At 39.9% G+C, this 142,431-nt stretch overlaps 1 protein-coding gene and 2 long non-coding RNA genes across 3 annotated transcripts; 1 reads left to right on the forward strand and 2 right to left on the reverse strand.

Annotated features, from left to right (window-relative positions):
* Nucleotides 1-506: 506 nt before the first annotated feature.
* Nucleotides 507-33,910, reverse strand: AMN (amnion associated transmembrane protein). Its single transcript, XM_034416693.2, has 9 exons — nucleotides 33,836-33,910; nucleotides 30,344-30,576; nucleotides 28,987-29,124; nucleotides 27,640-27,748; nucleotides 20,011-20,093; nucleotides 18,306-18,492; nucleotides 16,490-16,664; nucleotides 6,980-7,100; nucleotides 507-789 (listed from the first exon to the last, which is right to left on the reverse strand). Exons 1-9 carry the CDS (start codon nucleotides 33,894-33,896, stop codon nucleotides 679-681), a joined length of 1,218 nt encoding a protein of 405 aa, XP_034272584.2. The 5' UTR covers nucleotides 33,897-33,910; the 3' UTR covers nucleotides 507-678.
* Nucleotides 33,911-64,352: 30,442 nt separating this feature from the next.
* On the reverse strand, nucleotides 64,353-65,542 carry LOC117666014 (uncharacterized). The gene is made up of 2 exons (XR_004591567.3): nucleotides 65,364-65,542; nucleotides 64,353-64,573 (listed from the first exon to the last, which is right to left on the reverse strand). It is a non-coding gene; the product is annotated as an uncharacterized LOC117666014 (long non-coding RNA).
* A 20,300-nt stretch (nucleotides 65,543-85,842) lies between these two features.
* Nucleotides 85,843-103,125, forward strand: LOC148116391 (uncharacterized). Its single transcript, XR_015728450.1, has 2 exons — nucleotides 85,843-85,928; nucleotides 102,572-103,125. It is a non-coding gene; the product is annotated as an uncharacterized LOC148116391 (long non-coding RNA).
* Nucleotides 103,126-142,431: the final 39,306 nt, after the last annotated feature.

Below are 142,431 nucleotides of genomic sequence, written 5' to 3' on the forward strand. Positions count from 1 at the left end.
CATTCCAGGCAGTTTTCATCATTGTTGTGCTCTATTTCTGTAGAGATGTAGTTATTAATTAATTATGTAGTTATTACTTCTTAAACCAAATGGATGTGTTCCATTTGGTTTAAGAAGATACTTCTATACAATTGTGCTCAGAACTTGATGTGCTTCCTTGATCAGCAAAAGCTCTCCATTTCTTTTTCTTGTGGCCAGCAGACACTAACAGATTTAACACCTTAAACCCAGTAAAGGTCTGATTGCTTCACTTGCAGAGGATTTCTTAAATGAGGCAAAGATCATAAGGTTTGACTGGATTGCAATATCTCCATGGAAGAACTGGGAATGAATATGCAATTTGCTATAACTGTTTAATTATGCCAGGGATTTCTTGTAGAAATCTGATGAATATTTCTGCAAATCAGCATTCCCCCCAATTTTTCAGAATCATTGGAAAAGGTTGCTTGAAAAGGGTTGCAATTTCACAGGATATGGAGGACACCAAATGAGGGAATACAACTATAAATGATTAGAAATAAATTTACTTATGATGAGCTCCATTCATTAATTTATTACCCACAATTTAATTCAGGCCACATCACACCGATCTTGGTATAATGCACACAACTGCACAAATGAAATCTGTATCTAAGAATAATCAGTGAGTGAATCTTTTGACTGCTTGCAATGCACGACTTAAACATTAAGGTCTATTTCATCATATAAAGGGTTAATGTAATAAAGTCTGCTATTTCTGTTTGCCATCTCCTCTTGAGTTTCCTCCACAGAATGTCTATTGGCTAAAACCTAGAAGAAAAAAGGAGAAAACATACATATTAACGCAATTCTTGAAAACTAATTTGGGAACCTAGATGCTTTGAACAGAAAAGAGCTCTTGTAAGGTATGATGAATTCATGCTATCCGTCCAGTATTTATAGTTGACAAAATAAAGGTAACCCTTGATTTACAACTTGCTGCAATGCCCTCTACATGGATTACTGCAATGCCCTCTACATGGGGCTGCCCTTGTGGTGCACCCGGAGGCTCCAACTGGTCCAGAATGCGGCCGCGCGGGTTGTTACGGGAGCTTCCCATTACTCCCGTGTTACACCTCTCCTACGTGAGCTGCACTGGTTACTGGTGGTCCTTCGGATCCACTTCAAGGTGCTGGTACTTACCTATAAAGCCCTTCATGGCATGGGCCTGGGGTACTTGCAGGATCACCTTCTGTCTGCCTCCAACCGCCCAGTGCGCTCACATAGGACTGCCCTCCTCCGGGTGCCATCGGCCAGACAATGTCGGCTGATGACACCCAGGATGAGGGCGTTCTCTGTGGGCACACCGATCCTCTGGAATGGTTTACCCACTGGGCTCCAGATGACCCCCGACCTCTGCTCTTTCCGCGGTGACCTGAAAACATGGCTTTTCCAACAAATTTGCTGATCTGATGGGAGCTTTTACCTTTAATTCTTTGGGGATTTTAATTGAGTATTTTAGTCATAATTTTATTGTTTTATTGTTTTATCTTTGTGAGCCGCCCCGAGTCCTTCGGGAGAAGGGTGGAATATAAGTATAAATAAACTAAACTAAACTAAACAACAAGACACTTAGTGACCATTTGAACCTACAAAAGATGTTAAAATGCTACTTATGACCTGGCTTCAAAGTTCTGACATCACACATCCCTGCAGTTACATGACCACATTTTGGGAGCTCAGCAACCAGCCTGCATTTGTGGCTGTATGCAGAGCTCCTGGTCATGTGACTGCAATTTACAATTTTGCCAGAAACCAACATTTACTTCTGGTTTCCAACAAAAATCACCCCATAGTGAACAGATGGTTCACTTAATAACCACCACGTCTACTTAACAACTATTGCATTTGCTTAACCCTGCTATATTCCCTTAATCATCACTGTGTTCCTTAATGACTACCATGAAAAAGGTCATAAAATCAGATCCGGTCATATAGGTTACCTCAGTATGACCATCATGACTTACAGCTGAATGCCAGGCTCAATTATGGTAATAATTCAAGGCCTACTTGTAACACTTAGGTTGTTCATTTGCTGTGCACATGATGTCATTTCTGCATTCAGAAAACTTGAACTTTATATTTAAATGTATAATATAGAGGCAAAGTTGCTTGGGTGACATAAAACCTCTCCTTTATTTTTACAGAAGTGTACTCTAGGTAACAAACAACCAAATATGCTAAGATATAATACTTTTAAAGGCGGGTTGGGTTTTTTTGGTTTGGAGGTTTGAACCAGATTAGGATTACAATGGGGTAATGGGTAGCTTCCCTACCCACCCATCCCCACCCTGTGTACTCAATTCTCACTTATTAGCTAGTTGTAAGGGTCTACTTAGGCCATCAAGTCCAACCACCTAGTCCAGTGATGGCTAACCTTTATGCCATCGCGTGCCAGGAGAGGGGGGCGGGGGAGGGTCGCGCACGCACATGCCCACGCACATTTGTGCGCAACCCCCTCCTCCTCCCCCCCCCCGCTCCTGGCACATGATGGCCTGGTAGGCCCGTTTTTCTTTCTTACCTGGTTCCAGATCCTCTCTGTGTATCTGGGAACGGCGAAAACAGCCTTTCCCACTCCCTTGGAGGCCCTATGGAGGCTGAAAGGGCCCATTTCCCAACTCCCGGTGGGACAGGAAGTGACATTTTTTGCTGTCCCCAGCCTCCAGAACCTCTCTAGGAGTCTCTAGGAGCCTCTCTAGGAGTCTGTAGGAGCCTCTCTAGGAGTCTCTGGAGGCTGGCTATTTTGCCTTGTTCAAACACATTAGTGACATGGAACCTACCACTATATGGACAATTTGTTCCATTGACAAACTTCTTTGATATCAATCAAACTCTACCTTCCTATAACATCAACCCATTATTTAATGTCCTGCACCCTGAGAGTAATTCTTCACCTACTTCTATGTCACATTTTTTCAGGTATTTGAAGAGGAGTTCTAGCATATCAACCCTGAAGCCTAACAATGTCCTTGAATCTTTGCAGACAGCTTAATTTATAGTTTCCTGCTCTCTTTCTTCTTTGCACTTGTGTCAGTTTGTCTGAATCCTTCTTAAGATGTACTGCCCAGAATTAAGCGGAATAATTATTTCATGTGATATTGATACTACTTAGCCTTTTTTCCAGCTACATCATGCTACTGACTCACATTTAAATTATATTTCCATTTTCTATGGTATTAACTAACCTGCCCAATCTTGTGTCATCTGCAAATTTGTAAAGCATTCCCACCACATAGAAGCCATTAATATATATAACATGCAGAGCTCAGAGCCAAATGTTGTGGCAGTCCATTTAAGGTCTCCCTTCTAGTTTAATGTTGATAAATATTCTTTGTGCCATTTTGACCCAAGTACGTGTTTATATAATTATTATGCCATCCACCCCACACTTAACTAACTTATTAATTGGAATGTCATGGTTGTCCTTTGTCAAATGCTTTGTTGAAATCAAGATATATTATGCTCACAGCATTTCACAATCTAACCAAGGAAGTTGCCTGATCAAAGCATGAGATAAGTTTAGTTTTGGAAGACTTGTTCTGGAGAAATACATACAGTAACCTGACATCTAGTATTTAACACCTTGTTTCAAGTTGTTTACAACTCAATCTTTTTAAATTGTAGAACTGTTCAGACTGGATAATGGATCCTTATTTTTCCTTTTTCTGAAAATTCATCATTCATAATTTTTCCAGGATTTGTCTCAAATAATACATAAAGGTTTGGTAGATCACCTGCATGAATTTTCAGTACCCTAGTATGCAGTTTGTCTGACTTTGTAACATATTCATTGACCATGTTTCTATCAAAGTTAAGTTTCCATCTTGCCATTTCATCCTGCTCTTCAGAATTGCTTGTTGGAACTCACATCATTTTTTCAGAAAAGACTAAGTCAAAAGGTGAATTGAGTAGTTCTATTTTTCTTTATTATTCATTAATGTTTTGCAACTTTATGGCATTTTGATCTCGCTTTTATTTTGAACACATCTGAAGAAGTTCCTTTTGTTGTTCTTAACATTCTTGTCCTACCTTAGCGTATTGCTTGGGACACAGGAAGAGGGGCCACACCAGTGCTAGTAGGAAGTGGGGGTTTGCTCTCTGTACAGGCCATGCTATTAGTATATAAAACAAGAGCAAACCCCACTCCCTAGTAGTACTGATAATGTTACTTAGCTTGGTAATGAAATGTCTGTAAGAAACGCTCAAAGAGTTCAACCCTGAGCTACAAATATTCTCTTTTATTATTAAAATCAACTTTCTTAAAATAAAAAAAAATCCACAATCATCTTCAGCTTTAGTTTTCCCTTACAATAAAGAACTCCACTCCAGACTATGTCTACCATATTGGTAGTATCATTGGCTTAATGAAAGTGGAGTCATTTGGTCCTATTCTAAGGGATTAATGAAAGGGAAGTGACCTCTTGCAAAAGCATATATCCAAACACTTCTATTTTATGGCATACCTCTTCATGGGAGAGCTACAATATTTCTTCTTCATCAAGTTGAAACCAAGATTATAAACCTAAATGTTCTAATTTACTCTTAAATAATAATGTCAATCTATATCATAAACTAAAATGTTAACTCTTATTGTTTTTTAGTATCTAAATAACATCAGCAGGCTTTAGATCAATATTAGCAGGCTTGGTATCAGATTTATGATGTAAAACAATGTACAAATTTTTTTTTCTATTTTTAATTTTGCATCTTTGATGGATGGACAGCCTTAGGGGTTAAATATACTAAAACTCTATATCTCTGGAAAAAATTATGCTCATTAGAAAGCTATGAGATTTAATGTTTAATTTTTTAAAAAGGGTTTACCTTTTTTCCTATGCCAAATTGAGTTTAGGGGAAATCCAAATTTGAAAATTGGAGAAAACATGGTAATATGAAAATATTGGATGGAAGCAGGGATATTGACTTAGGACCACCTGATAAATGAAGATGAAATTTTAGCATATTGCTCCATCACTTGAAGATGGAGAAGAGATTGGACAGCCACTTCTCCAGAATGATATAGGGCAGTGATGGCTAACCTTTTCTGGACCGAGTGCCCAAATGTGTGTGTGCGCACAAATGCATGACCCACAAATGTCCCCTGCACACGCCCCGCCCCTTGTGCATACACGCGCCCCCTGAATCCCCCTGCCCCCTGCGCATAGGCGCATGCCTCCTGCAAGCACCTGCAGCTCCCCACATACACATGCAGCCCCCCGCATGCACCCTCATGCATGCATACGTAGCCCCCTGCACACGCCCCCATGCATGCACTCGCAGCTCCCCGCATGCATGCAGCCCTCTGCACATGCATGGCAGAGACTCGAAGACCAGCTGGCCGGCGGGAGGCGCAGGCACATGTGCGGCGGAGCTGAACTGGGGCGATGGCTTGCGTGCCACCTCTGGCACAATTGCCATAGGTTTGCCATCACAGATATAGGGTCTCCTGCTTGAGCAGGGGGTTGGACTAGAAGACCTCCAAGGATCCTTCCAACTCTGTTTTGTCTTATTCCATGTAAAACATAAATATCATCTATTAGATATAGCCCAATGGCAATATTTACAGTTACATTTGCTAACAAGATTGTTTGGACCAGCAAACAATAACTTTTTCAGTTTTGGAGATACCTGAAATACTAGAACAATTTGTTAAAACCCACTATTAATTTTTATAATTTGTTATCAATAAATCAATCTGATATGCAGATGTTAAGATATGAGTAGAATAAAGAAACAGAGATTCGTAATCTCTATCTACTCATCTAGAGTATATTAACTTCTATAGCAAGACTGTCAATTGAACTCAAATTATGATTTATACAACAAAAATATTTATAAGTTATTGGACTCTATTCCACTTGTATAGAAAAGGACTGTCAAAAAAAGCATTTTGTTGGAGATTAAATAAGGGTAATTTTTTTTACAAAAATACATTTTTTACAATGTCCTATACTTACCAAGTTTTGGGAAAAAGTAGTGGACTTTATTACACTTGTCAAAGAAAAGCTAAACTTCTCAGAGGATAATATACTCTTGAACTACATACCTACTAAATAGTGCAAACTACATGAATAGATTCTCTTTCCCCTTACTATGCCAAAAGAGTATTGGAGCATTAGAAAGATAAATGTATGGCTCTTATCACTCAGTGGATTGAAGACCTATTGCATTTATAATCTATCAGCGGATTACCTATAGATGTGGATTTTTATGCACAGGTATGAAATATGGGACTCATTTATACAGAATATACAGTAGGTTAAAAATAGCTCTATAAATGTATCAGAAATGTATATGTCTTGACCAATATTTGTATTAGACAAGTATATATAGAATTGTAACTGTTTATCATTATAAACATCATTTTTGTTGTATTTTCCACTTTTGTTATAGTACTTTTTATGTGTTTTTAATAATGTTTGTATCACTATTATTTTTGTATTCTGCTCTTTTTTCTTTCCTTTTTATTAATTAAATAGCAACAATAATTATTAACTTCAGAGGCTTTTTGCCTTAAACAATAATTTTAAAATATTTTAAAATTGCAGTTCTGGGAGGGAGTTGGATCCAGGAACAACTAGGTAATTTTGGCACCCTATTCCAAGAAGAGATTTCATATTTGATATTCTTATCCCATTCCTACAGATACACCTCTGAGGCTTTTGTTACTTTGAAATACAGTGCTTATCAAGGCGTAGATTGATTGGGAATGTATTCCAGCCTTTGCACTTGTATACTGCATATGTTTTTTCTCCCACTGATTTCAGTGCAAGAGGGAAACTGTCAGAGTAAAATAAAATTGGAAAAAATGTTGCTCGCCCACATTTAGCTTTGTCAGTGCAAATACAGCAGGATAATGCAGGTGGGGTGTTGTTGTTTTTTTAGCTCTGGTAGTCCCTGTCACATTGATGGAGGTGCATTGTTCATACATACATAAATATATAGAAAATTGAGCCCTTACACTTGGGTTACATGGTGTGTCAAACATGGGATTATCAAATCCTTCTACAATTGTTCCACCGAAATCTTCTTGATCCCTTTTTTGTTTCCACAAAGAGGAAAGATTGAGAGAGGAAAGAGATCTGTGAAAATAGAAATGACAGAACATCAACAAAGACAATTGTATTTGATTTCTTAAGAAGCATCACTGAAGTCTAATGAATTTAGTAAGTTATCAGAATTTAAAATCTGTGTACCATCAGTGAAAACTGGCCAAAAAGAGAAGCTACCCTCATATCAGCAGTCTTTGTAGCGGATGTGTGAGCTAACATAATAAAATTCAAAAAAAGTAAAATAAACTCCCAAAGTATACTTTGTTATTTTCAGGACATTTATGCTGCACAAGAATTGATGTCACTGTGATCTAAATTTATTTCAGATTTGCAGTTTAGGCTGAATTAATAAGAGCATATATTCGACTATATAAAGATACTGAGTGATTTCTCAAACCCACCCATTTAGGGGAAAGGAAAAGACTAGTAATAGGTTTTCAAGACACAGTGAAATTGACATGTGAGAGACATAGTTGATTTGATAGTATATTGTCTTCCTTATGACCATAACTTTTTGCAAAATAGCCTCTCTTTGATTTGACTGCTTCATCCCCTGGAAAATGGCATGTTTTGGGTAGCTGCCATGAAACAATGTCACCTAATGTGACCCTGTAGGCGTGCCTTTTTTTTTTGTCATACACAGCACGTCTTTTGGAACAGATAAAGTTGGCTTTCAAAACCTGTGGTTTTTTTTTTTCCTCCAGTCACTTGGCTGGATTATTGGAGGAGCCCATCTGGGAAATGATTTTGGAATGAGAACACGCTGTGATATGGCCTTGGTTGTGTTGAATGGCAGTGCACTTCTACGATGTTTATGCTGTTTGGTTATTTTGTTTTGTGTTTTTAATTCTAAGTTAGCCATTCAATTTCCCTTGAGCGGCCATATATACATTGCCTAAATAACAAACAAATTTATTTAGCCTGCCATCGCCAATGCTGTGGAATATGCAGGCCTATCAGTATCAATTTCTGGATAACTTTTGGAACTGGAACTGAATGATGGTTCCATATTGTTCTTTACCCAAGGCAATATAATTGGGTTGTCCCTGAGGTAACAATTATAATGGCTGCCTATAAAGCAGTCAATGGAAACACTGCAGATTTGTTTATTCATTTATTTTTGCATTTATACATATACTTTTTGCAATAAATCACACAAGTAAAGAAACAGAAGAGGTGACAAAGCTTGGAGCAAGATTAAGCAAAGCATATTTTTAACCTTGATGCACAAAGCAATTTAATACCTCAGAAGGAACTCATGTACAGTATCTACCTTTTACCAATCCCAAATACTTCTATTATATCCTTGCACCCTCACCCAGAAGGGAATACATAGATGCTTTGCCTTCAATGCTATTGACCAGAAGATTCAATATCTCTTATCCAGAATACATGTGTATATAAATGAGTCCTATCTATCATTCTTGGATGACAGACTTAATCATTCTTCTAATCACAAATTATCAGCCCTGATCTCAACAGGCAATTGGGTGTTTCTTATTAAATAACCAAGATCATAAAGCAAGAAAGTGAGAAGACAATATAGCAGGGGTGAAATCCAGCAGGTTCTGGAGAACCAGTAGCAAAAATTTTGAGTAGTTGGGAGAACTGGCAAATACCACCTCTGGCTGGCCCCAGAGTGGGGTGGGAATGGAGATTTTGCAATATCCTGCCCCCAGAAGTGGGGATAGAATGGGGATTTTGCAGTATCCTTCCCCTGGAGTGGGGTAGGAATGGGGATTTTGCAGTATCCTTCCTCTGCCACGCCCACCAAGCCACATCACGCCCACCAAGCTACGCCCACAGAACTGGTAATTTAAAAAATTGGATTTCACCACTGCAATATAGCTATAATACATGTAACTCCTAGTGTGAATAAGCCTTTTTTTAATCTCAGGTATTTGAATGTTGATTTTTTGTTTACTTTGGTCTGTGACTAAATTATTTCCTCCTCCTCCTCCTCCTCCTCCTCCTCCTCCTCCTCCTCCTCCTCCTCCTCCTCCTCCTCCTCCTCCCCATCACAATCACCCATCAAAAATGTCAGTCATTAAACACCTGAGCAAATGAAGATTCACAAATCAACGGCCACACAAAATAGTCCACCAATGTGGCAGTGTAATTAAGGAGGTTGTCTCTTTGATTGTTAACCTCCTCACCTGGTGGGGAGGGGGGGGGGCTGGGTGACAGAGAACCTGAGCAGAAATCCTCAGAAAATCATGTTTGATGGTGATATAAGAAGCTGAACTCCTTTTATTCCCTACAGCTGCATAGAATCGCTGTTATTCCTTTTAAGATGACCTCAGTCACCCTGCAAGGTGCATAATAAATTTGATCCCATCTTTAAACTCTCATTATAAGTTTGTGTGGCTGTTCAGGAAGCTGCTCTTGGCTGTCTCTGCATTCAAAAAAGGAGCTTTCTCTGCATATTTCAAACCCTCTTATGATGGATTAGTACAGCCCTCATATTTATAACAGGCACCACATGAAACAGATGTAATCAAAACCATCTGTTTGTAATGGTTCCATTTCAAATGGGATTCTGAAATTTAGCTCTCAGAAGAGCTGCTCTCTTGAAATTCCTATATATATATCTATTTCCCATGTCTTGTTGGGCTATTTCTTCTTAATATATGAAGGAAGAAGCAAGTGACTTTTTGACATGTCCTTCTGGTAGCAGAGGGAGCTACAAATCATGCCCATGCATATTTGCAGAATTTAATTTTTTTGTTCTGAGCTGTGGAAAGTATTCCAAGGAGGCTCGTCTCCAGAGTCGTAATATTGCTTATGGGCATCCAGATTATTTGCTCAAAGCTTTCCTCTTTAGGAAGGCATTTTTCCCCAGGAGCGTTTTGACTTGAAGATGTTATCTATTTTCCCTGCCCACTTTTGTTAGTCATTCTTTTCAGTGTTTTATTGGTCTTTGTTTTTAGACGATGGCTAAAATCATTTGGCCTAAGTTATTTTAATTTTATACTGATATAAATGCTGTTGCCCATCTTGAGCGCTGCATATGCATTAGACAGGCAGGAGACAAATGTTCATATTATTAAATAAAAAAAGTATTACATCACATTGGCTTTTTAAAAATGTATCTGTTATTATACTGAACGATATTTTTGTGCAATTTGATCTTGGCAGTCTCAGGAGTTTTTAAAAAAGCACCACGAATCACCCCCCCTCCAATTTCCACCCTTCATGGAGGGCATTGTTGTTTTTCTCAGTGTGGCTGCCAATTGGGGGATGGGGATGAGGAGAAGGAACATCTCTGTTGCCTAGGCAACCAGGCCAATGCTCCCTTGGATCTCCAAATGTGAACCCCCATGAAAATAATGGTGTGCCAAGCCATGGAATTTCAGTGCTGATGTTATTACTTCTCACATTATACCAAGAAGTTAGATGTGCTAGCTCTTATTCCGTGTGTAGTTACACTATGGATTTTTCTTGTAGGCTTCTATTTTGTCCTGGAATAACTAGGAAGCCAGACGTTTGGTAGACTGCTGGGAAGTAGAATCATGTTCCCAAAGGATGGCACACTGTCAGAGCTTACAGTATTTATACATGGAACATTGCTCCTGATTAACATTGAGAAGGTGTTATTTTTCCTCTACTGGTTGAGTCTAGTATTTGTCAACCTTGGCAGCTTTATGATATGTGGACGAACACCCAGAATTCCTCAATTTGCATTCTAGCTGGGGAATTCTGGGAGTTGACGTCCACAGATTTAAAGCTGTCAGGGTTGAGAAACACTGAGTTAGACTGAACAAAAGTGCTCTCAAAGAATAAATGTCGTATCCAGCGTCTTTAAGATGTATGTTCCTAAGCTTAGCTGGGAAAAAGTCATTTGGTCCTAAAGCTTTCCTCCTTTTGAGAGGGATGAATTGGTCAAAATGTTGACTGATGGGTCTGGCAATTCCAGCCATCTCAGTTCTCCTTGTACCAGCAAGCAAAGATATTTTTATTCAGACAGGCCCTTTGGCATATGAGCTGCTTTGACTGCTGAGCCAGCTGAGTATGAAGGTTTTTCCTTTTGATTTTACTTTTCTTGTTACTAACAGCTGCTGTAAGCTCTATTTTGGGGAAGGAAAGGTTTTGTTTATAAAAAATTAATGTACTGAATTTATAAATTATAATTTTTGTTTTAAAATCAAACAAAGGCCAACCAAGTAAATAGAAATGTCATTTTATATAGCAGCACTACATGATGCTTATAGTATACCCTCTTCTATATGCCTTCTACTGTATATTAATAATGTAAGTATGCAATTTAAACTCAGGTTGTCTGAAGGGGTTCCTTGAGGTTTTCCTTCATTCCAGTAAATTAGTTTATTCCATTCTTCTGAGTCTTTTACCTCCAGATGTTCTGGTATTGTTTGTATCTAGCCAGGATGTCTTTTGATTAGGAACTGTAAAAGCTAAGGCCCCAGCTTGTCTGAAAGTCACCTAGTTAGAGAAGACTGAAAATTGGTCCATTCTCATTATCATCTCAAAGCCATTCTTTGTGCTGTTTTAAATCCCATAATGACTTTGAATCTATTTTTCTATTTCACTAATGCTGCCTATGTTACAAGTCAATTCCAAGGTCTTAGTTTAACCTGACAGACCTCTAAAGCAACTCTTGATCAATGTCTAATTTTTGTTTCTAGGTTTGGAATTCTCCATTTATTTTCTTGAGCTTTCTTCCTAAAATTTCCAAAAGTCCAAAAAATTTCTTCTAAAGGTATAATATTGTATTTTTGCATCAATAGTAAGCCAAATATTTTTAAAAGATAGTTTAGCGGAGATTTTCAGTCCATCTTTCCTGGAATCCCACATGATTCCTCTGAAGTTTAATTCCAGAATCCTTCCAATCAGTATACACTTGTAACAGCGATCTTCCTTTTGTGCTACTTGCCCAAAGAGCCCATTTTTAGATTATTCTTTATCATTTTTATCCTGGGATGAGAGTGACATCAGCAAAAAAACATTTCTATTGTTGAACTAATTGGCTGACTCATGCCATGACCACATTCAAGAGCAGGTTGACCAAATGCCATGACCACATTCAAGAGCAGGTTGACCAAACCTAGTATCATAAACTCTTTAAAACCTGTCTCAAATGTTATAAAACTCCCAGTTCAGATTCCTAAAATGCTATTCTGATTACCTTACTGTATTTCAGATTCAGCACTCCATTTAGTAATTGGGATGATCCTGATGGGATCTTTCAGCTAGAATGTCCATAGCTAAAAACTGGAAAGATAAAATTATGACATTGGAGCGCTGGTACCAGAATGTTTGGCATATAGCTATAGCTGAGAAATTGACCTACTTTCCTCAATTGTGCTTTAGTCAACCTACAGTTAAAGCCTTTGCAAGTATATGGTCTGGTTTTATATCTTATGCTATCCATGGGGACTATAGTTGTTTCATGTCAGCTTAATATGGGAGGAATATTAAAGAACTATTAATATGTGATTTTATGACTTGCTTTTCTTGTCTTCCTTTTTAACCCTTATACGTATGTGTATGTGTGTATATTGTATGTATGTATTGTACTTTTTATAGTTATTGTAATATCTTTATAAATAAAAAAAATACTTTAAAATACTGGCAGAATATAAATAGAAAACCATTAACACTAGCAAATTACCTATTCATTGTTAGTTATCCAACACAATGCAAAACTCTCTCCTTAGCCCACCTGAATGTCTTCCTTTCCATGACATTGGAGGGATGACATAACAATGCTCTTTTTATCCCTATGGCTTGAAGGAACCTGAGCCTTTAGTCCATGTATTCCATCAATTCCCTTCTACATCAGTTTAGGCCCTGCCCTGATAACTCCACCTACAAAAGAAGCTACATCTGTTCTGAGTATGATTTCATTTTCCTTTCACTGTCAGACCAGAATCTTGACATCTTCAGAAGAGTTGTAGACGGTCTTTCAGCTGATATTGCTTTATGGAGGAAAATACTCTTCTAATTTTAGGATCTTATAAATATACAAAGTTGTATTACAATCTAATCAATTTTTTTTAAGTATTTAAATGCTATAAGATTCTACTATTTTTATTTATAGTGCTTTGCGGGTTGAATCAGTCTATTTATTTCTATAATTAATTAATCCATGTTTTGAGGACTGATAAATGCTAACACAAATAGTATAAAATCCTGGTCAGGTACCATAACAAAGAAACTAGAGCAGTTTGAAAAAGGTAAAAAGTACCATCTCAGGTTTTGATTTTCAAAAATGACATAGAATAGGTCATTTAAAAGAGGGAAAACCTCTGGTTAGAACACTGCCTTTGATGCAGGTGACCAGGTTTCAAGTTCTGCCTGGTACTTAGCCTACCAGTAGGGTTCCTTGAGAAAAGACCTATTAATGCTTCATCCGGCTACCTCAAATACAAGAGTGACATGAACCAGGAGAGTCATACCAATTCACTTATCACCCAGATCTCTGCAGTAAGCCTTCTAATGTTAAAACAGCTATCTGTACAGATCTAAACTGATATCGTGTTACATTGCCAGACCATGCCAGAGCTGCAATAGTAAAGGAACAAGCATTCAAGAAATATGATGCAGCCTAGCACTTGGTACAGCAGCTACGAAGGTCCTGGAAAAGATATTCAAATGCTATGTATCTGTGCAATCATAATTGTTCAAGCCATAGTATGCTTGTGACATTCTACGGAAGTGAAAACTGAACTTTTAAGAAGCAGAAAAAGGAAGAATGTCGATGTTTTTGAACTTTGGTGAATATCATGGACAGCCAAGAAAACAAACCAATGGATCATCAAACATATCACCTCAAAATCTTCACTTGAAACATAAATGGACAGGCTCAAATTATCCTACTTAATAACATGATGCAAAGATCTAGCTCTTTGGAGAAGCCTCTAATATTGGGAAAGGTACAAGGAGAGAGAAGAGGAAGATGACCGGCAGTAAAATGGTTGGACTCAGTTATAAAGTCACTACCAGAAAATCTGAAAGATGAAGTTAAGGATAGATTGTCATGGAGAAAATATATCTATCTGATTGCTAAAAGTCAATAGCCCCTTGACGACCCATAATCAAAATATAATAAATGTATACGAGGAAACAGGCTATAGTTCTGAATCTTCAAAGAATGCTCAAATAGAGGTGAAGTAGCATCATTAAATACTTTCATGGACCAACTATCTTGTGTCATCTTTTTTGAGGTGGACGGTATCATACTAAGTAAAATTGAGAAACACTACTTTGATGTAGCTGGAGAACTCCAGGCAACACTTGTAAGGAATTTTGCATTAGGAGATGATAAACCTAGGAAAACCGAAGAGCGAGAGTTCCAGTCTTCACCACTTATTTGTGGTGTGCCACAGGACCCAGGACTCTCTCCATTCTGTTTTAACACCTACATGAAGTTGCAAAGTGAGATCTTCTGATACAATGGGATGAGGTATCATTAGTACATCAATGATACTCAACTTACAGTATCTCCATCCCAGATGCAGTGTGGCTGTTAATGCTATTTCCCAGTGCCTGGAGGCTGTGGGGAGTCTGGACGGGGGGACAACATGCTTCAACTGAACCCTGACAAGATTGAGTGATTATAGGTACAATTTCATTAGCTAAGGAATTACAGGTGATGAAGCCCAAGAAAAGAGCCTTTTCTGCTATGGATCCTGCCACTTGGAACATCATTCTCCTAGAAGTGAAATCTGCCCCCATCCTCTTGGCCTTTGATAAGGGCAGAGGTGGGTTTCATCAAGTTCTGACCAGTTCTGGAGAATGGGTAGCGGAAATTTTGAGTAGTTCGGAAAACCGATGCTAAAAATTCTGACTGGCCCCGCCCCCATCTATTCTCTGCCTCCCAAGTCCCAGCTGATCAGGAGTGAATGGAGATTTTACAGTATCCTTCCCCTGCCACGCCCACCAAGCCATGCTCACCAAGCCACACCATGGCCACCAAACCATGCCCACAGAACTGGTAGTAAAAAATTTTGAAACCCACCACTGGATAAGTGGTGGATAAAACCTTGGCTGTGCCAACTGGCTTAGGGTGTCCCATTCTAGAGGTGGCTAGTAGTTTAATAAGATAAAGTCCCACCTTACACACTCATTCTTTATTTAACTTCTGGTTAATGTTAACTTTCAATTTTAAGACTTGATAATGTTAACTTCCAATTTTAAGACTTCATATTGTAATGTTTCTATTGTAATTGTGTATATTGTTTTTATGATATTATAACTCATCCAGAGTTGCTCGATGGTGAGATGGGTGGCATACACATTTAATAAATAAACAAACAAACAAAATGTTCATGGACTGTTAAGTCCCCGCCGGCTCGGCCGCTTTGGAGCAGGCTGTGTCGTCAGCAGGAGGGGATTGGCGGAGACGCACAGCAACAAAAGTAGCGGGAGTAGCCGGGGTGTTTATTGGTTGCCGCTGTCTGACAGCTCGGGTTTTTAAGGAGCTGTCAGTTCGTGCGTTCGCGTTCTGTTCTCTCTCTCACTTGTTGTGTCATGTTACCTGGTTAATAAAGTTAAGAATTCAACGGCCTGGCTCCAGAGTCGTCCCTAAAGACACAACAACTGGCGACGAAGGTGAAGACCTGAGGCAAACCTACGCCTGATCGTAATTCGGGATGGCTGTCACGCTTCCAACATTCTCGCCGTTCGAGCCGGCTGCAGAGACATGGGACAACTACCTAGAACGGTTTGAGTGTTTCTTACACGCTAACGATCTCGCCGATCTATCCCCCGCCAGGAAAAGAGGCTATTTCTTAAGTTCATGCGGGCGTGACATTTTTGCCACGGCCAGGGCTCTGACTGCCCCGCAGCCAGTTTTTACCGTACCCTGGGAGGTCCTGTTAGAAAAATTGAGGCAACACTACGCCCCCTCTCCCTCTAAAATTGCCCGGCACCACGCATTTTACCAGCGGTCTCAGAAGGTTGGGGAGTCTGTCAATGAGTATATGGCATCCCTGCGTGCAGCGGCGCTGCACTGCGAGTTTCGGGAGCTTGACGACATGCTCCTGGACCAGCTGGTCTGTGGTATTCGCGATTTAAAACTACAGCGAAGACTACTTGCTCGTTCGGATTTGACCCTCCCTGTTGCCATGGACGAAGCCAGGGCGTCGGAGATGTCGGCCCACTTGTCTGCTGAGATCCAACGGGCGCAGGCCGGGGGGGGGAGGAGTTTTGTCCACTCCGCCTCAGGCCGTGCATTATGAGGAATCAGACGGGGAGGACGCCCCAGAGACCGAGGGGGAGGTGTGCCGCCTAAAGTCCAAAAGTCCTAAAGACACAACATGGACAGTATTCCAGTCTGGTTTTCTCTAACAATCATGTTCTGTATTCAGGGTTTTTAAACATAGGAAAATGATTACACATATTTATTCACACCATACTTACCCAAGAAAACATACTACAGCATGTCATGTATCTATTACCTTAAGGCATCATTTTTATAAAGAAGAAGAGTAATTCCCAGAAAAAGCAGAGCAAGGAGGATTCCTATGGCAATCCCAGTGATCGTAGGCCCAAGATGGCTGCTGATTCCTTGAGCATTCCAGTTGCTACCGGTGGCCACTTGTAGGTTGGCTGTCACAATGCTAAAGAATTTTCCTGGAAAATAATCAAATGTTACATATTGTAATTGCAGGAAGTAGTCCATTTTCTGTTAGGGAGGACATAGCTCTTCTTCCAACATGGTTCTCTAGCTGATTTCCTCATTGAGGAAAGCACTGTGGCCACCAGCAAGTAACAATTATTCCCACGAAAGCAGAAGCCGACCTCTTCATCTTTCTCTGTTTCCATTTTTACTGTTGCAATGCACTTTCCCCAGATTTGGTAAGAAGAAACACTGTGGGATTGTTAACAATCCCATGTTTATTCAGAAATAATGACATTTGCATCCAATAGTTTCAGAAAGTATGTAAGTTTATATAGTGTATAAACTACAGAATTATAAAAGCCAATGAATATACTACAATATAATTTATAAATTAAAACAGTAGAAATAATACGACGGTATGCATAGTAAGACCTTTTTGAAGATCTTAGCAGTGTTTGAGGAAGGAACCACCATGGTAGAGTATACAGTTGGCAAGAGAAGAGACTCAAATTCAAACTGTGGCATCTGATGCTGGATGGATGAGGTAACAAATAATAGAACAGACCTTGATCTAGGATTTTGAAAGCTTCCTTTCATTCAGAGCAAACCATATTGGACTTAAAGGTAAAAAAAAGTCTGACTTGGAATAAAGCATAGTCCTTTAGGACAGGGGTCCCCAACCCCCAGTCCATGGACTACTACCAATCCGTAGCATGTTAATAATTGGGGCGCAAGGGGTGGCTGAGAGCAGGAAGCTCCATTTGCACAAGTGGTGTGAACATACACGAACCATCTCTTCCTGCCACCACCACTGCCAGTCCTCGGAGCTGTAAAGGTTGGGCACTTTTGATTTAGGAGATACATACACACTGTTATTGCTACTGTCATTATCAGTTATGGTGATAATCATAAATATTATATGTCACTATTATATGTCACTATTCTAATCATTGTACATATCAAAATGATGCATGATATTTTATTTTGAAAAAAAATACAGCATTCCAGCAAGGGCTGTAATTATACTACTATAAAATGCTACAACAAAATAAAAGCATCTTCACACGCACACAGAGAAATGCTTGTTTAAAGCACGTTAACCAAAGCAGCTAAATTATTCCAGCAGTACATTAATGAAACCCTGGCAGGGCAAACAGAAATAATATTTAGTGAATCTTCCAATGTCTTAATGCTTTATTAATGGCTTCTAGCACATTTAGCTTTAGACATCCAGAGCCAAGGAATCTCTCTCTCTCTCTCTCTCTCTCTCTCTCTCCTTCTTCTTCTTCCTCTTCTTTTTCTTCTTCTTTTTCTTTTTCTTCTTCTCTCTCTCTTTTTTTCTCTCTCTCTCCTTGACTCATATGCTTGTCACAAAGCAGGCACTGAGGAAGCTATTGGATGAGACACTTTATCTAGACATTAATGCCTATTCTAACAACCAATGGTTCTTTATGGTTTTGGACAGATAATTTCTCTGTGTCTGGTAATACGATCCTTTAATTTTCATTGCAAGGACATTTGGCATGCAAAGCCATTCTCCCATGCCCTTTTACTCAAGGAAGACTCTTGTACAGGCAAAGCACACTGCTTACTCCCTGGAGCTGGACCTCTAGAATAAGGACATACTACAGCAATATAATCGAAAGACTTACCATGGTCAGCTATATCCTTCAGGATGTCATTAGCCAGCTGTTCAGCATGAGTGCCAGCATAGGGTCCTGTTTTATTGTCAATTAGCACAATCTGGATGATTGAGTCTAAGCCACGTGGCACAATTCTCAAGGGAGTCTGCAATTTTTTCATCTTGGACATGGCCATCTGAACACCTTTATTCCTGGGCTTTGCAGAAAAAAAAGAAAGAAAGAAATACGTCTATTTAAGCCAATCCAACGTATTAAGCAACATTTCTAGAAATATTAAGAAATTTTTAATTTTAGACTAGTCAGGACAATGACCAATTAACTGTCTTTTTTCGACTAAATAAAGATTCATTCAAGTCTTTTCCTAACAGTAAACATTGGAATCTATTTATCCAATGGTCCAGCTCTAATTTTCTGATTTAATATTATTTTCACTGGTATCCCAACTACCTTTACACTGATTGGCCACTAGATACTCCCTGGTTGTTTTGGAAAGCTGTTTTATTAAAAATAAAATTAAACTAAAACTGGAATAGCTTGATACCCTAGTCTCTTTATTTATTAATTTCCTCCCACCCCCTCTGGGCATCCACAGAGAATGCCCAGAGACATGCATAGGAGATATGTGGCTAGAAGTATTCCATTGTTGGGCTATGCTAGTTTCCCATCTCTCTGTAGGAGTTTCGAAGGAGGAGTTAATCGATTGATAGATTAATGAACAGATTAATCCTTTTGTCTGATTCTGCATAATACAAAGAGCTATGTAACCCATGCAAAAACCTGGTCAGCAATGATAGTTAAATAGTTATATTTTAACTGCAATTTGATAAATAGTCCAAGTTCAGATGAAAACCTAAATTTCACAATAATCTTATTTAGCAGATACTTTGGCATGGATACCAGTTATCTTCTAGGTCACATCCTTCTTGGCTACAATGAATGTTGCATTAAGAGTTATATCTAAAACTTATCTAAATAAGCTATTCAGAATGATAATGGTATAACTGCTGTGCCAGCAGCACACTGACAAGATGATTTCGCTCTAGGGCAACAGTTTAATGATCTATATACATTTCACTTTTGGGCAAAACAAAAATGATAAAAGACTGTATTTTTCTTGCTTTCTCTCCTAAAGAAAAAAAGTGACCAGAGGAAAAAATCACAAATACATGGTTTTCCAAAACCTTTTGTGCTCTTCTTTTTCAACAGACAATACAGATAATTATGGAACTGATAATTATGGAAGGGCCATAACACAGTGGCAGAGCACATACCTGCCTGCTAAAAGTCTCAGGTTCAGTCTTGAGCAGCTTCCATTGTTGAGTGAAATATTTTTTTATGTTTTTAATGTAATAAAAGTTTAATAAAGTGGTTTTTTTTTTTTTAAGAGAGACAGTGAGCAAAGTGCTGCTAGTCCATCCAACTGATTCCCTGAAGGGATGTTGTCTGCTTCATTTATCTGTCCCCTAAAACTTCCCTTTCCAGGGGTGTCCACATGGCAACATTGGCAAAATGTCAACATTGCAGCCATGATGGGGTAATTAAAGCTCTGCCTATTTTTAAAGTGCAGTCAATTGCACCATCATGGTCACCATCGTGGCTTTTTTGACCATGGGCTGTTCTGTCTCAAATAACTGTTCTGTAATGATAAATATTCCAGACTAGTGGATTGTCTTCATGCTCACTTCCATCATGTACAAGCTTAGAATACACATACCAGATTCAGAAAAGTATGGAATATTCTGTCTCGATAGAGTTCAATGTCAAAATCAGCAGAGTATGTTAAGGTAATGATGGCCCCTGTAGTTAAAATACAGAATAAGATAATATAAAATATTCTACAATTAATGATGGTCAGTCTGTGATTGTACCACTTTATACTGTACTAGTGAAGGCATACTTATAATACTGTATCTGGTTCTGCGATGCTGAGACCCTAGAAGAAATGCAGAGAGGAGCAACAAATGATAAAATGTCTAGAGACTAAGCTGTACAATGAATGGTTAAGGAATTAGGTATGTCTGGTCTAATGAAGAGAAGGATTAGGGATGACAGGATAGCTTGAGGGGCATTCACACAGATGAAGGGCTTGATTTCTTCTCCAAAGCACTTGGGGGCAGGACAAGAAACAATGGGTGGAAACTTGTTAAAGAGAGATGCTACCTGGAACTAGGAAGACAGTGAAAGCTATTACTGTATTTTTCGGACTATAAAATGCTCTGGACTATAAGACACATCTAGCTTTTGGGGAGGAAAGCAAGGGAAAAAAATCTGCCTCTGCCTTCCAGCAATTTGTCTCCTTGCAGCAAACAGCAAACACCCTGGTTAGCTTCAGCACAGCCTGATTTAGCACGAGCAGGTGATTGGCGGTTGGATCGGCCTCCCAGAATACCGCCGATCAGCTGCTCCAGGCTGCGGGGATCACCGCCGCCCATCAGCACCTTCGCATACCCCATTTTCTGCCTCCGCGCATCCCAATTTCGGCCCGTTCCAGGCGGTGGGGATAGGCCAATCCAGGAGGCTGATCCAACCACCAATCGGCTGTGCTGAAGCTGACCAAGCTGTTTGCTGTTTGCTGCAAGGAGGCAAATTGCTGGGAGGCAGAGGCCAAAGGGTGGGGGGCAGAGGGTGGGTGACGCTTTGGCAACATTTGCTCTATAAGACACACAGACATTTCCACTCACTTTGGGGTGGGGGGAGTGCATCTTATAGTCTGAAAAATTCAGTAATCAGTAGAATAGCTTGCTTCCTGAAACTGTGGGAGTTGTAAGATCCCAGATGCTATCATTGGAGGTTTTTTTAAAAAAAAGATTGGACATTTACTTGTCTGGGATGGGTCCGCCCCAGGCGCCTGATGGATCCTGATAGGTTCCAGATGGAGCTTGGGCCACTTCCTGAGGATCTGGCGCATGACTCGGCTGAGGACCTGGTGGCCACCTGGGACCGGGCGGCTGGTGGAGCCTTAGATCGAGTTGTGCCTTTGCGGCCTCTGACCCGGTGCTGATCCCTCGCAGCTCCTTGGTTTACCAAGGAGCTGAGGGAGATGAAACGCCAGAAAAGATGCCTAGAGAACGGTTGGAGGGCCAGTCTCGCTGAATCTGATCGAACACTGGTAAAGTCGCATATTAAGACCTACCTAGTGGCGATAAAAGCGGCAAAGTTTAATTACTTTTCCGCTCTTATTGCATCATCAGAGAATCGTCCGGCCACCCTGTTCAGGGTGACCCGCTCCCTCCTCCACCCGGGAGCGCGGGAGGACCCCCTGGAGGGCAGGGCAGAGGATTTCGGATGATACTTGTATGACAAAATCACTCAGATCTGGGGGGATTTGGACTCTGACTGGGTAGATTCGGGCAGGGTGACGAGGAACAGTCCTGAGAACGTTATCTGGGAAGAATTTGACTCTGTGACTCCTGATGATGTGGACAGGATTCTGGGGAGACTTAGTGAGGCCACATGTTTACTGGACCCGTGTCCCTCCTGGTTAGTACTGGCTTCCCGGGAGGTTACACGAGGCTGGCTCCAGGGAATTATTAACACTTCGTTGAGTGAGGGTTACTTCCCCACTGCCTTGAAAGAGGCGGTGGTGAAGCCTCTCCTCAAGAAGCCTTCCCTGGACCCGGCAGTATTAGCCAACTACCGTCCTGTTTCCAACCTTCGCTTTGTGGCGAAGGTTGTTGAGAGTGTGGTCGTGTGACAGTTTCCACAATTCCTGGAGGAAACATCTTATCTAGATCTGTTCCAGTCGGGTTTCAGGTCTGGGCACAGGACGGAAACAGCATTGGTCGCGTTGGTAGATGATCTCTGGAGGGCACAGGACAAGGGTTGCTCCTCTGTCCTAGCCCTGTTAGATCAATCAGCGGCTTTTGATACCATCGACCATGGCATCATGCTGCACCGGTTGGAGGAGTTGGGGAGGGGGGGCACCGTATTACAGTGGTTCTCCTCCTTTCTCTCAGACCAGTCGCAGTTCGTGTTGGCAGGGGGGCAGAGGTCGACCTCGAGGCCTCTCATTTGTGGAGTGCCTCAGGGGTCGGTCCTCTTGCCCCTTCTGTTCAACATTTATGTGAAGCCGCTGGGTGAGATCATCCGTGGCTTTGGGGTGAAGTACCATCAATACGCTGATGACACCCAGCTGTACATCTCCACCCCAGGCCACCCCAACGATGCCCTTGAAGTGATGTCCCAGTGCCTGGAGGCTGTGCGGATCTGGATGGGGAGGAACAGGCTCAAGCTCAACCCTTCCAAGACTGAGTGGCTGTGGTTCCCAGCATCCCGATATAGTCAGTTGACTCCATCACTGACTATCGGGGGCGAGTCTTTGGTCCCCGCAGAGAGGGCACACAATCTGGGAGTCCTCCTGGATACGCAGCTGTCCTTGGAGGAACATCTGATGGCTGTAGCCAGGGGGACCTTCTGTCAGGTTCGCCTGATCCGCCAGTTGCATCCCTTTCTTGATCAGGATTCCCTGTGCACAGTCACCCACGCCCTCGACACCTCACGCCTGGACTACTGCAACACTCTCTACATGGGGCTCCCCTTGAGGACCACCCAGAGGCTCCAACTGGTCCAGAATGCGGCCGCGCAGGTAATCACGGGAGCCGCCTGGCGCTCCCACATAACACCGCTCCTGCATGAGCTGCACTGGCTCCCAGTGGTCTTCCGGGTGTGCTTCAAGGTGTTGGTTACCACCTTGAAAGCGCTCCATGGCATAGGACCTAGTTATCTTCGAGACCGCCTGCTGCTACCGATGACCTCCCACCGACCTGTGTGCTCCCACAGAGAGGGCCTCCTCGGGGTGCCATCAGCCAAACAATGTAGGCTGGTGACCCCCAGGGGGAGGGCCTTCTCTGTGGGGGCAACTACCCTCTGGAATCAACTGCCCCCATAGATAAGGAGAATCCAAGACCTCGGTGCCTTCCGCCCTGGCCTTAAAACTTTCTTTTTTCAGCAAGCCCGGCTGGCTTAACATATTTTTTAACATATTTTTAAATATTTTTAATTGGTTTGTTATTTTAAATTGGGGCCAAATTAATATATATCCTTTTAATTGTTTTTAATGTTTGTATTGTATGTTTTTATCTGGCTGTACACCGCCCTGAGTCCCTCGGGAGAAGGTGTGGTATATAAATTCGAAATACATAAATAAATAAAATAAATAAAAATATACATTTTAATTTGTACTTGTTACTATGATAATTTTCTCTCAAGGAGCACTTGTAATATGCCAGATAAATGTGACAAATTAATTTGATTGTGTTGGGTATTCTGAATCTTTTGCGGTGCAGCAAAAATGTTTTAGGCTGTTTCCCAAGAATATTCGAAATTGTCTGCCAATATTAAATGGATTAGTCCATTTAACTCAGTTTCCTATATGACGACAATAATGAGGGCACTGCTAGAATCATTTTAGTTTACTGGATTTTAGACTCATTATATATGCTGTTGTATGAAGCTCTATTAATACCATGGAACATTTGTTCCTTTTATGGCGTCTCTTTTTTCTCACATCCTCAGGTCACAATAAACCACTTTAAGATCATTACTAATTCTAACTAATGTTCATTGCTACATTTCTTCTAATGTGATAGTTTCTCTTGAAATGAGGTGCTGCTGTTCCTTAACTAAGCTTCTGAAATTCAATATCTTTTTTTTCTTCCTTCTCCCTCCTTCTTCTCAACCCTCTTTTTTCTATTTTTCCTTTTAAATATATACATATCATTTTATCTTTTATTTTGCTATTTCTTTTTTATAATAAATTAGACCACAAATGGACTTAATCCAAACAATCTCTCTCAGGGCTTAATATAAATTATCATGGCTTTACTTATACACATAGCATTTTATAAATTATAGTATTACTTTTATCTCTTTTTTTTTAGTTATCTATCCTAGCCATTTATAGTATTTAGATTATTTGTTGTAAAGATTCTTTTGCTTTCAAATAGCTGTACTCTGTAATTTTACATTAATAATTTTAACTTTATCTTATTTTATTCTATCAATATGACTTTTTATGTTTATTTCTATGTTATTGTAATTGTTATGTTATTAGTTTTATGCTGGTATATGACCAAAATAAAATTAATTGATTGATATTTCTTCTATCTACCATTACATATTCTAAATTCTAAATTCTGTAAAAGCAAAATCATTGTTTAAAATAACACAATCAAATAAAGTAGATTTAGTGAAAATGAGCCCATACAGTAAAAAACATGGCTTTTTAAAAACAGTTTGGCAGAGTATAATGGAGATCCAAGATACAACAGTCCTGTCTTTACTCATGAGGCATTAAAATTGCATATCCATGAGTTTCATTATACTTTTGGATTTTTACTGGTTTAATGAGGAGGGTTCTCAGCATGCAGAAGAGGTGAACAAAGGCTTTCCAGAAAATGTGGTGTTAAATGCTTTAAAAATTTGTCTGAACAGCACATTGTGACTCCCTAAAGCAGGGGCGTCAAACTTGATTTCATTGAGGGCCGCATCAGGGTTGTGTTTGACCTCGGGGAGGCTAGGGGGTGTGCCAGGGTGGGTGTGACCAGCTCGACATCACTTGTGTCGGGGGTGCCAGTGGTGGTCTGAGCACTCTGCCAGTGAAAACAGCTCCATTTTCGGCTGCGACGGCCTCCTGCAACCCTCTGCCAGAAAAAATGGAGCTCAGGAAGGCTGCACACGACCCACCCAAACTCCGTTTTTTGCTGGCAGAGGCACCATGGGCCAGACCTTCATTGTTTCCAGGGCGGCCCCCCTGGGCCAGATCTAAGCCCCCCACAGGCCAGATCCAGTCCCCGAGCCTTGAGTTTGTCACCCCTGCCCTCAAGCATTCAGTTTTCATAACACTTTTTAAAAACGATACAGGAAAATTCTATATTTGGTATCTGGCAAATCACATATGTGAATGAAATACAGAAGTAAAGTAAACTCAATCATCAAACCTGTTTGACAGATATTTCATTTTAAATTGCACTTAAACATTGGTTTGGATGGTATTGTCCTTAGGTATTGCTGTTTCGGATTTGCATTCATTGCTGTTTCAGATTTGCATTTGGATTTGCTTCTCTGAAACATCAAAGTAGCTTACATGGGTGTCTTAATTTTTTCTTCTTCAACATCTCTAACTCCTTAGTGATTTATAAGGAGATCCTGTCTTCTGATCCATATTCTGGATGGGTGTGGTTAAGTAGACTTGAATTAGGGATTGATTAAAGAGCAAAGCTTCTGCGGTCTGTCTGAAAGATTCTGAATGTTTTTTGCAGGTAATTGCACAAATTTGACTATGTCTTCATTTTGTTTGGGCAGAGCCGCATGAGGCAGTAGTGGTTTTCAATTACCTTTGCTACCGGTTTGGAACTGGGAGCGCTCGCGTGGGACACTTCTGCACATGCGCAGAGCGTCCATGATGACGTCTGGGTGTGTGGGCAGAGCCTCCCGCCACTGCCACTGATTTGCCCAAACTGGGGCAAACCGGTAGAAACCCACCACTGGTGTGAGGTGAGTTAGGGTAACATCTACCGGTAGCAACATTATTGGAGAATCTTTTGAATTTGTAAAACCAAAGAAAATGGATAAAGTTGATTATAGTATGAATACTGCTGCCTGGGGTTGGATTTATGCCCCATCTAGCATCTATAGCGTGCATGGCTAAATTGGGAGGTGGGGAATATCTCTCTGAGGGAAAGTGAACCATTACCTATTCAAAAAAGACCTCTCAGTCAGCTTCCATCGTGTCTCCAATCTTCTCTTTTTAAGAAAGGTTATTGAGAGGATCTTAGTTAAGGATTCTAGAAGACAATTAATTCTTTTTTAGATAAAATACTGGTCTGGTCATGGGATAGATACAGAATTCGTTATTCTGGTGAATGACTTTTTTTCCAGAACTGGATGGGGAAATGTATCCCTCTTTCCCTATTAGACCTTTCAGCAGTTTCTGATACTATTAACCATATTATCCTTCTGAACTATGTCTGAGGGCTGGGGACAAAAGGACATTGTTCTCCATTGGTTCTGCTCTTAAATGGGTGGACAATGAAGTCCAAGTCCACATGTCTCCTATGAGTCCACATTGTCTCCTATGATCTTTAATAATTGACAAATTGTGACCCAATAGGTGATCCTTTCAGAGATTCCTTTACCAAAGTCCTCAGTGCCTACAACAATGACAGAACTCCACTGGAAAAGTTGGGATACGTTCAGAGATGCATCTGTTTTGAAAATAGCCCATGTTAAGCTTATAGCCAAGACAAACATCAGCACAGGAAATGTTTTATGATATTTTATTTTATGTAATAAATTGTTTTATGATAATTTTGTGTCATAAAATGTTTTATAAATGTTTTCAATTTTCAATCCCACAAGAGTCATGAATCCGGAATTTTGGACACATTCTGTAAATTAGCCCAATAGAGATATTTGCTTCAAAAAGTGTTGCCCTATGAGGCACCATTTTGTCTAATTAGTTGTGAGAATTAGTTATGGAATTAGAGTTTAATGTGTGTATGTGTGTGTGGATGGATGGATAGATAGATAGATAATAGATTCAGTGGCACTAGCTTTTCAGCACTTCACAATCTACTCACCACAAGGAACAGTGGGGTGTACATACTTAAAGTTTTACTTTGTGTCATTTTTTTGATGTATCACTTTATCTGCTCTTTGAGATTGAGATCTCAGATCATTTCCTTCTGCTTATGCTCCCAGGCCTGCACACACAGAACACTTGGTCTTGGCTCTCCTTTTTAAGGAAGTACAGTAGAACTTCTGATCACAACCATAATTCGTTCCATGACTTTGGTCACAAGCCGATTTGGTTTTGACCCGAACCTAATTTTGGAAATTTGGCGCTTACAAAAAAAAAATGGCATGGACATTGCTCAACGTCTCTGGTTTCTAACATTTGCATCAAATTCAAGTTTTATTTTTTTTAAAAAATGGCACAGAAGGGGAAATAGGCTGCAAAAAAAATGTGAATTTTTTGGTCGGAACCCGATTTGGTCATGGTCAGAAGCGTTCGTGACCAGAGGTTCTACTATAGTTAACTTTGCCTATCCAATCCCCATCATGTTGTTCCTTAAATACATTTCTTTTCTGGTACAATTATGAAGTTTACTTCATTAATCATTATCTAGGTTAGATTCCTATTCTCAGAAACCTTATACACATATACAATCTTTTTTGTCCCCATGCAAAGTTCTACCATGGAGTTTCCCAATGAGGTGAGTGGCCAGAGTAAGGGAATAGGGTGATCATCATGGGCTGATGATGTACAGGGGGTTAGAGGAATTTGTTCTGTCATAATGACAGAACATAAAGTCACAATACAGTTGCAACAATAATCACTCACCACATATTTCACAGCAGTGACCAGTAGGCTTTATTGCATCTTTGCACGTAACCATTGGACATTGATTCCTGGAATTCTGGAGCAAGGCAGCACAGATTCTCTCATGGGTCTTTAATTTAAAAAAAAAAATTAATTGAAAAGAAACTACATAATTGACTTCTGATAATTCCAACATAGCCTATCAAGAGGTTCCATAAGAAAAACTGTTACTACATTGTCATTATCAAACCATTGGTAAAGGATGAAAACTAGATTTTGGGACCAAGTTAACCTCTCTCCCTCCTTCATCCCTTTCAGAGACGGAACCACACAACAGAAACTATAGGAAACCAGATAAATGTTGGTGTTAGCTGCCACCTCACACTTGTGGTTTGCAACCATTCAGCATCAGCTGCCATGAACTCTAGGGGAGCTGGATGGGAGAGGGGAGATGCTTCTAGGGAAACTTCACTGTATCTCTCCGAGATGGGCTTCAAGGACAATCGGCTGGGAACGGAAAGGCAACTGCATACCAAACCTAGGCCTGAAGTGACCGTTCTTGAAACATCTTGTTTGAATTAGATTGGACATTGATGGGAGGCAACTAAAGGAGGAAAAAGTTAGACTTGGGGATTTTGACACGTGATTTTTCAGTTCTGGCTATGCATTACTGTAATTCACTTGACTTCTAGTAAACCATATATTTCTCGATAAATGGAGTAAAGGATCATTCTTACTTAGAGCTGAGGCAGGTCTGACAGATGGGCATAATCCATAACAGAGATCAATACTTTGAAGCAGAACTATTGCAATGCATTATTGTAATTTTAGTAGGTTCTAAAATATTTCCCCCATATACACACATTGTTGGCACATCGTTGTTCCTACAGGAAGGCCTAAAGAGGAATACCTGATCAGGGGTTCAGGTTTTAGGCTATTATGCTTGTGTAGTCAGGAATGCCACTGCCCAGTTTCCTTTCTTAGTTTAAAGGATCAACAATCCTTTCTGCCTGAATGGATGTTTATGACTCAGTCAATCCCCTGAATTAATTCAGTAATATATCATTATGCACATAAGGTTTCTAATAGGTCACTCCATTTCCTTCAATCCTTTCATTAGTAGTAGCCTCATAATAGCAGAAACTAAACTAGAGAGAGCCTATCTGTAGCTCTAATGTTGCCCATGGCTTCATTTCAAAAGCCTTCTGTCAGAAATTCCTTCTAACTGAAAGGAACAGAAATTCGCTATTTCTTTGGAGGGGAGAGAATGAAAAGTATTTTAGCCTGATGATGCATCTCCTGGGGGTGTGACCTGGGCAGAAAGCAAAGATCCCCACCCTGATATCAAGTCTGAACACAAAGACTTACTGCTGAGTTTCCACATTCACAGCCAGATTTGTCTGGACATCTGGTATGTGATAACCGGAGTGTCCCTTGCCCATGGAACTGAAGTTTTGCAGAAGAGCTCTGCATGTATTCTGTCAGGATACTCTCATTGGTGAAGTTCTAATTCCAATTCAGGAAAGAAAGGACAACACAAAATCAGCAAATCATTTCCTTCTAGAGCAAATCACCATCAAAGTAGTTTAATTAAACCTATGCCCTCACCCTCCCCTCAAAACATTAACTGCATTGCAACCAAGGACGAATGTTTTGGAGAGAGGGTGTGAATGCAGTGAGTAGGACAACCAATCATACATATGTCATACATATGAGAGCTATGATTTGGTTTTCCTAAATTGTGTTTGCATTATACCAAAATCTGTGTATTACTGGTGTCAATATTGCAGGAATTCAGTTTGCTAGGTTTCACTGATCTTACCATTCGTGTTTGGTATGGATTCCAGAAATCTTCCTCCCCCGTCTCCCTCCCCCCCTCTCTCTCACACACACTAACCTAGGAAATACACAGGGTTGTGTTACTCTAGACAGACAATTGACTGCTATTAAAGCAGCTTGGTGCCCTCTGGATGTATAGGAAATCAATTCCATAATAGCCATCCAGCACAACAATAGAATGATGGAAGGTATAAAATTGGGAAGATTATATTAATGCTTCAGACTAGAAGTAACTTTCCATGTTTTCTATTACCATTGAAGGGCTTAAGGTGGTCTGGTTGGAAACGGCAGCTTTTTCAATCAAAACTGGAAAACTCACGTGAGCAGTGCATTTGCAACCTCATCATCCATGCTTATATTTAGGAAATAGTGAGCAGTATTTCCTGGCAATGGGCCAAGCATAAAGTGTAGATCTGCACTGCACCAATACATCTTTTACTACTACTCCTTAAATGAGTCTCTTTAGATCCTCTAAACATTTTAGCAATTTTATAACAGATGCGGTTATCTTTCTTCCTAAGTCTGCTCACTGGGCCAATATTTTTATATTTTGAAATATAAATTCTGAATGTTTTGCAGGGCTATGTGCTGTGCAATGATCTGATCTGATTCTTTAGATATCTTTAGCCCTTCTTCTTCTTTTTTTAATTGCACACATACATACCCATTGTGTTTCTCTCATCTGGAATGAATGCTCTGTGTATGTGTTGAATTGACTGAGTTAATAAAGTGGGGATAAATATTTGAAAGTAATTCAGTTTCTTTTCCACGACAATTCAATATACATTTGGAAAAAGTTGATATTACTAGTTGTGAGCTTTTCTGGGGGGGGGGGGGAGAAAGGGAGACACAGTGTAAGGTGATGAAATCGCAGCTTCTATTTTACCTGGCCCATAATTGAAATGCTCTTAAGCTGTATCGTTGGCTCAGAGGTGATGTTCACTCGGAAGGAGGTTTCAGGCTGAAAAATAACATCGTCATACTGGCACGGAACCCGTTCTTCATCAACAAGGAAAATGTATTTGCCCAGATCTAAGTTTTCCAAAGAGGCTGCAGCATGCCATAAAGTAGGATCATACCATTCGTAATTGTCTGTACTTTTAAATGTGATTTCTGAAGCTAATAATGAAAATGACAGAAAGTAAGAGCCATAGATGAAGTCCATTTGCCTTCGCTGGTTTTTAAAAATTGCTCATAAATCTGAGGAATGAACTCTGAGTTTATTTTTTTAATGTCTAAGAAACCTGTAGAATATGTTATTCAATCTACATGGCAATTTGACTCATAAGATTTGTTTTCATAATGAAGAATAACTGAAAGTAATCTAGAAATTAGACTAGTGATATCGGCATTAGGCGTCCCAGTATTAGTTTTCAAATGCCAAAGTTTATTGTTAACCTGAACTTCTAATAATATGGTTCTGTCCTGTGAAATTTGATACTTTTCAGATATGTCGATTATACATTTTTTTAAAGCATAGCCATTGGCCATGGCAGCTTGGAATTCTGGGAGTTGAGAGAGCTGAGATCTGGATGTCACCTCGATGAGAAGACTTCTTATAAATTGTAACATACAGCACATTTTATCTAACACATTCCAAAATTTCCACTGATTTTTTTCCTCCCATAGAAATCTGTCATTACATCTATTGTTATTTAGCCTAATAATAAAATCGAGGAAAAATTCAATTTATCTAATCTCTCTGAATTTACCCTACTTTTCATGAACAGGTATCCCATAGATGTGCAACTGGATTTATTAGAGTTTGTGTTTTATGTGTAGTGAAAACCTTATTTTTCAGAATGAATGTATTTGTAATTGTTCAATTACTGCATAACAGGAATCATTGCTGAGGCTAACTGAGAAGCAGCAACAGTCTGGCAGTCTCCCTCATGCATGGCCATTACTTCTTCTTCCTTTCTGCCACCAGTTGCCACTGCTAAATTAATAAGAAGTAAAATAAGCAGGAGAAACACCCAAACTCCCTTTGACTTTCCTGGGCCAATTTATGATGTGTAAGGCAAGAGGAATGAGGATTCTGAGAAAGTAGCCTTTACCAAAAATTGAACCTCTCCATGTTATGCAGAACTAACATTTTTCTTATGACATGTAGGTTCTATCATACTAGTGGTGGGTTGCTACCGGTAGCAGCATCAGCGGGAGGCTCCACCCACCCGCCTGGATGTCATCAAATATGCTCTGCGCATGCGCAGAAGCTTCTACACATGTGCAGAAGTGATGCGCGTGTGAGCAAAGCAAGCACACACCTGTGAGTGAACCAGTAGCAAAGGTAAGTGAAACCCACCACTGTATCATACAGATGGACAGAGGCAGTACTGTCCATAGGTGTGTGTGTGTGTGTGTGTGTGTGTGTGTGTGTGGAAAGCAACAAGATGTTGGGCAAGTCATCATTCTAAAGGGGAAGGGCTTGCTACATCTATCTATCATCTTCCCAATTTTGGCTGCCCTGGCAGATACCACTGGACAGGGATAAGATTTTTAATTTCTTTTATTTTTACAAATCTGGTTGGAGAGTTTACCAACCAAAAACAGCCAATGTGCTTATTTATTTATCATTATTATTTATTTATCATACAAATATTATCACTATCATATTTATATCTGATAGCAATCATGTTTATATATGATAGATATCTAAATATATATCATGTTTACGTCTAACATGATATCAAATATATCTAAAACCTCCCTCCCAATATAATCACTTGTTTATATATAAAACAAATTGCAAAAGTAAATACAATGGAAGACGGGGTAGAAGAATGGGTTGCGATAAGGATACCATTCTTGCCCAACCTGCCTTCAAACACTTTATGAAAAGTGTATTTCCCAGCATTTTGGCTTTGTTGGCCATTGTCCACGCTTTGTGGGTGGAAAATATCCAACCTTGGATACCAGATTGGTAAAAGTTGAGCTATAGCTTTGAACAGGATGCAGTTGTTGGATTACTGCATTATTTTTTTTTAAAGCAAGCAAGCCCTGCTGGTGACAAAAGATTAGAGTCATCATACTGTAGTATGGCAATATTTGGTTTATTGCCTCAGACGGTTTAATAGAACACTACCTAGAACTTGACTGGAACTGCTGGAGAGAATTTTCCATAAATATGATATGTGAATAGGCCTGTGGGAAGCTAGGATGACAGTAAGCATGACAATTTTATTAGTAATATATTAACCATTTTTTCCACAGCCATCACTTTTTTACAAACATGCCAACTATAACTGAATATCATAATTCCTCTGCTAGGGAATTATAGTGCATGAGGGCTATTATACACAGTATATTACTGAAATTCATATTTAATTCATTAACAACTTTCTATTTAATATTTATGAAGCTGTCGTGCATCTACGCATGAACCAGTATACTCACAAGAACCCAAAGTCCTTCCTATGGGGCTTAATATTCCCGAACTGCATAGGACATGGGATTTTTTTTTACAGATAAAGCTTCCACATCCTCTTCCTTCAGAGGAATATCAACTACAGTATATAGATTGCAGGCAATTGACTTCCCCATTTACTCAACACGAGGGACTATTTCTCTGTGATATCTTTCTCTATGCCCCACATCTCACCACAAATTCCTAATTGATTAGAATTAGTTGAATCCCATATTCAATTACCATGTCCTCCTACTCAAAAGTCAAATATACTATATTCTAAGCTTGCTTATGCAACACATGATGTAAGCACCTTTGCAACTAATTTGCAACTTCGCTGTATGAGATGTTGCTTCCTCAGTGTTTCTCAGCCATGTCAACTTTAAGTTGTGAGACCTAGCTAAAATCATTGAAGAAACGGACAGAATTATATTGCATGTAACAGGGTTATGGTATGCTTAAATCCACTGCAATCAATTTGGTTAGATGGATACAACTTAATGTGCAAGAACCCACAAAGGCTATTAACTTTATTATTCAACAGTCCAAAAAGATTCCAAGACTTGGCACCAAATCAAAACCAATATATTTCTTTAAAGAAAAGCCTTGAAGCTTAAAAATGCAGATTTCAAAATCACCAGTAGAAATTTAAAAAAATTCAATAAGCTGGTGTATCCTCTATGTGAGTTGCCCTACAGCAAATGCAGTGGTAGCAAAAACAAACCTCTTGCCCATAACACCTCCACCAGAAAAAGTCTCAAAATATATACCTGGCCAGTGTTGATAATTTCCTTCATCTTCCTCCCACTACGGAAAAGAAAGCTCTGATGATAATTCCAAAAACTTTGGAGAGCTCCAGGGGAAAGTTTATTATAACTAGAAAAGTGACTCAAATGAACAGAGGCACAACTGAGGAATAATCTCATAGTGCTTATTTTGCATGACTAATTAATGGTTGGCTGAGCACAATACCTGTCTCACATCCTGGACTGTAATTGCCGTTGAAAGCTGCAAACCCAGCAGCGGGGGCCATAATGAATTCTCCATTCAGTGGAAGGTACTAAGCAGGAAAACAGAATAAACAAAAGGCATAAATTTTGCAATTTCTCTCTGGGCTGAACTGCTGAAGACCAGCTATGCCCATAATGTACCATTAACTACAATCTTCCCCAGTTTGTATTATTCAGAAGCACTCTCCAAACATCATCAGTAATGGCAATATTGACTCATTTATTATTTATACAATATTTCCATTTGAAATTAAAGGCAGCCAGTCTTAATTATTCTGACAACCACTATTTTGATATAAGGGAAGGTGACTTTTTTCTCTTAGGCTGCACAATTCAGAGTGACCTGGGAGAGTGTGGATAAGTGGAATATAATATAACATTCAGAGAATTCTTAACCTGAAAGTTGCAGAGCTCCCCTTGAAATTTTCTATCATTGCCCATAATTCATTTTAATAAGAAAAGAAATGCTGTAAAATCCAAAGGTCTACTCAGATACAGGATGCCATTCTTCAGGGTCAGAAAGAAGCAGATTAACTATAATTACAGGGGCCTTTTCATTTCAAATGGAAATATGATTTTTAAAAAAAACAGTACATTATGTAGTACAAGCCAAATCAAGTCTCAAAATTGTGGGAAAAAAAGAACAGGTCTGGTTTTCTTTTTTGTATTTGATGATCTACATAATGGCAACCCGGAGATTACAGATGGCCCTCAAATATTTAAGATGCTACATCCCTACTTCCAAATCTACTGGAAAGATCTGCTAGCTTTTAAAGCAAGGAGACAGCATGTGAAGAGCATCTTCTGCAAGTGCCCTTTTCCATAGCACAACTGTGGTAGCCATGCTAGCTTACCATTAACAGGAATAGAAATATTCAGGAGGATGTGATTATCAGTGGCTCCCATTCACAATGTTAGTGCCGTGAGCTCTAATGTTGGAGGCATTTGGTCTTTATTTTGTTCTTTCTAATGGTAGGGCAGGAGGCGCGATGGCTCAGCTGTTAAAGATGCTGAGCTTGTTAGCTGGAAAGCAGACAGCCAGGTTTGAAACCCAAGCGCCATGCAACGGGGTGAGCTCTCGTTCCTGCCCCAAACTCCTGTCCAGTTAGCAGTTTGAAAGCATGCAAATGTGAGTGGATTAATAGGTACCACTTTGGTGGGAAGGTAACAGCGTTATGTGCACCTTTGGCATATAGTCATACTGGCCACGATCACAGAAAATGTCTTCGGACAAGGCTGACTTCCTTGGCCAAGAAACAGAGATGAGCACTATGCCATAGAGTTGGACACAACTGGACAGGGAAACCTTTACCTTTAATGGTAGGGATGGCCCCACCATCACCTGGTTTACAATGTTCTAAAAGGTTGCGTGACTGACTTATCAACCCAAACATCAAGAGCTGATTTTTCTCTGAACTTTTCTCCTTCTGTCCTTTTACCCAATCTTCTCTTCTTTTCCAAGCCAACAGATGGAATGCAACCAATACTCAAACTCAATTGTAAATGAAGGAAATATGGAACAAGCCACTGAAGGATGGCAGCACAGCCTGGAGAAGTAAAGATCAGTTGGATCTGGGTTCCTAATAATCAAAGGGCTGTGATATAATTACGTCTACAGAATTTTTTCATAATCTGCCCTTCCTTTCCTAAGCATTTCAAAATTTATTCATATTCAAAACTCTGTTTTTTTTAGTGTCTCTAGAAAGTTAGATTCTCAGGGAGAAGGTCGTTTACTGCATAGCCATTTACCAACTTCATAAATCATAAAAAATGCATAATGCATCACACACAACTGCAAGAAATATAAGCACCAGTGTTAACAAACAGCTGTAAGTACTGTAATATCGATATATCTTTCCAAACTGCAACTAAAGAAGATGATCTTTCTTCATTTCCTAAATAAAAGTGAGGAGCAGCCATCTTAGCCCCAAAGAGAATAGAATATCACAGACTGAGGCAATCACAGAAAAGGTCTCCAAAGCCATTCGGACAGAGCAAATCAAAAACACATCCCTCTAGGTCAGGGGTGCCAAACTCAAGGCTGGATCCGGCCCATGGGGTACTTATATCTGGCCCATGGGGCCACCCTGGAAATAGAGAGGGACTTGCCCATGGTGCCTCTGCCAGAGAAAATGGAGCTCAGGAGGGTCGTGCATGGCCCTCGCAAGCTCTGTTTTCGCTGGCAGAGGGTTGCAGGAGGCTGTTGCAGCCGGAAATGGAGCTCAGGAGCCCATTTTTGCTAGCAGAGTGCTCGGGCCACCACAGGCGCCCGCAACACCAGTGATGTCGAGCTGGCCATGCCCACCCCGGCCACATCCACCCCAGCCCCCCGAGGTCAAATACAACCCTGATGCGGCCTTCAATGAGATCGAGTTTGACGCCCCTGCTTTAGGGAGTCACAATGTGCTGTTTAGACAAGTTTTTAAAGCATTTAACACCAGGAAGGTTACATGGTCTTTCTCAAGCTAGCTGTCTAATGATCCCTTTTTAAAGGGTGGAAATGGAATAATCCCTATTCATAAACACCGGCACTCTGCAGACATAATGCCAAATCATAGCTAGGCGCTTACACAAGGAGACCTGTTGCAGAGAAATTCCCTCTCATTATGGTACAGAGCAAATCAATGCTTGCTTGATGCTTCTGAACCAAGAAGTGATAGATTAGTCTGGCAACCACATCCACATGCTTTGCATAAGGATGCACCTACCTATGCATTTGAAAGAAAAAGAGACCCAGACATCAGAGACTTATTGCTAGATGGGCAAACAGCCTACCCTATCGTGAAGCAAGCTACTAAGCAGAATATGATAGAGAAGAGAAGATATAAATACCAGGTTTATTAAGCAGCTAGAAATTGTAATTTGATATTTTATTTAAGAGCAGCCATTATTTGTCCATGCTAAAACTAATGTTTGCACCATCACATTAGCCTTTTTCAGGTGTTCAAAATACCCATTACAGCAGGAGGAAAGGGTGCCAACTTTGCCATCATTTTTCTGTACTTAAAATTTATGATGTCCTGGAAGGCCTAAAAGTGGCAGTAATGACTCATGTATGACTGGGAACTCTGTAACTGGAATGTGGGCATAGTTTTTGAAACCTTCACTGTCTGCTTAGAGAGCATTGGGTTGAAGCATTTTGGCACTTCCAGATGAGTACAGGTTGTCCTCGACTTACAACAGTTCATTTAGTGACCATATGAAGTTACAACGGCACTGAAAAAAGTGACTTATGACCAGTGGTGGGATTCAAATAATTTAACAACTGGTTCTCTGCCCTAATGACTGGCTGGGTGGGCGTGGCCATGGTGGCCATGTCCAGGGGTGTGTGACAGGCAGCACTTGACCTCCTGCACACCTCTGGGAGCAAAAAAGGGCCACGAGGGAGGGCGCACTGCACCCCCCTGCACTCCATTTTGGACCTAGTAGGCCTCCCTGCATCCTCCTGGGAGCAAAAATGGGCCACCGGGTGGGCACCGCACTCACCCCCGCACCCCATTTTGGGCCTAGTAGGCCTCCCTGCACTTACCTGGGAGCCAAAATGGGGCACATGGGGACTCCTGGAAGGGGCAGGGAGGAAAGGGGAGGGGCCAGCCAGCAATTTAACAACGTGTTCGCCTGAACCGGCCCGAACCAGTTGAATCCCACCACTGTTTATGACCATTTTCACACTTATGACCATTGCAGCATCCCCATGGTCATGTGATTTATTTTCGGATACTTGACAATTGGTTCATATTTATGACTCTTGCTGTGTTCTGGGGTCATGTGATCTCGTTTTGTGATCTTCTGACAGGCAAAGTCAATGGGAAACCCAGATTCACTTAACAACTGTGTTATTAATTGAACAACTGCAGTGATTCACTTAACACATGTGGCAAGAAAAGTCGTAAAATGGGGGAAAAACTCACCTAACAAATTTCTCACTTAGCAATATAAATGTTGGGCTCAATTGTGGTCATAAATCAAGGACTACCTGTAGATGTCCCATCTCCAGTCTTCTTGGATCCATTTTCAAAGGAAACTGAAACTGATTGTGCTTTATTTTTGCTTATTTCTAAATTAGAATTGAAGATTATTATTTCTCTACAGATAGGAGATCCTGCCCCTGCAGACATTTTCCCCTCTGTCTTGGGGGTAAAAGAATAGTAGGAAGAAGTGATGAGAAGAACAGCAAGATAAAGAGTTACCAGCTTTGGGGCAATTTCAAGAGGTCCCTACCAGCTTCTCTGCATCTGGGATTTTCCCTTTACTCCCATATCTCTTAATATCCAAGCTGTTTTGTGGATTTCCAGGTGTTTTAAGGACAAAAGCATATTGCTATGACACCACTTTAACCTAGATAGAAGTGTGAGCATCTTTCTCCCCTCTCTATTCAATGCCTTGAAATGTCAACTTTTCATTCAAAGAAATAACCGAGACACACTGGAATTGTTTGTCAAGGCAGGTTCCTAGTTATAACATCAACCAATCGCCAAAGGACTCGGATTATGGCCAAAGTGGGCCTCTACCTCCATTCGACATGAACATTTTTAGGATCTCCGGAGGGCAACATTTGAAGTAGTTGACCAACATTTCAGGTGTGCCTCTGTCTCTGATAAGCTCAGAGCAGCCTACATGGGGGAAGGGGGTGCAGCAATAATTTCTTCCTCACAAATAATGCTAAATGTATTTGTGGGGCTCATGTCTAGGTTTACCCATGTTCAAAAGCCAATTCTTTTAGTCACTGTTCCACAGCTGTCAGAGACGGGAAGTATTACGTGTTCTTAAAGTGGAACAATTCTATTAGATGTCATCTGTTATGCTGTGATTTTAATTTCATTCCTCTCAGAAATGAAAACCATTTTCATTTCGCTCTGCCTGCATCGTGCCAGCGTTGTCCTGCTCGCATGTCACCGACTGCATCATCAGAGCATGCTGTTCTGCAGTGCTGGAACCACTTGGGAGTGCTGCAAAAGGGCTTGTTCGCAATCAAGCCTGCGCGGTGTTGCTGATTGGAGGTAACGCTCGACTTTGAATTTCTTCTCCTGCCATAAACCGAGGCTGAGTACCTTTTAGCTACCCTAGCACTGATTGATGTCTCTGAGATGTATACAGCTTTTTAATATAGAAGCTTCCTGCAAGGCTCTTTACATTAATGCATACCTCTGAGATTAAAATTGGAAATAGGAAAGAGTGGAGAGAGAGAGGCAGATTCTAACATTTCCCAGTTATTACTTTCCATCTGTTCATGGTCTACTCTTCTCTTTTCATGTGTTTGCCAGTTCTTACCAGAAGGTGGCAGCAGATTGTCAGATCTATCTATACAGTTTACATGGAATAAAACATTATTTCTGTGTTCAGTTGGGGTGAAATGAGGAAGAGGAAAGGGAATCTAAGGATAAGAGGTTTGCCAATAATTGCTGGCTACTGAATCTATGCTCAGAGGAGAAAAAAAAAATCAAAACCCAAAGCAAACATATACCTGACCTTTTCATACAAAGAGAAAATTGGTCCTGACTAGGCTGTCTTCAGATTTGAGGAGACTGTCAAGTTGTTTCAGAAAAAAAGACCGAACTGGATTTTGCACAGAATGTGTTTGCTAAGAGAACAGTCTACCCCAGCAGCAAGCTCATACGGCATTCTTTGAAGGATGAATAAAATTGGAGATTGGATTTTGATTGGCTGTTTCAGGAATAGAAGACCTTTTCCATTCATGGAAGGAAGCACTCAATGGAGGCTCCTCACTGAGAAAAGAGCAAAGGGGACCCCTGTCATGATGCTCCAGATGCTTTTGCAACGCTCCATAGTAGCTTTTCAGGAGGCACATTTTTCTATTCTCAACTCTACCAGCCCTTATTTGAATGTTTAATGAATAGTAGCATCACTGCTGCATTAACCAAAGTTGCATTGCAGTTATCTTATTGGCAACAAGACATATTTTAGTCACAGTACATGGGGAAAGTATTATATACTCCATTTTAAGGCAATGGTGGCCTGCCATTGGTGGCTTCATTATATTAAGTATACTATCGCACTAAGCCATAATATGATTAGTTCAGTTTTTATTCTAGTATATTGTGCTGTTGGAAACCCACCCCTCCCCTAGAAAAATGAAATATTTTAGAATATACTAAAAAGGCGGAATATTTCCCCCTAAAAGGGAGGCAGAAACTCATTTGCCCCCACCTTTGTCAATGGGCCATTAAGGCCTCAGCATCCCATCTGCAACACAAAGGACCCATCTAGCAACAGAAACTCACCACATGGCACCTGGGAAGATTACATCAGCCAGCAAGGCTAGCTAAGACCACCACCCCCTGGGAGTCTGACAGCCAATCAGGATACTCTTCCTGTGCCCCAGGAAGTTCAAAGCCAGAGAGGGGGTATAAAACCCAGGGACTCTCAGCATCTTTGCCATTTCGGCTCAGGAACTCAAACCATGTGATCCTGTCCACCATTAAACCATCTTTCCAAGCAGTCTCCATGTTTCCAGTGTCTTTTCCCCCACTTGGAACTGAACCCAGATGGACATTTCTTCCAACAATGCGAAATCTGCCAATTGTGATTTACTGAATACCAGTGTTATACAGCCCTTTATTGTAGTTTACATATGCAAATATAGTTAAGGAGAAAGCTAAAAAAAGTGTTTCTGTTAATCTGGCACTGGTCTAACTACAACTGCATATCTTTTACTATATGCCGTGCAAAACACATGGACAATTCTTGGGCTGATTTTCACTCTCAAGTTTCTGAATAGCACAGTAATTACAACATTTACCGACATGTAGTACTTCACCAGTTTGTAGCTCTAACAAGATTTTTTTTTTAAATTACTATTTTTTTCCCCCTGAGCTTTCTTGCTTATAGCTGTTAAACTTTAATTAGTTTAGTGGTACATCAAGCCCATTGGAAAAGTGGGTAGCTCTCAAAAGTAGTAAAAAAAGATTTTTAGTGGTTTTTGAAGTGAGGGAGTGTTATAACTATTATATAACTGAGAAAGCCCTCAGAAGTGCATCAACTTATTGAGACAGAGCAGGGAATATGAAGTGAGAGAATGTGTCTGCCTTTTATCAAAGTGCAGGAGGGTGGATATCTAGTAGAAAGCAAAGTCTAACTGACAAATGAGATAGCAACTCTTGAGCCAGCACAAGCTAGAAAATACTCTTTCTACTTTGGAAAAGGGAAGTAACGGCAGAGGTCACATTCTGCATGGGAAGTAGAAGGCAATGTTCATTCCTACCTTCAAGAAATGGTTGGAGGCCTAGATTTGTGACAGAATAACTTGGAAATGTGGATATGCTCTAAGTATTGCTCTAAATATTCAAGACAGTGTTATAATAATTCGTAAGGTAAAGGTAAATGTCCCCCTCGCACATATGTGCTATTCGTTCCCGACTCTAGAGGGCGGTGCTCATCTCTGTTTCAAAGCCAAAGAGTCAGCGCTGTCCAAAGACATCTCCGTGGTCATGTGGCCGCCATGACTAAACACCAAAGGCGCACGGAACACTTTACCTTCCCACCAAAGGTGATCCCTGTTTTTCTACTTGCATTTTTTATGTGCTTTCGAACTGCTAGTTTGGCAGAAGCTGGTAACGGGAGCTCACCCCGTTACGCGGCACTAGGGATTCGAACCGCTGAACTGCCAACCTTTTGATCGACAAACTCAGCATCTTACCCACTGAGCTACCACATCCTTTTCATAATAATTAGTACTTAATCCCTAAACTATATTGGATGTTTCTGCTGCTTTATTCCAAAACACTGTGGAATGGTAGCAGCCTTGGTTTTCAGATTTTCAAACGATAAGGAAATTGACCTATTTGCTTAGAACTCTGATCTATTGCAAAAGTTTGGGGTGATTTATGTTGAGTGGACAAAATTCATGCCAGATATTGACCAGATAAATTGATATTCATCTTTGCCATGGCCTGGAAATAATTACTGGCTTCTTATTTAAAATAAGAATAATCATTCTTCCAAAATACAGCTTAGTTACCAATAAATGATCCGTTGCACAAGGCACTACAAAAAAAAAATAAAAATGGATGAGACTGTTTACGCCAAAGCTAAACAGCCTGATATTCCAGGCTAACTGTGACCTGGAAGGCACTCTATACTGTCAAGAATGTCATCTCTCCTCCAATCACTGACTTCCATCATGTTTTTGCCCTAGGATCAAGCTACCTGCTCCTTCTAAAGGGGACTAGGGAATGAATGATTTGTTTGTTTGTCTGAGGAACAGGTAAAATATTGGACTTATTTTTACATATTTTCATTAATAAAATAATGAAATAGTATATCTTTTTCTTTTTTAACCAGGTGAAATTGTTCTACAAGTATTTCTTTCCAACACAAGAAGAACTTTCTGACATGGCTGATGGATTGCCATAGCCAAAATTCATACTGTATTTATCTGAAAAAAATATTTTCTTCAATTCATTTCTGAACTAGATGGATCATTTTAGATTTATTAAGAGTATTGTAATGTATGGAGTTTAGATTTTTTCCCCCCTCATCTTCCTTTGTGGGCCTGTTTGTTTGTATCCTAAATTCAAAGTTGGCTTCTTTCAAATAAATATGATATTGTACATCCAAATCAGGAGATATCCTCATGTGATACTGTGACTCTTGACAGTTCTAAACAGAGCCTATTTTGATAAATTTAATACTTGGGCTGAATCACATCAGCCCTATTTATCATAATAAATAAGCCTTATTTATCAGAAACTGCTGACACTTCAAAACTATTTGTTTCAGATTTGCATGAATAAGATTGACAAGAGGGTATAAATTATTAGCTTAAAAGAATGCAGTCTACACAGATATAAAAATATAAAAACTACTTAACAAGCCTATGTACATGTCAAGCTTTCTTTATCTACAAATATTGCCTTTCTGCATTAAAAAGACATTCAAAAATAAAATGCAATTTGGCTTCCATTCTTATTTATGTAATTGGACATTTCCCACCCTGTAGTTTGGATTAGTTTGGAAATATCTCCCTTCAGTCCTTCATTCCACATACTGTAGTGGTGCAGTGGTTAGAATGCACTACTGCAGGCTAACTCACTGCTCACTCCAGGAGTTCGATCCTGACTGACTCAAGGTTGACTCAGCCTTCCATCCTTCCGAGGTCAGTAAAATGAGGACCCAGATTGTTGGGGGCAATATGCAGACATTTGTAAACCACTTAGAGAGGGCTGTAAAGCACTATGAAGCGGTACATAAGCCTAAATGCAATTTTGCTATTGCTACTGCAATTCCAAAGCATTAACAAGTTTGATAAGCTTATTTATCAACCCTAGTATAAAACCAAGTTCTGCAAAATTCATGGCTGATTCCTGTCTCCAATAGCTAATGGTTTCTCCTGGATTTGGATTTAGTCTGTGTTATTTTTGTTTCATGATCTTTATTAAAAAAAATATGATAGTAAAAGCACATACAAGCTAAAGTTAAAAAAGAAGAAATAGAAAGAATAAAAAGTGCAAAGAAATAAAGAGAAAAAAGCAAAAGATAGTAAGAAATATATGTGAAGTTATGTCCAATCTTCATCGTAATAAGTAAAAACAAATTTGATAACTCTTTATCCCCTAAGGTAACATTAAATATTTTTTTCTTTCCATAACTCATCCCTTATATATATGCAAATCCATACAACTAGACACAAGGACAATTTTTTCCCGATTACCATTATTCTGCTTAACAACTAATTCTCACAATGCTGTCAAATAATTTACTAAGACTGTATTACTATTATTCTTCTCTTCCTTACTTGTATCTATCTCTTTCCACTTATTACTATAACCATGTTGCTTGTATCTTTCAATTATATTGTTTTTATTTGTTTCCTAGTATGATTTTATAGCTTATCAGTAACCTTGACTATCACTAAACCTTGTATCTTTTTATTCTTGATGAATGTATTTTATTCTCCTTATGTACTGTACACCGAGAGCATATACACCTAAGACAAATTCCTTGTGTGTCCAGTCACACTTGGCCAATAAAGAATTCTATTCTATTCTATTCTATTCTATTCTATTCTATTCTATTCTATTCTATTCTATTCTATTCTATTCTATTCTATTCTATTCATCTTCAACTTTTCACTCCTTGTGTCAGGAAAAAGTCCATAAAGGGTTACTAGAACTTTATGAAAACATGGTTTAATCAAACAAATCAACTTTTTGGTTTTTCCTTTTACTTCTACAGTTTTGCTTTTTAATTCATTCAGATGTCATAGCATTTGTTCCTGCTCATTTGGGGAGGAACAGGCTTCGGCTCAACCCTGCCAAGTCGGAGTGGCTGTGGGTACCGGCATCTCGGTTCCATGGGGATGCTCCACCACTGGTTATAGGGGATGAGGTGTTGCCCCCTATTGACAGGGCGTGCAACTTCGGCGTCCTCCTGGATTCACGGTTGTCTCTGGAAGATCATGTTACGACCGTGACCAGGTGGGCATTTGCCCAGATTTGTCTGGTGTGCCAGTTGCGCCCCTACCTGGACTGAGATGCCCTACGCACGGTCACTCATGCGCTGGTCACCTCCTGGATTGACTACTGCAACGCTCTCTACATGGGGCTGCCCCTGAAGACCATTCGGAGGCTTCAGCTGGTGCAGAATGCGGCCGCGCGGGTAGTGATTAGAATGTCCTGACGCTCTCATGTTACACCCCTCCTGCGCGACCTGCATTGGTTACCAGTTGCCCTCTGTGTGAGATTCAAGGTGCTGGTGTTTACCTATAAAGCCCTTCATGGCTTAGGACCGGGGTATTTGGTGGACCTTCTGTGGCCAGCAACAGCTCCCCATCACCCGGTGCATTCCGACAGAGAGGGCCTACTCGGGGTGCCATCGACCAGACAGTGTCAGCTGGTGACCCCTAGGGAATGGGCCTTCTCTGTGGGCGCACCTACCCTCTGGAATCAGCTCCCCCTGGAGCTCTGGATGGTCCCCGACCTTCGCTCTTTCCACCGCGAACTAAAAACATTGCTATTTCGCCTGTCCGGTCTGGACTGATGGGGGTTTTTTAAATGGATTTTAATTGATTTTAGGGATTTTATGTGTAACTTTTAACCCAGAGTTTTTGTTTTATTTTTCTGTTTATTGTTGTGAGCCGCCCTGAGTCCTCTCGGAGAAAGGGCAGCATATAAATCTAAACAAACAAACAAATAATTAAATAAATTTGATCTCTCTTTAATTTTAATTTTTCTTTTCTTTTTCTCAGTTTTCTGCAAAACTTTATTGAGGCGCTTTTGTAAATTCAGTAAAAAGTCCTTATCAGGGTCATTCTGTCATCAATTCACTTTAACTGACTTCTCCATTTTATAATCTACCCTTTTGTTATTATCCAGTATTTCTTAATATTTTTACACCAGGTGAAATTTGTTCCATATTTGTCATTCCTTTGTTCATATTTTTTAGACAAAGTCTATCCACAGAATCTGACATCTATACCAGGGGTGGGTTCTATTTACCTTTACTACCGGTTCACAATGGGAAGCTTCTGCGCATGTGCAGATTGTCTATTATGACGTCCGGGTGGGTGGGCAAAGCCTCCCACCACTTTTACTACTGGTTCGGAAGAACCGGACAGAACTGGGAGCAACCCACCACTGATCTATATGCTACTAAACTCTTGTACCTGTAACCTTTAAATGGGTGAAATGTGCAGCATGGCAAAAACATTTTCAACTAACATACCCCAAATAATTTACAGACAGCTGGGACTCACTGCCAGCTTTCCACAAGGAAATTCAATAGGGAAGCCAACAGGAAGTTGCTCTCTCTCACACTGTGTTTGGCCTAAACAACAACATGAATTGTTTGAGTTGATTAGGACAATATGTGAATTTATAAATCCACTGTAATTTATAAAAGAGTTTTAGAGTTCAGGAATATATATGAATTTAGTAGCTACATCTTTTTCAACAAACCATGATTAAATTACTTGTGTAACATGTGAATGCCTAGATTTCTGTATAATCTATCGCCAACCTATGGTAGTTTGGAATGAACACAAGATACGGTCTAATCTGGAGGTGACATTACAATTCCAACATTTTTTTTAAATTTTTTAATTTTAAATTTTTTGCTTTAATTTATATGCCGCCCTTTTCCGGAGACTCAGGGCGGCTTACAATGCGTTAAGCAATAGCCTTCATACTTTTGTATATTTATACAAAGTCAGCTTATTGCCCCCACAATCTGGGTCCTCATTTCACCTACCTTTGAAAGGATGGAAGGCTGAATCAACCTTGAGCCTGGTGAGATTTGAACTTGCAGTAATTGCAAGCAGCAGATGTTAATAACAGTGCATTAGTCCACTGTACTACAGGCTTGTACTACATACCCTTGGATTGTTCCCATCATTCTTCAGTTTTACAAGAAAAGCTGATACAAGCTTCCATTTTTTCCTAATTAACTTTTGAATGTATCCTATGTATTTTCAGACATTGTCTTAAATACCACCTTTCCCACCTCTGCATCAGTAGGTAAATCATTTATAACCCGTCCATTTTACAAATTAACAATTTTATTCTCTGTTTCCAAATTAATTTTGTTTTTAATCTGGGTTTGTTATGATAGTGTAGTGCCTTGTTCCTTGTATTGTTTCTAGAGACCTTCTTCAGCCAAAGCAATTTAAAAATATTGTAATAAGTCACACAATCTAGCTAGAGTCAGGTGGATTTGTTAAATCCACTGAATTGTTCTAATTTAGAGAACACAGCTGTGGCCAGCTACTATCTAAGCTGACGCAGTGGCCCTTTAAATAGGTACATTTTCTTCTCCAAATTTCATCCCATGTTATTAGATTTCCACAGCTTTACTTTCTCTTTGAGGCACAGGAAATTTCACAGTTAATGTTTGTGTATGGTAGGGGGAAAAGATGGATAACGCCGTGGCTGGCGGGATCACTTTCTCATACATCCATTTTTCAGCACACTGATTGATGTATGTTACTACAGCTATACTTTTTATTTTCTCCTCTCCCCAGAAGTCTTAAAATATGCTGAGCTGTCAGCATCTTTCTGTTTTCTCTCCTTAGCTGCCTTATAAAACTCTGTTTAGGACATGTTGACATTGATCCAACATTGCAGAAAATTCTGCCTCCTTGAGATTTATACCAAAAGCTCCACGGAGCAAAGGCAAAGAGAGAACTTGGTTTTCTGGTACCTTATACAATAGGAAATCGTTCAGAAGAGCCCCTTTCCCTGGACAGACTTTGGGAAACCTATCCTTATACACAATAATGCTGCCCAAAGGGATGGTCTCCAGTTGGTGTTGTGAACTGACCATGACTAAGGCAGTAGTAGGTTTCAAATCCAGTCACTACCAGTTTGCTCGTGGGTGCACACGTGCTCACGTGTGTGCGCGCGATGCTTCTGCGCATGCGCAGGAGTGTCTGGGCAGGTGGGCGGAGCCTCCTGCTGCCGCCACTATCAGTTCGCCCAATCCGGGGCGAACCGGTAGCAACCTACCTCTGGACTAAGTCCATCATGAGACTGTCTTTCCCTTTCTCTGCTTCTTACTGAATTCCCAATTGGGTTAACAAATAATCAGTTTAATTTTGGTTTATGGAATTGGTTGGGTTTTGTAAAGCACACCACACCATAAAGTAGGCATGTATAAACTGAGATACCTCCAGCCTCAGGAAGCCAGGACTGAAAGTCTCGATACACTTCTAAAAGTTGTTATCAAAAATAACACTAAAGTACAATTATTAAAGTTAGGACTGGAAATTAGTCATTTAAATTACATTTGATTTTTTATCAAATTGCAGCGTAACTAAAATGAAGTTGTTTCTTTTTTTGTCTTGACCTGCTTGGGGGTTGTTTCCGACACAAGACTCAAAGATTGACATCAATCAATCTGAAAGGGCTTGTAAAGACTTAGTGGGGATTTGGGAAAAGCTTTTGTTAAAGAGGAATTAGTAATTGTACTTACTTATGACCGGATCAATGGCTCATTCTGAAAAGATATTTTGTATGTTTATGTGTTTTTAAAAATAAAAAAAAATTGTTCAAAAAAAGTAAAGACTTACTATGTATCTCTAAATCACTGCAAGTTGCACAAGATTCATGAAGCAAAACCATGTTATGGCTCAGTGCAGGGCTTCGAGACCAGCAAATAATGCAATGCAGGGGTGAAATGCTCCTGGTTTGGACCGGCTCGGGCAAGTAGGTAGCGATGGCGGCGGGCAGTTCAGAGAACCGGTAGCAAAAATCCCTGCCCCCGCCCACCATGCCCAGCTGAGCCCCGTGATCATCAGAGCCTTTTTCTCCTTTTAAATGGCTCTAACCAGCCAAGCTCTGATGATCCCAGCTGAGTTGCTGCCTGCTAATCAGGCAACTCAGCTTGGATCGCCAGAGCCATGTAAAAGAAAAAAAGTTTCTTTTTTTCTCCCCTCCCCCTCTCCCAGCCTCCAGCTTGCTTACCTTAGCTGCTGATCGCATGATGATCGCAATCCATGCATCAGCAAGCAACTGAATCTCCCTGCCTGCAATCAAGCTCATCGGTGAGCAGCTCTTTCTGCCTGCCTGCCTTCCTGCCTAGACTTGTGAACTTCAACTCCCAGCAAAGCTGGCTGAGGAATTCTGGGAGTTGAAGTCCACAAGTCTTAAAGTTGCCAAGGTTGGAGACCCCTGTTCTAGTGGGTAAGTTTTTTTCCCCTTTGGGAGCTTTAAAAAAAATAGTTAATTGAGGTTTTTTTTAGTTGTTCTTTTTTTAGACCTAGTCATTTAAAGTTTAGGAAGTTTTAAATTTAGCTGCTTTTATATAAAAAATAAAAATAAAATAAAATAAAATAATATTTGTGCAGCTTTCTGAGATTTAGTGTTTCTGTAGTGTTTCACTCTAACTACACAAACACACAAAATCTCACAAAGCTGTATGTGGAATTTTGTGTGTGTGAAGTGTGAAAATTAGTTTTTTGGGCTTTTTGTGGCTGTGTGAGGTTCCTGCTTGTTGCAGGGGCCATTTTGGGTCTAGCACAGCTGCTTTTACATTGTGGGTGAGCCAGTTGTGTTGTGTTGTGTTTTGTAGGTTAAAAAAGGGCAAAGAAGTGACATTGACTTGGCCATGCCCACCCAGTCACCTTACCACCAAGCCCCACCCACTAATTAAGCCACGCCCATAGAACCGGTAGCAAAAATAATTAGATTTCACCCTGATGCAATGTATATGTCCAGCCTTCCCCTTCCTCTCCTCGCTTCACAATCCTTTGTTCTTTATCTCTCTTCTTTTTTTGCTCAGCTACCAGCCATGGAAGGGACAGGTAATCTTTGTTCTGGTTTGGAATTAATCAAATTAATGCAGTACTTTTGAAACTAGGTAAAAATTGCATGAAATTAGCCAAAAGATATGTGTGGTACAAGACCTGCCAATGGTGTGTCATTGATCGAAAGGAATACTTCTTCTGGTTTTCAAAATGGCAAGATTGGAAGAGCAATGCTTGCAACAATGTTCAAGCATAGAATAGTTTTCATTTGGAAGAGGAAAGGAGTTAAGCATTTTAGCAGCACTTGTATTTTCTCTTTATTCTTCAGTGGAATATTCCCAATTTTATTTATTTGCTTATTTTTTTATAAAATTTATATAGCTGCCTGTCTCATATAAGGTGATTTTGGTAACAGACAATAAAACCAAAAATTAGAATAAAAAAACCAGTTAAAACAATTAAATAATTAACATAAGTAAAAACAAGACTATGAGAGGGTTAAATTAAGATTAAGAGGTTCAGCCAATGCATGGGTTCACTTCCCTCAGAAAATCTCCAGGCCTGATGAAAAGAATCATGTTTTGAGGACTTTCAAAAATGCCACAAGGGTGGGGCTAATTTCACCCCAGAGGGGATGATGTTCCAGAGGGCATGTGGCTCAGCACAAAAGGCCCATTTCCTGGGTCCCATCCAGTGCTGGGTTGCTCCCGGTTCAGTCCAGTTCTTGCAAACCAGTATTAAAAGTGATGGGAGGCTCCGCCCACCCGCCCGGACATCACCATGGACGATTTGCACATGCGCAGAAGCACACATGCTCCCATTGTGAACTGGCAATAAAGGTAAGTCCCATCAGAAGAAACTCATTAGTAGATGGGACCCACAACATGCCACTTCTGTTGAAACTGATGGATCAGATAAATGTAATCAGAGAGAGGTGGTCCCTCAAATAAGATGGTCCCCTTCAAAAGTTAAAATCAACCCATTGAACTGTATCCAGAAGCAAACTGGCAAGCTAATGCATAACTGCTTACACCACTGCATTTTGCACCAGAAAAAGCTTCTAGATATTGTTGAAGAGCAGCCTTATGTGCAGCGTGTTAGGGTAGGACCGTGATGGCGAACCTATGGCCATATCTATGGGCACATGAGCGTTCCCCTAGCTCAGCTCCAGCACGCATGCGTGCACCGGTCAGCTGATTTTTGGCCTTTCCATGCCCACCAGAAGTCAGGAAATGGGCTGTTTCCAGCCTCTGGAGGGCTCCAGGGGTGGGGAAGGCCATTTTCGCCCTCCCCAGCTCCTTAGAAAGCCTCTGGAGCCTGGGGAGGGCAAATAACAGGCCTTCCGGTCCCACCAGAAGTCAGGAAACGGGCCATTTCCGGCCTCCAGAGGGCCTTGGGGGGAGTGGGGAAGGCTGTTTTCGCTCTCCCCATGCTCCTAGAAAGGCTCTGGAGCCTGGGGAGGGCAAAAAAACAGGCCTACTGGGCCCATGGTGCTATCGCATGCCAAAAGCGGGGGTCATGCGGGGGTCTCATTGAATTATGGGTGTGGGCACGCATGTGTGCAACCTCCCCTCGCTTCCCCCGCTTTTGGCATCACTGCTCTAAACAAACATTATTTCTTTCCTTTCCCCAAGCCCACATAGAACTCTATTATAGATGATTGCAAGAATTAAGATTGCATTACCTATTCTACTGTTTTCACCAATCAATAAAAAAACTTGCAATGGTTTACATCCATACAGATAAATAACCATTCATTTAAAATGCTCATGGCAAAACAATTAAAAAATCAATAATCACAAACAATATAAAACAACAGCAACAACCAATAGGTAGAAGTATACAACCAAGGTACAAAAGCAAAACCTAGCAGATAAATTAATTTCAAAATAAAAATGATGGCCACAGTCAAACCCATTTCCAAATGTTCTACATAAAATTTTAGTCTTAAGCAATTCCTGTGATGATAAAAATGATGAGACAAGGTGGAACCAGCAATTGAGAAACAGCGCCTCCTGGCTTCCATTCCATTTACCTCAAGGCAAATGGAGTATAATCAAAAGTTTTTCCCAGGAAGAACATGCTACTGTAGATGGGCTGAGTCATGTAGGTGAATGCAGCCCTGCAGGTATAGGTTAAAAATAACAGTTGGCACTTATTGGTAATGATTGTAGAGCCTGAAGCACCCACCAATAATTAGGCTGCACTTCAAGATCATATACATGAAATCAGTGGTGGGTTGCCCCTGGTTTGGACCGGTTCGCAAGAACCGGTAGTAAAACTGGTGCGAGGCTCCGCCCACCACCCTGGATGTTCGTCATCAGTGATCTGCACATGCGATCCCATTGTGAACCTGTAGTAAAGGTAAGTAGAACCTACCCCTACAGGAAATGCCCTGAAGACTACATAGTACTAAATACAAATATTATACTTTTGCCCCTAGGTAGCTACTGGGAGAAGGGAAACAAGTGATCTCATATGCATCATGATACCCCTGCACAAGTGACTTAGATTATGTGATTTGCATGTTGTAATTGTGGCTTCTGCCAGATGCCTGTATTTTAATCTTAATTCTTACTTTGAGGTCCAAATGTAACATGGATAATTTTGCAACATTATCAGTACATTAGCACTGGCTTTAAAGCAGCAGTCCCCAGATTTTGGGTGCCAGAGACCGGTTCCATGGAAAAGAGGTTTTTCCACAGACCAGCAGGGGCGTGGTTTTGTGTGCTGCCTGCATCCCACTCGTGTGCATGGATGGGACTTCGCTTGTTTGTGTAGCCTGGATTTCTGGTGTGCCACGGATCAGTGCCGGCCCATGGCCTGAGGGTTGGGGACCCCAGTTTAAAGGAAAGGTTTGCACTTTAATTTGTAAAAAGATTTTCTGGTCCATGAAAGCAAGTATGAAAGACATGCAACAAGAAAAAGAAAAGAAAACATCTAAGCAGAAACAGAAAGTATCATTCTTTTCACGAATTTAGCTTTTCAAAGAATAGAATATCATATGCTAACATCACTATTGTCTTTAGCATAAATACTCCCTTTTTTTACCACCCTGTAGTCCTTATCCAGGGATGCGGTGGCTCAGTGGCTAAGATGCTGAGCTTGTCAATCAGAAGGTCAGCAGTTCAGCGGTTTGAATCCCTAGCACCGTGTAATGGAGTGAGCTCCCGTTACTTGTCCCAGCTTCTGCCAACCTAGCAGTTCAAAAGCACGTAAAAAATGCAAGTAGAAAAATAGGGACCACATTGGTGGGAAGGTAACAGTGCTCCATGCACCTTCACATTTAGTCATGCCGGCCATATGACCACGGAGACATCTTCGGACAGTGCTGACTCTTCAGCTTAGAAATGGAGATGAGCACCGCCTCTAAAGCCAGAAATGACTAGCATGCCATGTGCGGGGGAACCTTTACCTTTAGTCCTTATTCAGGGTAGAGTCAGACAACTTGATGTTCATTTTCCTCACCTCCAATTTTCTATAACTCAAGTATTTTATTGGGGTGGGGCTTATTGAAAAAAACCAGGCCAAGGGCTGGGTGATGTGGCAGATTAATTTAGAGGAAGACATTTTCAGCAGTGCTTGAAGTATGTAAAACCCCAATGCCTCAGGGTAACAAGGAATCCCTTCTGCTCTGGAAACTAAATCCCATCTCTGGAGATTGTACCTGGTGGTTCCAGATATATGTCCAAGAGAAAATCCAGAGTTTTTCTTGAATGTGATAGACCTATAGAATTTTGTGCAGTCCTTGGTGCTCTTTGAACTTGGTTGTTTGTTTGCAGAGATTTCATTATCCAACTAAGTAACTTCATCAATGCTAGTGAGTATTGGGGGGGGGGGTGTTTGCTCCCTGTTTATATACAGGAGCTTGTCCTGCTATTTTGGTGGGGATGTGGTTTTCTCCTCAGTAATTCTTTGATTAGGATTTTAATAGAAAAGAATATACATAGCTCAGAGTTGAACTGTAGGAATAACTATTAAGAGGTAATATCTTGCAGACGAACAGTTCATGGGATATCCATGAGAGTTTTGAAAAAGATACTTGGATGCTACGATGCGTCTATAGCTACAAAGATTAGTAAATGAAAGCAATGATTTTCACAGTCTATGGAAGCAAAAGTTGGATTTGAAGAAGCAGGATCAAAACAGTATTAACATTTTTGCATCTTAATGTTGGAGAAGACTCCTGGGAATGCCATGGGTAGCCAAGAAAGCAAACTAATGGATTACTGAACAATTCAACCAAGTTTCACTGACACTTGTCAATTGTCACTTGAGACACATTATGTGAAGACCTAACTCTCTGAAGAGACTCTAATGCTAGGAAAGGTGGAAGAGAAATAGAGGACTACCAGCAGCAAGATGGATGGACTCGGTTATAGTCATAATGGGTACTCTGATGGAAGACTTGAAGGACCAATTAGGGACAGAAAGTAAAGTGAAAAAATATTGCTGTATTGTAGGAGCAAGTTTATAATCCCAATTTGAGAGGAGATAAATTCTGTAGAAATCAGTAGACCTATCCTATGAGTACAGATATTCTGGCAAAATCCTGGAGATGAGACTGCAATCAACCTCCCTTGAAACTATTATTTTCTTCTGATCAAAACATAGAGGAAAAACACTGTCATTTTTGCAGATAATGTTTAATGTGTCCTCATCAAGACGCAAAACCAGGATCATGAATGAATCTTACTCCCCAGGCTGATATCTTCACTTTTTTTTTTTTTTTGCAGGAGTATCCTTTCCTTTGTTTGTTTTTATTAGACATATGCTAGCAAAAGTTAAATTCAGTGAACTTGTAGCAAAGTCAGTATAGCTTTTACATTGGTTTAAATTGTGCATACCTTATAAGAATAAAAATAGACAGCTTAAAAATAATGTTCCATTCCAAAGTGAGATTCTACAGATATCTCTATTTTTAACACAGACTCACAGTTATGATGAACAGTAATGAGTATTATTAATTGGAGTTAATTGCAATGTGGTAGATATGAATAGATGCAATTGCCATGTATAAATATTTTATGTCTTTACTTTAAACATGCAATTTTGTTACATACTTTGCAATGATTTAAATGAATGTGTTGTTTTTGCAGGTATGTGTATAAGGAAAAATATTAATTTATCTAAACACTGTTCTCTTCCACAGTAATCCCACAGCAATTCTAATGATTGGGCTCCCTTGAATTACTATATAAAATGGTTAGATATTGGGGGGGGGCAGAGGGAAGGTCTCTTTCATCTGATATTATTAGGTGTAGGGTTTCCTGCCTAAACAGGGGATTGGACTAGAACAGAGGTTAGCAACCCATGACATTGGAGCCGCATGTGGCTCTTTCATCCCTCTGCTGTGGCTCCCTGTTGCTGGTCGGCTCCACAATTGATAGGGCTTTCAGTTAGGACAGGTAGAGGAAAAAGGATGCCGTGCTAGGAGGAGACTCTATGGTGGGGGAACCGGACTTCTGGTCGGCTCCAGAATTGAATGGGGGGCTTCCGGTTAGGACCTTTGTGGCTCTTTGAGTGTTTAAGATTGCCGACCCCTGAACTAGAAGACCTCCAAAGTCCCTTCCAACTCTGTTATTCTATTCTATTCTATTCTATTCTATTCTATTCTATTCTATTCTATTCTATTCTATTCTATTCTATTCTATTCTATTCCATTCCATTCCATTCCATTCCATTCCATTCCATTCCATTCCATTCCATTCTAATTATTTAAAACAAAGAAATGTCTAGAAGATGCAAAGGACAATAGGTCCGGTTGTTGCAAAGAATAAATGCCTTTTAAAGTAGCCTTAAAACGTTCACTGTTACTTGAGAGAAGTTGCTCATCTAGTGAATTAAACCTCTTAAGGAAAACAAGGCTTCTTTCCTTTCCTTCTGGATCATATACTTAATTCAATTCAATTCAATCTGCATTTTCTATAGCTTTTCTCTTCCCATTTTTTCCCAGTACAGCTCCATCACCTCCTTGCTACATTTCTATCCTTGGTTTCTTCGTTTTTGGTTTCCTAGAAGGCAGGAGGGGAATGTGTATTGGCATGTGTGTAGTATATGAGAGAGCATGGTTAACATACTGTATGTGGGGTGAGGAGAATTAATGTTTGCTATAATGTAATTTCTTATTTCATAGCACTTCATTTTAATTAGAAGTGTTTAATTCAATTATTTATTTTTATCTCGACCCACGTTTTGGCGGAGTGTGGTTTCTAATAGGTAAATAGATGATAGATAGTTACATAGATAGATGGATAGATAGATAGATAGATAGATAGATAGATAGATAGATATAGATTGACATAGATATATAAATATGCCCAGTGGTGGGATTCTGGGGGTTCTAGGGGGTTCGGCCGAACCCTTTGTTAAATTGCTGGCTCGCCCCGCCCCTTGCCCCGCCCCTCCGCACTACTATTTATTCCCAATAAATGGGGCAAGCGAGCCAGCAATTTAACAAACGGTTCGATGTTTTTTTGTAATTTATTGGCCCCGCAGCACACCGAACCGTTTGTTAAATTGCTAGCTCGCCCGCCCCTCGCCCTGCCCCGCCTCCCACCCGCATAGTGCCAGCCTACCGTAGCCAGGGGTAGGCAATTGTGGCTCTTTTACAACCTGTGGACTTCAACTTCCAGAATTCCTGATACAGCTTGGCTGTCTGAGGAATTCTGGGAGTTGAAGGCCACAGGTTGTAAAAGAGCCACAATTGCCCACCCCTTCCCTAGCCTGAGTTCCGCTGCCTGGGATCCACGTGGGCTGCCACATGGTTCCCCACCGGCTCCGGATGCAAGAGAGCAGGATGGAGAAAGCAGCTTCCACGCCTTCACTCACCCTCACTCTCTGCTCTGTTGGATCGCCGGCCGTTCGCTTACCCCGCCCACTCCCAATCTATTGCTGCCTCCAGAGTCCCAGCTGATGGCTAGAGGAAAAAAAACCTTCAAATTCTTGCCGCGGGGCTTCAAAGGGCCGCCCTGTAGCCAGTGATGCAGCCGAACCGTTTGTTAAATTGCTGGCTTGCCCCGCCCCTCCGCACCACTATTTATTGCCAATAAATAGTGATGGGCGAGGAGCGGGCGAGCCAGCAATTTAACAAATGGTTCGGTGTTTTTTTGTAATTTTATTGGCCCACGGAGCTTCAGCATAGGCTAATTAGCTCCTTGATTCTATCGGCCTCCCGGCTCTCAGCTGATTTGTCTCAGCTGTTTTGCTCAGGGCTCTGCTGCTTCCTTGCAAAGAGTCCTGGATCAGATTTTTTTTCCCTTAGCTCTGCTGAAACACGAAACTGAAACTGCTTTGCTGTTGCTGCAAGGTTGGAAAATTAGGCAGGCAGAATTCTTTTCTTTTTCCTCACCAAAAAAGGTAGGTGCAAACAATGGGAAATTTAGGGAAAAAGAGGAGAGTTCAGGATTTTAAAACACAAAAGAAAAAAAGCTCTATTTAACTAGGGAATTGTAGTAATTGAGATACTATTAACTGTATATTTCTGAAGGCAGAAATGGTTAAGTTGTGGTTTGGAGGAATATATGGGGGAAATTATTTGGTTTATTATTATTGGTAAATATAATTAATTGATTTGTAAGAAATTGGATTGCATGGAAATAATTGGAATATTCATGTTCATATTGATTAATATACAAAAAGGTAGTTATATAACTAATTGATTTATATTAAAATGTTGAATTTGTATTAAACAACTGTATTACATAATTAACCAATGTGAGGATGGATATAAAAATAGATGACAATGGGAAGGGGTATAATATAGAATAGAAGGGAAAAATTGAATTTGATTAAGATTAGAGATGAAGATGAAGGGTAATATTGGTTTTTTACAAAAATAGATGAGGAATAAATATGGCAAAAAGGAAATATAGAAATTGTAAATTTAATTGAAATGACTAAACACTGTTTAAATTTGTGAACCGGCCAAATACTCTGTTCAAAGAAAATACATTGTATGTTTGTATGTGTGTTTCTAATTATTGTTATTTGTTCTCTTTTATTCTTTAAAGTTTAACAATTCATTCTTTATCTTAATATCTTTATATTTGTTTGGGGTTGGCTTTTTTCCCTTTCATCTTTTTTATTATACAGCAATCTTTCTCCTCAAACCTACCACCTCTCTCTTTTCTTTCCTTCTTACTTTCTCTTCCTCCCCCTCTTCTTCTCCTCCCTACTTCCTCTTCCTTTCTCCTTCTCCTCCTCTCTTCCTCCCTCTCTTACCCTCCCTCCTACTCTAATTTCCCTTCCCTTCCTTCATCCCTCTCTATTGCTGTATCCTTTTATGCATATGGACTACTCAGAGGGCTGAAAAAGTTATTTCTGACTGGTCCTTGCACTTTTGACCAGTCCTCGAACTTACGACTGTCCTCACATTTTACGTTTTTGCCCTATCTTGTCACCATGGTGAAGAGAAGCAGTTGTGAAATGAGTGACATGGTTGTTAAGAATGCTACAATGGGCATAAATGATGACCAGTCATAAGTGCGAAGACCGGTCAAAAGTGCGAGGACCTGTCAGAAATCACTTTTTTCAACCCTCTGGGTAGTCCTTTTGTGCATATGGACTACTCAGAGGGCTGAAAAAGTTATTTTTGACTGGTTCTCGCACTTTTGACCAGTCCTCGAACTTACGACTGTCCTCACATTTTATGTTTTTGCCCTATCTTGTTACCATGGTGAAGAGAAGCAGTTGTGAAATGAGTGACATGGTTATTAAGAAAGCTGCACGGGCATAAATGTGAGGATGGTCATAAGTGTGAGGACCGGTCAAAAGTGCGAGGCCCAGTCAGAAATGACTTTTTTCAGCCCTCTGAGTAGTCCCTATGCACATAGCCACGCCCACCCAGTCACATGATGAGCTAGCCACGCCTACACAGTCACGTGACCAGCTAGCCATGCCTACCCAGTCACATGATTGCCAAGCCACACCCCCAACTAAGCCACGCCCACAGAACCTGTTGTTAAAAAAATGAATCCCTAATGCATATATGCATTAATATGCCTAATGCATATATGTAATGGGCAGGTGAAATTCCAGAATTACAGGTTTGGGTTATGATGCAACCCTTGATTGATGAAGGACAAAAGCAGGACTCAGTATAGAATTTTTGCGTTTACACCATTTTTCTGTCTATTCTTAGTTGTTAAACTCAAGTTCATATCTGGGGAAGGAGTTAAATATAATATATGCACTTGGCCTGGAAGCTTTTTTAGAATTATCTCACTAAATTGATACTCAGTGAAGCCAAATAATGCAGATTTTATCAGTGGTAAAGACAAAAGCTAAATTCTCCTTGGAAAAACCCATTCACACATATGTTTATGAGATAGATGAGACATCACCAGATAAAGCCAGATGTTACAAACACCCCTTCACATGGCTAAAATTCAAATTACTATGCACATGGCCATTCTAGTAGTTGCCTTTAAACATAAACGATGAATCAGACTTGTTGAAAATTCAAACTTATTTCTTTACAAACTGGTACAGTCTGTTTGGCCATGCTATTTGAGCAACTAAAAATACAAAGGGAAGAAACCACCATTTCTTGTTGCTTTACATTTTGGAGTCCTCGTTTGTTTGGCCTAAATGCAAAGTTTGTTTTCCGTTTGTGATTTAGCCTGGATTTGACATAGTATTGCTGCCTCTTATTTCATTTGTGGTTGATTAAGTTGCTCCCATCCAAAAAAAGAGTCAAACGACAGTGAACAGAAAACATTCACAAACATGCCAGTTGTGAAACAACAACCAGAATCCTCTGTAATTCTGATTAATCACTATATCCAAACAATGGGCTTATCTTGGTCCTCCTTGTGAATAGTTTTTACCCAGCGCTGATGAAAAATGAGCAGGAAAGTCACATTCCACTTTACAAATGGTGGCATGAATCTCCCTCGAAGACAGAGGAGTACAATTTTTAAATAAGAATTCAATGTGTGCCAGAAGTTAATAAATTGTGTTGTTACATTATAACACTTGTGATATCTGTTCATTGACCATGCTGAATAGGTTTGGTGGAAATTGGAATTCAATAATCTCCGAAGAGCTACAGATTTCCCACTTCTAATCAGAATTAGGTGTTTTGGAGAATAGGTTGACCTCCCTTTTCTCTGTGACAGCCCCTCAGAAATTGGAAGACTACAATTATGTAACCGCTAGCCCCTCTCTTTGTTAGACTAGACATACCCAGTTCTTGCAACTGTTCATCATATGTTTTAGCCTCCAGCCCCCTAATCATCTTTGTAGCTCTTCTACTTATTTCTATTACCTCGTGCTACTAACCATGTAAAGTGGGTTATCTGAAAAAGATATAAAAGCAACACAACCAACAACATAGTAGCATACATACTTTCATTTCACGCAAAAACACGTTTGATTAAAAGCACACTAAAAGGTTGAAAGTGCATGTTTACAGGTGACACAACTTTAAATACTAGTTGCTACCAGCAGGGGGAACTGCTGCATTCATCATGTGAGCGGGACACTAGAAGCTAAATTTGATGGAAGTTTGACTGATCCAGAAGCACTTTTTGGCTATTTTTCGGACTTCAAAATTTCACAGAACAGGTTATACTTAACTTTACTTAATTCCTTGGTAACTTTCATTTTGTCTCCAACCTCCCCTTTAAGGAAACTATTGAGAAGATGATGGAGATTCAGTTGTGGAATATTCTAGAGGAAGTAGATTATTTGGACCATTTTCAGTCAGGTTTTAGGACCATCATGGGCAAAAGCAGCACTAGCTGCTCTAGCAGATAACTGTCATCAGAACTGGATGAAGGGAGGTCAGACCTCTTGGACCTTTTAAAGCCTTTCAGTACCATCATCCTGCAGGATTTGAGAATTGGCATTGTTTTAAAGTGGTTCCACTCCTGAGCAAGTGTTGGTCATGGAAACAATAGCTGAGCCCTTAGATCAGTGTTTCTCAACCTTGGTAGCTTGAAGATGGGTGGACTTCAACTCCCAGAATCCCCCAGCCAGCGCTGCTGGCTGGGGGATTCTGGGAGTTGAAGTCCACCCATCTTCAAGCTACCAAGGTTGAGAAACACTGCCTTAGATGTTCCATTGCGGGGTACTATAATCACTGCTCTTTAACCCATACTATTTTAACATATATTTGAAACAACTGGAAGAAGTCATGCATCAATTTGTGGCATGGATCATCAATACAATGATGATATTCAATCTATACATTGTCAGTCTAGGTCACGGCTGTCAAACTCACGGCCCATGGGTCGAATGCGTCACACGCTGGCCACATCCATGCCCTGTTTAGCAAGGGGGGGAAAGTCCCGATACATCATGTGATGCCGCCATGATGCCCCAAGGTTGACACCCCTGCTCTAGATCAAGCACAGAACACTTAGTTTTAGTTTTAGTTTTAACATCCTGGATCTGTGGAAATGCTGCAGACACATAAACCTACAGCCTTAAGATAAGGAGGAAAAAGCTCAGATTACATTGTGTTTAGGCAGAATGAATGTATGTCCATAAATATCAAGCTTATCTATTAACTTTTATCCCATTTGTTCTTTTGTGAGGTTTTGCTCCCCTAGAAGCAAGAGGAGGTCCTTCTGAACTCATGGCTCCTGCGAATTGAGCAGAGGGACCTTTATACAGCTGCTGCTGTTATACCAGTTGGGGGCCACCCAGACTACTGTATCCCAGTAACACTAATAAAGGAGAATATTTGTAGCTCAGGGTTGACATGAGGAGCCCTTGGTGCTCTCTGAGCTTGCTTGTTTTCTTACAGTTCTTTCATTATCCAAACTAGGTAACATCATCGATGCTAGTCACTAGTACCGATGATATTATATAATTTGGGTAATGAAATGTCTGCATAATCTACCTGTTGTCTTATACATGCTTGACAAATAAATAAATATATATTAAATAAATTAAATAAGCTCAGAGAGCACCAAGCACCCCTCATATCCCAGCAAAAGTCATTCTGATTACCTTGTGGTAATCCTTCACCTTTGAAGATGACCGGGATGCTGCAGTTAGTACAGTTCATGACCACATTATTAGTCAGGAAGGCCTGTTACTTTTGGCGTATACAGCCCTTCCTTCAGGAGGTTTCCAGGCCCAATTCTGAGGGCTGATTCTCACCTATAATGGTCTACATAGACTGGCACCGGACACATTGCCAAGCATGATTCTGCCCATATGCTTCAAAGGTTCAAGGGAAGGTCTCTCTTCCCTCCCCAGGGAGATTAAGGGGACTTGGATCAGATGACAGCTTTCTTTGCAAGAGTCCTCTTTTTATGGAACATTCTTCTCCAGAGTTGCAATTAGCTTCTACTTCCCTTGCATTCGTGAAGGGTCTTAAAACAATTTTATTTCAACTAGTCCCTGTATCTGTTCCCGGCGCCTATCTTTTAAAATTGTTTGTGACTACTTTCTCTTATAACTATATTGAGTAAAGGTTGCTCTAATACCTGCAGATATTTGTTGTTTGGATTGCCTGTTCTGCTTCAATATCAAGGCTTGAAATGGTCCTCTCTTTATAGCTGTAATTGCAGAGAAGTTAAAAAGAAAGCAATTCTTTAATTTCTCTGCCTTTGTTTCTCTTCCTTCAGAGTGTGCTTTGCTAACAGGTAAAGCCATCACAATAAAGGCAAAACCTTTTGTATTTCACAAAAGGAAATACCACTTCAATGTATTTGTTTGTTTATCTATCTTTACAGTATATTTCCTATTTCTAAACTAGGAGTATGGTACCTTCATTCTCTGTTCTAAGGCTGGTTGCTCTATCTGGTTTTTTGACACATCTGAACTTTGGCGTTGGAGAAGACTTCTGGGAATACCAAAGAAACAAATGGATCAACAAACAAATCAACCCAGATTTCTCATTCAAAGAATAAGTGATGACTAAAATTATCCTTAACTCTCTGGAGACGGCTCTAATGCTGGGAAAGGTGAAAGGAAAGAGGAAAAAGACACCTAGCAGCAAGGTAGATGAACCTGGTTAGAGTTGAGATGAGTGCATTGGGAGATTTGAAAGAATAGGTTACTGTTGTGGTCCACCAGTAGCCTGCAGAGCTGACAGCGAAGTTGGTCAGTGAAGAGGCTAGGGAGGAACATGGGCCATTCTGGAGTCTGGGGAAGGTTCAGACGAGGGCTCTGCATCGGAGGCAGAGATGGGGCCAGGGCCATCTGGGAGTTATGTGTGGACTCCAGAGCCTCCAGAGTCGGACATCAGAGAGGCAGCAGAACAGGAGGATCCTGTTCCTAGTGCGCGCATGCACAGAGCTGCCAGAAAGCAAGAACAGTTAAAACTAAAGGGACGTCTCAGGAGTAAGGCCTGGAAATGATTGGCCCCTCCCATAAGGCTTAAAAGAGGAGCAAAGGCATGTGGGCCCTTTGCAGGAAAGCAACGTTGGTAATTCTGTTCCCAATCAGGGTCTCTGTTTGATTCTGGACTCTGTGTGGTTTTGCCAAGTAGGTCTTTGGCAGCATGTCAAGGGAGATAAGGTTGGTGATTATCCCAAAGGACTTCTCCCGAAGGACTTTTTGCAACTAATTGGGACTCAGCTGTGAATGAAAGTAATTCACAGCTGTTGCAATAAAAGAGGTTTTTGAGATGACTAGTTTGTTTTAATGACTCAGGAAGCCCAGATCACAACAGTTAGGGATAGATTGTCCTGGAGAAAATCTATGTGGTTGCTAAAGGACAGGATCAGTGGTGGGATTCAGCCGGTTGTCTCCGGGTCGCACAAACCAGTTACAGGGAGGTGCCCCCACCCACCCAGATGCAATGTGTGACTACTGCGCATGTGCAGAGGTGGCGCATGATCACATTTGTGAACCAGTAGGGAAGGTAAGTGAATCCCACCTCTGGTCAGCACTGACTTGATGCCATATGATCAGTCAGGTTACCCAACCATAGATCATACATATGGACCCCTTAGAATCCCTAAACCAAGATCTGCATCCAAGAATCAACTGGCTGCCAGATTGTAGGTGTGACTATAACAAGACTCATCTACTCTAAAATCAGATTTTATTTTTGTTCCTTCTCCCATCAGCATGGAGGATATCAATGACTAAGGTAAATAATTAAGCAGGAAAGTGGTTAATTGTTCCTCTGTCTTAGATAGAGAAGCATTTTATATAGTAACACTTCATTGACAAAAAGAGTTTGTATAAAAAAAGAACAACACATTTCACAAATGAAGGCTATGCGGTTGGCAGTAAACATCATTATGTTTAATGGAGGCTATAGATAGTAACTCTGCACGCAATTGCATGCACACTGGTTCCAATAAATTTGGTAGAAGGCTATGCAGAGTTGTAAGTGTGTGTGTGTGTGCACACAATTAAGATGAACACTATAGATTAAAATGCAGCTCATAACTATCGAAATCATGTGGTTTTCTGTATTCCTTTACTGTGCCTGAGTCCTGCAATTCAAGCTCTCTGTTTTTTATATATGACTGACATGTACCCAGGCACAGATGAATGCTACAAAAGTGATGCCAATTGTGCCTCTGAGATTATACTGGGGTTCATTAATTTTTATTTATTATTAAATTTATATGGCTGCCAATATCATGCAAAAGTTATTCTGGGAGACCTACAACAGTCAGATAAAACAAGGCATATAAAAAACAATCAGGATTTTTAAAAAAATATAAAATTGGCGTTAAAGGTTAAATATTATTAAGACAAGATATATAAACCTCGGAGAAAGCCATCTCAGTAGAGGAACCATCTATATATGTCTTGGGTTCCCTGGTCTGGATGGGGAACAACAGGCTTCAGCTGAACCCTGAGAAGACTGAGTGGCTCCAGGTTTGGGGGCTGTAGGTTTGGGACAGGGGTGGGTTCTACTTATCTTTACTACTGGTTCGCAATGGGATCGCGCTCGTGCACTCACTTCACTCGCGCATGCACCTTGCTTCTGCTCATGTGCAGATCGCTTCTCATGACGTCAGGATCAGTGGGTGGAGCCTCCCGCCAGTTTTACTACCGGTTCTATAGAACCGGTCCGAACCGGGGGCAACCCATCACTGGTTTGGGGGTCACTGGACTTGGAAGTCCCAAGTCTAGAGGCATAACCAGGTCAGGGGGGGGGGATGGACTTTCAGAACATCAAGTGGGATGGAGCTAACCTGATTTCGGGGGGTGGGGGGACAACTGGGCACTGTAGAAGAAAAGTTCTGCTGCCCAGGACTCACTAAATTTAAGGTCCTGGAAACAATAAAGGAAACTCTCCTTGAGGGATATGAGCAATTTAGAAACATGAAATATAAATATAAAATAAATAAACTGCTTAGAAGAAACTCAATGTGTCTTTATTGGTTTTTGGAGCCAGACAAGCTTGCAGAGCAGAGATGGGACATGTGCTGTTTTAAGAGTACACATAATTGCTCACACTGCTGCATTCTGTACCAGTTGACATTTCCAGATATCTTTCAAGGGCAGCCCCATGTAGAATGCATTACAACAGTCCAATCTGGAGCTGATTAGGACATGAGCGACTGTGAGAAGAGCCTGTCAATCCAAGTATGGGCACAACAAAAACACAACAGAAAGTTATGCAAAGTGTTCTCCACCCCCACCCCAAGCCATGACTGCCACCTGCTCATCAAGCAGGAGTCTTGAGGACCCCCAGATTGTGCACTGAGCCTGTCTGGAGTAGTGCAGACCCATCCAGCAACAAAGATGGCATAGTCCTGGAACAGCATGCCCACAAATCTAGAGCCACTCAGTCTTGCCCAGGGTTCAGCTGAAGCCTGTTGTTCCCCATTCAGACCCTAACAGTGTCCAGGCACTGGAATAAGTTCACGGTATTATTTAATTCACCAGGGGCAGATATATATAATTAGGTAACATCGGTATACTGATGACACCTTATGTCATGGTGACGATGGACTCACCCAGCGACCTCATAGAGATGTTCAAGAGGAAAGGAGAGAAGGCCACACCCTACATAGCAGGGGCCGAGAACAGGACATCTCCCCCAATTTCAGATCACATAGCCAGGGTCTTGACAGGAATACCAGATTTGGAGTGCAACCACTGTTCTACATCAGGATCTGGGTGACCTGTGCTAAGACCATGACTGTCACAGTGGCCATCAATTTCTAAGACCACCCTGCCAGGGAAGGCAGCTGAAATCTCCCATGGCCATGAGCTTGTGGAATTCCACTGCCAACTTGAGACAAAGTCAAGGAGCTCAGACAGGGAGGTCACAATGCAGCAGGGAAGGTTGGTCCAGTAGCAACAATTCCAACTGATCCCTAGAACACAACTTAATGAATAGGGTCTCATACCCACTGACCTGTAATGCAGAGCCCCTGAAAGCTACAAGAAACCCTTGATGACAATCGCCACATTCCTATCTTTGCCCTGGAGTCTTAGCTGATTTCACACTCAAAACCCAGCTGGGCATATTTGGAAAGAATAAGCTCGCCTTCCCGACCTAGCCAGGTGTCAAGTAATACATGCCAGTCCAGCCATCTCATCAATTATTACATCACCGGAGGCCTTATTTCAGACTGACCTGGCAGTCAGTACCAGCAGCCAGAGTCAAGGGCTATTGAAGATCTGCTGACAGGATATTGAGGTTGAGACCAAGTAGCTGGAATACAAAACTCATATGAGCCAACAGTTCCATATCCCCTGAGGGTGGCCCACTCTGTCATCCACCATGTCTCCCCATGCCCCAGACAGGAAATGTGACTAATTCTATCTTATTGTAAGACTATATTAGCAGAATCTTGCAAGTCTGAAAGTACAAACTTCTCACCACCATTTTAATTGCTTGGTCCTTTAGGGCAGGTCATTAAGAAAGAAAGTTTCTTTCTCTGATCATTTAAATTACTGGGAGCTCCTGCCTCTCTTGTCTGGTTATTTCCTAGGCAGCATTTCTTCTCCTCTTTCACCAAGGTCATCCATGCTTTCCATAACAATGCCTGACATCACATATTACAGCCTGACTCCGTCCCTTATTCAATGGCAACCAGTCCCCAGAACCAATTTTCCCCAAATTAGGTTGCTTCAGTTTATTTATTTTTTTCTGCAAAGACTTTTGCTTTCCTTTGCATTGAATGCCAGTGAAAAATTTCTGCATTTTCACAAAAGTGCTTTTGGAAATGTATACCATTAGGCAGCTTGATTCTGGTTTTGGCTCCCATTTATTTTTACTCAACCTGATGGAACAATCTTCTTGCCACTGGGTTATTGCCAGTAGTGAAACTGATGTTCATTTTCCTGGGATCATTGCTATTGCTAAATGACATATTGATCAAGCTTGGAGGAGAGAAGTTTTAGAGCAGAAATACTCTCTATTTATATGACCGTCATCTCTTTCTTTTCTTTTTCACTCGGGAGGAAGCAGTCCCGAAGTCCCACCTTTCATATATACAAGCCTACCCCTTGCAGTGATAAAACCACTTTTTTGCCATAGTACAAGCAGTATGATTTTAAAACTCTATGTTATAAAATGGTACAAACATTATTGGCAGGACTGCACTTCAGAGAAGAGCAGAAGAGAAGTAGATGAATTGTAGCTGCTCCCTAAAGGAGGAAGTATGGGCCTCTTTCATGGCGCAGGCTCTCCCTTTCATCAGACTCCAAAAATGTAGGTCCTCCCTCGCCCCCAGCCTCTTTCTATCACTAGAAATTCCAATAGCTATATGAATGGACAGAGCACAAGCTGCTGGCTTCCAAAGCTAAAGTGAGGCTTTTCCACTGATATTCAGATTAGTGCTGTAAAGGTCTAGGACAGTGATGGCTAACCTTTTTGCCGTCGTGTGCCAAAAAGCAAGGGGAGCAGGGAGGGGTGTCGTGTGCACATGTGCCCACACCCATAATTCAATGCCCCCCGTGCCCTGCCCCCTGTGCATGCACCCGTGACCCCCCCTGCACTCCGCCATGCATGTGCGTTTACTCCCCCCCCCACGTGCCCCATTTTGGGCCTAGCAGGCCTCCCTGAAGCCTCCGGAGGCCAGAAACGGCCTGTTTCCAGACTTTGGGTAGGCCTCGTAGGCCCATTTTTTTGCCCTCCCCAGTCTGAAGACGCTTTCCTGGAGCCTGGTGAGGGCAAAAATAACCTCTCCCCACACCGGAGGCCCTCCGGAGGCTGAAAATGTCCTCCCAGAGCCTCCCTGCAAGCCCTGCACTTACCTGACATCCACATGGATGTATGGAGACTCCTGGGAGGGGAGAGATGGCTTGGGCGGGGCCAGCTGAAAATCAGGTGGCCAGTGCGCGCATGCATGCTGAAACTGAAGCTAGAGCAATGGCTCGTGTGTCCGCAGATATGGATCCACGTGCCACCTATGGCATGTGTGCCATAGGTTCTCCATCACAATCTAGGACAACTTGTCACAGCCATAGCCAACTCGCTGCAGCTAACTTACCATAGCCAACTCCCCGTGGGACAACTCAACATTATATTAACCGTTTCATTGTTATTTTTATTGTTGATGACCATGTTTTTCTTGAAATTATTATAATTCTTATATTTCCGTATTGACTTTTTTATTTTATTATTATTAGCCATGGTTCCATTGAAATTAATTTAACTTTTTTATATGTTGAACTGTCCTGTGGCGCGTTGTCCCACGGCTAGTTGGCCATGGCAAGTTGTACTATGGTGAGTTGGCTGTGGTGAGTTGGCCATTGACCATGCAAATTGGCAGTAGTGAGTTGTCCCATTCCAATGCTGTAAAGAATTCTTCTTTGGCATTTTTCAAACATTAAAAAAGAGACCGGCCATCAAAACTGAACACCACTGTTGGAGACCACATAGGCATGTCCATGCAGCCAGCATTCAGTCATATAGAAAGAAACTTGGTTTCTTTCCCCTCAAAGGGCAAGAAACGAAATCAGTGAATTTCTTGTGTGTGGGTGTAGAGTTGTCACATTTATGTTAGTTTCCAGGCTAATAACCAGGAAGCATCATTTGCAGGAAGCTCTCTAAGAAGGATAGGACTTTAAATAGGACAGGAGGTAGCTCAAGGGAAATGATGGGGGAGGACTGCCAACCCCCAACTTGAGCTGAGCTAATTGCAGTCTCTGGACAAATTTTTGGACAAACCTCGCAGGACTTTCTAGAAGGGAAGAAATCCTCATGACTCACCAAATGAGAAATTGTCCTCCCAGTTGAATTGGAAATTTACACTGAAATGTAAGACTGTTTATTTAAGTTGAGCACTGAAAGCATCCTTCTCCTTCTCTGGTGTGCTCTCACTATGATATTTATGAGGATGCTTTGTGCCTTTCTAATTTTTCCTGTACTAGATGAGCAGAAGAAATTCATTTGGCTCCTCAGCATTCATTTATTCTTTTGCTAAACAGTTATCCCATAAATCTGAATTCTCATTAGATGATTGTCTTCATAGACTGCTTTTAATTAATAAAACCTATTTTACAGCTATTCAAAGAATTTCTTTTACATAGTATAGAAATAAAACAGATCAAAGAATTCCAAAGCAGCAAATTATTTTCAGATTGGAATAAGCTTAAAAGCAACAGATGATAGATAGATAGATAGATAGATAATGGATAGATAGATAGATAGATAGATAGATAGATAGATAGATAGATGATGGATAGAGATAGATAGTAGATAGTAGATAGTTAGATAGTTAGATAGCTCATAGATAGATAGATAGATAGATAGATAGATAGATAGATAGATAGATAGATAGCTCATGGATAGATAGATAGATAGATATAGATAGATAGATAGATGACAGATAGAAAGATATATAGATATAGATAGATAGATAGATAGATAGATAGATAGATAGATAGATAGATAGGTGATAGATGATAGAGAGATAGATGATAGAGAGATAGATATGCTATCTATCATCTATCTATCATCTATCTCTCTATCATCTCTCTATCATCTATGTATCTATCTATCTATCATCTATCTGTCTATCTATCATAGATAGATAAATGATATAGATAGATAGACAGATAGATAGATAGATCATAATGATAGATGATAGATAGATAGATGATAGATAGATAGATGATAGATAGATGATAGATAGATAGATAGATAGATAGATAGATAGATAGATAGATAGATATAAATAGATGATAGATAGATAGATATAGATAGATAGATGATAGAGAGATCATAGAGAGATAGATGATAGATAGATATGATCTATCTATCTATCATCTATCTATCTATCTATCATCTATCTATGATCTCTCTATCATCTATATATCTATCATCTATCATCTATCTATCATAGATAGATAAATGATAAATAGATAGGTAGACAGATAGACAGTTAGATAGAGATAGATGATAGATAGATGATAGATAGATAGATAGATCATATAGCTAGCTAGCTGGATCATATAGATAGATAGAGGATAATTATTAGATAGATAGATGATAGATAGATAGATAGATGATAAATAGATGGATAGATAGATAGATGGATAGATAGATAGATGATAGATATAGATCGTATAGATAGATCGTATAGATATATATAGATGATAGATAGATGATAGATAGATGATAGATAGATCATATAGATACATAGATAGATAGATGATAGATAGATGATAGAGATAGATAGATAGATAGATAGATAGATGATAGATAGATAGATAGATAGATAGATAGATAGATAGATAGATACAGTGGTGGGATTCTAGGTGGTTCAGCCGAACTGTTTGTTAAATTGTTGGCTTGCCCCGTCCCCTGCTCCGCCCCTCCACACCACTATTTATTGGCCTTGGCCCTCGCAGCACTCAAACCATTTGTTAAATTGCTGGCTTGCTCGCCCCTCCCTACCACTATTTATTGCCAATAAATAGTGGTGGGCTGGGCGGGGCGAGGGGCGGGCGGGCGAGTCAACAATTTAACAAACTGTTCAGTGTTTTTTTTTGTAATTTATTGGTGTCGCAGCACACCGAACTGTTTGTTAAATTGCTGGCTCGCCTGCCCTTCACCCTACCCCACCCACCACTATTTATTGGCCTCGCTCGCAGTGTTGCACAGCTTGCCTGCAGTTATTCTTTGGCTCCTCGACCACATGGCCCAGCCTGCTTTCCTAACTTTGCCCGCGGTGGCCTCCCACTGTTCCTGAACGACCACCTCGGACTGCTCCCGACTGCTCCAGCAGCAGAACAGGCAAGTACAGCCGAGTGCTGCCCTCAGGGAAGCGGGGCTGGGAAAGGTGGTTGACCTGCACCAGCACTGTCTTGCGGCCGCCTCCCACCCATGTGGCACCAGCCTACCCTACCCCATCCAGTCGCTGGGGGAGATGTGCGATTTATCTCCACGCCAGAACACTGGCTGCCCAGGCTGCAGCTGATGCTCCACATTGTAATGGGCTACAGGAGGAGGAGGGGTGCTGTCTGCCCCATTGCGAAGCTCAGTAAGAGCAACCAGAGCCAGCTGCAGGCGCAGCTGGGGGGGCGCATGCCCAGTGGTGCGCAGGCTTAAGGTGCCACCTCCAGGCCGAGGGGCGACCCGATGATGTGGTAGGTGAGGAGAAAGATAGATGGAGAGAAAGAGAGATGGAGAGAAAGGGAGGGGGAGAAACAGAAGGGGAGAAAGACGGGGGAGAAAGAGAGATGGAGAGAAAGATGAAGGAGAGATGGAGGGAGGGAGAAGGGGAGATGAAGGAGAGAAAGGGGGGAGAAAGAGATGGAGAAAAAGAGATATGAAGGAGAGAAAGAGGGGGAGAAAGATGGAGAGAAAGAGATGAAGGAGAGAAAGATGGGGGAGAAAGAGAGAGAAAGGAGAGAAAGAGATGAAGGAGAGAAAGAAGGGGGAGAAAGAGATGGAGAAAGAGAGATGAAGGAGAGAAAGAGAGGGTGGAGAAAGAGATGGAGAGAAAGAGAGATGAAGGAGAGAAAGAGGGGAGAGAAAGATGGAGAGAGAGAGATGAAGGAGAGAAAGATGGGGGAGAAAGAGAGATGAAGGAGAGAAAGAGATGAAGGAGAGAAAGAAGGGGGAGAAAGAGATGGAGAAAGAGAGATGAAGGAGAGAAAGAGAGGGTGGAGAAAGAGATGGAGAGAAAGAGAGATGAAGGAGAGAAAGAGGGCGGAGAAAGAGATTTGGAGAGAAAGAGATGAAGGAGAGAAAGAGAGGGAGGGAGAAAGAAAGAGATAAGAGAGATGAAAGAGACACACAGAGATACCTGTTTAAAAGAAAATACTGGGAGCCACAAAACCTGGGTGGGAGTAAATGATATAGAGTTGGCAATGCCCATCCAGGTTTAAGGTTGTGTTTAAGTGTTTACATGTGTTTAAGGTTGAGTGTTTAAGGTTGCAGACCGCTGACCTACCCCATCCGATCGCTTCACCCTGCAGCCAGCCCTGTAGGCCTGCGCCCGCCTCCCACCTGGGCAGCAGTGGCCTACCTACCCTGGTTGTATCACCTTGCCCTGCAGTCAGCCCGAATGTCCGCCTTGGACTGCCTCCGACTACTCCAGCAGGTCATTTTTATTTAATTAATTTAATTAAGAATGCTACAATGGGCATAAATGATGACCGGTCAAAAGTGCGAGGACCTGTCAGAAATCACTTTTTTCAACCCTCTGGATAGTCCCTATGTGCATATGGACTACTTCAGAGGGCTGAAAAAGTTATTTTTGACAGGTCCTCACACTTTTGACCAGTCCTTGCACTTACGACTGTCCTCACATTTTATGTTTTGCACCCTATCTTGTCACCGTGGTGTAGAGTAGAAGTTGTGAAATGACTGACACGGTTGTTAAGAATACTGCAATGGGCATAAAGTATGAGGACCAGTCAAAAGTGCGAGAACCAGTCAGAAATGACTTTTTTCAGCTCTCTGAGTAGTCCCTATGCACATAGCCACGCCCACCCAGTCACATGACCAGCTAGCCACACCCACCTGGTCACATGACCAGCTAGCCACGCACCCCAACTAAGCCACACCCACAGAACTGGTTGTTAAAAAAATTGAATCCCACCACTGGATAGATAGATAGAAAGAGAGAGATGATAGATAGAGAGATAGCGAGATAGATAGATGATATATAGATAGATAGATAAGAGATAGATAAGAGATACTAGAGAGAGAGAGAGATACACAGACACACACAGAGTCTCACACAAACACACATATACATGTGTATGAAAAGACGGAACATGTCTGCCTTTTTTTACTGCACACAAAATACCCAGCTCAAATTCTTTTAACTCCACGCAGTTGCTAGGCAATGGAGAAACAAGGCTCCTAATTAGGCTGCACTCTGAATGATCTCTGCAATTAAAAAAACAAAAACAAAAACTGTAAGTTCAAATTAATTTTGTTGTCCCTTGCCATCACCATTTACCAGCATTTTGCATGTGTGTGCCATTGAGTCAGTGTTGACTCCTGTGACTGTCTAGGCAAGTTCCTGCAGTTTTCTTGGCAAGTTTTCAGAAGTGCTTTGTCATTGCATCCTTCCTATGGCTTGGAGACAGTGACTGGCTCAAGGTCACCTAGCTGGCTTTGTGCTTCAGGCAGGACTAGAATTCATGGTCTCTAGTCTAGTCTGATGACTTAATTACAAACTGATTAAACTTACATCAAACTGGCTCTCTAGTTAGCACTTACTAGGTGAAAATGTTCATGTGAATTGGGAGATTTTACATGGTATTATCTTTAAGATGGCTGTAGCTAAGGCAAGATGCCATTGTTAAACTGGTCTACCACCAAAATTATACCCGTTTTGAAGGAGTTACACTGGAGGCCAAATGCTCCTAACATACACTCAACAGAACTGTACTAACATATTAGCTTCTACCTTGGACAGAGAAATAGACTGAATAAAGGCTTTTAAACTAACATGCATTCAGACTAGGAACAAAGAGTGTGTGTGTGCTTGTGTGTGTGTGTTTGCATATACATTTTTTCCCCATGAATAAATGTAAAACAAAGTTAAGAAAAAGTACAGGAAAGAAAATAGGAAGTTATATTAGAAAATAGAAGCTTGCAAGCTTATTCCTCCCTCCCTTTAAAATTTAATACATATTTCCTCTTCCCTCATATTCAACCCTTTTTAATTAACAAAAGCAAAAATAATCCAAGTCAGAAATCAAAAGAGTTTTCAATCTTATATGGAAGTACTTATTATTTTATCTCTGACTAGAGAAATCTATTTTGTATTCCTTCCTTGTAGGGAATCTTTTAACAGATGTTTTTTTGGGCAAATGTAACTTGGTGTTGAAGTACTGTTGCATTTACATATTTTGTGTTAATTATGCACAACCTGTCTGCTTCTATAACCTCAACTTCCTCCTCCCATTCTGTTAAAACCTCAACAACCATCTCCTTAATGCCTTCCCCAGGTTGTTCCAAACATACTCTCAATTTCAGACAAATTTCTTCCTCTCTTAATTCCAATAATGCCACATCCAGTCCTTCATTATTTTTTCTGATGGTCACTTCCACCTTATTTCCTGGGACTTCTATTTTTTCCTCAGTTTGTTTAACTCCTCCAACCATTTATATTGCGGATTCTTCCTTTTTTTAAAAAAAATCCAATCTCTCTTCCATATTTGCAAATCTTTCAACCAGTAAAATTGCCACCGACATTATGACATTCTTCCCCATTCTTCAAAATCCTTGGTAGCATCTTTATTGTAATGCCTTTTCTTGGTCTTTACTGTGTTAATGATTCTCTAACTGTGTTAGTGATAATAGCCATTTTTCTCTCCCGCTCTTTGGATTTATCCAGTGGTGGTATTCAGCCAGTTGGTACCAGTTCAGGCAAACTGGTAGTGGAGATCGTGGGTGGGCCTGCCTGCCCGCCCGCCCTGGAGCTATTTTGTCCTGTTTTTGAGGCCAGGCACATGTGCGTAAGGTGCACATGCAGGCAAAGTCCATGCGTGGAATGCCGGGTGCATACATGGAAAGCACCCACGCACGTGAAGTGAGCATGTAAGTGCACCACGAACCGGTGGTAAAAATCTTTGAAACCCACCTCTGGATTTATCCAACAAGAGAAAGCAACAGCTAGAAAGGAGACTCTCTCTCTCTTCCTTTTCACTTCCTCTATTTTCTTAACTCTTTAGTCCCATTTAACATGGTCTACAGACCGGCCCTTGAATCCACTTTCCTACAAAATTCTATACCATTTATTTATTTGTTTAATTATTTCAAAAATAAGCAAAATCCAAAATCACCCAAATCCTTTATCTGTTTTAAATTCTTGTAGTCGAAACTCTTAGATTTATGGTATATAGATTATTTTTATATCTGTGTACTTGTTTATTTCTGTTTCTTTTTATTCATGCTCTGGATTGTAGGAACATTAACCAAGAGGTCTAATTACTCTGCTGCTCCAAAGATCTCTGTAACTTTTAATTATAATGCAAATGTGTTTTGAAAAGTGGAGTTATGTCCATTATAGGCTCCGCTGAGGCTGCAAGCACAATTGTTCTTTCTCAACTTTTGGTACTCCTTAGTTGAAATTCACCTGCAGGCAGGGGTGGGTTCCACTTACCTTTATTACCGGTTTGTAGCGGGAACGCACGTGCACACTCGCTTCACACGGGCATGTGCAGAAGCTTCTGCACGTGCGCAGATTACCCATGATGACGTCATGGCGGGTGGACAGAGCATCCCACCGGTTTTACTACCGGTTCTATAGAACCGGACCGGACCGGGAGCAACCCACCACTGCCTGCAGGCTTCTTTGGAAAGTGCTGCCTTCCCAAGCACTCATGGGCAAATGGTTTGGCTTCTCCTCATCCAGAGAAACCCCACCCCTCCAAGCTCACCACCCATTTGCAGTTCTCTATCACAGCATCATCACTCTAGAGATGTGTCAGATTGCCATTTTCTCCATCCTGAAGTCCCCAGCCAAAGATAATGTTGATGAATAGTTTACCTGCCTGGTTATGTGATTTTCTTTCTGTTGCACTTTCTTTAAATTATCACTTTAAATAATCACTTTGGGGATATTTTTGGATTAAGGATTTCACTGGAAATCCAAGTGGCTTTATTCCCCCCCCCCACTCCCCAGGTCCAAGATAGCCTTACAACAATCATTTCCACTCTGCTCACTTTTATTTGGATTATGCATGCAGCAAACATAGAATTGCTTTTGAAAACAAATTCAGAAACTTCAGTTAATTCAAAATGGAAGAATTGGTTGGCTGTTGGGAGTTTCTTTGCATGTGTGTTTTGCTAAATGTCCTTTAGGATCTGATTCATGGTGTGTGTGTGTGTGTATTTAAGTAGGTAAAAAGGAAAGGTGACATGTCTTCAGGCAAACTAGTTCCAGAGAGGTTAAGGCTACCATATCTGGTATCCCTCCCTCCCTCCCTTTCTCCCTCTCTCCGTCTCCGCCTCCGTCTCCGTCTCAGTCTCCGTCTCTGTCTCTGGTAGCCCTAAACTCTCTGGAGCTAGCTTACCTGAAGACATGTCTCCTTTCCTTTTTACCTACTTAAATCCTAAGACATTAATCAGAGCCACTGCATAAAGAAGGGAATAGTGATCTTTAAAAAAAGGGGGGGGGGCTTTCTCATAGTGGTGCCTTGTTTGTGGAATCCTGCTCAAAAAAACTTGCCTAGAACCATTTTAGTTTTATTTTGTTGTTGTTATTGTCAACGAAAGGTTTTTTTATACTTCTTTTTTTTTAAAAAAAAGTTTTTTATTTTTATTTTTCATCAACATGTTTAAATGTACAGTCTTTTATCCATACTTATACATTGTTCGTTCATCTTCTTCTTTAACTTCCATTAGGTAATTAATTAATTATTTGTTCGGGTCTGCTCTTTTACCATTTCCTTCTTTTGTTTTACTGCAACCTTTCCTTTTCCCTTCTTTCTCGTCCTTTCTTTCTTCTTTCCTCATTCCTCCTCTCCTTTCCTTTCCTACTTCCTTTCCTCTTTCCCCTCTCCTCTCTTCTTCCTCCCCTTCTTACCCTCTCTCCTGCTCTTCTTTCCCCTTCCTTCTTCCTCTCCTTTTCCCATTCTTCTTTTCTCTTCTTCTCACCTCCCAATTCCCCTACTTTCCCCTCTCTACTCCTCCCCTCTTTTCCATTCCTTTGTTGTTTCCTTTTCTAATTAAATCTGATATAGTATTTGAGCAGACCTGATTTCTATTTACATACGTCTTCATTTCCAATTTCATTTTTTACTTTACTATTATTCCTCTAGTATTCCTGTACATTTTTAATCAATTCATGTATCATCTGGGTATAACATTTGTTATGTTTTTTATACTTTTAAGTTCTTTAAAAATAATGTTGATATTATTTTTTAGAACCTCACTGCTTTACTACTATTTTCATTGCTATAAATTTATAGAAAATTATTGCAACTCCTAATCAGTAAATTGATTAGTATTCTATTTTTATTTTTTAATGATTTAATTGATTTAAAGAAAAGGAATTCCTTTTGCCCCATCCAATTATTAAAGTCTACTTTGGGTGTTTCCTGATGCAAATTTGTGTCATGATTAAGAAACCTGAGACCCGACCAAGTGAAAAATCCACCTCCACATTCAACTAGAGTTGGTGTTGAGTTTTATAGCTTTTCAGCACCACCTGAAATCTCATTTATTCATTTATGATTTGTATTGAATTTCTCTTGCTTATACAGGTAATCATCAACTTCTGACCACAATGAGGACCAGAATTTCAGTTCATTGCTAAGTGATGCAATCGTAAAGTGAAACATTGTGTGAGCACATCACTTAGCAATGGCAATCCCAGTGGCCATCTTTATCTGAGAATCACGAGTTGTTAAGTGAGTGCCCATTAAATTTTAATCATTACATGGGCACTTTTACAGCTGTAAATTTGGCCATGGTTTGAAAGTCCATTTAGTGCCACCGTAACTTTGAACAGTCACTGAACAAATGGTCATAAATCAAAAGCTACCTGTATCTCATTGAGCTTGTATTTTTTTTTCTTATTTATCATGATGAAAAATAAATGCTGAACTATACAAACAGGTGAATAAATATTCCCTCACACTACCTTAAAGTTCCTTCCTCTGAACTCCATGTTAACCTAATGCAAATGATCCTATTGTCCATCTAAACTCTGCTTTTGAAACCAGAGTTTGCCGTATTTTAAAAGCCAAAAGAAGCATTCGGCTTGTCTTAGGAGCTGAGCAAGGCATTCAGTTCAGTGGAACTGCTCCTCTGGAATCTGGATGGCATTTCAGGACCAACCTCTCTTCTAGTCACAGAAACTCTAAAGCAAGTGCAATCTTCCTATACCAATTAGGAAGCTAAGAATAAAACATAGGCACCCTAGTTTTGTGTTACAAATACCTTCTGCATTTTCCTCCACAGCAATCATCTCCTTTCCACCATAAATAGCAATGAGGATATGGAAGACCAGGTTCTCAAGATGCTAGTCACTGATGGGACAAGTATGGGAAAGAAGCTTCACATTCTAATACACAGGCAACATTTAAGTCCTTTTTTTTAACACTAAAGGTAATCCTCACTTATTGACTGCCTTGTTTAGCGACCATTCAAATACACAACTTTGAAAGTAAAAAAAAAAGCTTTACACCAGGTCTTCACATTTTCACTTGTTGCAGCCTCCCACAGCCATTGCCATTTGTGTGCTTTACAACCAGCTTTTAATAAGCAGAGTTATTAAATTATTAAGGAGAATGCAGAAGTAAAATCGCAAGTTGTGGTCATGTGATATCTTGCTTAATGACATGATTCACTTAATGACTGAATGGAAGTGATGTTGTCATGTTGCAGTCACATGATTTTCTGTTTAGCACTAAGCTTGCACACACACTCGCAGCTCAACTTGCACGACCAGGGAGTGGGTGAGCAATCACGTGTGTACATGCCAGCCCGCCCCTCACGCAAGTTGAGCTGCACGCACATCCACCAAACTGCCACTCAGGTGGCCCAGTTCCCTTCTCCCCCTTCCAGTTGGGGCGCCAATCCACAAAGGTTGGGGATCACTACCTTAGCTTATTCTGTCAACTCAGTCATTATATCTTGTGTAAATGAGTGTGATGAATGGATGCGAATTAATATGATGAATGAATTCTTAATTCAATGTGTGAATTCACTATGTAATCTTATTCAACACAATGCCAAAGAGAATACAACAAAATGTAATAGTATGGTATAAAATTCTAGCACTCTAGAACATGCAACAATACTTGATGAGAGAAAAAAAATCTTAATTTTTCTAACTAATAGTTTTAATTCAAAAAAAGAACTGCACCAATTAAAGGCAGTTCATTTAATATGAATGTGCATATTATTTAGAAAATACAGGAATCATATAATTGGTCTGTCTTGCTCAATACTGAATGTCACTATAGGAAGTTGTTGTTTGTTTATTGGGCTTATATGCCACTGGGGTCACTCCAGATTGGGAGCAGCTGAGATATCTTATTCTGTAAATAATTGTAATCATATACATGCAAAACATAAAACTACGATTTGAACCAACAAGAAAAGAAAGCCCAATTGCCATTACTCAACTACCTGAGAATCTTCTTTGATATATTCAGTTATAATCTGTCCCAGACTTTCTTGGAGAGGATAAAAAAATGGACCTCAATTTTTCCCACAGAAACTATAAGTTCCACAATAAGCTACAGTTGATTTTAGACAACTGTCTCTTCTGATCAAACAGGTTGTGAAGCAATATCAAAGACAAAAATAAGGTAAAAGCAAACAGTAATTCCTACAATGTTTTCCCCAAAATAAGACCCAACCAGAAAATAAGGTTTTATGATTTTTTTTCAGGATGCTCATAATATAAGCCTACCCCCAAAATAAGCCTCAGTTATGATCATCAGCCCTCGGGTTGGTGTGGCCAGCATAGGAGGTGATGAGTGCACAGGGGCCAATGATGTCTGACAGCAGCTGCAGCCTGGCAATCAAGGAGCTGGCGCACTCTGGGGATGAATCCAACCGCTATGACTGCTGGACCAGCCCTCCAAGCAGCAGGCACAGGCAGAGGTGCAGGGGGAGGCATATGATCTCACCTGCCAAACACACCGAGCAGCCACTTACCCCATCCTGACTGTGGGCAAGCAAAGACAGGCAGTGGGATGGAGTGGGTGGGCAGCCATGCAGCATGTCTGGCAGGCCAGTTTGCATGCCTCTCCCCCCACACCTCTGCTTCTGCCTGCTGCCTGCAGGGCCAGCCCAGCAGTTGTTGTGCTTGGACTCACCTGTGTTGCATAGGCTGTGCAGCCACATTGTGTGATGGCCAAGGGGCGGCAGGCTGCAACTGCTGCCAGTCCAGTGGTGGGTTCCGCCCAGTTCCGCTGAGCCGGTAGCGGTGACGATATGATGTCACCGAACCAGTTCTGGCCCCCAGCTGCCAGAGTCCAGACACCATTGGATCCCATGTGCTCACTGCCTCTTTTGTGCACACCGGAGGGGTGGGGCTCTTAGCTGGGCTAAGCTGGGGTTGCGGGGGCTGGTCCTAAAAAATAAGCCCTAATGTATCTTTTGGAGAGAAAAAATAAGACCGGGTCTTATTTTTTGGGAAAATATGGTATGTCATACTATCTTTAACTCTAAAACCAGGGATACAGAAATTTTGGGACTGGGGCTATACATCCTATAGCAATAAAATGGATAAATGGATACACATACACATACACTCACTCACACTCTCTCTTTCTCTCTTTCTCTCTCTCTCTCACACACACACACCATCCTGATATCAAAAATTGGTGAACAGATGATCTGTACATGCATATTGTCTCAAACTGGATAATAAAGAAGTGGTGAGGTAAGTCTACTAATAGTAAGATAGGCTGGTATGGCTTGGGACAGATGGATGACTAGAGGCAGCAAGTTCATGGTAGATGGTGGGAAGAAGAAGAGCTGATGCCATTACTTGGAAGTGATGCATGTGACATAGTATGGGCAGTCTGAAGAGATAAGGGCAAACAGCCTAAGCATTCACAGTTCTGCAGGTCTAGTGTGTAAAAAGAAAGGACTTATACTCTTATACCAACATTTGGTGGCATCCTGGCAGTTTGGCAAAATATAGTGGCTAGTATGGAAGAAGCTAGATTATACTCCAAACTTTAGCATTATGAACCACAATTTAGATATGGGAACCTACAAGCCAGTGTTGTTCAGTGGCCTCTTAATTCATGTCATTCCACACATACATGCACACACCAACAGCCTGCTTCCTTTGCTTGCTGCCAAATACAAATAAGAATCTTTTTGTCTCTATACTCCAGGAAAAGACTCCCACTCCTGTGACCCTCTAACTCTGGATAATGATCTTGAGGAAATTACATGCCATTCATACATTTGCGAACAAAGGTAGCATCAGGTTGATTGTCAAAGAGCAAAGAGACAGGATCACCAGGCTTCAAGAACGGGCCCTGTGAGACAAATGTTCTACTTAAGAGCCAGAAGTTCTTTCCATGTAACCTGTCATCTAATTCAGGACAATTAACAGTAGCAGGATTTGGATGAGAACATCATAAAAGCCTCTGTCTAAGAGTAGTCAGATACTGGAATAATATAAGCAACAACCTAGTATTATATCCTTTTAGCCACAAAACATGAATTTTGTAACATATATCCTAATCCAATTACCTTTATTATTCATAATATCATTATATCATTCCCAATCCTCCGAACCTGCTACTTATATTTAACCTGCAAATCTTAAAACTCTGGGACTATTTCTCAACCGCATCCTTTTCTGCTGATTCTGTTGTCAGTAACTTAAATAAGTCAACACCAAGCCACTTGAATAAAAACAGGCACTGGAAACCCAAGGTAGGGTTTCCCATATTTGTCTTTCTCTAAAAGAATATCATTGGTATTATGGTATCATTGATAAGATCAATAGCTTCATTCATTAACCCAATAAAAACTAGCTCTTTGACCAATACACAAAATAAATGTGATGAAAAAGATCAACTTCAGTTAAACAAAAATTTATCAAGCAACAAACTAGAAGAATTGTTAAGAAACAAGCTGTAAGAACAAAATAAAGCAGAGCTCTAGATAACATTATAGAAATAATCAATAAATACAGAAAGCCAAAGCAATACCTTTTACAGAGTTAAAATCATTTGTAATAACAGCACTGTCACACACAATCTTTTATTCTTGTGATTTTTAAGATTAAAAGATTCATACAACAAAATGTTTTATGAACATAAATAGGATATCAAATTGAACTCTGGGAATGTTCTTTAGTGATGTCTTTCTAAAGCCAGAGGAAACATTCTTAAAAGGGCTTTCTCATTCATGAGTGCCTTCCACTGCTTGGCCTCTAAGGTCATTTGAGTGGAACTATTCTGGAGAATAATGCTGAACACCATGTAAGACCATGGCTGCTGAGGACTGTCTCTAGCAGAGGTGGATTTCAGCAGGTTCTGACCAGTTCTGGAGAACCAGTAGCGGAAATTTTGAGTAGTTCGGAAAATCGGTAATAAAAATTCTGACTGGCCTTGCGCCCATCTATTCTCTGCCTCCCAAGTCCCAGCTGATCGGGAGGAAATGGGGATTTTGCAGTAACCTTCCCCTGGATTGGGGAGGGAATGGAGCTTTTACAGTATCCTTCCCCTGCCACGCCCACCAAGCCACGCCTACCAAGCCATGCCATGCCCACCAAGCCACACCCATAGAACCAGTAGTAAAAAAATTTGAAACCCACCACTGGTCTATAGGATACCTGAGTTTCCTTCTCCATCATCAGAGGTACAGCCTGAATTGACATTATACGGGATAAGCTCTTTTACTAGGCAAAAATTGGTCTTCCCAAAGTCAGAAACTCTAATAGTGGGAAGACCAAAAAAAGGAATGACTGAGAATTAGGAAAAAGGATGTGGAAAACTTTATGGTCAAGCTCTCCTAAACAAACACATCTTTCTACCTCCATAACTCACTAAGTATATTTCCTTGCCATTGAACAAAATGGACACCTTATTTGTTTTGAAGAAAAATAAATAAAAAGAGCAGCAAATGCTTACCATCCCTATCCTATACTTCTTCCCTGATGTAATGTTGCTAGATGGGATGCTCTGTCCCATAATAATAACAATAAGTAATTCAGGAAAAATCAGAATGTTGAAGAAGACAGGCAGTGGGAAAATATCCTGGTATAATACGTAAGTCGAGGACTACCTGTAAGTCGAGGACTACTTAACAACCACAATTGACCCCAAAATTTCTGTTGCTAAGTGAGAGAGTTGTTAAGTGAATTTTGCCCCATTTTACAACCTTTCTTGCCACAGTTGTTAAGTGAATCACTGCAGTTGTTAGCAACATGATTGCTAAGTGAATCTGGCTTTCCCATTGACTTTGCTTGTCAGAAGGTCACAATAGCTGATCAGGTGACCCCGGAACACTGCAAACGTCATAAATATGAGTCAGTTGCCAAGCACCTGAATTTTGATCACCTGACCATGGAGATGCTGCAATAGTCATAAGTGTGAAAAACGGTCATAAGTCACTTTTTTCAGTGATCTTGTAACTTCGAACGGTCACTAAATGAAGTGTTGTAAGTTGAGGACTACCTGTAATCAGCTATTTGTATTTCTTTTTCATGGTTTACATTACTTTTTTAAAAAAAACCTATAACATAATAGGCAGAAATACAATTGGTTTTTGCTTTGACATCCCACCATTTTACCTCTTATATAGCCTCTTAAAATACCAGAAGTTTAAAATAATTATACACAGTGAAGTACAATTCTCATGTGGATGCTTACAGACCAGTTAAACACAGCATGTTATCCTATTAAACAGTCAAGTAATTAGCAATTTAAACAGCCTGAATAAATTATCACAAATAAAATTATATGGGTTATTTGGACAGATGAAATCATGCATGACTCTTAGAAAATGAAAAGAAACCTACAACATAAATAAAGAAAAGAGGCGCAAGATAGACTAAGAATCAACCATATTAACTAGAAGAAACTGGATGATTTCCCTCAACATCCATTTGTTTTTAAATCCCTTTCTGCCGTGTTGGCTCAGTTCCTTACTGCCAGAGAACAGATATTTGGAAAGGGGAAAAAAAAAAACCCCAGAGGATTGTGTACTGGACTAGGAGCAGAGTACATCCCTTACACAGTAATTTTCACAATTGGAAAGCATGAAAATGTTTCTCTGGGTGGACTTTTCCATTGCAGAGTTTTCACATCAGCCAACCCATAACCTACTTTTTCTAAGATAGCCTTACTCATTTGATACATTCCTTAGATCAGAGGTCTTCAAAGTTGGCAGCTTTAAGACTTGTGGACTTCAGCTCCCAGAATTCTCCAGCCAGCATAGCTGGCTGGAGAATTCTGGGAGTTGAAGTCCACAAGTCTTAAAGCTGCCAACTTTGAAGACCTCTGCCTTAGGTTATAGACGAGAATGCCAATGATTCTTTCTTACCTCTGTGGGATATCAGACTTGCAGGACTCTTGTAAGATGCTGTCACCTACTATACACTAGAGTATGTGTTGTTTTTTGATTTTAGCCAGTTTCTTTCCTTTAAAAGGAGCTGTCTGAGAGAAAGTATGTGGAGGAATGAGCTGATTCTTGCTTTAGGAATCCTTTTTTGTCCCAGCCAAACACTACTGTGGTATTCCTCCTACCAACCCTATGACTTAAAGAATCAGAATTAGCTCTCCATACAGCATTTGCAGTGGTGGGTTTCAAAGTTTTTTACTACCGGTTCTGTGGGTGTGGCTTGGTGAGCGTGGCATGACTTGATGGGCATGGCAGGGGAGGGATATTGTAAAATCTCCATTCCCTCCCCACTCCAGGGGAAGGATACTGCAAAATCCTCATTTCCTCCCGATCAGCTGGGACTTGGGAGGCAGAGAATAAATGGGGGCGGGGCCAGTCAGAGGTGATATCTACCGGTTCTCCGAACTACTCAAAATTTCTGCTACCAGTTCTCCAGAACTGGTCAGAACCTGTTGAAACCCACCTCTGAGCATTTGGCATAGGGCTAGAGTTAACTGATCTGGAGGTGGAGATGTTAAAAATCAAGATGGCAACGAAAATACTTCTTCCAACAGTACATCAAAATCCCAGCTCCTTTTTTTTATGTGCCTGAACATAAAGAAGCAAGGCATCAATCACATGGTTGTGGCTGCCATCTTGATTTTTTTTTAACCCCCTCCTTTCAGACATCCTGTGATAAGGAAACCAAATATATTGATCTAATACACGGGTGTCAAACTCGCTGCATCATGTTGCTGTCATGTGATGTTCTGTGACATTTTTCCTATTTGCAGAGCTGGGGTGGGCTTGGCCTGTGTGTGACGCATCAAGCCTGCGGGCTGCCAGTTTGACACCCCTGCGATAGATAAGAAGTGAAGGAAACAAATAAACTAGATAAGTATTACAAGAAAGCAATAAAAATGTGACTAAACCATTCTTCATTCCTGGAAATCTTACTGAAGAATTATTGGGTGATCAGTAATTTGCAAATGGCAGATTACATTAAATTCTTTATATTCTAGGAGCAGGTTGGGGTAGATCATTATGGAGCAATGTATGTGGTCACTTGAAGAGTTGAAACCAACTTGATGACATATAATAATCAATTGTATAATTTTATTTATTTGTTAAATTTATATGCCACTCATTTCATAGCAACTCTTGATTCAATTTTTTGACACTGAACAGCTACCAACACTTTTCATATTCCAAAATTTACTTATTTAACTAAAACATTTGCCTTCTGAATTTTGACCATTTAAGGACTGTCAAGGCAGATAATCAAAAAGGTTCCAAAGCAACCAGGTTCTTAATTAAAATTTTATCACAACTTCCCAAAAAAAAAAGACTTTCTATAAGAAGAACAGCCTTAATATGAAATTCAAAGGAAGAAAAAAAAACAAGCCATCAAAATGAATAGCAATATATCTATTTAAAACAGCCCATGGAATATAACACACCAATATAAAAATCAAGAGTTTAGCATCACCAGGTCACACAATCTGAGGGTTGCAGCTAAGAAGACTCTTCTCCTGCTCCTTCAAGTGGTGGCAGGAGATGGAATTAATGCTTCCAGTCACAACTGAAGCAAGGAGCTATAGTCATATGGAAAAAGACGACTGCATGTTGTTGCATTATGCAGTTTTGAATGTGGCTATTTAATGGTTGATAACTCTCTCGCTGGGAAATCAAATCACCGTAGCAACCTGAGGTTCCTAGGACGAATGCTGTTTGAGGGGGGTAAATGAAAAAGCAGATATGTTGACAGAGTCATTGTTTACAGCAGCAACCAAAAGGCTGTGTGCTTCAAAATAATTTCGCTTCACTTGCGCATGTTGACTAGGCTATTAAATGCTTTAAGAATGCCCAAGTGTGCAATAGTGAAATGAAGCTATTAGAGGGAAAGGGTCATTTTAGGGCACAACCCATTCTTAAAAGCTCAAGCATTTGAAACAAGAAGAAATGTGTTAACAAGAAAACACAAGCAGGGGAAGGCACTTAGTTACATAGCCTGGCTCTTTCCAAATGTAGAATTGTTCCTATTCAATGCTTTAGGTTTCTTAAGAGCGTGTACAGATTGAAAAGAGATAAGACAATTCTAGCTGTAAGGTGCTATTCCATTCTTTTCTTTAGTTGATTGCTAGTCAACAGTTCAGAAGGTTCATTAAGATTCCATCAGTTGGAACTAATGGTTAGTTGCCAGTTTCCTGGCAACTCTTTGTTTCTGAATAAGAGTCCCATCATAATTTGGGAAAAATAATATTCTGAGTGGAGAGGAGATATGAATAACTGAGGAATAACAAGAGTATTGTAAATGAGATAGCTGAGGAGAAGGAAAATAGAGAGAAATAATCTATGTTGGCCCAAAACCGAAGGTACTTTTTAATGTGGAATCTATGTGGTATGATTGGAGAAGCACAGAACCTGTGGTAGTCCAAGTGGTAATGAACTAATTCCCAGAAGCCCTAGCAGGTAAGGGAAAAAGGATGGGAATTGTAGTTCAGCAACAAGTTGCCTACTTCAGATTTATTACTTGCTGGTTTCAAGATACAGTTATAAATATTACAAAGAATTATAAACTTGTGGCACCCAACTCTCCCCCTCCAATGCTCATGTACCCAACCTACAAAAAGAAAAATGAACATAAAAATGCTGCTCCAAGAATAGTTCTTACTTTGTAGGAAAGGGAAGCATGCAATGACAGGAGCACTGTGGAGAATAAATATACAACCATATTTATTCAAACAAACCAGAAGAATATTTATTATTAAATATTTGGTTTGAGTATCTCAGGAACTAGCTCGATAAAGTAATGTGAGTCGAGGCTTGTGAGTTGATCAAGATGTTGGTAGAGTCAAAATGTACCGTAATTTTGACTATGCTTTCTATGAGCAGAATGTTTGTCTGGATTTCCTGAGCCAATACATTTTCAGATGTGACAAAGGAAATGGTTTTTTTTTCAGCAGAAGTTAGATTAGTCCCAAGAAATCATAAGTTATAGAAGAAAGATGACTCAATTTTGCATTATACTAGACCAAGTGGAGAGGGCAAATCTTATCCATACATTTTTAAGTCATCTGTTATGAAAATAGGCTTGAAAAGGAGGTAAAGAGCTGACTTTTTTGCTGCAAGAAATTTGATGATGCTGTGGTTCCCTTTGAAACAGATTAAGAACAAGAATTGTGTGGAGTATTGATTATGAGAACCTATGAATCCTCACTTTATTCCTGCATACATACCCCAATAAACAATCTGCCATAAAAATGCTATCAGTCTCTAGGGTTCTCCTTCCAAATTGGGATGGCAATATGTACATCTTTAAACACAGAAGACCTGCAGTTCCTGAATTCAATTCTGGCTAATATTGAGTCCATCCAGGTTGACCAACATTATTTTTTCAAGAATCTTAAGTAAGCAGTGGCAATTCTGACATGTGTCACTAAGCAGAAGCAAGTTGCTCTTACATAAAAGTAAAAGGACAAGGTACTGACTTAAAAGTCAAAACAAATGGCAAAGCTCAACTAAATTGATTTAAATCTAAGCATAGTTGGTTCTGATTAATAAGTGAATATAAAGTTTAAGGCTGTAGACTTTACTAGAAAATAATTTTTAGATTATTATCTAAATAATAATAATAATAATAACAACAACAACAACAATAATAATATCTCTTTTAGAGTCCTAGAATAAGGAAGTTCCGACCAATTCCATTTTGCCAAAGAAAAAAACAATATGGCTGCATCCATGTAGTTACCCTGAGTTGTGATCAATTTGGTGAAGAATCGAGCCAGGAGACAGGCTGAGATCTCAACTAACAATCAAGGGTGCTGTGATGCCTACCAGAATCCTTTCCCCTCTACAGCAGACAGATAATAATAGAGAACCTGAGAAAGTTAGGCCTGTAACACGTAGCCAAACAGCCAGGATGAGGAAGCAGGAAGAAAAACTGCTGTCCTCCAATCACAACACAGAGTTACAGGCTAACCAGCATACGTCAGCAGCAGCAAACATAGAAAAGCGACAGCTCCGACCTCGCAACACACCCATAGCTTCTAAACTAGATAAGAGCCTGAAGATGACAGGGTTGTGAGCCTGTCGAAACGTTGCTAGAAAGAAAAACTTTTAAGGTACTGGTAGTGTCAGATGTAAATGCCTTATTCTCCAATGTGTAAATAATGTATATATGGAACATCAGAGGTTAACTTATTCTTTGGACTTTAATGTATTCATAACTTACCACTCCCATTCCTAGCTCCACCCCTTGTATATATAAGGAGCTACCCTCACCATTCTCGTTGCTTCTACCTTGAATATTCAGTGAATATAGAATGCCTATCATAATTAAAAAGAAATATATTTAAAGCTCTAACTCCTATTATCTTTATTGAGTCTGATCCTGAAAATATTGCAACACTCTGGTAGCAGAGGATGGTTAATTGACTCAATAAGTAATTAAAAATGTCCAAGAAAGATAGGCCCAACACCAGGGCCTACAGCAAAGAAATAGAAACTGATCAAGAGATGATCAACGAATCCACCAATGCGATTTCGAGAGAATCCGAAGAATACACCACTGAAGAAGAAGAACTAATGAGTGAAAATAATGACCAGAAAGAAATCGAAATAGAAAATAACGAACTCAGGTCAGAGATATTAAAGATACTAAAAAGCCAAAAGAATGATGAAAGTCTCATCGCGGACCTCCAGGAGATGCTGAAGAACAGCGGAGCAGCGAGAGAGAAAAACGTCATTAAAGAAAAACCCAAAGATCAAAAAACCGTAAGTGAGATGACTACTGAGAAAATAGTTGTTAAAAAGAAAAGATGTGATCCCGCGCGAAATTTTGAATGGCAGCCATCTTGGTTTCAACGAACTTCAAAAGAGAATGGAGCAGAGCCAATCAAAACGCTCAGTTCAAAATTTCTGGCGCGAAAAACACTATCAGACGAAGAAAGTGAGAAAGAAGTCTCAAACTCTTCAGATGATCCAAAATCAGAAAGTGAAGACGATTTAACAAAATCTCAAGTAAAATCAGCAATGAAAACACTTTTTGCTGCTTTTGGGCCAAGACTGAAAATTACCAAGACATCTACGAAGAAGCAAGAAATCAAACCGGCGACTCAAGACCTGCACGCTCCCATCCTGACTTCGAAAGCGACGACGCCCGAGCCCAGAGAGCCATGCCGATTTCGCCCTACACCACAGACAAGATCGAATACCAACGCACACAAAAAGAAGAAAAGAACCGTCGCCACCACCAGAACCCCAAAAACCGAGCCAGAGACCGACTCATCTGAGGAGGAGCGGATCGAGAGAGCTGAAAGGGAGAGAACCTTCCACGACGCCACCAAAGAAGAAATGAGCAACGCGCATGTGCGAAACTACGTAGACGATCCAGAAGGACTTGAACTGGCCAGAGAACCGCGCAGACTCATTGCAAGCATCCCAATGCCGTTCTGTAATTTCCTGCACTTGAGAGATCACGGACTGCCCCAGGTTGTAAGTAATGGACAGAATAATGTAGATAACTTACCCAGTGACTTCCCAAAACTTAGAATTGATGGCATTAATTTACAAGAGTGGTATCAACAGCTTCAGGTTATTTTCATGAAAGAAAATTTACTATTCTTTATAACTAGCCCTCCAAGAAGACCTTGGACTTTAAAAATAGATTGTTTACATCATAGAGCATTTTTCATAATAATATCTAGCGTGTCTCCTGCAATGTATCATAGCATCAAACCAAACCTAACTGTATCAGAAATAATTCAATGCATGTTTAATCTATTTCACAGCGATAGCGTAGCTACAACCACAAGAATGTCTAAGGATTTCTTTTCCTCTAGAGTAAAACCAGGGGTTTCTATAAGTGAGCATTTGATAAATCTAAACAAAATAAGAGCTGAGCTACAATTGAGGGGGGAAGTGATTTCAGATCAAACAATGAAAAGTGTTATTATCAATTCACTTGATCCATCATGGGATAGCTTTATGTCACACTTAGATACCATTAATTTGGGATATTTATCCATAGAAAGTCTATCTAACAAATTGATAGCAGAAGACAATTCAAGAAAAAATCGATCCAGTAACCAAACAGACCACAAACCTTTTAGGAAAGTAGTCTTTCAAGATAAACATAATGAGGCCTTTAGATGCTACAATTGTGGATCCAGGGAACATAGTAGAAGAGACTGTCCCAAAGTCTCAAGAGAGAGACATAGGCCAGAATATAGGAGCAAATATAATTACAGACAATCTCCCACAGATAGACACAAATATAGAAGTCCACCAAATTACAAAGAAGGTAGAGGGGGTAGAGAAAATTCAAAAGAGAGGAAATCTGGGTCACTGAATGGGCTAAATAAACAAGACAGCACCAGAACACAGCAGGATGAGAATAACAATTGGCTTATTGATTCTGGTGCAACAAATCATACCACTAACAACAAAAGTATATTATCTTCATTTATAGAAGATAAGTTTGTGATAAAGGTAGCTAATCAAGAAAAGGTTCAAGTACTAGGCAAAGGAAATGTGACCTTGCCTGGTCTAGGGAAAATAGAGGGGGTATTATTAATCCCAGAAATACCTCACAACATACTAAGTGCCATAAAATTAAGCAGAGAATCTGATATCAATATAGTTTTCTCAAAAGGGAAAGCAACTATAGAAAAGAACAAAACAAATGTAGGTACTGTAATGATAAAAGGAGGTCTACCCTATCTGATAACTAAAGAAAGATGTTTACATAACATTGATTCAAATATGGAAGATTGTATTGAAGCAGATGATGAAAATGTCAGTAACAGTGACAATGATGAGTGTAGAATAACTCATGATCACAAAAATACATACAAGGAAAAGAAACCAAAAATAGGTAAACCAATTCATGATGAGTGTGCTCACATCTTACACAGGAAGTTAGGACATGCAAGCTTTCCTGTAGTACAAAAAATGACTGAACACGCAGAAGGTGTCAAAATAAAAAATTGTGAAAATTATTTGGAATGCTCAGTATGTAAATCCACCAAACTAAAAACCAGTCCCAGACCAAAAAAATCTAACAGATCAACTAACAATATTTTTGATTTGGTACATATGGACTTAGTTGGTCCATTAAGTCCCTCAATTACCTATAGAAAACGTTACTTCCTAACAATAGTGGATGACTACAGCCGATATGGTTTTGTTTACACATTAAAGCACAAGGATGAAACATTTCAGAAATTTAAGGAATTCTACAAACGTATAGAAACACAACATAATATCAGAATAAAGCAAATTATGACAGATAGGGGATGTGAGTTCATGTCTAAAGAATTCTCCCAATGGTTAAAGGATAGAGGAATGTTACATTTCACGTCCAATCCTTTTTCTGCATTTCAAAATGGAGTTGCAGAGAGGAAAAATTCCACACTACAAACCATGATTAGGTGCACATTAGAGGATGCTGGTTTAGGCAAACAATTTTGGTCAGAGGCATTACATTATTCGAATTACACTCAAAATAGAACCTGGTCCAGTATTGTGAATAAGACACCATATGAGGTGATGTACAATAGAAAACCCAAATTATCACACATGCACATATTTGGAGTCACTGCAGACGTACACATACCTAAACAATTGAGGAGAAAGGGAGAAAACGTATCCAGGAGATTAAGATTCATGGGATACGAAACTGGAACCAAAGGGTACAGATTTATTGATAGTAATAACAAATTTATAGTATCCAGAACAGCTGTGTTCCATGAACAGGCCAATTGGTCAAAATTGCACCTTAATGAAATATTTCCTAATAAATGTAAAGATACGATATCTTGCGAGGAAGGAACAACAGAAAATCAAAATATTAACAAAAGTAAGAACAAAACCAAAACTTGGACTAATAGTCAGCATAAAATAAAGACAGACACATTAACAAAAAAGGAAGCTAGATATTTGCATGATAACCATAGCAAGCCTGAAAGAACTATTAGAAACAATAGAAACCAAATACCAAATAAATACAAAGATTACATAATGCATATGAATGGAGAACAAATAACACCTAATACATATGAAGAAGTATTGAAACTTCCACATGAAGAAAGAGAAAAATGGGAACTAGCTATGGAAAAAGAGATGGAAAGTTTACAAGGATTAAATGTATTCACACCTGCGATCGCACCTAAGGATAAAACAATTATAGGTACCAGGTGGATTTATAAAATTAAGAACTTAGAAGGAGGCAATACCTTATACAAGGCTAGACTAGTTGCACAAGGCTATGCACAAAAATATCCAGAAGACTATACTGATACATATTCACCCACAGTGAGAACAGAGAGTGTCAAAACAGCCCTTGTAGTAGCATCTGCACTCAATCTGGACGTATTCCAATATGACATACAGACCGCATACTTACATGCAAAATTAGATAAGGAAATATATGTAAGAGCACCACACAGTCAATACACTAATAAGAACGAAATTTGGTTATTAAATAAGAGTCTGTACGGATTAAAGCAATCCGGCAAAAGATGGTACGATTGCTTGGTAAAAGTACTTAAGACCATGGATTTCAACGCCACCACTGCTGATAATTGTTTCTTTGTAAAAAAGAGTAATGATCATATTGAATTTGTATTAATTTACGTGGACGATATTTTATACATTGGAAAGCATAAAGAGAGCAGGGAAATCTTTGTAAATAAGTTAAATGAACACTTCTCACTGAAATCTCTGGGTAAAGTGAATAAATACCTTGGTGTGCAAATTAACAAAACTAAAAGGGGATTCAAACTTACACAGAAAGATAAAATCATCGAACTCCTAAACAAATGTAACTTAAATAATGCCAAAACCTGTGACACCCCTATGCAAACTGATTTTCTTAGAAACACTGATGAATCTTCCCCTGAGTTTAAAGACAACACATTTTACAGATCAGTTATAGGTTCACTCCTTTATATATCTAATTGGACTAGGCCAGATATTGCATTACCTCTCAATCTATTGTCAAGATATGTTAGTAAACCAACCTTGTATCATTGGGAAGCTGTCAAAAGAATTCTAAGATATCTGAAGGGTACATTAGATTTTTGTTTAATGCTGGAACCCAATAATGACAGAGAACCAAAAATTACTTGTTATGCTGATGCAGATTGGGCTGGTGATACATCATGCAGAAAGAGTACTTCTGGTTATGTTTTTCTATTGAATGATTGTCCAGTTTACTGGTATACTGGTAAACAAGAACTAGTAGCCACTTCTACTACAGAAGCGGAATATGTTTGTTTGTCCAAGGCTGCAAATAACCTTGTATGGTTCAATGATCTGATCACTGATGTTTGGAAGAAACCCACTTTACCATTTATTATGCATGAAGACAATAAAGCGGCCATTGAAATATCCAGATCCGATGCAATTGGACAAAGGTCCAGGCATATTGATATAAAGTTTAAGCATGTGAGACAACTGTCTCAAGACGGATTCATTAAAGCAATACATTGCGATACTTCTGAACAATTAGCTGACATATTAACAAAACCCTTACCTTCTAAACAACACAAATATTTAACTTCTAAATTATATGTATTATATTGTCCTGAATCAGAATGTAATTGGTGTTGTGTAACGAACCGGCATTTAGAGGGGGATTTGTCAGATGTAAATGCCTTATTCTCCAATGTGTAAATAATGTATATATGGAACATCAGAGGTTAACTTATTCTTTGGACTTTAATGTATTCATAACTTACCACTCCCATTCCTAGCTCCACCCCTTGTATATATAAGGAGCTACCCTCACCATTCTCGTTGCTTCTACCTTGAATATTCAGTGAATATAGAATGCCTATCATAATTAAAAAGAAATATATTTAAAGCTCTAACTCCTATTATCTTTATTGAGTCTGATCCTGAAAATATTGCAACAGGTAGGATTTTAGCTAAGGTTTTAAAGGACCTTGCAGAGTGCTCTGTAAGGATTTTTGGAAGATTTTAAGCTAGGATTTTAACCAGAATTTTAAACATTTTAACTAATTAATTTAACATGACATGGGAAAACACCCGAGATTTTAATTTTTTGCATATACACACCCGCGAAAACTTAAGAAGGCACACACACACACACACACACACACACACACATATACATACATACATACATACATACATACATACATACATATATATATATATATGGCACATACCACACCAGGGCCTGGTGGCTCAGCAGACTAAAAGCATTTTGATTAACACTAGCTGTCTGCAATTATTGTAAGTCTGAATCTCACCAGGCTCAAGGTTGATTCAGCCTTCCATCCTTTCTAAGGTAGGTAAAATGAGGACCCAGTTGTGGGGGCAATAAGCTGACTTTGTATAAATATACAAAAGTATGAAGGCTGTTGTTTAACGCATTGTAAGCCGCCCTGAGTCTCCGGAGAAGGGCGGCATATAAATCAAATTAAAATAATAATAATAATAATAATCTCTCACTTACCTGCAGTATAATTTTAAGTATGTAATATATTTAGGCATTACTCTGCTTCAACATGTCACAATAATGAGTATACTTACCATATCTGTTAAAGAGTGGGATGCCTGGACAAAAACTGATACAATCTGGAAGGAATAAAGACATGTAAAGACCACATTCCTGAAAAGACCAGCTGTGGTAAATTTGGTTTTGATTCAAAAATTAAGCACCTTATTACTTCCAAAAAGAACGGTATCCTTGGCACATGGGATTCGGTTTTGATCCCAATTAGCAGCATTTTCAAAATTTGTATTTGGAATCCATTGTTTGTACACAGCAACTGAAGAGCCTGAGAAAGACCAATAATAATAATAATAATAATAATAATAATAATAATAATAATAATAATAACAACAACAACAACAACAACAACAACAACAACAACAACAACAACAACAACATCCACAAGCTTTGATTGGGGAGATACGACGAAAGCAAAATGGGATGTCTGATTTTTCTTACTCCATTCACTGTATGATTAAAGGAACATTACAAAATTGAAGTTTGGCCTTTTCCTTTACACACACACACACACACACACACACACACATACACACACACACACTCTTTAGTAAATGGTGTGTGTGTATGTGTGTGTTTACCATTTACCCATTTATACAAACACACAAATATATTTTAATAAATTGTGTGTGCGTGCGTGCTTGGGTATTTACTAAGCCACTAAAAAAAATGAAGTAGCTATATATTTCAGATATCACCACAGGTATTAAAATGCCACTTGCTACACCCTGGTCAGACTGATTGATGTCCTTGATGACAGTACAAAGACTTAACAACCCTATGTGTTGTGCTTCATTATATTTTCAACAGCAGTTTTGCTTTATGGCAGAATGCTTATTGCTGGTATTGCTATGTTCAATTGGATTTATAAGTACTTCTGCTCAGTATACTTTGGCATGCATGCACTAGCCAATGTTGAAGGTTCATTTTAAGGACAGAATAACAAATGTAGGGACACATTTGTTATTTAGCCAAACTGGTCTCCTCCTCCTATTATTGTTTATTTTCTATTTAAATGTTGCAACTTGCTTCAGACAATGATTTCTAGAGAATTTCCAGAAGGGCTTTAAATATGACAAACTCCAGCAAGCACTATAGTAAGCAGCTACCCACACAATTCATGCTTTTCCTGCAACATTCAAAGAAAATAATCATACACACATATTGGAGAGCCTGATTTTCTGTCACATCTGAAGTAATTGAGATCTAAGCAAACATAGCAAATGGATTGTGAATTAATTCCTGCCCTGGAAGACCCTTGCAGTGTTTTGTACTCATTATGATGAAGAGCTGTCAATTCCTATTATTTGTAAAATACTTTCTCACATATCTGGTCTTCTCAGAGGATGAATTTTGTCCTGGAAGACGGAATTGCCATAGATGAGATCAAGTAAGGAAGATTTCTGGCTCCTAGTTATTGGGATCCACCATTAGAGGCCTTTCACGGGCCCTTCCACTGAAGGATTCTGAAAGAAGGTCCACAGATCTGTGTTCCCAGAATGTCAGCCATGTTGGGAGGACACTGGCTTGGAGTAAATGAAATTGCTATGATATTAGTTTCCCCTCCTTTGCTGAGGTTTCATTTTCCCATTGGAGGGAATTATTTCCACATTGTGACTGGCTGTAAACTGAGGGCATATACCAGTGCAGTATCTGATTTATTTATTGTAAACGATGCTGCACTTCAACGGCCTAGACCAGACCTGTTGAACTGGCTGGGCCAGATATGACCAGTGCAGGCCACACCCACCCCGGATCTGCAAAGGCAAAAAACATCCCGATATGGCCCGATACGGCCCGATATGTCACGATACAGCCCGTGATGCAATTGGGTTTGACACCCCTGGTTTGACATTAATATTTGAACATAGATATTTTAAATATTTATATTTTATTGGGTTCTACTAATCTAGTTGAAATGTTAATTTATATTGCTAGTCCATGTATGATATGCCATACATTAAATAAATAAATTACTACTTCTCCTCCTAAATCCTGAACTTGTGGTCTTATAAGGGAAATGATGGCTTGTCAGTGCTGTAGGCAAACACGCAAAAAAAAAAAAAAGTAAGGTGAAATTACTAATTAATTATTACTATTTGTTAATTTCCCCCTTTTCCTTGACATGGAAGAACTCCTTCCTTCCTCCCTCCCTCCCCTTTTCCTCCTCTGCCCTACATGCCTGCCCTTTGATATGAAGTTGTGGTCAATTGATTTTGTTTCTAAAGAAATTGGACTGGCTTGGACACTGTCCCTTGTACTCAGCATTTCAGATCATTAGAAGTGAGGATCCAGTAATCATACATAGCTTTCTATTGGATCTAAAGCAGTGGTAAAATCCATTTTTTTTTACTACCAATTCTGTGGGCGTGGCTTGATGGGCATGGTGTGGCTTGGTGGGCGTGGCTTGGTGGGTGTGGCAGGGGAAGGATACTGCAAAATCTCCATTCCCACCCCACTCCAGGGGAAGGATACTGCAAAATCCCATTCCCACCCCACTCTGGGGCCATCCAGAGGTGGTATTTGCCAGTTCTCCGAACTACTCAAAATTTCCGCTACCGGTTCTCCAGAACCTGTCAGAACCTGCTGGATTTCACCCCTGATCTAAATGGTGGTGGCATGAAAATGCCCTTGGTTAATGTTGTGCACACTCTTAGACAGTGGGTGAAGCATCTCATGATGATCACTCGCTATCCAAGTAATGCTTCTCTCATTCTTCTGCTCATGCATAGATCCTGCACAGCTCCTTCTGTACTGTCTGAATGCACATACAGAAAGATTGAAATTAATGTTTGCCTTTTATAATCAAAGATTTTGCCTATTCAAGGACTATAATGCTGTGAGCAACCTGCACGTATAGTTTATACTCATTTAATCTTTGTCAGATTCTCCAAAACACACACACACATATAACCTATGGAGCAAAGTAGAACAAATTAAGAAGCATGAGCTTTTCTTCCATAGCAAGTCACTCAAGCCAATGTCTGAAAAATTCTCATATGTTCAATTTACTCTTGTTAGAAAATGCAAGTTAGATTATTTGGAACAGTGTCTTTTTCTAATGCCATTATGTGATGAAGGGGCTTCAACACAATTAGAAATTGTATATTTCATTAAATTAGAAACCAACATTATTGTTAAGCCAAGTATTAAATTATTGCAGCCTTTCCTTAAAAAAATAAATAAAAAATCACATAGCTGAGTTCATTCTATAGACCCTAGTAGCATTCATCAGTCAAGCAGAAAGGAAGAAAATATCCTCTTTGGGCAACAATAAATGTGAGATTATTTAAGGATCTTCACATACACACCCACAAATAAGTTGATTTGTTGATAGAACCAAGAAAACAAATATAATGTTATTGAGAAGACATGGTTTGTGGCAGTGGTGGGTTTTAATAAGTTTTACCACCGGTTCGCATCGCGCACCAGCTTTGCGCGTGACGAACTTGCACTTTGTGCAAGCGCTTTGGAAAAAAAAACAGCTGAGGCATGGCAATCGCTTCTACCATGCCTTACAGCTGACCAAAAAACAAATGAAATAAAGGTAGGTATAACGCGGGGGCGGGGGGGAGTGCCCAAATGAAATTCAGAGCGAACCGGTTTGCTCTCTTATGAAGATTTCCACTACTGGTTCTCCTGAACCAGGGAGAACCAGTAGCAACCCACCACTGGTCTGTGGAGTCTATAACTCCCTGAGTCTGACTATAACAAACAGTTGTAAATTTTTATTGCATTCACCCATTCTCACAGCAAATATTCCTAGATACAGAATCTTTCATTATTTGCTATCATTCATAGAATTCTTTATTGGCCAAGTGTGATTGGACACACAAGGAATTCGTCAAGAATCATAAGGTACAACACTTAATGATAGTCATAGGGTACAAACAAGCAATCAAATCATATTAGGAAACAGTCAATATAAATTGTAAGGTTTCATCTATGTATCACTTGTACAGAAGTAACCAAATCATGTAGAAATAGATTTCTTGTTTAATTCTCTGCACTTTATCTGTAAATGTATCTGCTCCAGAAATAACAATCTCTGGCCAGTAATTGGCTACCTTTAACATCATCTACTTTGGGGATGTCAGTTCAGCAGAGGTAATCATCTTGAATGAACTATCTTTCTCCTATATCACCCTTTGTTCTAGGAAAGGGAAGTTTCAAAATCTGTTGACAACTTTATCTCTTTAAAATATATTTTTCTCCCTCTTGCAAGTACAGTTATTCTGAAAAATTTCTGACTTGTGTTGCTGACCAGGTTACGAATGGTTAGGGTTAGAGCTGGTGCTAGGAATTAAAAGCTCAGATGAAGCTGAAGTACAAAACTCTCTAGCAAAAAAGGAAAAGAAAGGAAAGGAAAGGAAAGGAAAGGAAAGGAAAGGAAAGGAAAGGAAAGGAAAGGAGGGGAGGGGAGGGGAGGGGAGGGAAGTAAAGGAAAGGAAAGAAAAGGGAAGGAAAAAGGAAAGGAAAGGAAAGGAAAGGAAAGGAAAGGAAAGGAAAGGAAAGGAAAGGAAAGGAAAGGAAGGGAAGGAAGGGGAGGGGAGGGGAGGGAAGGGAAGGAAAAAGGAAAGGAAAGGAAAGGAAAGGAAAGGAAAGGAAAGGAAAGGAAAGGAAAGGAAAGGAATCAGTATATCAGCTTCTTAGAAGGCACAATGCTTTGGGGTACTAAAAATATTGCTTCACCTGGAAATTGTGAAGAAGATGACAGGGCAGGATTGAAGCCTGTGACTGATGCAGAGTTGGTGAGAGAATAATTGTGTATTTTGGATGAGTTTAAATCTCCTGGACAAATTAATTATACTGTAGTACAGCAGCCCCCAACCTTTTGAGCACCAGGAACCAGTTCCACAGAGAGAGGTTTTTCTGCAGACCGGAGAGGTCATGGTTTCATGTGCTGCCTGCATCCCACAGATGGGGCTTTGCTTGCTTGTGTGGACCATTTTCTGGTATGCCACAGATCACGGACCAGGGGTTGGGGACCCCTGCTGTAGTATATTGAAAAAGTTAGGTGTTAATCAGACCAGTTCTTATGTATTACCTCTGAGAAATGCTGGTGAAGCACTAGATGACTAGAGGGAAGCTTCAAAAAAAGGGGGGGAGGGGAATCATCAAATTGCAGACTTTCCTGGCTTGGTTACAGTGTTTATGAAAAAGATCTTGGAATTGGAATTGCAAACTGAATATAAGTCAACAAAGTGATGTGACTGCAAAAAACAAACAAACAGAATTTTAGGATGTATTAACATAAGTATAATTTACAAATCACATTTCCTGTGATTTGTGATCTATTCTATTTGGCTTGACCCCTCAACATTAGCACTTTTTGTAATACTAAGAATCATAGTTTTAATTAAAAAAAAACCAAAGAAATTAAATTAGAAACAGGCAACAAAGATGATCAAGGAACTAGAATCTAATCTCTGCAAAGAGACACTGAAGAAATTGAGTATGTGTAACCTTCAAAAAAAGATGAGTTATGATGCATTCTTCTAATTCTGAAACACTATCATAGAGAACATCATCAGTGCTAGTCAATTAATGAAAACAAGCAAGCTCAGAGAGCAACAAGGACCCCTCATTCCAATCCTGAGCTACAAATATCCTCCTTTATTGATATATTATAGCATCAATGGAAACTTCTCCCCAAAGTAATAGCAACTTCAGAGTGGATGTTTCAATCCTAATTTCTCCTCACCAACTCATGTGATTCGATTTAGAAGGAAAAAAATGGTAGATACATTTTTAATATCATATGCAGTTTAAAATTATTCTTAACAACTTAAAAAATAAATCTGTTCACTTCCTGGCAGATCCAATCAGGGAGACTTAACAGGAGTTTGTGTTGTTTAAGGAGCAAAAATGTAACAAATCATCCCTTTTAGATGACAGTGTGGACAGAGAGGAAGAGAAGAAATAAAAAGTATTTTTTTTTATTGATGGTGCCTTAAAAACAGAAGTGAAAATAAAAAGCCATGACTGCAGATAGTAATTGTATGTGTGAACTGGAACTGTATTTGATCAGCCACTGCATTACTCAGTGGTGTGACATAGCACCAAAAAAGCAAATGCAATTTTAGGTTGCATCAAAAGAACTGTTAACATCCAAATCACAAGAAATAATAGGTCCACCTTATTCTGCATTAGTCAGTCCCATCTTGAACCCTTCCTACCTTCAGTTCTCTGCATTACCTTAAGAAAAAATCAGAGAAATTGGATCAATTAAAAAAGGTAAAACTGACAGAATGGATAAAAGTTTTCAAGTCTCTAAATCAGTATCACACAGAAGGTCAATATCATTTTTTTTAACTGCAGAAGAGAGATTGACCTAAATTATAGGAAAACTTGATGTTGTTGAAAATTAGAGGAGGGGGGAACCCCAGGTGTTTGGATAGTGAAACCGATTTAATACTGAGGAAAGTGTAAGATCCCTTCCTGGGATGAAAGTCATGCCCCACCTATACCTAACAATATCAAGGCACAATCCTTTTCCTCCCAAGACTCTATGATATTGTCTTCATTTCATTAGTCCATGATTTATGCAAATTTAACTTAACCATAAGGGAACAGGGTGGTTCAGTGGCTAAGATGCTGAGCTTGTCAATCAGAAAGGTCGGCAATTCAGCGGTTCGAATCCCTAGCGCCACATAACAGAGTGAGCTCCCATTACTTGCCCCAGCTTCTGCCAACCTAGCAGTTCGAAAGCATGTAAAAAATGCAAGTAGAAAAATAGGGACCGCGTTGGTGGAAAGGTAACAGCGTTCCGTGTGCCTTCGATTTTAGTCATGCCGGCCACATGACCACTGAATCGTCATCAAACAGTGCTGGCTCTTCAGCTTAGAAATGGAGATGAGCACCACCCGCTAGAGTTGGGAACGACTAGCATGTATGTGTGAGGGGAAACTTTACCTTTACCTTTTAACTTAACCATACTTGATATCAGTGTTAGAATAGTATTTTTCAGTAGTGAAATCCAATTTTTTTTTACTACCGGTTCTGTGGGCGTGGCTTGGTGGGCATAGTGTGGCTTGGTGGGCATGGCAGGGGAAGGATACTGCAAAATCCCCATTCCTACCCCACTCCTGGGGGAAGGATATTGCAAAATATCCATTCCCACCCCACTGTGGGGCCAGCCAGAGGTGGTATTTGCCGGTTCTCCAAACTGCTCAAAATTTCCACTACCAGTTCTCCAGAACCTGTCAGAACCTGCTGAATTTCACCCCTGGTATTTTTCCTCCTTATTCAAGCTATTATTTAAGGATAGATTTAAGTTTTATAAAATGTATTAGCGTTTGTCATTCATTATCTTGAAATCGGGTCACTGCAATGATATGTAACAGGAGCAACAAAAGTTAAGTACAAATTGGCAATGAAGACGTGACATTTCATGCTGGAACAGTTTTGTGCCATTTCTAGGATAGGAGAATAGCATTGTGACTTGCTAGTGGGGAAAATTTACTTTCAGTCAGAAACTGGAAAATTATCTATTGGATATGCTTCATTTTGGATTACTGGATTGAACAACAGGTTGGATTTGATGACCTAAATAGCTTGTTTCATCTCTCTGATTCTATTTCTGAATGTAAAAGTAAGAAAAATGAAGAATTGTCTAGGCTGGAGTGGATATAATATAATATGCTTATGTTTGAATCTACTGATGGCCAAAATTCTTGGGCTTTTTTTTTAGCTTTAGGTAATTAAAAATATCAGTCAAATTCTAATATTGGTTCAAATGGCAATACTTGAAAATATATTTAACACTTCTCCATCACACACACATTACACATTACACATTACACACACACATACACTTTCCTTATCTAATTTGTTCTTGAAGTTTCTATTAATCCTATGTGATTTAGTGACAAAATGTGTTTAGCTTGATATTGTACATTTCTTCCCAGTGTTGAGTCAATTGTAAGCCAGTAGCTTTGGCAGTATTTATATGCACAGATGAAGTTTGTCCCCACTACAACTTTTAACAAAAATTAATCCCAACCCTGCTTTATGATAAACATAACAAATATACCACAAGCCCCTTCAGTGGAATTGTTCTTCCCTGTGGCATCCCCAATGTCAACATAATTGTTGTTCCAATCCCTTCACAACCAGGATGATGTGACAAATGTAGATATTCCAATTAACCACTTGCACAAAGAAACACAGCCAGCATATATCACTTCACACTTAGCTCTCTTTTCAGCCTATCATTTAATGCATGATCGCTATCATACATGGCCAAAGTGCACTTCAGCTTCGGGGCATGTTGGGCAACCTGACTTCACCTCTCACACTTTCAACAAAGGCCCTCAGCAAACAAGCAGTCACAGATCCTTCATCTCACATCATTCCTGAGCTGTGAGGAAGCCTTGAGGTTAAATTCCAATGCTGGTATGCTTAAAGCCAGCATGGATTTTCTACTTTCGTGGGTGGTATTACAAGAAAGGAAGTAAATATTTGATATTCCCTGCCTATGTTTTTCTCATCAACTCTTAAACTGTAAATATGTCTGCTAGTTGCTAGGCAACCATCAATGGCTTTTTCTTCAATTTCTGTTCCACAGAGTAACAAACAGTCTGGGTGAGGATGAGAGCAAGATCCGGATTGCAAATGTCCAGATGAGCCAATGATGGCAACAAAGGGATCCAGAAAGCTCTGATCCTTGGCAATGAATCATAAGAGAGAAATAGTTGCATGAAAACAAGGCAGACTCAGAGTAAAACATAACAGAAACAGAAGCTGCTTCCTGCATCTCTTAGATCTCAGAAAGGGATAATTAACTACCATCACCGAGCTCAAAACAACAACAGCAACACCTCAACTCAATCATTTGCTTGCTTGTATTCATGTCCTGCAGAGAAAATGAGCAGACCCTTTCCAACCGCCTCACAATCTGCCTAGGGCTTGAACTGGTTAGTTCATTGACAGAATGTCAGTTAACTTGCTACTGTTATCAGAGACAATCAGCCAAAGCAGGAACATACTTTAATGTGTTTATTTTTTGTAATTTTAATATGGTTTTTATATTGTTTTACTTTTTGCCTGGGAGCTGTCTGAAGTTTATTATAAGGTGGGCAGCTATATAAATATTTTAAATAAATACATAAATATTGGTGATTTGTGTGCAACATCACTTTGGTGATGATGACTTCTGTTCACTCATAGAATCTTTGAACTAGATGGGATTTCAAATAGAAACAAATCTTCATTGATGCATGGCCTCAGTATTGGAAAATTTAGTAGCAGCTTCCACTTCATTCAACACTAATTCTGTATAAGACATCGGATAATAAAAAAACCCAAGAGCCATTATAAAATCTTCTGCCTCTTTAAATCATAGAAATATCCAATTGCTTAACAACAAGTAACCAGAACGCAACAAGAGCAACTTGCGACAGAACTGCTATTTATACCATCAGCTGTCAGAGATGTAGCTCTCACTCCTTCGTCTGGACTTTCATACCGCTACACCCCGCCGCAGGGAGGCGGTCCCAATTAGATGGGTCCGCCCCAGGCGCCTGATGGATCCTGATAGGTTCCAGACGGAGCTTGGGCCAATTCCTGATGATCTGGCACACGACTCAGCCGAGGACCTGGTAGCTGCCTGGGATCGGGCGGCTGGTGGGGCCTTGGATCGAGTCGTGCCTTTGCGGCCTCTGACCCGCTGTCGATCCCTCGCGGCTCCTTGGTTCACCGAGGAGCTGAGGGAGATGAAACGCCGGAAAAGACGCCTAGAGAGCGGTTGGAGGGCCAGTCGTGCTGAATCTGACCGAACACTGGTAAGGTCGCATATTAAGACCTACCTAGTGGCGATAAAGACGGCAAAGTGTAATTACTTTTCCGCCTCTATTGCGTCATCAGGGAATCGTCCGGCAGCCCTGTTCAGGGTAACCCGCTCCCTGCTCCATCTGGGAGCGCGGGAGGATCCCTTGGAAGGCAGGGCGGAAGATTTCGGACAATACCTGTATGACAAAATCGCTCAGATCCGGGGGGACTTGGACTCTGACTGGGTAGATCAGGGCAGGGTGACGAGGAATAGTCTTGAGAATGTTATCTGGGAGGAGTTTGATGCTGTGACTCCCGATGATGTGGACAGGATTTTGGGGAGACTTAGTGCGGCCACATGTTTACTGGACCCGTCTCCCTCCTGGTTGGTACTGGCCTCCCGGGAGGTTACACGAGGCTGGCTCCAGGGTGTTATCAACGCTTCATTGAGTGAGGGTTACTTCCCCGCGGCCTTGAAAGAGGCGGTGGTGAGGCCTCTCCTCAAGAAGCCGTCCCTGGATCTGGCAATATTGGCCAACTATCGTCCTGTCTCCAACCTTCGCTTTCTGGCGAAGGTTGTTGAGAGTGTGGTCGCGCGACAGTTTCCGCAATTCCTGGAGGAAACATCCTATCTGGATCCGTTCCAGTCTGGTTTCAGGCCTGGGCACAGCACGGAAACGGCATTGGTCGCGTTGGTTGATGATCTCTGGAGGGCTCGGGACAGGGGTTGCTCCTCTGTTCTGGTCCTGTTAGACCTCTCAGCGGCTTTTGATACCATCGACCATGGTATCATGCTGCACCGGTTGGAAGAGTTGGGGATGGGGGGCACCGTGTTACGGTGGTTCTCCTCCTTTCTCTCCGACCGGTCGCAGTTCGTGTTGACAGGGGGGCAGAGGTCGACCTCGAGGCCTCTTATATGTGGAGTGCCTCAGGGGTCGGTCCTCTCGCCCCTCCTGTTCAACATTTATGTGAAGCCGCTGGGCGAGATCATCCGTGGCTTTGGGGTGAGATACCATCAGTACGCTGATGATACTCAGCTGTACATCTCCACCCCAGGCCACCCCAATGATGCCCTTGAAGTGATGTCCCAGTGCCTGGAGGCTGTACGGATCTGGATGGGGAGGAACAGGCTCAAGATCAACCCTTCCAAGACTGAGTGGCTGTGGTTCCCGGCATCCCGATATAGTCAGTTGACCCCATCACTGACTATTGGGGGCGAGTCTTTGGCCCCCACAGAGAGGACTCGCAATCTGGGAGTCCTCCTGGATACACAGCTGTCCTTGGAGGAACATCTGATGGCTGTAACCAGGGGGACCTTTTATCAGGTTCACCTGATCCGCCAGTTGCGGCCCTTTCTTGATCGGGATTCCCTGTGCACAGTCACTCATGCCCTCGTGACCTCTCGCCTTGATTACTGTAACGCTCTCTACATGGGGCTCCCCTTGAAGAGCACCCGGAGGCTCCAACTGGTCCAGACCGCAGCAGCGCGGGTAGTGACGGGAGCAGCATGGCGCTCCCATGTAACACCGCTCCTGCGCGAGCTGCACTGGCTCCCAGTGGTCTTCCGGGTGCGCTTCAAGGTGTTGGTTATCACCTTTAAAGCGCTCCATGGCATAGGGCCTAGCTATCTCCGAGACCGCCTGCTGCCACCGACAACCTCCCATCGACCCGTGCGCTCCCACAGAGAGGGCCTCCTCGGGGTGCCATCAGCCAAACAATGCAGGCTGGTGACCCCCAGGGGGAGGGCCTTCTCTGTGGGGGCTCCCACCCTCTGGAATCAGTTGCCCCCTGAGATAAGGAGAATCCATGACCTCAGTGCCTTCCGCCGTGCCCTTAAAACCTTCCTTTTCCAACAAGCCGGGCTGGCCTAATTCTTTTTAAGTGTTTTTAATTGTTTGGTTTATTGTTTTAACTAATGGGGCCAAATTTATATATATTTTTTAACTGTATTTTAATATTTGTATTTGATGTTTTTATTTGGCTGTTCACCGCCCTGAGTCCTCAGGGAGAAGGGCGGTATACAAATTCAAAAATAAAATAAAATAAAATAAAAAATAAATGTAGCCAATGGTTAACGCTTACACCTCCTGCCAAAAGAGCTGTCAATTGGTGGTCAATCAGAGGCTACTCCTGGTTGCTGACGCAACAGGCAGAGGACGCTACAATGTCACTGGATTATGTCACTTTTAAATGATGTCACTGGATTATGTCACTTCTAAATGCAGGTGAAAGAATCATGGGATTGAAAGATTTCCAATGTGTTAAAAAAATGGCTGCATAAAGCAGATGTTGTCTATACTTCTTGTGGAGATAGTGTTTGGTTTTTTTATTTGAAAGAAATTCAGCAGGGTAAACTCCTATCTGCAATTAAAAGTATTAATTTCCTTGTCAAACAGAAAAGTTACAGTAAGAAAGATAGTACAGCAATGCTCACTGAATAAAACAAAATAAAACACCATGACAATCATTATCATGAATTAAAATTTTATACATATGTCTAAACAACTCTTAGAAAAGTGTCTATCAATAATTTTGTTTCTTTTCTAAGATTTTACAATTAATATGCAAGCAAAATACAAATTTGCAAAACATCACAGATATGATCATGGAAATATACAGTGGGGAAAATGAAATCTCAGTTTATGTAGACCATATTTTCTTTTCATCTCAGTTATTTGTAATTTAAAGATTATAATACCAGCCTACTTTACAATGTTGTTGTAAAACTTGATAGGATTATATTAAACATTAGATCATAGTTTTGAAATCAACTGCATAGTCCTAAGTATTCTTTTCATTACACTGCCAGAGAAACATTCAATCTCTATTTTCTAATGTAATTACTGTGGTATTTTATATAATAAAATGTTGCAAATTGCAGTAAAATATTTTCAGTTCTCAACAGTTATGGTACTGTTGCTGTGTTTAATTTCTATAAATAAATTGTGACTTCTGCTTTAATCAGTTCTTGCATTAAGGGAGCTTGGTCTTTGAATCTTAAATAGCAATGCATATTTAACAGAAGTTATCTCACAGTAGTAGCTTCAGGCTTTATACATAGGGGGGCTGCAGGATGGAGGGAGAAGCTTAGATAGAAGGAAAGGAATGGAAAACTCCAAGCTGCAGAATTTCTATGAGTATGCTGGCTCTGCAAATCACCCCAAAACTTACCTACATGGAAATTACCTTTTTCTGACTGAATTACAAATAAATCACAAATGATCAAATTCTTGATTCTTTTGCACAACACTTATGCTACATAGAAAATGATTTGATCTGCATCCCCCCAATCTTAGATCGTACTTTCTTTACTTACCAAAAACCTCTAGCAAAACAAAGGAGGAAAGGAACGTCTTCATTTTGCAGCCTCTTGGTTCTACTTTGTCTCCTCAGTCTCCTTATGAACTTTGGACGCTTCTTATCATACGACACTTTGTAATTTAAGGAAACTCTGCAGGACTGTGAGATGATTGTGGGGTTAAGAGAGTTCTTCCCTTTTGGTTTAGGCACAATATCTGTCTTTCGTATATTGCTGCTGGAGCATGATCTGAACCATAGCCCTTCCCCCAAAGCAGTATCTCATATTTTTTTTAATGCTATGCAAAAAGAGTAGGGCATATGAAAATGTAATCTCAGTATAACTTCAAGTCTACAATATGTGACCCTTTAAAATCAGATTACAGATTAACAGAGTTGTGGCTCATCTAGTCCAACCCTCTGCCCAAGCAGACCCTACATCATTTCTCATAGATGGCAGTCCAGTCTCTTCTTGAAAACTTCCAGTGATGAAGCTCTCACAACTTCTGAAGACAAGTTGTTCCATTGGTTGATTGCTCTCACTGTCAGAAAATATCTCCTTATTTCCAGGTTGAATCTATCCTTGCTCAGTTTCCATCCATTATTCCTTGTCTGGCCTTCAGGTGCTTTAGAAAATAGCTTGACCCCACCCTCTCTGTGACAGCCCCTCAAACATTGGAGCACTGCTATCATGTCTCCCCTTGTTCTTCTCTTCACTAGACTAGCCCTGCCCAGTTCCTCCAACCATCGTATATTTTAGCCTCCAGTCCCTTAATCATCTTGGTTGCTCTTCTCTGCACTCTTTCTAGAGTCTCAACATCTTTTTTTATAGTGTGGTGAACAAAACTGGATGCAATATTCTAGGTGTAGTCTTACTAAGGCTTTATAGAATGGTATTAGTACCTCACTTGATTTTGATTTTATCCCTCTGTTAATGCAACTTGTGTTGGCTTTTTTGCTGCTGTCGCACACTGTTGACTCATATTTAATTGGTTGGCCACTAAGATTCCAAGATCCCTCTCACAGTTACTGTTATTAACTATTATCGACCTACCCTGACTTCATTCTCACAAGAATTTTTTGTTCAAATGCCACCATCCTCAACCAGCAGTAAGTAGAGTTCCAATAAATTTTGGAAGTCTCCATTAAACACAGCATTATTTACAGAGGATTGTTCCTCTCCCTTTATCCTCTCTTTCCTAGGTGCTCAGGCTACCTTACTGGGGATCTGCCTTTGTTTTATCCTCAGAAAACTAACCCTATGAATAATGTTTGGGTGAGAACAAGCAACTTGTCCAAAGTGTTTCCATGGCTGACTTGGTGGACATGGCTGAAACAACCTCATTCTTAGTCTAATATTCATTTATTCATATCAAATCAAATTTAATATTTTATTACAATCAAGGACCAGCACAATTTAAAATGTTCAAAGAGTATCTAGTTAAAAGTTCTAGAATAAAATAATAACAAATAAAATCAATATTGAAATCATAATTTGGCAGTCTATCTATTGGTTGTACGTAAACAAGAGCATGGCCTAAGCTATGATGTACTATTGTGATGGCCTATAGTTATTAGATACTAAAATACAACAGGGTGATAATATCATAAGATTTGGAACATGAATTATATAAAATGGTTATAATGGATTATTCATCAAGGTCTGGGGAATTTTTAGTGCTGCTGCACAGAATCTAGCTACCTGCGCTATGACTATGATCCATTTGGCTTTAAGCAACCGCTGAAGATTGGAATGGTCAGGAAACCTATTAACTGTCGTGAAAGTAAATTTTGTTTGAATGTGTCTGTAAAAAGAGCAGCAAAGAAGGATGTGTCCAGAGGTTTCCACCTCTCCAGAATCACAGGGACAGAGTCGTTCAGCCAGGGGTATCCCTTTATATTGTCTGTCATTTATTTATTCAAATTTATTAGCTGTCCAACTCTGAGTGGCATAAAAAAGTTGAAAATGTATAAAAGCAGATAAAACATCAAACCAACAATCCAGTTGAAAATGATCAAACAAGGCAAATCAAACAAAACTTTCCCTTCATAGTTACAATTACAACTACACAGTAATACATCAACTCCTGACTTGGAAACAAAGCCAGGTTTTAACAATTTTCTTGAACTCTAGGAAACAGGTGCTGTCCTTATCTCTGGGGAGATGCTATTACAGAGTGGGGGTCCCAGAGAACAGAGAAGGCATACTTCAAAAGTCGCTTTTGAGAGGGGTCTCCAACCTTGGCAACTTTAGCGCATGCTGACTGAGGAATTCTGGGAGTTGAAGTCCACAAGTCGTAAAGTTGCCAAGGTTGGAGACCCTTGCTTTTGATGGCAACATTTAATACCCAGGCTATTATATTACACTGGTACAATGTGCAAACATGAAGCAAAGCCATAAGTAATTGCAGCACATCATACCACCAAATATAAAAGGGGAATGAAGAAAAAATATGAATAAATGCATACAATTAGAGAGGTGCAATTATCAGAATGTCTCATCTCTAGGAAACTATTTGCTTGTGAAGGCAGGCAGAAAAATAGAATGTTGCGCTGTAAATTTAATTTATTAATTCCAAAGTAGTCCTGTTAAAGCTAATAGAACTTTTCCAAAGCAAGTGGAGTTGTAGATTAGAGCTATCAGTTTCCTTCTCTGACATTGGTTTAGGAATTATCATTAGCTTTCATTAATTGAATTTCATTCACTGTTTGTAAAATGTTAACATTTTATAGAGCTACTATTCATTATGCTATTATGCTCATTCCAACTCTAAAAGATCCATTATCTAATAATTACTAATAATAGTGTCAAATTGGTAGCTTTTGCAATTAAACTTCCTGAAGACATCAGTGAATAAAAATAATTTTATTAAAATTTGGAAATTGGATGACGGTGATGATGATCATCAGAGAAGGGAAGACAGTGCAGAAGAAGGAACTGAGAAGAAAGTGAAACATATTTACATAATAGCATTTTTCTTGCTAAAAGCAAAAAGAGTTGGAGCTCACAAGAAAGATTCAGTAAAGGTCATTAATTAATGGAAGAGGGGGAAAAAATGAAGAAAAATAGATACATTGTGTACTCCTGAAACTAAAAGAGAAGAATTTAATAGCATCTAAATGAATGTGTTCTCTTCTGGAATATAGACAATGAATATGGAAGTAAAGTCTTGATGCAATTATAAATTAAAGGGCTGCAATGTATGTTAGAAAGCATGAATGGAATTCATCGAGATTGTTAGGATTTGTATGAAAACACAAATTGGTAGTTTGGTAATACTTTTGTGTTAATACCGTGTTTCCTCGAAAGTAAGACCCTGTCTTATATTTTTTTGAACCCTGAAATAAGCACTTAAGCTTATTGCCATGCGCTCAAAAGCCCGACTGGGCTTATTAACAGGGGATGTCTTATTTTGGGGAAAACGGGGTACTCCAATATGCTTATAATGAAAGAACCAAGGGCGAGTTTTGGAAAATGTTGCAAAATTTATACATATGATCCAAAGATCATGTTATTCTGTTAAGTGACATGGATAAGTGAGTGAAAATGAGGTAAGAGAGGAAGGAAAATGGTTTTGCCATGGGCAACTCAAAAGAACAAAACTGATATGCTTAGATAAAGAAATAGATAAAGATCTATTTCAAATATTTGGGTTAAGAGAGACTAATAGAGGTCAGGTTTGTTGACTACAATAGGTGTGAGAGCCAAAATGTGACTAAAGTAATAGATGGAATCCTGAGTAATATCCCCAAAGCAAAGTGTCAATTAATTAAGTATGAAACTGGAATAAGCCATTGTCCAAAAAGAATATAGTGGAGTTAGAGAAGGTTCAGAGAGGATAACTAAGATGATCAAGGACTGGAACAGCTTCTCTAAGTGGAAACTATGATATTTGGTGCTTTTTAGTCTAGAGAGAAGGCAAATAAGAGGGGGCATGATTGAGATATATGGTGTTGATAAAGTAAACAAGGGGAAGCTATTTTCTCTCCCCTAGATACTAGAATCAGAGATCACCCAATGAAATGGAATCTAGGAAGAGTCAAGGCAGACTAAAGCATTTTTATACAATGCATAATTGAACTTTGGAATTTACTGCCACAGTATATAGTGGAGAAACTGAAATCTCAGCTATCAGCATTCTCTATCAGCTTGGTTGGCTTCAAAATGGGTTGGAGTGAGTCATTAAAATCCTGGGGATCAATGGCAATTAGCCTTGATGGGCATGTGACTGCCTCTGAAGACCATCTGCTGGGAGTCTAGTGAGCTTCCTTGTGCACTTGGTTGGCTAGTATGAGAACAGCTGAACTAGATGGACCAGGGATCTGATCCAGGAGGCACTGCTTATGCTTTTATGTTTTTATGTTCTAGAGCTAGTTTGGTAGCCTATTGCTGGATGATAATCATCAGTGATTGCTGACTATGAAGAGCCTGTGGCTTGGATAGTGGTGCTGGCAAGAAGCTTTGGCAAGCACCTATCAGATTTAGAAATCATGGTCTGTGGTATGTGTGGAACTGGTGACAATTCTACGGCTTAATCTAAATAGAAGTGACAGCTGATCTGGCATATTGGGAGGGCTGAAAGGGGAGAGCTGTAGTGCTCTGATTTTGTGGAGTATGGGTAGCAGGAACAAAATCAGACTAGACAACAAGCCAAATTCTGACCTGAGCCCTGCAACTGTACTGATGGAAGAAGTAAAACATCTCACACTCACAGTCAAATGGAGAGAAGATTATTTCTAGCCAATTGGATTACTTGTTGTGGAAGAACCTAGATTTTATGACATCTACAACATTTGTTTGCTGGATGGATCCCAAACTATTGTATGTGGATTATGACATTCAAAACAATTTGTTTCTGGCCTGGATGGCAGGAGAATGACTGTTTCCTCTCTAGGGAAGAGACAGCATAGGCTTATCTCAGGGGTGAAATCCAGCAGGTTCTGACAGGTTCTGGAGAACCAGTAGTGGAAATTTTGAGCAGTTCGGAGAACCGGTAGTGGAAATCTTGAGTAGTTTGGAGATCCGGCAAATACCACCTCTGACTGGCACCAAGATTTTGCAGTATCCTTCCCCTGCCACACTCATCAAGCCACGCCCACAGAACTGGTAGTAAAAAAATTTGGATTTCACCACTGGCTTATCTCCTTGGAGTTTGCCATCTGTGGACCAAATAAAAATGGGCCATAGTGTGGAAAAGACATGGAAATTGGCCTTTAAGTGTACATGTAAATGATTATTTTTTAAAGCTCTCTTTGTTGGCAAATGAGTCTAGGAGTCTACTGAGTGTTAACTGAGTATTGGATGTTTGGGATTGGAGGAGGTGATATTGTATGAGAAGCCCTTGGAATCTGGCATTGCTCCTTAGAGTTCAAAAACAGACTGGACATATGGAATTGGAGAACAGGTAGAACTGATAATGTCACCTAGTTGGGTAATGAAATGTCTGCAAACAAACAGCTAATCTCAGAGAGCCCCAAGAACTCTGCAATTCAATTCTGAGGTACAGATGTTCTCTCCTATTGGAATGTTAAAGCTGCTTGGAATATGCTGAGAAGTGTGGAAAATGTGGTGAAATTAAGTAAAAAAGGCTATAGGTGGGGAAAAAAAATTCATGTAGAAGAATAATTCATGCAAAAATGAGAATGATAAAAATACCATACAGTGCGCATTTAGAGAAAGAGACATCTACAAAGAAAACAGTCTAAAAGGGCAAAGATTAATAAAATATGTAGAGCAATTTTGATAGAAATAAAAAGCTGTTTGGCATATAGGTAAAACAGGCAAACAAGAAACTTGTACTCGATGGAACTGAATCTATCTATCTATATATATAAATGGCTCTCTCTCTCTCTCTCTCTCTCTCTCTGTGTGTGTGTGTGTGTGTGTGTGTGTGTGTGTGTGTGTTCTGGACACCTTAAGCAATTTCAACCAAACTTGATACACAGATGACTTACTCTCTAGAAAAAAATACTGTGGGGGCAAGACACCCTTAACACTCCTTGGGGGTGTGTGTTCTGTTAAGATACAGCCTGTTGTGGCTTAAAATAGCTTCTACTGTACTGCCTTAAAATGGCTTCTACTGTACAGCACAGTGGAGTTGCCATGGTAATGGCTTCACAGTACTCCACAAGGGGGCTCCCTCTGGTAAGTGAGAAAATCCAACATTAGAAATTACGTTTGGTCCAGACATTTTCAACAAGGCTTTGTTTATTCTTGAGGACAAATGTATGGCCATGATCAATAAAACATTACTGCAACTCGGCCTGTCTGCACCACTATGAGACTGATACAACGTACTTCACAAAGATTACATATGAGAAAAGAAATACAATGTCAAACAGCTTAATGTATATATCACAGACAAGAAGCCACTTCTAAATCAAGATTTTAAAAAAGCATACCAAATGATCATGGATCAGCTAGCAAAACAACAAGGTGGTATCATTTTACTTGATGCTTCTGGGGGTACAAGGAAAACATTTTCAATTAATTTAATTCTCACCGAAATCAGGGCTCAGGGAGAAGTTGCTCTTGCCATCGCCTTTTCATTCCTTTTCTTGTCTAACACAGGATTGGGATAAATAAATACTGGGCAACGCCAGGTTATCAGCTAGTAAAAAATAAAAGTGATGAAATAATTTCAGACTGATTTGAAATGAGGAATATTTGTGGAAAGGAATATTTTAGAGATTCATATGGAAACAATGGTGATGTCAAAAAAGTGGAATTGAAGTGAGTTTTGTAAGAGTCCAAGTAAAATGGACGAAAAAGAAGTAATAAGTGCTGTGAGAATATTAAATATAGTGAAGTTGCAAGTGTGGATGATAGAACTGAAGAAATTGGACAGATAGGAGTTAAAGGGCTGGTAGAAACATAATAATGTGACAGGCAGAAATGATCCATTTTGTTTATGGAGTGGCTGTTTGACTTATTTAATATGTGTGGGAAGATTGCATCGGTGCCTGATGATTAGACGAATGATGTTGCTGTTTCCGTGTACATAGTAAGAGGGAATATAAAAAATTCACTAAGGTGTATGTGTTGATTAACTGTGCCTCAGAAGGTTTTGGGTAAATTCTGACTGAAAATGTTCAGACAGTGACAGTGAGAAAAATTGGAAAAGTTCAGTGTTGTGAATGCAGAAGTACATAGGCAGCAATTAGGAAGGAAAGAAGGAAGGAAGGAAGGAAGGAAGGAAGGAAGGAAGGAAGGAAGGAAGGAAGGAAGGAAGGAAGGAAGATGATACAGTGAATAGAATTTAATTATGCAACAGAGAAGACACACTTTCTTGATCCCATAAGATGACAACATTTAGGGTTGCCAGGTCTGCTTCCAAAAAATAGCGGACAAGCCGGGGGGGGGGGGTGTTAAGTAGTAAAAAAATAAAAAAAAAATTACAATTAAATTATATATTTTCTTACAAACATTTTAACACGTATTAAAATAATCACTTCAAAACTTTACTTAAAATTCAAAACATCAAATATATTATAATAATATGTAAAATATTAAATTACATTTTACTTTGCTGTCGTGTGTATTTTTTATTTGACTGCGCAGCTTTGATCAATTCTTTCTGTTTAAGGAATAATTCTTTAATTTCAGTACAACGTTGAGAAATATTAAAAAATATACAAAGTTCACTTCGAATTGATTGTACAAGCAGTCGGTTACGTTCATCAGTCCACAAATTTCCCATGACGCTGAAAATTCGTTCAACTTTTGCATTTGATACCGGAATTGATGCACAATACTGGAACAGTTTCAGTAAACTCAGAGCTGGCTCTTTCTTGAAAAAGTACGTCCACTTATCAAGGGATGAATCGCCCTGCAGATGAACATAAACTTCTTCTAAGGCAGAAATTTCATCGAAGAGAGTGTTGGGTGGAAGTTCTTCTCGCCATGGTGATAATAACCAGATGTTCGTCATTTCTTCTAAAGTTGGAGGATTATTGTGATCAATTAGATTGAAACAATTTAGCGTCTCATATATACTGAATCGGTGAAATTATACCACTTTTCTAGGTACGCAATGGCTCTTTGATATACGTTGATGGCTTCTTTCTTGAACTTTTGCACGGCATTCTCAGGCAAATGTTTTTTACGTAAGGCAAATAAAACTTTCATTCCAAAAAACTGCTCATCGTATTTTTTTTTGCATGCAAGAATTTTCTTGCTTTCCAGCTTCAGTAGGGTGTCTTGCATTATTGACATGAAGAAGTGCGTGAAATATAAATACAATTCTGAAATTGTTGGTTCATCGTCCTTTGCGAGTTCATTTTCCTGATCTGAAATAAGGTTCCAGATAACCTTATGGCACTCATCAGATCCAAGAGAAATAAAATATGATTTTAGAGGTATCTAGTTTAAAAGAAGTCTTTCGACCGCTTTAAACAAACTTAACCAACGTGTTGGAACATGGCGCAAAACTTCATGGAATTCTGACTCGTAAAACTTACGTACCATTTCATCATAAAGCTTTTGAATAAAAAATGTCCACTATTTTGTGAAAAAAAATAGTGAACATAATGTGAAAAAAGCAGACCGTCCGCTCAAATAGTGGACACCTGGCAACCCTAATATTTAGCAGAAGGGCCTTAAAGCATACAAACTCTGCTTGGAATGTACCGGGTAAACATAAACAGTTGGAAATAGGCAGACTCTCAGTTATGAAGGCCCTATGCTACAAATGAATTTCATAGATAACAACCAGCACGTTGAATTACAACTGACAGACAAAGCAGATTGTGTAGCAGTGGTAACACATGGGCATACTGGTAATGGATAGTATATGGTCTGTTATAAAGAATGAATGTCAAATAATGTGTAAATTGTTGTATATGAAAGTGAGCTGAATTGAATGCAGTGGGAATAGGGTACCAGTCAGTGGTGGGTTGCTCCCGGTTCTGTCCAGTTCTTATGAACTGGTAGTAAAAGCGGCGGGAGGCTCCACCCACCCGCCCGGACATCATAATGGATGATCTGTGCATGTGCGCGCTCCCGTTGCGAACCGGTAGTAAAGTTAAGTAGAACCCACCCCTGGTACCGGTAATCCTCAAGTTAGGACCACAACTGAGATTGGATTATTGATCATTGAGCAAACCAGTTGTTAAGTGGGATGTCATCTGACTGCTTCACTCAATGTTCACAATCCCAGCACTCCAACTGAGATCATTAAGCAAGTGGGAGACCTTGGGAAGCTCTGCTCAGGAACTGACAATCTTCTGTGCCAATACCCAAGCAGGATTTTCAACTCCTGAACAAAGAAAAGCTTGTGTGTGGCCTGCACCGGGCCTCCCAGAACCACCCCCATCTACCTGAGGCATCCCACACCCCTTACCTTATTTTACTGACTCTCTGTTTGGATTTTAGCTCCCTGTCACCTCCAGGGGTTGGCTGAAAGAGCTGCCAGCTGAAGGAGTTCCGCTCTCAGTGAATGCACAGAAGGGGAACTCCTTCAGGGGAACTCCTTCTGAGGGATAGGAATTACAGCCATTGTATACTGCTGATCTTCTTTTCTTTTTGATTATTTATTTATAAATTTTGCTTGGTTGCCTATCTTAAGTGAATAACTCTGGGCAATTCACAAAAACAGGCATCACCAGATAGTTAGTATTTGACTACGGATCGCACAGAACAATGTTCAGTAAATGTAAAGCCCATCGTTTTAAAGAAGAAACACTTTGAATTATATCTAGTAACAACCACTGATACCGCTCTTTAAGCACTGATTGACATGCATAATTTGCTACAATCAGACAGCAGCACTTTAAAAAAATCTCTTACCCATTGAAATATAGATGTATTTTTGATAAACATATTTTGGTTAATGGCTGGCAAGTTATGCTTCCCAGGGAAAGTCACTCAATGGGTGCCATTAGAGGTAAGAGGTTGTTTGTATAGCATTCCTATTTCCAAGTTCAGGGACTATATCAAAAATTGTCTAAGACAACACCCAGAATAGAATCAAGTTCCTTATGGGTGCCCTTTCTGACCTGAATGCTAAGAAGATAAACATATACCTGAAGCTGATTTACGAATAACAGCAATGCAAAATCCCTTCAGCCATAGTTTTTTAGCTTCTTTCCTTAAGCAAAAAGCAAATGTACATAATTAAAAAAATAACATATAAATGGTGTTTTATTTCACCATAAAACATAAAGAGACAAACGCAGAAAGAAATTGTCTCAAGCTCATACACATACATTGCAGCAAATTAGTTATAAATAATTTCATTATTATTTGAAAAGTGGGAATGTTGGCTAATTAATGCCAAGGAGATGAGTCAGAGGTTACACCCCAGTGGCTAATTTAGGGCTAGGCAACTTTATTCATTATTCATTCATACATTAATATTTATAGCTTGTCCCAATTCACATAGACTTTGGGCAGTGAATAACTTAGTTCAAAACAATTTTAAAAAACATGGCAGTAAACAAAATACGTACTGTAAGTGATGCCCAGAATCAGCTAAAGTATAGCAAGATAATATCGCTTTAGCTTGCTTACAAAATGCATAGAGAATTAAGAATCACTCTATTTCCAAGGAAACAATATTCCATAAGATGCAGGCAACCAGTGAGAAGATTTGTTTCCTGGTCTATCCCCAGTGTACTCACAAGGAGGGGAGACCTTCAATAGGACTGCTCTAAAGCCGAGGGTTCAGGGGCGGGGCGGGGGGGGGTAGCGGTTGTTATAAAGGAAGGTCTTGGTCCGAAGGAGGCCACTGTGCCTCAGATAACCGGATGTGAGTCCCTCTTTGTGAAGTGGGGTCATGGGGTGCAGGTGGGCCTGCTGATCACGTACCTGGCTCCCTGCCACGTGGTGGCAGTCCTGCCTGAACTCCTCAATGTGATAGCCAGGATGGCGGTTGATACCCCCAGACTTATGGTTATGGGGGATTTCAACCTGCCATCCGTCTGTGAAACATCTGAGACGGCTTGGGAGTTCATGACTTCCAAGGCCATGGACCTGACCCAGTTAGTTCATGGCCCTACACACATAGGGGGACACACTCTGGACTTGGTTTTCATCTCTGGCCAGTGGTGAATGGTTTAGATATAGGGGATGTAGTGATTAAACCCTTGTCATGGTCTGACTATTCTCTCCTTCAACTTGACCTTCAAACCACTACACCCCGCCGCAGGGAGGCGGAACTGACTAGGTGGTTCCACCCCAGGCGCCTGATGGATCCTGATAAGTTCCAGACAGAGCTTGGGCCTTTCCCTGAGGCTCTGGCTCACGACCCGGCTGAAGACCTGGTGGCCGCCTGGGATAGGGCAGCTGCTGGAGCTTTGGACCGTGTTGTGCCTTTGCGGCCTCTGACCCGCCACCGATCTCACTTAGCTCCCTGGTTCTCCAAGGAGCTGAGGGAGATGAAGCGCTGGAAAAGATGCCTAGAGAGCAGTTGCGGGAGGACCCCTTGGAGGGCAGGGCTGAGGATTTTGTGCAGTATCTGCATGACAAAGTTGCTCAAATTCAGGAAGGCCTGGACTCTGATTGGGTAGATACAGGCGGGGTGACGGAAACAGGTCTTGAGAGTGTTATCTGGGAGGAGTTTGACCCAGTGACCCCTGAAGACATGGACAGGATTCTGGGTAGACTTAGCGCGGCCACTTGTTTATTGGACCCGTGTCCTCCTGGTTGGTACTGGCTTCCTGGGAGGTTACACGAGGCTGGCTCCAGGGGGTTGTTAACGCTTCTTTGAGAGATGGCTACTTTCCCGCCACCTTGAAAGAGGCAGTGGTGAGGCCCTTCCTCAAGAAGCCCTCCCTGGACCCAGCTGTTTTAGTAAATTATTGTCCAGTCTCCAACCTTCGCTTTCTGGTGAAGGTTGCTGAGAGTGTGGTGGCGCGACAGTTTCCCCAGTACCTGGATGAAGGGGTCTATTTTGATCCATTCCAGTCGGGCTTCAGGCCTAGGCACAGCACAGAAACAGCATTGGTCGCATTGGTTGATGATCTCTAGAGGGCTCGGGACAGGGGCTGTTCCTCTGTCCTGGTCCTGTTAGATCTCTCAGCGGCTTTTGATACCATTGACCATGGTATCATGCTGCACTGGTTGGAGGGATTAGGGGAGGGGGGCACTGTGTTGCAGTGTTCTCCTCCTTCCTCTCTGACCAGTCGCAGTTTGTGTTGACGAGGGGCCAGAGGTCGATCCCGAGGTGCCTTGTATGTGGGGTGCCACAGGGGTCGGTCCTCTTGCCCCTTCTGTTCAACATTTATGTGAAGCCGCTGGGTGAGATCATCCGTGGTTTCGGGGTGAAGTACCATCAGTACGCTGATGACACTCAGCTGTACATCTCCACCCCGGACCATCCCAATGATGCCCTTGATGTGATGTCCCCGTGTCTGGAGGCCGTACAGATCTGGATGGGGAGAAACAGGCTCAAGCTCAACCCATCCAAGACCGAGTGGCTGTGGCTTCCGGCGTCCCGATATAGTCAGTTGGTGCCATCTCTGACTATTGGGGGCGAGTCGTTGGCCCCCACAGAGAGGGCTCGCAACTTGGGTGTCCTCCTGGATGCACGGCTGTCTTTAGAAGAGCAGGTGACGGCTGTGGCCAGGGGGGCTTTTTATCAGATTCACCTGATTCGCCAGTTGCGTTCCTTTTTGGACCAGGACTCCTTACGCACGGTCACTCATGCCCTCGTCACTTCCCGCCTGGACTACTGCAATGCTCTCTACATGGGGCTCCCCTTGAAGAACACCCAGAGGTTCCAACTGGTCCAGAATGTGGCTGCGCGGGTGATTATGGGAGCGTCATGGCGCTCCTATGTAACACCTCTCCTGCGTGAGCTGCACTGGCTCCCGGTGGTCCTCCAAGTGCGATTCAAGGTGTTGGTGACCACCTTTAGAGCGCTCCATGGCTTAGGGCCTGGATATTTACGGGACCGCCTTCTGCCACCGAGAGCCTCCCACCGACCAGTACGCTCCCACAGAGAGGGGCTCCTCCGGATGCCATCGGCCAAACAATGCCAACTGGCTTTCTCTGTGGGAGCACCTGCCCTCTGGAACGAGCTCCCCCCGGATATATGGACAATTCCGGACTTACGTACTTTCTGTCGGGCCCTCAAAACCTTTTTATTTCATCAAGTCGGGCTGGCCTAATCTCTCCAATTGTGTATTTTAATTTGGATTTTTAATGGGGGATTTTAACTGTCAGGCCAAAATGTTTAATTTATTTTTAGATTGTTTTTAAATTTTGTATTTGATGTTTTTTACTTCTGGCTGTTCACCGCCCTGAGTCCTCCAGGAGAAGGGCGGTATATAAATTTAAATATTAAATTAAATTAAATTAAATTAAATGGTAGATTTTATTTTGATGAGGTTTTATCTGAAGTATCCCAGTGTTGCATCATATAAAGTTTTAAAGGTGATGACCAACAGCTTGAATTGGTCCTTGAAATCTACTAATAGACAATGTTAGAACTTCACATTTGGTATCACCCTATATTGACGGGATTGATATATCACCAATTATGTTGCTGTACTTTGTACCAATTGCAGTTTCTGAGTGTCTGATGAGAACCATAGCAGATGATGTCACAGGTTAATACAGTATAACCCAGAATATATCTTTTCCTACACTTCCCAACAGTTGCCGGTGGAAAACCCAGAAACTTTGGATTTTATTTCATAGGCTCCAGAAGGGATTGAACCATAATCTTCAGGCTTATAAAACTGTACAAAACTCTTTCTAGGCTAGATCAAGCTTTAGTTCATTAGCATATAAATGGTAGATAATTCCAAAAAAATATTTCTTGTGCACAAACTGGGAAACAGGATGTGAAAGATGACATTGATAGAAAAAAATTTTTTGTAAGGGAATAAATCAGTGATTGTACATAATAGTCAAACATCTTCTCCTGGGCCTTAATAAATTGAGGGTTATAACTGAAACTGAAAACAAGGCTTATTCATAAAAACTTCAGGAAAGAAGAATGACACACTATAATATAAAGCAATAATAACTGTACAGCACTGGCGTTTGAGCTTATAGCAAATTTTATCATTCAGTTAAACAGCTGGTATGCAGTTGAGCATTAGTCAGAAACCTACAAAATCTCAATACATCTTAATAAATAAAAGCCAGTGACAAGACTTTGATCCAGCAGAGGGTTGTGAGTGAAAAATCAAATGCAAACCCAAAAGATGGCTTCAGCTGATGGATTGTATGCTATGAATAGCCATTTGAGAAATAAATAGCAGCATTTTTATTAATGTAGCAATCTCCGCAGTAAAATCATTAAGGCTGTCTAATGCAGCAGGCTGCTTTTCTTGGTCCTCAGTTGAAGTCCTCAGGTATCAGGTGAGATGGGGTTATCTGTAGGATATGGTTGAAAAAATTAAGATGGTGGCCATAGAAGTGCAATTGAAGCTTAACCTGTTTTCTTATGTGTGTCACATAACAAATAGGCAGAGCTTTGATCCTAGTTGTAGTCACTATCTTGACTTTTTTTTGGACTACATCCTAAGGATACCTCTGCTTGAGAAGAATGGCAAAGTAGGTTTGATTCAAAAAGCAGAAACTCCAAATCCTTTCCCCTCAGTAATAAAATTCTAGTAATGAATAAAATAATTGTGCACTTATTCTCACTTTGCATGAAGCCCCAGATGCATACCGAAATTCCGATTTAATAACTTGAGAATTTTGAGAATTACAGTCTTCCCATATCTGCCAGGCTTTGCTCTGAGGCAGAAACATCGTGAAGAAGTTTCCTCAGGCAAATGATTGAAAGAGTCACACATTTTTAGTTATTTTAATTAGTCATTCCCAAGCAGAGAATTTTATGTTTTTTCTGCCTTATGTTCAAAAAACAATTTTATTTATTTTAATTTATTTAATTTATTCACCTGGGGGAGAGAGCACCCATCATGGTACAGTTTTAGAAAGCAAAATATATTTTATCAGTCAAACTCTTGAGCACATAAAAGCTGTTATTTGCACCTATATAGTGACAAGCAGAAATGTGCTAAATATAGTGAGAGTGAAAGAATGAAATAGGAATTCAGCAGATATATATACTACAATAGAGAACCAGCCCTCTTGTGTGTCCCCATTTCTCACTGCAATTGAAAAGCCAAACAAGCATAAGGCTAAGTTTAAAGATCATGTTTGCCAAATAGAAATGGGGATCTCCTCTGTGACCACAAGAACTACAATAGAAGTAAGTGGCATTTTGAACTGAACAGTAAATCTTTGTGAGAGAAAAAGCTGAGGAAAGTTCACCTGAAGATCTTGCCTGGAATTTGGCAACAGGCAACACCAATACAGTAATTAAAAGAGAAAGACAATTCTCTCACAATCTGGTTGTGCAGACACAGAGAAAAAGATGAAAGTCAAACCAAATACAGAAGGCAAAAACAATTACTGGACTAATTGTCCCCAAGCACAGCTGTATAGTTTTCTTAACATATGTTAATGTTACAAATATAAAATAAATATAATAATTTATGTATCTCTCCTACTAACAATACTTCTGCAACAAAAATTATTAGCCGGGGCAAAAAGGCATAGTTTTCCAACAGATATCATACATACTCTGCGATGTCTATTCTTAATCACTAGAGTACAGGGGCTTTTAAAGAAAATGGCAGTTGCTGCTGCTGCCACCACTGTAGACTCTGAGAGGACCAGGTCTCCTTGCCTAAGCAGTAACTACTAATATATTTCATAATTTTGACTGCCAAGGACTTTTGATAGAACAAAGATACATATTTGTCTTTAAGGTTCCAGATGCCACAAGACATGTTCTTTGCAACAGAGGGGGGCATAAAAGCAGGGGTGAAATCCAGCAGGTTCTGACAGGTTCTGGAGAATTAGTAGCAGAAATTTTGAGCAGTTCGGAGAACCGGCAAATACCACCTCTGGCTGGCCCCAGAGTGGAGTGGGAATGGAGATTTTATTTATTTATTTATTTATTTTGTCAAGCATATATAAGATAACAGGTAAAAGTATAAACATAATTTGAATACATGAAAAGAGTAAGTATGAAGGAATATTAGGACAGGGACGGTAGGTACGCTGGTGCACTTATGCACGCCCTTTACAGACCTCTTAGGAATGGGGTGAGGTCAACAGTAGACAGTTTAAGGGTAAAGATTTGGGGAATTTTATTTTGCAATATCCTTCCCCCAAGAGTGGGGAGGGAATGGGGATTTTGCAGTATCCTTCCCCTGCCAGACCCACCAAGCCATGCCCAGAGAACCAGTAGTAAAAAGATTTGGATTTCACCACTGCATAAAAGTCAAGATGGTTTCTATAACCATGCAATTGAAGCCCTGCCCCCCTTTTTAAAAAATCTGCATCACAATCTACTTCTAAATCTCTGACCCTCACCATATCTCAGAGGATCATTACTTCAGGGAAATGACCTTCACAGCAGCCAAATGTTAGTTCCAGATGTGCCACTCCCAATATCAGCATCCATTTTTAGTCTTGGTGACAGATACAAGACCAAAATATAAGAGAACTATGGGGTTCAGTGTAGTTTCCCTTAGTCCTCAGGTATTTCCATTGCCCTGAGCATAGTTGCATTTACTGGAGAGTGTAAATGCAACTTTCCTACATTTGGAATTTAGAACCCCAACATGCAATTCTCAGGCCCAAATTGATCCAGGATAAATGTTCAGCATAGCCACATCATGCTTCAGGATCCAATGAAAGGGAATGAATGCTCGCTTGAAGAACACTGTGAGAATTTCATTAAGAGCAAATGAGTATTTTCATTCATTACAACCTATTAGAGAACACAGAAATGACAACTTCGGAGTCTCTTGACTGCCTTGAAGTTAAGGTAAATATTTCACTTTATCATAATATTCTGGTTTCTAAATACAGAAATAAAACCAAATACATGAGCTAATACATACTCCATTTCCACCTTTTTACAACCCTGTAGTCCCTAATATTAAGACAAAATTGGGCATTAATTGTTTAAACATACCATCATTTTCCAGATAGACAGCAGAAGGGCCCCCATGGAATGGAATGAAATAGAGACTTACCCTAAAGATATTTGTGGGGTATTTTTTCAAACCGTAGTTTATTCACTTGAATATATCAGGATTATTGGCAGATTGATCATATATTAAAATGTAATCCTGCACAAGGATTAAATTCCATCCTCCTTTTACATTTACATAGTCCTTTAACAAATGGAATTAGGCCAGCAGGAGCTGGGAGGATCAATGAGTAATGACAGAATGTATATCACAGTCCTAACTTGGATGCTTTTGCTGAAGAAAGAAAGGCTGTGCCTTTGAAAATGCATGTAGTTTATCCATGAGAAACATTGCCAAATCATCTCATGTATTCAAATCACCGGAAGGCAAAGAGGGATTGTAACTTAACAAATTCCTACGCTCTCCACCCCAACTAGGCCATTTGCTGAGTTGATGTATGTCAAATATTATATTGCAAAGCTGCATTTTCACTAGTGTAATATGTCTAATAAATTGCATGGTTTGTCAGGGAATTTAACTAGGTAGAAATGACTGATTAAGTTAGTGAAACAGCTTGATGTTATCATTTGGATAAGTATTTACCCCTAAATTAAGGAGTAAAGTCAGGACTATTCATGCAAAGTATACTTCAGCCAAATTACCTTTATTAGAAAAAAAGTACTAAATCCAATTTATCATAAAAATTAAACAGAAATGACAAAGGTCTTCATTTCTTTGTGATTTTTCACATTCTTTCATCTTATTGATCATCTTGCTGATCCTATTTGTAGAACATCTGCATGGTTAAAATGTGAAATTAGGGAAAAGCCAATTTCAGTCATGAAAAGTCATGGTGGGGGGACTTTGGGCGATTCACTTTCTCCCAGCAGTCTCCATGACAAAAGTCATATATTGTCATGGGGGATAAAATGAAACCACCTTTGAACTTTTGAAGGAAAGATGGAATATAAATACAAGCCAGCCAGCCAGTCAGCTAGCCAGAAATAGATAGATAGATAGATAGATAGATAGATAGATAGATAGATAGATATACAATCACTTCTAAAATATAATTTTACTATAAGTTGATTTAGTGTATTTCCTCATTAGCAGTTGTTCTGATGACATAAAGCATTATGTCCATTAGTGATATAGTTCCATTATTGATGACTGAATGATATTTTTTGAGACTTGTGGAGAAGAAATTTATAAGAAATTCAATTAATAATAATAATAATAATAATAATAATAATAATAATAATAATAATATAACTAGTCCTGAAATGCTTCTGGGAGAGATTCTATCCTTAAAGGGGCTTCTAAACAGTCGAAAAAATAAACACCACTGATAAAAAATAAATGTGGTGGGTGGATGTCCCAAAGATGTTTTTTCCAAAAGTAAACTGGACTTACTTACTTTCTTTCTTTCTTTTCCTTCCTTCCTTCCTGGAAGGACTGGAAAGATTTATATTTTTTGCAGTCATCTGCTTGTTAGCACTCTGAGGATTGGTTGTTAGCTCTCTGAGAGTCATTGAGGCTACTTGGGGGTTTATTTGAATCCTCAAAGTCACCTGAATCAGAATGCAAATGGGTGTGGAACCTTCTTGGAACTGCTGAAAGGACTATGTTATAAGCAAGAGACAGATGGTGTCATATCCCACCCACCCTATGTTGAGGGAGGGTTGTTCAGTTTTAACATACCATGTTTCTCCGAAAATAAGACCCTGTCTTATATTTTTTTGAACCCTGAAATAAGCACTTGGCCTTATTGCCATGTGCTCAAAAGCCCGATTGGGCTTATTATCGGGGGGTGTCTTATTTTGGGGAAAACAGGGTAGAAAGCCTCTTTCACTCCTTTTTCAAACCAGTGATCCTCTCTGCCCAGAATGTGAACTATGACCTGGATGATTGAGAATATCCATCGACAAAGATGGAGGTCAAACAAACTAAGTAATCTCAGAGCTCTTGTAGTTTATAACAAGATAGTCCTCACTTACTAGCTATTTGTTTAGTGATGGTTAGAAATTATAATAGTGCTGAAAAATAACTGTGGCCCAAAAATAACTACAACCTTTGTAGTATCCCTCAATCCTATGATTGTCATTACAGTCAGTATGTGCTGCCCTGTGCCTGACCGCTGGCTTTTTGTTGTTTTTTTCCCCCTTGCAAAGCAGAGAGATTGGAGAGAAAGCAATTAAGCTGTTTGCTGTTCTACACACACAATGTGAATGTGGTTGCAGGCCAGGGTTGGGAGCCCCACCTATGCAACACAATGTATACAAGATAGTAAACCCCTCACCTGAGAGAAGGCAATTTGCCAGAGACCTTGGTCATAAACAAAATCAAGTATTAAAGATGAAAACAAACACTTCTAACTGGATCAGAATATAAATGGGAGATACTGTAGGGTTTTTTGTAATATGTAAAATGTTCCTGAGAATTAATTTCATCATTATGTTTTTATTATGAGCTGAACAACATCTTTTGAGCAGGTAGAAAACTACCCTTATAGGCAGCTCAATGTCAGTGTGGTTGATTAATTGAGAGTGGAACTACACAATATATAAAATAAGTATTTCATAGCTATTTTTATTTACTTAAGTTTGGGCATAAGGTGATGTGTTCAGGAATGTAAGCAGAAACCTTTCCCCCAAGTTTTTATTTACAAATGAGAAAGTGAGAGGGAGGGAGGGAGGGAGAGAGAGAGAGACTCTTGTAGCTTTATCCATTAATTATGGCTGGAGTCTCCCTCTCTCTCTCTCTCTCTCTCTCTCTCTCTCTCTCTCTCTCTCTCTCTCTCTCTCTCTCTCTCTCTCTCAAAATGGAAGCCAGTAAATACCAAAGTGACAATTTCTTGGAAATCCTCTTAAGCGTTGATTACATTATCACAGTATCACAATTCCTTCCTAACTCCTGCTTTTACCAATGAATCTGTTTGCACCAAGATTTAACATTTCATTAACCCTGTTATCTGGGTCATATATTTTAAGGGGTTCCATTAAGTTAACTGAATATTATATCTTCTTTTCCTCCTGCTCTTTGTATATGTTTCATTTTAAATTATCTTCTTGATATTTTTTTTGATGCAATACATGATTTGAAAAAGTGCAAACATACACCCTCACATACACAGATAACATGCAGTGTTAATAAATATATGTTTGAAAATCCATATACCACACCACAGTTCCTGGGTTTGTACTTTAAAACTAAGGAGTTATTGTTCTTTTTCTAACCAAACAAGTCAATTTTGCCATCTCTGCTAATTCTGTAATTTTTACCAGCCATCCTTCTAAGGGTATTTCAGGATCTTTCCATTTTTATCACATACAAAAATTATCATATACAGAAACAATGTCCCATATCTTCTAATTGTCTCTCCCTTAATCCCAGCGAAAGAAAAATCTGGTTTCAGTTTAATCCATAATGTTGATTTTTTTAAAAAAAAAATTGTTGTACTGAACCTAACATTTCCTGGCTTTTTTACAAATCCACCAAGCATGATAAAATGAACTTTCATGTTGTTTATATTTCCATTTTAAATTTGAAGAACCTTTATACATTTTAGATAATTTTTCTGAATTCAGAAACCAACAGTACATTCATGTTATTAAAAAATCTGTTTTAAGTAATGTAAATTTCAGTCCTTCCAACCACATATTTTCCTATTATTTCATCAATATATTGCACGAAATGGAGTGGGTGGGTTTTAATAGTGGCACCATCCTTGCCCCACCTACATTCAAAGACTTTATGAAAAGCAATTTCCCAACATTTTGGCCTTCTTGGCTTATTGACCAAGCTGTGTAGGTGGAAAACATTTGGCTTGAATACCAGATTGGGAAAAACTATGCTATAGCTTTAAACAGGATGCTTTTTTCATATTCAGTTGTTGGATTAGAGCAATTGTTAAATTGTCTGAAATTTTGCAAGTAGTTGAGAGCAGAGCTCAGCCCTAAAGCCTAGTGAACCAATCTGCTCTTCGATAGCTAACAGCAATTGCACCAGCACAGCTGTTGTTAAATATTTACGAGAGAAACATTCCATTAGCTATCAGAGTGGTGACATCACCATACATCATATAGCCTCTGGAAAACTTGACTCTACATGTATGAAGGAATGAGGGTGAAAAAGGCAAAACAATGTTTCAGTGTTGTTATGAAAATAGTTTAGAGCACAGTTTGAAAATCTGCTGAGCTACAGGTAGTTCTCGGTTTATGACAATTCATTTAACAATGGTCCGGAATTATGATGGACTCAGAAAGGGACAGATGACATCTAGCCATTGCAAAATGTTGCACCTTCACTCCTGCTCTCCTGTGACTATAATCCAGGTTTTTAGCAACCTGTTTGCATGTATGACTGGTTGCCAAATGCCCCAGAGTCATTTGACTCTGCCATTTGTAATCTTCTCTGCTGGCTTCCCCAGAAAGGAGAAATGGGAAAGCCATGGGAAAGGGGAAAGTCAATGAGAAAGCGAGCGGCAAAGGTTGCAAACTCTTTCCACCTGCTGAGAGGATTTCCTCTCATCTCTGTGGCCTGGGTAAATGAGGTACCTGCTGAGGGGAACTGCGTTCCTTCAGCAAGGTGCAGAAACTGAGTTCATATCCTGAAGATTAGTTCATTAAGCTGTTCTGACTGTCAACATCAAAGCTAGCAATGTTAAATAATAGAATTAGAAGAGGTATGCTTCATTTATCTTTTTCTTTCCTTTCAGCTTCTTTGGCCGACCTATGGATTCTGAGATTTCAACACCGCTCTGTATAGCTGAATCCTAATTGCGTCCTCCATGATTTCTCAACCCCCCCATTTTTTTCCATAGGCAGTATTATAGGGAATATGAGGATAAAGAGTAGTGTACAATTTCATCAAAAACTGATAAAAAGTCAAGGAGGAAGAAATATCTTCTCTAATTGTTGTAATCATATTAGTAGATAATGTTGTTAAAGAGCCGAGGTGGCGCAGTGGTTAGAGTGCAGTACTGCAGGCTACTTCAGCTGACTGCTAACTGCAGTTCAGCAGTTCAAATCTCAGCAGGCTCAAGGTTGACTCAGCCTTCCAACCTTCTAAGGTGGGTAAAATGAGGACACAAATTGTTGGGGGCAATAGGCTGACTCTGTAAACCGTTTAGAGAGGGCTGTAAAGCACACTCATTTAACAATGAGTCACACCTGATTTAACAACCTTTTTTGTCATGGTGGAGTGAATTAGGCAGTTATTATGTGACTCCAACTTTTCCTGTTGATTTTGTTTGTCAGAAGTCAGCTGGGAAGGTTGCAAATAGCACTGGGACTTATATACCGCTCCTTAGTACTTTACAGCACTCTCTGAGCGATTTACAAATGTCAGCTTTTTGCACCCAACAATCTGGGTCTTCATTTTACCGACCTTGGAAGAAGGATGAGTCAACCTTGAGCCAGCCAGGATTGAACTCCTGGCATTGAACAGAGTCAGCCTGCAATACTGCATTCTAACCACTGCAACACTACAGTAATGACATTACCCTGGGATGCTGCAGGTGTTGTAAATATATGCCAATTGCCAAGTGTCCAAATTTTGATCATGTAACCATGGGTATGCTGTGATGATTATAAGTGTGGGAACCAGTCAAAAGACACTTTTTTCAGTGGCATTACAATCTTGAACAGTTGCTAAAGGAATAGTTGTAAGTCGAGGAGTAACACTATTGACTGTAGCATTGATCTTTTTTGTTCTAAAATTTAAATATTAGGGATGATCAGCCTTTATCATCCCTGTTAGTTCAATACTGACAGCAGGGATTGGGAGCAATTTAAAGGAAGTTGCCTTTAAAAAAAAAAACCTGATAAGTCCATCACAGGCAAAATGGGGAGTAAAAGGCTGAAGGAACTTTGGAAAATGATTCAATCTGTAAATCAGAATCAAAATCAGAATAGAGCTGGAAGGGACCTTGGAGGTCATCTAGTCCAGCCCCCTGCTCAAGCAGAAGATCCTATATCATTTCAGACAAGTGACTGTCCAGTCTCTTCTTAAAAACTCCAGTGATGACGCACCCACAAAATCTAGCTCTCTGTCAAAAATACACCGATCAACAGCAATCAGTTTACTCATAAGGGGCTCTACACACATTCATTTCTTGTTTAAGGTGACGCAATGTTTTAAGATGACCTGTGCAGCATTTACTGTAGATGCAAAGTAAAATCGGGACCAGAATGTCCATCGTTATGCAAAGTGGTCGTTAAATGAGTCGCACCCGATTTTACAATGATTAAGCGAATCAGATCTGGCTCTGGACCCTCACCAACCTGTGGGCAAATTGTTGCATCCTTTCTTGGCTGCGCGTGGTACTGCACTGGCTTAGTAACAGACTTGCTTCAGATCTCAGAAATCTTACGAGGTACAACCATATACCATTGCCCTGTTTTCCCCGCCTTAATGCCTCCTTAACTGCTTGATTTCCCCATGCATGCAGGAATGCAGTCTTTACATCAATTTGATCCATCCTTACTGCTGCTCTTCTGAGCAGTTTCCCTATATTTGACAATTACCATGCAAACGACTGAGCCAACTGTAATGGAGGTATTTTCTCTCCCTGCACTGGGTTTGCAAATTTGAGTGCAAGTCAATTTTATTGGCTCACAATTACAGAGATCCAAGTCTTGCAAGCAGTTAATTACAAAATTAATGCCTGCTTTCTGCTTTATTTCTAGTACATTTACTATAGTCTTCTGGCTTAATGTAGGATGCTTTGAAATAGGGCAATCAGCATTTCTAGCACAATAGGCATGTTTTGCCCTTCAGGTAATCTTTCCTAACTCCACATTTGATGTACGTGCCAGATCTTCCACCACCTCCAAGGCACTTATTACACAGCTCTCTGGAAAGATGCACTTTGAAAATGGCATATCTTTTTATCAGAAAGGCCTGAGAAAGTTTTCCAAATATCTTTGCTTTGATCTAAATCCCGCACAAGAATTGCACTCCTCCTCCCCAGGCAGTTCATCCCAGCTGCTTTCTCATTTGTAGCTACCAAGGTTCTTTGATCCTGCCTTCTTTCTGTGGTACTTTCTTTGTCCAGCACAAAAGCTACACCCTTGGAACCTTATAACAATTTTCTTTTTCAAAAAGCAAAGGGAAAATGTTGGCCTTCTTTGTCAGTTGAAAATCTGCAGTTTCCATTTCTGCTTTCTTTCAGCTACTCAGGATGCTCACTCTTTCAAAACCTCTTTATACATTTAATTCAGAGGGCACATAGCCCTGTTGAAGTGTGTGATTGTGTGTGTGTGTGACAGAGAGAGAGAGAGAGGGAGGGGAGGGGAGAGGGAGGGAGGGAGGGAGAGATCCTTAGATTGAGACTCTGGCCTGAGCAAGGATTAGTGAGGCATGTTTATAACTTCAGTGGAAATGTTTATTTAAAGAAATGCATGGAGGGGACCAGCGGAGCACCTAGCTGGCTGAATCCTATCAGGAGGAGAATCAGCAGTCAAAGGCTCTGTGCAGGCATATTTTGGGATAACGGAGAGAAAGAAGATTCTAAGATTAGCAAACTCAGACTACGCCAGTTTGACGTAGTGCTCATAGCATCAGGCTAGATGCCAGGGGACCATCGATTCAAGTCCCACCTTAGGCACAAAGCCAGCTGGGGTGACTTCAGCCAGTCATTCATGCTTCGCCCTAGGAAGAAGCAGGCAATGGCAAACCACTTCCAAAAAAACTTGCCAAGAAACCTGCAAGGTTTAATTCAGGCAACAAAAAGTTGACTTGAAGACATACATACGTATGTAATGGAAGTCAAAGAGGAAGAAACAGAGTAAATCAATAAAGGAGAATATTTGTAGCTCAGGGTTGAAATGAAGGGTTCTTGGTGCTCTCTCAGGTTGCTTGTTACCTAGTTACCTAGCTTGCCCTAACTAGGTAACATCATCAGTCCTAGCTAGCTATGTTACCTAGTTAGGGTAATGAAACATTTGCAAGAAAACAAGCAAGCTCAGAGAGCACCAAGGAACCCGTAAATCCTTAGCTACTGTATCTACAACACAGTAGCCCTTAAATTGGGGTATTGAGAGGTGCTGAAGGATCAGTACTGTTAAATTAACACTTCTAATGTATCTCCATTCTTTCTTCCATAGTTGAAGTACTGTGTGTGCCAATTGGTGGTGAAAGATAGAAATCTCTCTCCCCCACCCCTACTCCAAGAGTCTCTATGCATTCTCTCAGAAGCTACTTCCCTTGAATTTCAAGGGAACAATCCTCACTGCTGCAGATGGAAACCTCCCTTGCAATGCAAATAATGCTTCTATGTGGTGGGTAAAAAAGAAAAAAAAGAAACTGCTTTCCCTGAATTGATTACCGTGTTTTCCCGAAAATAAGACCCTGTCTTATATTTTTTTGAACCCTACAATAAGCGGTTGGCCTTATTGCCATGCACCAAAAACCAGATTAGCCTTATTATCAGGGTATGTCTTATTTTGGGGGAAACAGGGTATTTATTTAACTGAAAAGGTGCACTTGAACTGCACACACACCTATCTAGTTTTGGCCCACAGAGACTCAGCAGGTATAATCTAAGGTTCATCATATATTTTTAACTCTTTGCATTGGATATTTAATTATTAAGCAATCACCAAGAAATTACAATTTTATGGTAGAGCACTAAGCAGGCAAAATGAGATTTTAGCAGCCTCTGAAATCCACACGCTCCAAAATTAAAAGTGCCACTTTATAACTGCAACTAAGAGGCTCCAGGGCTACCATATTAATTTGGAAGAGTCTCATTAAATCAATAACAGATTCATCTGAATTCATTCACCCACATATACCAATTTGGTTTTCTTCTTAATCAGAAGAGCATTGAAGCACAAGGACAGATTGATTTCTCTTCTTAAAAAAGCAGAATCAAATAGTCTAGGTTTGCATCCCATCCAGGCAATGCCCCCTCCACCTCCAGTCTTTTATATTTGAAAGGTTCCTCAATTGCTCTTTGATTCAGAGTTTTCTCTTAATGTGATAAGATAAATAGATAGCTGGTTTTACTCACAAAATTCAAATATACATTACATCAATTACGAAAAGATATCCCTGGAACTTTAACAGAGTTTAATCTACTAGATATGCAGTCTTTATTGTTCACTAAAGAATATGCAGTACTTTGTACTGGACTGGTCTGTTTATCTCCAGGGCAAAGTTCTGGGGAAGGAGTTCCTTCCACCCCAAAGCATTTTTTTTTTGCTTTGTCTTGGGGGGAAAAAAGCAGTGCAATCTGTTCCTTGTTTCTCATCCAGGAGTTATACGAATGATCTCCACTGCACTCCTGCTAGTCAGCTGATAAGGCAAAAGAATTGGAGGTGATCCACAAACTGCTTACAAAAGTGAGCATGAAAATCCATCAGCAAAGAAAGTGTTAAATTATTCCACCTTTTCTTCTGAAACTGACAGTGTCTCACCTGCTAGAAATGGATCTGCTCTTGCAACTATAGTGCATCTATAGCATGAATATTGTAATGATACTGTGTAGGAAAACAACCACCTTTCCTAATGGTTAGTTTACAGATATTACATTGGGTAAATAAAGAGTATGTTAGTATTTTGTGTTACTTCTCTTGTGTGACTTCTAATTCTAACAGAAGATATTTTATAATTTACTTTTTACTTCCGCCACACACAATTATTTAGAAAAGTCCCAAAATCATTCTGAGAAAACAAAGAACATTTGTTTTCTAATGTGTTATGGTTGTTCTGTAGTTTCCCTAAGCCCCTGCAACTTTAGCATTACCTGCCTCCTACTTCAAACTATAACTTTCCAGTAAGATGAAGCATCGTATTGAACAGAGGTAGGATATATACACTAGGACCTTACATATCAGAGAGACAACAGGCAGTTCATATCTTGTATCAGAGGAATGCAAAGCAAGGCCCCGAGATTCCTGAACACCAAGTGAATTAAAGCAGAGTTTCTCAACCTCAGCAACTTTTAAGATATGTGGACTCTTTTCAGAATTCTGGGAATATAGCGTCCACATATCTTAAAGTGGCCAAGGTTGAGAATCGCTGAATCAGATAATGAATTGCCCTAACTTAACAAGAGAGAAGAAGATCTTCCTGTTCATAAAGTATCACAACAAATTTGACAATGGGAATACTTTCTCCGCTGTCATATCCAGGACAGTTCTTCAATCTCAATCTCCACTATGCAATTGATGAGTATTCCTCAAATGATTCCTCATTTTACTTCAGATTTCCTGAAGCAGATTTCCCACATCCCCACCGGTTGACACCCTGGTTTTTGAAGGGCTGCCACAAAGAGGGGATCAATCTATTTACTAAAGCACCAGAAGGCAAGACAAGAAGAAATGATTGGAAACTAACCAAGGAGAGTGTCAGGGTAATGATGATTTAATAGCTGACCAGCTGCTTAATATTGTAATGCTGTAAAACTGAAATGATGATGCAATGAGAATGAGTCAGCAGGGTTATTTAGCTGTTATCACTTTAAGAGACGTATATATGAGAGGTCCTGTGAGGATATCCCTCTCTCCCTGTGTGCTGTGCTATCGTTAATAATTGATTGCCTGACTTTGCCTAGTACGTGTATGTATATATTCCTTGTAGATAAACCACTATTTGAAAGACAAACCTCTGTTTACTGTATTTTACTCCTGGGTTGTCTCAAAATTGTCACACTGTGCGCACTCTGACAGAGAGAAGTAACCTAGAACTAAGAAATTTCCTGACAAGGAGAACAATAGAATGGCTTGCCTCCAGAAGTTGTGGGAGCTCCATTTCTGAAGGCTTTTAAAAAAGAGACTGGACAGCCATTTGTCTGAAATGGTATAGGGCAGTGATGGTAACCTTTTCTGGACCAAGTGCCCAAAGCGCACAAATGTGCGTGCACACCCGCCCCCCAAAATGCAATGTGCGCATGGCCCCTGTGCATGAGCATGCATGACTCCTGGCCGGCAGGAGGCACGCGCACATGCATGGCACAGCTGAGCTGGGACGACGGCTCACGTGCCCACAGAGAGGCGCTGCGTGCTACCTCTGGCACACGTGCCATAGGTTCATCATCACAGGTATAGGGTCTCCTGCTTGAGCAAGGGGTTGGGCTAGAAGACTTACCACTGTTAATCTGTTATTTTTCCCCATCTTTTCCATCCTCCCAATTAATTCAGAATGGAATGTTGAATGTTGTGACTTTTTTTTTTTTTTTTTTTTTGCTCAGCAAGGACTGGAGCTTGAGTTCAGCCAGTTGTGGAATAAACATTTATTCCCTTTGGATCTAAGATGTGCTCAAAGCATTATTAGTCAATGGTTTTTTAAAGGAATTCTTTTTTTCCTGTCCCCTTTCTCTACCCTGTCTCTTCTCCTCGTTTTTTTTTTTTGCTGAATGTTAAGGTATTTTCCCCCTGCAACATAACTTATGCTGAAGATCAATGACTTAAGATACCTTCTCCTTTTCCACTATGACTTAGCTCTTAGTTTGATTCTGCCTTCTCAAAATAGAGGAATTAATTATTTTTCTATACAATTCATTGCATGTGTAGACTTTATAATAAACCCAATTTTCCATGCTTTATCGTTTTTAGCATGTCAGATATCCTTAGCTCTCAAAACAGGACAAGGACACACAAAGAAATGTCATTTTCAAGAAACCCATTTTTCCCTTTTACCAAGCTAGCAAATAGTTTTATAAGGTGTTTACAAAATCAAGAAGAAAATGATCCAGTTAATCAAAGCATTACATTGTAAAGATGGTTGAGGAATAAAGGAAGACTTTCAATGATAATCATGTTAGACAAAGCTATATACCTACATATACCTACATTATACCTTTATTTGTGTGGAATTGAATCTTGAGATTGCTGTCTGCACTTGGGAAAAACAGCTGCATCCAGGCAAACACCTCCCATCCGTCTTCTCAAAGGCTCAGCATAGCTTATGCTTTTTTCAAAAGGGCTGTGAAAGTTTACAGCTCCAGAAACCTCATTCATTCATTCATTCATTCATTCATAAATTTATTACAAGCATCCAGACCAGACTGCCTGGCTAATTGAGCCACATCCTTATGTTTTCAAGGATATGCTAATGTCCAGAGACAGCCATATCTTACCAGGCCCTTAGCTTGCAAACATAAACACTAAGACAAGAGTGTATGTGGGTGCGTAGGTGAAAAGGAGATAAGAAAATAGGGTTGGAGAAGCAGGAGGCAATGTTTAGAGATTGACAACTATTGAAGGCAGGCAACAGGGCTATCAGCCAGTTAACTTCGCAGATAACTTGGGGCTTCCAATTTTTGTATTTAAAAGTACCAGTATATTATTTGTCAAGATCTATGCTGATACTAAGAAATTACAAAGTTAAAACACAATTCCTTTAATAACAAGTATATAATAGGGCTTAGTATGCTTTGAAATTTATATAGGAGCACTGCAGACCTCACATAGCACATCTGCTTTTAATTAAAACTGCATTAATCTTAATGATTGACTTCTTGAAACAGTGCTATTTTTTCAGGCTTGTGTGGAACTCTAAACATGAAGTCACTCTGACAATTAGCAGCACTGATGTATTTGTGCATGGTTTGAAGCACATCTAAGTAATGTTGAAATTGTGCAATCTTATTGACAAATCTTCAGGTCACTTAGATCTATCCAATCTATCCTAAAACTCTTCCCCTTTTCCTTAGAATCATACTTCATTTTGACATTTGATATCATTTGGATATAGCAACTAAGTATGTCTAATCCTATAAAATTTATACAGGAATATAGATATTCCCATATAGCTAAAACCAAACTCTACATGTGAGTTAATTTCCTTTGTGACCTAGCCTTATGGTAATATATTGCAGATCTGGTCCACAAAATCCGTAAGTGGCAGTAAGAATTTTCAGTATCTGCTAGCTCTCTCCTTGGAAACCTAGAAATTCTTTTGCTTGACATACAGTGTCTGATGACAAGAAATCCCATGCTATAAAGTCCAGGGAATCACTCTAAGTTGAACTGATAAATTTATCTCAAAAGATTTATATTTTATATTAATTTCTTCTAGAAAGCAATTCACTTTTGACATGTATTTTTTTAAATAAATAAATTGGAAATTGAAACTGACTATTTTCCCCCCTAACTTAGGAAACAATCTAACATGTATACCAGGTTACTCAGCTGATGCACTGATGATTCTTACAGATTAAAATAAACTCTTCCATATGGCTGTAATTCAAGGGTGGAATGCTACCAGTTCTGTTTTTTACCCTCTGTGCATGGGCAGAAGGATCCAAGTGCGCATGTGATGCGTGCAGGCAAGCAAAGTGTACACACACACACACTGAGTGCACTTCCGAACCGGTAGGGAAGGTAAATAGATTTCACCCCTGGTGTAATTGTAAGTTTAGAGTATAATGGGTTCATATTAAAACTGTTACATATTAGTTAGGTGAGCTGTTGCATACTTTGCAGTGAAATACAAAGCAAAAGAGGGATTGGCAGGAAGCAAGTGAACTGAAAATAGATAAAAGGATATTTTAATTTTGTGCATCAACGTAACATGAAAAAATTAAAACACAATTCTGTTTCTTAAAAAATATGACTTCCTACTTAGGTTTATTTTTTTCCTTTAATACAGTTCAGCATTTCAAAGTTTTGCATTCTACACACTGTTCTCAATTATTAGCATCAAAACACAAGACAGAGCAAGACCTTCAAATACAAATAAATATCAAATAACAATACAACAAACTGAAGGACAACATAGAATAATGCTAAATTAGGAAATTAGGATATGTTGCTAATAGTTATTAACAACATTGTATTGCTGAGCAATAAATTATACACTTCAAAGTTTCCTTTCCTTTAAAAAGAAAATACAAAAATCATTGATTACCAGATTCACTTACTTGCACTGTATCCTTTATAGCTATCTATAATTAAAACAGGCAGAATATACACAATCAAATGAGGTTGGCCTTCTTTGGTCTTTGTTTCTGGATCAGAAAACTGAACACAACCAATGTACCTTTTACCAAAGAATAGAATATGAAATAAAACACCACACAAGTTTACACAGACTGATTTTGTACAGAGTTCATAGTACTGATGCATTTAACAGGTATTTCTTCTTGGAAAAGGATGACCATTTTTTCCATCACATTGAATTAATGGCATTTTATGGATGTTAAAAGGTTATCCTACTTGTCTTAAATAACAGATTCATAGTCCATCATTTCAAGATGGGGTGTCCCGTTACATCCTCATTTATCCTGAACCTCTGGAGGTTTTGGATCCAGTGAAAAAAACTATTTTCTCATACAAACTGTAGAAGATATACATTTTAGAGAGCTAGAGAGAAAATAATACAATACAAGGTGGTTCAGTGCCTTGGCAATTCAATGATTTCCCCCCCATTTTCCAAGTGCCCAAAGACTAACTCTCTGCCAGGAGAAAAGGTGCTGGTTGGAAAATATTGTGTTCACATGCAATAGCTCTGCTAGAGTTCAGAATCGTCTCAGCAGGGAAGGAGTTATTTTATTTTAAAATATTATTATTTTAGTTATTTTAAAATAACTAAATATTTCAAAACCGGAGTTTACCAAACTGTTCACAATCAGAACTCCCTTTCGTTAGAAACTATTCTTTCTAGAAGTGGCAACAGCAAATTGTAAGGAAAGAAGCAATCTTTCCATCCATCATCTGATAAAAATGGCAAGGGTAAGAGAACGGGATCTAAGTCTAATTTCAAATGTTATGGGATTCTAGACCTGGGATTCTAATTTAATGCTTATAAAATATGGAGTGCTTGCATGCTTCCAATAGGAATCACTTATTGAAAAAGTATTATAGATACGCACTGCCTAATCCTAAACTTTAATGCATCTGACACACTGGTGCTTGAAATGAGGTATACCCACAGCACAACACGCTTAGCATCATACTAGAACCACGAGCAAATATTTAGGATTAGGCTTAAAACTTTCATGAAATGGAAGACGAAAAGCTACATGGTCTTGCCAATTTGCTAGAAGTTAATTAAGATTTAATCAATCCTTTTTGTGGCCTAATGCTACTTCAAAACCATACAGGATAACCATATTCTGCAGCCATAATAATGCTTCAACTTTCCTCCATTTTGCATTAGTCTCAACAACATTAGAGATCAATTTCAGCATAATATTTTACATTCAAAGGATGGCTCTTAATGAATGATTATCCTCACTGTGAATTTTGCTTATGTGAGATTATTTAGATTCACCTCTATGAAGGACTTCAAATGGGGAAATGATACAATTCCCTTCATTGAGGAAAGGCCACACAATCTACATAGACCAACAAGGTGGTTTGCGTTGTTTCTCAGCTTTAGCTGGCATTTGCACAATAATCACAAGGGAGGAAAAGTGAAGTAATGTGATTCAATTTGTCATTAGAAATGAGGACGGTTCATCCTTTTATGAAGCAGCTTGATGGGGTGTTTCACTCAAGTCTGTTGAAAAAAAGGACTTACTTTGAAATTTGCACAGCCCTATTCTATTTGGAGAAATTTATTACAATGAGCTCCCCCCCCCCCGCACCTTTCAATTCACACAATAAGTAATGAATCTCATATTCACATTCTTTAGGAGCCATGCATGGATGCAAGACATTTATGCTGGAAGTGATCCTTATATTAAAAAGCAGGAAGTAGTAGTTAAGCCCTCAATGTATTTTCTTTAAAATACTTAATTATAATATTCACAGTGCAGAAGTTGACAGAACAGAATTAAGTCATGCGCTTAAAATATTTTTAAGTTCACCTTGTCCAATAAAGCCCTTAAAACTGAAATCTTTAAAAAAAAAGCTCTACCAGAAGTTTTTATGAAATCAAGACACAGGTTATCATTACTGTTGGGCACACACTGGAATATACATACTGAATTTCTCAATCTCATCAATTGCAAAAGTAAAAGGACATCATAACGTGTACATTGGACAAATATGTTCCCAAAGCATGATGACTGATCAGTCAGTTATACAGGATAAAAGCAGGTTCCTTGCCCATTTCTATGGCACAGCAATAAATAACAATGTTTAGTGGCCTAAGAGTAGCACAAGGAGGTCAGAGCCTGGGTATTCTATATAGCACCTACACAGACTTGCCCTCCATAGAACATTCAATTTCAGTTTCTATACAAATAAGCAATTTTGAGGCTTGATTGATATCAGTAAAGCACTGCACAGAGGGAAACTGTACCAAGCACCAAGTTACTATTTGGAGTTGACTGAAACCCCATATTCATTGGTTTTAACTATTATTTTTGATTGATAAACAGGAAAAAAAAATATTAGACACAATTAACTGTGTAAACTGGTAGACATTTTCATGCTGTCAATTCATTTGTCTGTATAATAGCTCCAATTTCGGTCTACCTATTTTTATCCTCACTTTTGGTCTGAAAAAGAGCACATTTAACATTTGTGGCAGTCCATCCAACACAAGAGTATTTTAAAGCAGCAATAAACTACTTTTTTATATTAAGCAAAGTTGAATTTTACATATCCTGAGCATTCGCTGTTGAATAATAACTTAGTAGCATCCCTAAGCCCTCACTTTCACAACAAGCAGGTGGGAAATGAAAAACTGTCCGGTCAGATAAAGACTAATTACATTACATTTGGCACACAAGTTTTTCAAGAGGACATATTTTCTGTGACGTAAGCCCCCTCTCACTTTTGTTATAGGAAAATGGGAAGTTACTTTAATTATCTTATCTAATCCATACTGGCTACTCTGGCTGACTTTATAGTTTCAAGGACTGGGCAGCAGCTATCTGTTATCTATTAATTTTAGACTAACAGTGCCAAGAGCTGAATGGAGGGGGGGGGCAATCTTTTGAATGCAAAACGTAGGTTCTGCTACTGTCCATCACCTGCTAAGCAATTTCAAAGGGCAATTTGAGAATAACCGCTGAGAAAACTTCAGACACGTCACGTAAAATTATTAGGCCCATAGCTGAAATTATTTTTTTTTAAATCTATCCACTTATTTATACATTTGCATAGTTGCATGTATGAAGGCATCAAAATGACAGGAGATATCGGAATTTTTGTTAAATCATCAAGGTGCAGAAAAATATCTCCCATAGTAGTCACTGTCTAGCAGCCATATTGTGTACCATATTTTAAGAAGCTAGGAAAGCAATATAAACAAGTGTTTTCTCTTTTACAGTTTCTTGGGGCAAATTGTAACATTTTAAAATAATGCAATCTCAACCAGAATATTAAATTAAAATTCTAGAATTCAAAGATTGGCCAGCTGTTAACATCACTGTTTCATATACTCAAATATTCCTTATGCTCTTTCTCACGGTATAAGGAAGATAGCTTTGAAAAGAGATTGGAGTGTATCTCACCTTTATAGGTTAAGAGATCAATTACATTCCATTATCTGTAATACCACTACTTTTTTTTTCTATTCTACATTCTCAAAAGCAGTGAAAGTTACAATATAAGGCTGAAAATGAATGCTGCATATAAGCCACCCAAATTCTTACTGTAAATAATTGAAACAAAATAAACAGTAAAACAATGCAAACACAGTCATGCATATTGATCTTTAGGCACTGAAATAATCTTGGTTGGATTCTGTGAGATTAAAAACAGACAGGTTAGCTTGATAAAAGATGAGATGGCAAACTAAAGTGCTTTGGTAAAATATAAGGGAGCAAAGCTGCTTGGAGATCTAAGGTGAATTGAAAGTAACAGCATTGATACTGTAGTTAGTGAAGAAGAAGAAAACACCGATAACCAAAAACTGACTTAATACTGAATTCTATGTATTTCCATTGAAATAAACCTCCCTTGGGGTCATCATTTCAGAGATATTTCCTTACCTAAACAAAGAAACAGAATGATCATGGGCTGATAAAAAAGCTATGGAATCAGGAGTGGCTTCCATCTTCCTGCTGGCTTCCCCATTGACTTTTCTTGTAGGAAGCTGCAAGGAGAGTTGGAAATGATGATCATGTGTCTGTGGCAGTGTGGCAGCACTGAAGAGGCCACAACTTCACCAAATTTAAATCCCATGGGAGCATGAGTCCCGGATTTTGGATGCATTCTTTATGTTAGCCCATTTGAGATATGTTGATTCAAAAATGGTTGCCTTATCTTAACGAAGGTTAAAAATAATCAAACAGACACAAGAATTTTAGTAGTACACAGAAACGCAAGATGTTTTGTAATATCAAGTGCAACTTTGGAGTGGGAGCATCCAAGGGCAGTACTAATGCCTTTGGGAAAGGAATCCAAAGATATATTTAAAAAAATAACATATTCACATTTTTTTTCCAGAAAAAGAGCAATAGCTTTGGACTTTTTAACATACTTTTCTCTCACTTCAGATAAGATATCAAGATGGCTGGTTTTGTAGGCAGGCATCTTCTCTTCTGCCCTATCTCAACATAAATCAGGG

Source organism: Pantherophis guttatus, chromosome 1 (assembly GCF_059756535.1).
Source record: "Pantherophis guttatus breed Tessera chromosome 1, ASM5975653v1, whole genome shotgun sequence".
NCBI lineage: Eukaryota > Metazoa > Chordata > Lepidosauria > Squamata > Colubridae > Pantherophis > Pantherophis guttatus.

Coding starts and splice junctions, on each gene's coding strand:
- AMN (XM_034416693.2), bottom strand. CDS start 33,896: ATGGCCCCCGCTGCTGGGTTTGCAGCTTTCAACGGCAATTACAGTCCA. Junction 18,493..20,010: donor TCCATACTTTTCTGAATCTG/GTATGTGTATTC, acceptor TTTTCTGCAAAG/CCCAGGAATAAAGGTGTTCA. Junction 790..6,979: donor ACACACCATGTAACCCAAGT/GTAAGGGCTCAA, acceptor TTTTTCTTCTAG/GTTTTAGCCAATAGACATTC.